The following is a 144179-nucleotide window of genomic DNA, read 5'->3' on the forward strand; positions in this document are numbered from 1 at the left end:
CTTTCCTGATAGAAGAAATTAAGCTAACTGGTCTGTAATTCTCTGGGTTGTCCTACACAGTGGAATAATTTTCTCTTGTGACCTTAAAAATGTCTCTTTGAATAACTGCCTGCTGTCTTCAATTGTTTTTCCTCTTAGATTTGTTAACACAGGTTGCACTTCTGTGTTCCAGGGCTCTCTGGTCCAGCAACATCAGACTAGCAAGACCCAGCACAGAGGTTGCCAGCAGCCAGGAGCAGAGCTGGCTGGTGGGGCCAGTGGGGCAGCAGAGCCTGCAGCTGGCCAGGCTGGGAAGCCAGTGGGTGCATCAGAGCTTGCGGGGTAGGGAGGGGGGGGGCAGCAGAGCTTGCAGTGGGCTGGGAAGCTGCCACCAAGCCTACAGCCACTGGAGCCAGGAAGGGGCGGGGGCTCAGAGAGCATTGCTGATGGGGCTGTGAGTGCTGGCAGGGCTGGTGGGGTTGCTAGCAGCTTCCATGCTGCTAGCAGAGCTTCCGGGGATGGCAGGGCTGCCAGGGCCACTGAAGCTCACAGAGCCAAAGAGAATGGTGCCAGGTAGGTGGGGAGAGGAGTTGCAGCGGGGAAGCTGGTGCTGTCCCCGCAACCCCCGACCTTCTCTGGTCCAGAAAATTCCCTTGTCTGGGTCCAGTCAGGTCGCAAAGGAGCCGGACCAGGGAGGACCAACCTATATATAAGAGCAATACTGCCACAGGTCAACCACATTTCCTCTTACGTGTTATATGCAGCACTGTCCACCAGGGTGGGCCTCAAACCTCCTTCCTGCTGCTTGCTTCTTGGAGCAGCTTCCCTCCTCTCTAGACATGGGTTGGGTCCTTGGTTCTTTTTTGTGACACTGAATGTTTCCTCCCAAGATGACCTTCATGTACCAAAGACACAAAGGCTGTGTCCAGACTCTAGTTTTTTTTTGAAAAAAGTAGCCTTTTTTCGAAAAAACATCACCTGCGTCTAGACTGCAGCCGCGTTCTTTCAAAATTAAATCGAAAGAACGCGGCTTTTCTTTTAACGGTGGTAAACCTAATTTCACGAGGAAGAACGCCTTTTTTCGAAAGTGCTCTTTCCAAAAAAAGGCGTTCTTGAATGCAAACAAGGGTTTTTCGAAAGAGAGCATCCAGATTGCCTGGGTGCTCTCTTTCGAAAAAGCGGCTTGCTTTTTCAAAAGTTCCGCTTGCAGTCTAGATGCTCTTTTTCGAAAGAGGCTTGCAGTCTAGACATAGCCAAAGGGTACTGTCCCATGGGGGAAATGAACAATGCTATTGTTGCTGGGAAGTAACATAAAACCTAGGAAACAAGAATTAGTAAAGGCCATCAACATGAACCACTGTAATGAACTGACCCCCCCCCCCCCAAAAAAATAACAAATATAGCAAAGCTGGACTTTATTGGAAGCAGAAGAATAGGAAGTGGGGAAGGAAAGGGCTAGGACTCACCGGTAACTCCTAACACATCAACAAGCCAACCAATTTTCTGCCTACCAACATTCATAACTCTTCTCAGCCCCTAGCTTCCTGCACATTCCCGGGCAGATGGTACAGTGAGGGTGAGTCCACAGGAAGTATTGCTGCATTGTGAATGTTGGCCAGTTGAAACAAAAGGGATCCCCTTGCTGTGTTATTGTTCCTTGGTGGGGAAGATTCTCTCCTGGCTCCCTGATATGAAGTCATGCGAGTGTTAGATCTCAACCACTCTGGAAAATGGTCGCTGCAGGACTAGAAGTGCCTGCCCCATGCACTAGGTCAAAGGCTCCCTTTCTTGGGAGCTAGAGTTGATCAGGGATTCATTGAATTATTCTGCTTCAGCTCCTAGTCCCAAGTCCCTTACAGGGTCAATGCTCATAGCTGAGTTAGGCTGTCCCCTTTCACTGAGCAGCTTCATAAGAAGACAGAAGCCTCCTAACTGGACCCATTGGGAATTTCTAGCCCCATCTATGCCCACACCTGGTTCTAAGCATGCTGGGATAAGGTGTCTGAAGGCTCTGGTAGCCATTACTGTTGTAGTCCATAGGGTTGCACATTCTGGAGGCTCCATCCAGAGTTCCAGGAACTGGCGTGTTCTGTAGAGGGCTACATGTACATAACCATCCTGCAAATACCTATTCTCTTCAAGAGACTATTTGCAGAATAAGATGGTATCTGATATGCACAAGGGTGGCAGAATCTGGCCCAGATATAAGGATCATGAAGTCAAGGGGGTTACTCACATGCATAACGTTTAGCATGGACAGAAGACTTTGCACCTTCAGGAACTACAAATGCTACCCAGGTTAAAACTTTGTATACAATGTGATTCATTTAACTATATTCCAAAATAGAAAAAAGCATAAACAAAATAGCCCCCCTGACATGCAGATTTTTAACAGTAATACTGCCCAAATCCTTAATCATAGCATCAAGGCGCTGATGTGATTATAGAATAAGAATAGCATACAAGACATCTTCAGATTCACCTCTTTGACATAACTATATGTAATGATATATCATGCAGCAAGGCTGGAATCCCATAAGGCATGTGATAACCCTTTGCACAATGCCTATCTGCCATAGCAATGCAGATTAGGCTATATGGTCACTACAATGCCATCCATGTGCTCTCAAACACAATACTTAGGTCAGTAAAGCCCACAAAAATGGGTAGTATCAAGATCGCAACAAAATAAAGTAGAATGATCATACTGTTATTGTATTTTTGAAGCACTGCCCCCCACCTTTTCATCTTCCAGATAGATAAATCCTTTGAAAAAGAGAACACTTCCACACACGTATATACCTGTGTCCCTCATGTCCCCTCAAACAAATAAATACCTCCACACATTTCAGGTTACATTAGAATAATTAAACAATAGTTCATCTTTAAACTTCCTGTGCACTGTGAAGGTTTATGAGAAGAGTGTGCGTGGGGGCGTGCATGTGTGTGTTTCTACCTAGTGCCACGAACAGAGCATTGCCTGGGTAATACAGTCTATGGCTTCATTCCAGAAGTGCTTGGGCATCATAAAAATCCTCATCTCACAGATGGAATGATTTCTGAGGCAAGAGGAAATCTTTAGTTGAGCTAAACTCTTTTCAGCATGGTTCAGATGGGCAGTCTAAATTACCAGATCTATCCACGATGCTGAATGAGAAGTAAATTACTTAGCTACCGGTAATCAGGTGCCCCTTTACATTACTTCCTCTCATCAAGTCTCATTTTTAAGTGAAAAACCTTCCCATTTGCTTTGGGCTTCGATTGGCACTTAAGTTCATTCACGTTTCTCACCACCTACCGCTGCATCTTTCCATGATACCTTCACTATGATTCATCCCTACGGGCACTTTATTGCTTTTAAATTTCAGCTTTCTCTTTTACACTGCTCCATTTCCATATGCCATTTTCCCTTTCTGCCTGTGTGGGAGTCATTGTACCTACCCCTGTAAAGCATAATCGCGCTGTCTCTATAAAGTATTTTGTGGTACTTCGTGTGAAGGATGGTATATAAAAATAAATTGCATTGCACTGTATTTTGGGATTGGCACCTAATATTTACTGAGCACATTCATCCCACTTCTAAAAATCATTTACTCTTCTGATCTAATGAATCTTGCTGACTCTTCTCATCCTAGAAAAAGAGTTCCTAATTTTCAAGTCATAATCCTAACACTGACCAACAGATTGGAGTCAGGCAAACACCTTGAAAAATAGCAATTTATGGAGAAAAAAAATCCCTGGAACCATTCCTTGTCTATTTCATTGCTTAATCTCACCTCCCCCACCATATTTTACATACAAATGTCCACTAGTATGCTAGCTACAGGAAAAAACATTATGATGGTGTACTGCACGGGTAGTGAAACAAGCCAACAGCTTGCTTATGCATCTATTTGGCTTAGGATGGAAAATTAGAGCAGCTTTAATCTGCCAGCAGCATCGAGCAGGGAAGCACTCCCTGGAATGAAAGAGTTAGGAATATCACAGCAAGGGCTGAGGAGAGACACCTGCTGAGGTGTCACAGCAAGGTGGCTGCATTTTGAGTAGAAAAAGCAAGGGTGCTGGAGAGCACGCTGGTGATCTGCTGGGAAGAATAAATTTGTCTGCCAAATTGTTATGCCATAAGGAAACAGTATCATGCTGTGTTACCATATTACTACAACCCTTCTCCTTCCTCCCGTCTTACTCATCACATCTAAAATTAGACCAGGGCCTGCCAAAAGTTGCGTGTATATGCTGGACTCATGGGGAATCCCAGTGAAATCAATGGGGCTATGTGTAGGCAGAGCACTGAGTTCAGCTGCCATGATTGCAGGATCAAGCCTGGATTGTAAAATCTTTTTGGTCCAGATTGTGCACTTGTATTTATTGTGGAAGGCACCTAACACAATTTTGGACCTTTATTAAATAATTATAATCATGGGCATAAAGGGATTATAGTTAACCCCTTTGATTACTTGAACAAAGTCAGGCTAACCAACCACCTCATTTACTTGCTTTTTGAGTCTCATTGAACTTCTGTGCTTTTCAAAGGCTACTGATTAGTTGTAGCTGTCTGTAAAAGCAGTGGCTATGATCAAGGTGATCCCTTTGCAGGGTATCACAGTGACCTGGCCTTTGCATCTTTCCATTGTCACATGTGTAGTTTTCACATGTTCTCAGCCATGCCTTTGACCCAGCCTTTCTTTCCAGTCTTAAATACAATTGTGTATGTGCTTTAGACTACCTCTTTGAGTAGCCCCCCACTGCACTCTGTGTGTAAAGATAAGCATGTAAACACATGTTTGCTGGGACACAGTCAAGAATCCGTAGACAAGGGAACAATTAAATTAGTTTAAATATTTTTAAGTCTAACCAATTTGTAGTAGGGGCATTACAGTCTGTTGTAGTAGGGGCATTACAGCTCAGGGTAGTTGCGGGTGATTGTCTTTCATATCATTAGCACTTTACAAATATTAGCTCTTTACAAATACTTTTCCTATCTGAGTCATTAATACAGGTTGGATCTCCCTGGTCTGGCACCCTCAGGGCCTGATCTGTCCTGAAAGGGAATTTGCTGGATCTGGGGAGGTCCCCTGCCATGGCCTTCCAAGACATTTACCCTCCCTCCAGGACATTTACTCCAGCCCCATTGCCACTGGGCTCCAGCCTGCAGGGCTTGGACTTGGGTCCTGGCCAGCTGGGGCTCCCTGAAACAGAGCTCCCAAGCCATCATGGCTCTGCTTTCCCCCACCTGGCCAGGGCTTCCCGGGGCCAGGGCTTGCTGACTGCCCCACTTCTCCTGGCTGCCCCACTGCTGCCCCTCCCAGCTGGGGCTCCCCAGGTTGGGGCTCAGCAGCTGCCCCGTTTCTCCTGCACTCTGATAGGGATCCCCAGGGATCGGGCTTGCCGACTGCCCTACCTTTGCCACTGCCCCGCTGCTACCCCACCTGGGCAGGGCTTGCCATCTTGCTGCTGCCCTGCCTGGCTGGGGCTCCTCAGGGCTGGCACTCCCAGACAATTCGCACTCCTCGGTGCTGGGTCTCTCTTGTTCAGCAATATCTGTGGTCCTGCTGGATGTACCATGGATATTACTGGACCAGAGAGTTCCGGATTTAAGAGGTTCGACCTGTATAATATAATATTATATTCTCTTGCTTAATCCAGATAGGTGAAATGAATCTTTTTTCAGGGATATTTAATATTATCTTTGTTCTCAGACAAAGTTCAGGATCTGTCAGATGTGTACTTCCTATATTGCTACATGCATCAGAAACCTGGATCCTTTTACAGACAGGCTTGGGCTGTGTCTAGACTGGCAAGTTTTTCTGCAAAAGCAGCTGCCTACATTGTCCGCTTGAATTTCAGCAAGAACACTGACGATCTCATGTAAGAAATCAGTGCTTCTTGCGGAAATACTATGCTGCTCCCATTCAGGCAAAAGTCCTTTTGCACAAAAGCTTTTGCGCAAAAGGGCCAGTGTAGACAGCTCAGATTTGTTTTGCGCAAAAAAGCCCTGATCGCAAAAATGGTGATCGGGGCTTTTTTGCACAAAAGCGTGTCTAGATTGGCACAGACGCTTTTCTGCAAAAAGTGCTTTTGCGGAAAAGCGTCCGTGCCAATCTAGATGCTCTTTTCTGCAAGTGCTTTTAACAGAAAACTTTTCCATTAAAAGCATTTGCAGAAAATCATGCCAGTCTAGACATAGCCTTGGAGTAGCTAGGGGAAGCATCAAATCCTGACCATAAAGTGGGTTGACTTTGTGTGAAATGTCACAATCTTGCAAAGATCTGGCCTTTCTCCAGTCTCTCATTAAAAGCGGCATTTCATGCTCTTCAGCAATGTCACCAGGATAGACAAAAACACTCCAGCACACGCAGTTCTCATACTCTCCATTAGCATGCAAAGGGGTGCACATTCTGACCCTCGCTAGCACCACCCACAGGACTGTCCCACAGTTTTGTGGATTGGCAAGATTGAGTCAGGTCTGGGAATTTCACTATAGGAAGGCGGGTGAGACACCATCAACTGTGGTGACTCTGACTAGTCTTTAGCAGGTCTTTAGCAGATGATGCATATTTGATTATATGTACTATAAAGCCACCCAGGGTGATGGGAGAGATCTTAAAGGCCACCACAATGATGACTGCATCTAAGGATTTTGTGGCTTAAATTAACACTATGGGGCAAACTCAACTCAAAAAGCCTTGCTTTTTGTTGTTTATGCAGTTTGCTTGGTGGTACTACTGGTAATTATTGTGCCCTCATTACACTGTCAAATGCACTGAAAGGGTACATCTACACAGCAGGGCTAAAGTCGAATTAAGCTATGCAATTTGAGCTATGTCAGTTACATAGCTGAAGTTGAAATAGCTGAACTCGACTTTTGATGCTGTCTACACAGCAGGAAGTTGAAGTAAGAACATTCTTTCTTCTACTCCCCTTACTCCTTGTGAAATGAGGGTCACCCTGAGTCAAAGTAAGAAGCCCTCCAGCTTGACGTTATTTCAAAATAAAGGCTGCTAGTTTAGGCACACACTGTTATTTTGGAATAACATCAGCTATTTCGAAATAACTCTGCTGTGTAGAGGTATCCAAAGTGTTTTGCAGTTAATTTCTAAAGTCATAGTGATACTATACTGGCACTTGACTGGCAGCGCAATCAAAGACTGTGCGTGAGTCTTCTGAAATTTGCACTGACATTATAATCACTATGTAATGGTTGTAATAAGGGTTCAGCTGGCTGCAACTGTAAACTCCCATTTTAATAGCATCTTTACATTATTTTCCCCAATGTCAGAATCAATAATTTACTAATGACCAAGCTCTGGAGATCTTATTCAAGTAAAACTTCCATTTAAATTAATGGAAAAACTTGTATGTTACTTTCTATAGAAAGACACCTATAGATTTCAGTCAGCTACGGATCAAATGGTCATTGCTGGAGAGCATGAAATTCACTACAGCAGGGCACGCTGAGGAAGGAACGCTGATTCCCAGAGTGACCAGTGGGAGGGGGTGGGGGTTGGAGGGAGGTGCTCACATTCTCCTCCACATGTCACAGGGCAAGCACTCATCTCTCCCCCCCTCCCCAAGCATCTCCCACTAGTCCTCCAAGAATCAGCACTCCTGCCTCAGAGTGCTCTCTGCTGGTCGATGTCCTAAGTCTGGTGCAGGTCGTCTGCTGGATCAGCTCTGTGTCCCTTCCTGGCCACAGTCTCCTTTCCTCCTCAGACTGTCTACGTCAGTGCCCCTGTACTCTGGGGTCCCCCTATATCCTCTCCCTGTATCCACTTGCTTCAGTGACCCACTGCCAGTTGTTATCTAGTCCCTTACCTCAGGGGCAAACTGCAGTCTGAAATGGCCACTCATCATTGGCAAGGGAGGGTGGACCTGCTGCCTTTTCCTATCCTAGCTGTTTTCCTGCAGCCTGGGAGTGAGGTCAGGCTAGAGCTTCCCAGCTCTGCCTGTCTTTTCCCAGTCCTGCTCTGTCTCAGGAAGCCTCCAGCTTCCCTGGCAGCCAGGTCCCTCCTGCTCCCCAGCTAGAGCAAGATTATGTGTCCTCACCTCTCTCCTGGAGCCTTCATTTATACATCCCCCAGCTCGCCCCTAATTGGCTGCATCTGCCTCAGCTGTGGGCTCCGCTCTCTCAGCCCTCTAGCAGGCCTGGGTTTTAACCCTTAAAGGGCTAGTGTGGGGAAGATGCCCAGTTACAGGATGATACAATAGTTGCATTTTGCTGAGATGAATGTTAAAGGAGAATGTAAAAAAATGGTGACTCGTATTGTTTTACTTACATATAAACTGACAATAAGTTAAATGGTTGGAATATGAGCGGCTTTTAAATTTAAACAAAGCCTTATTTCATTTAAGTCTTTCCAACAGTCCAAACTTACATCAGGAAATAACTTGAATTTTGAATAGAAGAAACACTGCTGCAACCAGTTTGGTTGAGGATAGCCCAGTGTCTTGGAAAGAATAAATGGTTATTTATTGTTGGCTAGGACACCATTATATAGCCATCTGCCTTCTAGTCATCTAACTATTGACTTCATGCTTTGAAGGAAGCCATAATGCAGCCTTTGCTCAAGAAGTCACTGCTCACCACCTTGCTACAGGCCAGTATCACTTCTTCCCATTTTTGGATGAGACTGAGTGGAGAGCGTGGTATGATAACTCTCACAGTATGTAGCATCTTTGATCTCTTTGGCCTTAGTGTGCTAGGGCACAATGTTTTCTATTTGCTGATGCTCAGATGTATGTCTCTATTTCGCCTGATTCGGTTTATGCAGTTCAACACTTCAGTCAGAGGGTAGCTTAAATCGGGATACAGGAGAAAGTGAGCTGACTGGGGGGATGATTGTAGGCTGAGGGAAGGAGCCAGAGGAGATGGCAGGAGTATTATCGATTCCTTTTATTGATGGGAGTGTATCTGCCTTTACCTATTAAGGTTCACAGCTCAGGGATGGCTTAGACTTCCAGCTGCTGTTTGATGTGCCTCAATCAGCTTTTCACCATCTTTGTTTGGCTAGGAGGTTGCAACCTTTCCTTCTGGAAGCAGGTTTTGCCACTGTTATCCCCATTTTATATCCCCTAAAGATCAGATAGCTGCAATGCATACTACATGGGACTACACCTCCAAGTCATTCAGAGACTGAAGCTGGTCCAGAATGCAGTAGCTTGCTTAGTGAGCAAGGCACAGCACTGGCAGCTCTTGACATCAGGATCTGTACTAGCTTCTCATTGGATTCTGGGTGGAGTTTAAGATGATGGTTATGACATATAAAGCCTTAAATGGCCAGGGACTGGCCTACTTGAAGGATTGTCTCTCTCCCCAGGCCATATTACCCCACCTGCAGTCAGCAGCGATTCCCCTCATTGTGAGAGAGGGTGCAGCAGGGAGGATGTTCTCTCTGAGGACCATGTGACTCTGGAACTTACTCCAAAAAAGCCTGAACTTTGTGGCTTTCTGAGCAGTCTGCAAAAGATACTTGTTTGACAGGGACTCTGGCAAAGACTGAGGATATGCTTCCTGGATGGTTGTTTGGTTAAACTCCTGTGGAACTGATTTTAATGCTGCTGTCAATGGATAAATGAAATTTTGCGAGATGATTGTTGGGTGGGATTCCTGGAGATCTTCGAGTTCTGGTTCTGATAGGGTATAGAATGGGATCTTGGCTGCTGGATGGAGATCAATGGGGCACCTGTAAGACCAATGAAAAGATAAAGTGTTCACATTCTTTTTAGTTACTCACTTCCTATTCTTCACATTTCTATAGGTCACAACCTGACCCTCCGCAACTCTAGTCCAAGATCTTGAAAGGCCTTTCAGTAATCTTATCATGAGGCAACTATGGCCTTCTGAAACAATTCAACAATTTTCTTTGAATTGATAGAAAAATCTTAGAAATTGGTCACTGATATTAAAACATCTTTCTGCATTCTGTACTGAGATGTTACAGAAATTAGATGTGAATAAGACAAGCAGCAGCTTCTCCAAATAGGAATTTCCAACGGCTTTTGGATATATCCACTTGAACTCACCATCTACTGGCTACAGTGTGAGGTGAACAACTAGGGATTTTTCCAAACTCAGAGATCTTGGGACATCTCTTCTGAGCCTCTGTTCCGTGCCTCCTGCCTGACTTGCAGCTATAGCTTGGCTTGATGCTGTATTGAAGTCTATAATTTGTATTGTCCTCTAGTCCCCTAATCCCAGCTATCAGTTTCCAGAAATTCCTACGTGTGTGTTCCACCGCTTTCTACCTCTTCTTCTTTGCTTCCTCTAAACCCCTTTGATAATTCTGACTTTCTTCCTCCTTAATTATGCTTCTATCTTGACTAACTTTTGAAGGCTTGGAGTATTTTTGGAGCTTGGCTTCCATCCGATGGACCATCCTCCTCCATGTAAGTTCACTGTGAGTTCCCACAACACAGGGTGTTACCAAATTGCAACTTTAAAAATCCTCTGGGTTCTCAACTCCCACATAAGCTCCTACATGGGCATGCAAATGCCTCTTCATGGCCACTCATCTCAACTCTGAAAATATTGTCCAAACTGTCCCTCACCTTGGGTGACAAATGATCACTGTGTGTATGTTTTGTGTGTGTGTCACTGCATCTTGGGCACCCTATGAAATCAAGTTCTAAGGCCAAGAGACCTCCACCCCTGAAGAATTATAATTACTATTTAAAAAAAATAACAGCACTGGGTAAATTAAAAATAACCATTGGCTCACAAAATGTTACTGAAAGGGCAGCCAGGTATTGGGAGGTGGGTAGGCAAAGATAAACTTTTGTCGTTTGGTACTTTTCTTCTCTAGTGTTCTAAAAAAGTTTTTTTTACAAAATTTAATAGCTATGATCAAGCAAAATGCATGTTTACTGAAGTTTATTCCTACTATTCTGGCAAAAGTCGTGCGGGGAGGCAGTTCCAGTACTGAGCTAGAACCTATGCTAAGAGTTGCCTTTAGGGTTTCCCCCACTTCTAGTGAACAACTTCAAATGAAGATGGTGACAAACCTCTCAACACAATTTAGTAATCATTTAAGAGCAGATTTTCAGTGCTGTCTGCCAAAATTTGCAGGGCCTCTTTTACAGGCCTAAGAAGCTGAGCCAACAGAAATAGAAGTGCAATTGATTTGTATAGGCAATGGGAGTGCACAGTCGTCTTCAGAAATCCAATCAGTTGCATGTCCCCATTCAGCCTTAATCAAGCTCCACTGTGTAAGTGGAAGGATATTTCATTTTGGTGATTGGGTCCCAGCTGTGCTCTTTTGGGAGTAAGTGCACAGCCAATGCAACCAAAAGAGCCAACTGGCAGTCAGAATCTGGCAATGTCCGACGCAATATTTTAATTTGCAATAACTGTTAATGGTTGCTGTGGTGTCAACACCCTTAACATTTGAGGGGAGAAGAGGAATTTAAAACCTGGACTCAAACTGGACTTTTGTGGCCCATCATTAGGTATCACATAATCTGTTGTAATGATGCAGAAAAGAAAATTGGCAATCATCTCAAAATTATGTCATATAAAATATATCCTTACACAAATATCTACAACCAAGAAAATATATATATATATATATATACACACACACATATACATACAGGCAGTCCCCGGGTTACGTACAAGATAGGGACTGTAGGTTTGTTCTTAAGTTGAATTTGTATGTAAGTCGGAACTGGCTCCAGATACAGCCGCTGCTGAAACTGATCAGCGGCTGACTACAGGAAGTCCTAGGCAGAGTTGCTCTGCCCCGGCTTCCTGGAATCAACCGCTGATCAGTTTCAACAGAGGCTGAATCTGGACTCCTGGGACAGAACAGCTGGGGCACTGCCGGGTAGGTCCCCACAGGACCAACCCGGCAGCACCCTAGCTGCTCTACCCCAGGCATCCCGCAACAAAAGCCTGGTCTGCTGGGGAGGGGGCACACTAGCCGCGCCCCCTTCCCCCCCAGCAGACCAGGGAGACCCGAGCAAAGCCGCGGAGGCGCAGAGGTCCCGCTGGGAGCTCCTGTGCTGCTGGGAGACAGGAGCAAAGCCGCAGAGGCGGGGGACCCCGCTGCCTGTGCGGCTTTGCTCCGGGGCAAAGGAGCAAAGCCGCATGGGCAGCGGGATCCCGCCGCCTGTGCGGCTTTGCTCGGGTCTCCCTGCTGTGCTGGGGAGTCCCCCCCAGCACACCAGGGAGACCCGGAGCAGCTTTTCTCGCCCCGGAGGAGCTCCGATCATAAGTGCGGATCCGACATAAGTCGGATCCGCGTAAGTCGGGGACTGCCTGTATATATTAATGAATTAAAGACCTGAGGGTATGTCTACACTACAAAGTTAGTTCGAACTAACGGACGTTAGTTCAAACTAACTTTAATAGGCGCTACACTAGCGCTCTGCTAGTTCGAATTTGAATCGAACTAGCGGAGCGCTTAGTTCGAACTAGGTAAACCTCATTTTACGAGGACTAACGCCTAGTTCGAACTAGCTAGTTCGAACTAAGGGCTGTGTAGCCCTTTAGTTCGAACTAGTGGGAGGCTAGCCCTCCCCAGGTTTCCCTGGTGGCCACTCTGGCCAACACCAGGGAAACTCTATGCCCCCCTCCCGGCCCCGGACCCCTTAAAGGGGCACGGGCTGGCTACGGTGCCCGTGCCAGGTGCAAGCCTGCCAGCACCCAGATAGCAGACCCTGCACCTGGCACGGCACAGAGCCACCCACCCAATGCCCCCCAGCCCACCCCCTCTTGCCGGGACCAGGCTGGCGGCTCCCGGGAGCTTGCCCTGGACCGCAAGAGGCGGGCACCTTCCTGGGCTAGTGCGGACATCGTGGACCTTGTCCACGATCTCCGCACTAGGCACAGGAAAGTGGCCGTCCAGGGCAGGAGAGCTGCCAGCCTGGCCACCCAGGACCAGGTGTGCATGAAAATCAAGGGGGTCCACTGAGACCCCCGACCCAGAGCCCTGAGCTTACAATGGCCGTACTGGGTCAGACCAAAGGTCCATCTAGCCCAGTAGCCTGTCTGCCAACAGCGGCCAACCCTAGGGACCCTGGAGGGGATGGACCGAAGACAATGACCAAGCCATTTGTCTCGTGCCATCCCTCTCCAGCCTTCCACAAACTTTGGGCAGGGACACCACTCCTACCCTCTGGCTAATAGGACTCCATGGACCCAACCTCCATGACTTGATCTCACTTCCCTTTAAACTCTGTTCTAGTTGTAGCCTTCACAGCCTCCTGCAGCAAGGAGTTCCACAGGTTAACTATTTGCTTTGGGAAGAAGAACAACTTTCTCTTACTAGTTTGAAGCCTGCTACCCATTCCTTTCCTTTGGTGTCCTCTAGTCCTTCTTTATGGGAACTAATGAAGAGCTTTTCTGTATGCACCCTCTCCACCCAACTCCTGCTTTTAGAGACCTCTATCCTGTCCCCCCTCCGTCTCCTCTTTTCTAAGCTGAGAAGTCCCAGTCTCTGTAGCCTCTCTTCATATGGGACCTGTTCCCAACCCCTGATCATGTTAGTTGCCCTCCCTTCTCCCAGCCTTTCTCTTCCCCTCTCCCACCTCCTTTTCCCAGTCTCCCCCAGTTTTTTTTCCAATAAAGACAGAGTCAATGTTGGAAGAAACGTTATCTTTATTTTGTACATCAATAAGAAGGGGGGCTAAGGAAGGGTAAGTGGAAGGAGGTGAGGGAGGAATGGGGTACGAGCCCCCGATGGGGAGGACTGGGCTGGCTCTGCGGGCTTCTGGGGGTGGAAGCTCTCCTGCAGCCCCCCAATTACTCCCTCTCCCCAGATGGCAGCCTGCGGCAAGTGCAGCCGGGCTGATGGCCGAGTGGTGTGATGTGCCCAGTGTGGGCACTCAGGGCACTCCAAGCCAGAACTTCTTTGCAAGCGGGGCACCCCTTAGAACTGTGTGTCCGGGGTGGGGGTCGGGACCCTTTAAGCGCAGCCCTCGGCTAGCCTGAGACAGCATCTCCATGCTCTAAGTCCTCCTTTTATGCCCTGCCGGCACTGCTTCCGGCCATCCTTAAGCCCTGTTCAGAGTCCACTCAATGTGGACTTTCTAGTTCGAACTAGCAAAACGCTAGTTCGAACTAGTTTTTAGTTCTAGACGCGTTAGTTCGAACTAGCTTAGTTCGAATTAACTAATTCGAACTAAGTTAGTTCGAACTAGCGCTGTAGTGTAGACATACCCTGAGGAGTTTGGGTACTCAGCAGATAATTTCCATCATGAAATCTTGACAAAAATCACATGAGACTTCATAGCAGGAGTCAGTTTCATACTGGTCATTGCCATGACAACTTGCAGCACACTCCACAATGTAGGATTTGAAAACTGTACACCTATGTTGCCAGTTCTTATCCTTTGTAACATGTAGCAAAATACAATTGTAATAAGAGACATGTCATAGGCAAATGTTTGACTTTTGACCTAAATTTGGATGGGAATTTCTCCAACGTTTGGCGAGTACAGGAAGATTGGATTTAGAGGTCCAGTTCAAACCCATTTCCAGTTCTATTAGAAAAGAGAACAGGAAAAGCATCCCATTACATTACAGTCAATGGCATCTTTTAAACAAAACATAACCAGCTAAAATTCAACACTCTCTTCCTGAGTTTTGTTCCAGTCTTGTCAGGCAGGGTTGTTTTGATGTGTAATGAGTCTCTTATCTGACGTTTACTATTGTCCCTGGTGGTTGTAAAATCATTACTCCTGAGAAAACAAAGTTTACATGTTGATAAGCAGAGAAGGAAAGAATAGGTTTGTGAGGAGAAACTGCAGTTACTGTTCTTGCCTTCCTGTCTCTCACTCTGTCTCTCTCTACCTCTAGCAGGAATAATTCACATGCCTGCAATTTTGGGAAAAGTTCCTAAGTTCTCTACTAGGGAATATATTTCAGTCTCTCCTGGGGGTTGAAAGCAGTTTTTCATGCAATGCTTAGGGCTCTCATGACTGATTTTCTACTTCCTTAACTTGGGGTGGAATCAAAGGAGGTGGGGTAAGTTACATAAAGTGTGTTGGAATTAGAACATATACAAAGTCTTGAACATGTATAAATAATTGTGATATCATTTATTTGGTTTCCCCACACTGCAATGCATATGTAAGTGGTTTATTTTGTGTCTGAAGCCCCAAGGAACTGATTTTAAAAGGCCCTTTCAATCTCAATTCTAAAAAGTGCACCCCAGAAACAGCAATGTGCCCTGTGAGATTTACTGCTGAAATGAGGTTTGCAAATAGGGTAATGGAAGTCACTAAAGAGTGTGACTCCCACCCTCATGTTAAAGTAATTGGGCCCAAAGGTGCTTTTAGTAGGGAAAAAGACTCCTATCATTTATAGAGAACGTGGGATTTTTAGTACATGCAATACAATCCTAATTGTATATATATTTTTTAAAAAGTACTGGTAATTGGCCACGTTGCAATGAGCAGTTTGTTTAAAAATGCCATGACTTTTTAACACTACAAAATGCTAGTCTTAAAATCTGAATATAAAGAGTGAATATACCGCATAATCTTTTAAGACACTAACATTTATTTATTTCATTTTTTATGTGCCTCGGCATTCCCTCTAGATGCTAACCCAATGAAAATATTTACAAAATAAACCGGCAGTACTCCCCTTGCCCAAATCCAGCTGTCTCATCTGAATGATCAGGTTCCCCCTTCTTTAACTCCCCCTTTTTCAAAGTCTGTTTTCAGACACTGGTGCATATGCTGAAAGTCCTCAGGTTTGGGTTTTAACAGACCATTGGGAGAAGAATTGTACAGGCTAAGACTTCTGATACTAACCATATGAGCCTCTAATTTGAGCACCTCAGCTGACCTTAATTAGCATGGTTATTGCACAGGGAGTAAGGAATATCATATCACACCATACTGGACTCCATCACACCATAATATATGATACCTTACCATACTATACGATGCCATACCACACCAGAATTTAGAAGTGAAAACCAACACCACACATAGACTGGGCTTTAAGAGAGATCATTTTGTTTTTAGTAAACTGCTCAGTGTAGTACAAAAGTGTTTCTATCAATGTACTGCTCAGTTTCCTTCGTCCTAACTCAGAGGTCATTTTGGGTTTTCTTGATTAAGACAGGATAAGGATTCAATGTTTTAGAATAAAAAAAAGAGCTATTTATCAGTTGGCACACCCTGTGCAAGGTACAGGATATTGGCAGGATGTCTCTAACACATTTAGGGACCCAAATTATCCAGCTACAAACAAACAAAAAATGCTATGGATATTGGCAGTAATTGTGATGGTTCTGAAAATGTGCAGGGCATGATTTTTCTTGTTACTGCACTTGCTCTCTTCTTCCTACTCCATTTTCATTCTGGCTACGTCTACACTGGCCCCTTTTCCGGAAGGGGCATGTAAATTTCAGCAGTCGTCGTAGGGAAATCCGCGGGGGATTTAAATATCCCCCGCGGCATTTAAATAAAAATGTCTGCCGCTTTTTTCCGGCTTTTAAAAAAGCCGGAAAAGAGCGTCTAGACTGGCCCCGATCCTCCGGAAAAAGTGCCCTTTTCCGGAGGCTCTTATTCCTACTTTGAAGACGTAGCCTCTGTGACCAGATCCTGGTTAAAAACCTAGCTTCACCACAAAACTGAAGAAAGCTGAACTCAAAGTGAGGTGATAGGATCAAAAAATATTCTCCGTGATGAAAACAATCTATTGGCAAAGCTAGGGTTGCCAGGTGTCCGATTTTGAACCAGGCAGTCCGGTATTTGAGCTTTCTGTATAAGTGTCTGGTATTTTCTAATTAAGTTTTTATTATTATCATGAGTATCAATATGTAGTTGGGTAAGGGCAGGGGCGGAATGGAATCCCTGGGGCCAGACCTGCCCATGAGCCCCGCTGGGACCGTGCATAGTCAGCACCCCGAGATCTGCATGTGCTTGGGCCAGCCGGTTCTACCCCCCTCCTTCTCTCCCCCGGAGGCCAGTTTTCCTTCAGCCAGCCCTGTTCCCCCCAACCCCCTCCTGGCCAGCCCTGCTTCCTGGCAGCTGGTTACACCCGGCTAGCCCCTCTCCCCCCAACACTCTCCCGCCGGACGGTTCTCTTCACCCCACCCCGATCTCCCCCGGCCAGCCCTGCTCCCCCTGTCCCCTCCCAGCCAGCTCCATTCCCCACCCAGCCAGTTCCCTCCTCCCCCAATCTGAGATCAAGTATGTCCGGTATTTTTTTTAAAACCATCTGGTAACCCTAGAAAAGACCATTTTGGCTGAGGCTTTTCCACAGAACCCCTGCCTGAGGGTGTTATGTTTTGCATCCATTTATTGCCTGTATATTATCAGCCTCAGTAATTTTGTTTTTAAGATTAGGATCACTACAAAGGGAGTAAGGAACAAAGGTAAAGTCTCATGTGAGACAGTGCAGTATAGGCCTTTTCTGTAACATTCTGCATTGATTCTATTCCACAAAATGGCTGTTGCCCTGCTAACAGCAGCTTCGTAGATGTATCCTGGTCTAACATGTAGGAAATAAAATAACTATTATATACCGCACATCACAGTGAGGAAAGTGGTCATGACAGGTGAGACTCTGCACCTCCTTGCACAGAAGAGAGATGGGCTCTATTCTGGCTTCAAATATATTGGCATGGAGGAGCGTGGTGGGGTACACACACCACATCTCCGGGTTTCAAGTACCCAGGGGTGTGGCTGTTGTCTGGTTGACTGTCAGATTGCCAGCAACCTCTTGCAGTCTAAATGAACTAGTCTGGATCTAAAACAGTGTGGCTTAAAGGCTTCAGTCAGTGAGGTAAGGCCCTTAGTTCAGGGCAGCATAGACCAATGGCCAGAGTCAATGTGAGGTAGCCCTTTAATCACAGTCACAGCCACAGCACAGTCAACCAGCCAGAATCTATAGGGGTAGCCCTTTAATCCAGGGCAAGCACAGACTAGTGGCCAGAGTCTATACATCGGGAGTGGGAGCAACCGCTCCAGGAGGGGGACCTGGGCTCTCCCTATTCCATGAGGTCCTGACCCAGGGCCCAGTGAGAGGTAGAGCATTGTACTACTTGCTTGATGGTGAGTCTGGCTGAAACATGCCGAGCTCACCAGGTTGGGGAAGACAGCACTCCAGCACCCTCCCTGCATCACTTCCTACCAGACTTGGAAGGGCATCACCCCAGATGGTCCCTGGGCTCTCTGGTTCTCCAGTAGCTGTCTCCCCCGGGCTTTCTCCAGTGCTGGTAGCTCACCGTGGTCTCCTGAGTTTCTGAGTCCTGCCTGTGGGGTCTCTGCTGGGCTTGGTTCTGGAACTCCTGGTGGAGGTCCTTCTCCTTCAGTGGCCAGCCCAGACTGAATTGCTCTACTGCCTTTTATGATGCCCTAGCATTTGGAGCATGCCCATTCTGGGCGAAGGGGTGGGACTTCCTCTTCCCACAGGGTTTTAACTCCACCTGATTCAGTATGGGGTACACATACCCCATCCCAGGGAGAGATAATGAACGAGGCAGTTCTAGTTTGTAGAACACCACACAGAGGAAGAGGAAACATTTAAGAAGCAGAAGCAGTATGGAGGGGCTGCACTGAAGAGTGGCAGCCTGCCCCTTGATAAGAGAAATTAATTTTCTGTACTCCAGCCCCTTCACACAACAACCGAATGAAGTCTAATCATTTGATTAATTAGTATTTCAAGAATCTTTCCACCCCAGCTTTTTTTTTAATAAAGTGAAATAATTAACGGTTATATTGAACCTTAACCCCCAACCTGATGGAAGTGAGGGCTCCACATAAGGAAAAAGAAAATGTTTCCAAATCTTTGCCATATAAAAATAATGAGGCTGTTCCCAACTGTTAGCCCAAAGAGCTGTTCAAAATGGAAAATGGCCCAAACTGCACAGCACAGATAAAATTAATGTGAAACAAACTGGATTAACTGGAATCTTTCCAAACTCTCTTAGTGTGAATACAAACTGTTTGTAATTCAGACTGCTATGTCTTCTGTGCTGGGTCCAATGCAGAGTCTACAATGCATGGAAGATTGATGCATCTGCAGTCAATCATTTGGGGTTTGATTTAGTGGGTGTAGTATAGAGGACTCCTCATTGGTGCTGGTACTTCTGCTCCTCACAAGGACTAAGGGAAGCCAATGGCAGTGTTTGTTCCCGTTGGTCTCCTGCTGTGTGGACGGCATTGAAATGCGATGTAAGATCCATCAGCTCCAACTACGTAAATTACATAGCTGTAGTTGTGTATCTTACTTCAAATTTCCCATGTTGTGTAGACCAGGCCTGACTGAGGCAACTTGTCTCAGGTTTGATTAAAAAGTACAATTCATATTTTATACGTCTCACTGAAGAACACACTATACAATATACTTCATCAGGGAGAGAGAGGAAGAGTCAATTCTGCCTTCTTTTAAGCAACTCCACTGAAATTAGGGAAACTGCACTGGTGTAACGAGAGAACAGAATTTGACCCAGATGCTTTGCAAACTGCTCTATGGGTAATCCCAGATTCATGCTTCAGCTGAATGAGACTTGTGTGAAGAAAAACTTGAGTAACGTTTTAGCAGCTGGGCAATTTTTTTTCTCTTCCTAAAACTCTTACAATGCTTTTTTAAGTGTGAGTGGAATTAGGCAGCAGATAGTGTACAACGTGTGTAACTCTGGGCACCAGAAACTTTGTGAGTCTGCCAAAAATGCATTTCCTTAGTGTGCTTTGCAGCTGTGGAACAACTGCTTGGCTGAAATGATGTAGACTGAATATAAAACCAGGTCCTGAAGGTGAAAGGCCTAGTTCAGGGATTACGCTAGAACATGGTACACCAGAATGATGTTCTAGGAATTCCCTGGTCAGACAGATTTGCCTGAGCATTTTGATATCCATCTTGACAGGAAAAGGTATTTTTTTCCACAGCGAGATCTTTCTTTTGCAGCTAGCTCAATCCTCAAACTGTAAGCAGAGAGCAGTACATCTTTTATACATAACATTCACGGAATCTGATATACTTGCATCAAGAAAGAAATTAAGATAGCTGCTTATTCCTGAGGAGCACAAATTAAATGCTGAAGCCCAATACATCTATGCAATGTCTTATACACCTCCACACACAAAAGCTGTCAGGACACAATTTTGGTGGATTTTGAATTGTTCTTATACGCTGTCAGGGTTTTATGTGCTGTTCTTCTCATTTAAAGAAAGCAACCCAGACTGATTTCTGACATGCACCGTCCTGTCACATCTATCAGTACAGTGAGTGTTAAATGAATGTCACCACAGAGCCGCTCTCTCTCTCACACACACACAAGTTTTAAATTTCCCTTGCTAGTGTAAAACTTAATGAAAGCCCTGGAGTATACAATAGCATTTTGAAAACAGGAATTTGTGACTGCTGTGAATCATCACCCACAGCAGGGACCCAGAAATGTGAATTGTGGGAGGAACAAGCTCAGGCCCCCTCTCTTTTTTACTGGGAATTTATTGCAGGCGTGTCATTATTTACAATGCACCATTCACATCCTCTAAAGAGCCAATAAACTGGCTGCTGAATATGCATTTTGCTCTGTGGTGAACACAGATGTTTCCAGCTAATATCCATTTCATTTAATTTCTTTTCTTTAAAAAAAATCGATCTTGCTATTTCTGTAGCAGCTGGGTAACTATTTGCCAGTCTTCGGTTTGGGAATCACTCCTCATATTTATTATTGTTGGTGCCATTCATGTTGCTATACTTAAAAGTCTGTCAGCATTTCCATTATTAGCTCATATTTTCATGGGTTCAAAATTCAGCTAGTAAAATTCTCTTTTGGTTTAAAGAAGGGGCCACACAAGGTTTCAGTGCAGGATCAAATTCCATTAACAATATGTGAAAACAAGTAAGATGTTTTTATGTTATGAGACTATCTAAGGAGTTGCTGGTGTTATGGGGTTTTTTTTCTTGTTGTTGTTTTGCATTCTTTCAAGGAAAATAAATGATTTTTTCACAACTGCTATGTTTCTGGTCACAGATTTGCATATCCTACATATATTGGGAAGGGAGGAGGGCAAACCTCAAAGAACTAAAAACGGTTTGGAAGTTCAATTCAGATAATTATCCCCAAGGTCAGATATGTATCTTTACCATCCATGCCTAAAAGGATCTCATGAGATTTCTGCTTCCTGCCTCAGTTCAGGCTGGGCACTGAAAGTGCTGGAGTGCCTAATAAATAAATATTAGTACTAATGATAGCTAAATTGAACTATTTCAAACCTTTATCAGGTTAGAGTTGGATGAAGTTTGACTTTGGATGAAGAGGTGACAATGATTAGTTCTTATTTTATTTGAACTAGAGCGTTCAAACTAAATGACTAATCTATATGCCAGGGTAATCAGTTGGCAGACCATGGACCAAATCTGGACCTCCAGATACTTTTGAACAGACCACGAAATCTTTTAATTGAGTTGTTGTTTTTATTTGATTTATTTATCTATTTATTTATTTATTTGTCTGTGTTTGTTTGTTTGTTATTTTTGTCTTTGAAGTCTGGACCTTGACTATACCTTGACCAAGAAATTTGGGCCTTGACAAAAATAATTGATTATTCCTGCTATACATTGTCACCTTGTAGCGGGCATGGTGTATAATATTATTGGAAGTCATTAGCTGGCTCTATAAAGAGAGTGTATTACATTCTGTTTGTCTTCATTTAGTTCTTGAATAAGTGATTTTTTGCGAGCTGTGATGAATTTCTTTTTATCGGGTGAGAATATCATCAGTCCTGTCTGCCTTGCCTGGATCTATTTGAGTAATAATACATTTTAGGTGTGGCAATTCTGAGTACAATTTTCAAAATCCCTCATGTGACTAAAAAGTGCCTAAGTTTCATTGAAAGTCACACACTTATGGATTTTTTTACCTACTACCTGTAGGTTACATCCAGGCAAGAAAAGAAAATGTTACAAGGCGCCAAAAACATTACACAGATTGATGTGACGCAAAGATATGCACAAAGACATGGCAGAGGAGAAGGCAGCTGTTTAGAGTGTCCCACCCTGCTGAATATTCATGGAATCATAGAATACTAGAACTGAAAGGGCCCTCGAGAGGTCATCGAGTCCAGTCCCCTGCCCTCACGGGAGCAGACCATCCCTGATAGATATCTATCTAACCTGCTCTTAAATATCTCCAGAGATGGAGATTCCACAACTTCTCTAGACAACTTATTCCAGTGTACAACCACCATGATAGTTAGGAAGCTTTTTGCTGTTCCTTTGATAAAAACATTGGCTGGTGGTAGGTAGGAGAGCTAAGGACTTTACACCAGCATGGTCATATGTCCGTATGGTCATTTTAGGATTACACAGGGCTTTTCATAGTGGCACTTAGGTGTGCTTATGACACAAAAAGTCCTGGGCAGAAGGGTTTTAATCAAGGTTCAACTTACAATTTATCAAATTACAGCCAAATTTCCCACCGGGTGACAGCTCCAGGCAATCATTCCTCTCTCCTGATCCTTTACCAGTTCTCGGGACTCCCACTACAGGAAGAGTCAATCATCACACTCGCTGGCTAGCATCCCTCCCCTTTTGGGGGTTGAAGCAAGAGGGGATCTCAGCACCCCTCTCCTCCCAGCCTGTACGATTGCCAAGTGAATTGGTGTGGCAGTTTCCCAGGGGGTTGTGTCCTGGCCCATAGTTCACAATTGCCCCTCCCCCAAATGGTTAGATTCAGTGCTGCCATCTTACAAGGAGACACCCTGAGGAAGCCCACCTTTTTGGATCTTGAGCCTAAATTAGCCAGTTGTTGCACTGGGCACCTGCCAAAAGTTCCGACAATGAAATGACTCTCACATAGGTCCAAACTGTGAATTTTGGGGAGGGGAAGAATTCCAGTCTTCTGGCTGCCTAAAACCCAACCAAGGTGGACCTCAGGCCTCCTGAAATGCTTCAAATGTCATTGGCTAAGCTAAAAAGGTGTGTGGCACAAGTACTCCCTTGGCCACAGATACGGCTTCTAGCAATTAAGATTCCTTTTAGATGCCAGCATCTGTTCTGGCTCTGCCTTGGCTAATGCTCTGAATCTGTTGACCTGCAATTGAGAGAGCAGCAGCTATGCTGCTAAGCACAGGCACATGCTTGGCATGAAATGAATATTGCACGAACATTTCTGTGGGTTGTGTTAATTGTTAAACATGTCTTCTGTCTAGAGCCTTAGTCACAGTACGAATTCTATGCCCGTTCCTCTGCCTGGAAAGGACTACTGTGCCCCATGCTGGGAAGGCAAATCTTTCTCTATTACAGGGCAGTAGATGAGACATGAGATACAATAAACTCTGGTGTCCTGCCCTTATATAATTCCAGCAGGAGTGGAGTGAAGTGCATGCCAGTTCCTGTCCGGGAGGATAGACAAGCCTCTGTTCAGAGCACAGTGTGTACATTTCACAAGCATGGGCCATTTCAAGCAAGCAGAGCTCCATCCCAGGAGCTGGCTCTGTTCACCTCAGCACCTGATCTGCACTCCCCATGGTCTCTTGAAGTCACGCAAAGAGAGATAGGGAAGCAATTCCAATGTTGAGCCATTCTCCCCATTCAGGAAGCTGGTAATCAGTGTTCAGTTCCTCCAGCAAGGCCTCACAACGTAGCCAGACTGTAGCTCCATGAAACACCCATCTGATTGGAAGAATTCTGCACTGGCACTGATGGATATCCCTAAATAGTACTGGTATGCAAAGACTGAGATGGACACACTGAATGTCATGTAAGGCATACTCTAATAATTTAGATATTAGCTGAGGTGGGGCCCACCTACACTAATGCCAGGCCTTGAGGGATGCAGTAAAGAGGTGAGGCTCAGGGGAGCTGCCTTCAGAGTCTCTCTTTTAACAGACCAGACTTCAGGCCTCTCATCTCCCTGTCTCCTGTTTGTCTCCTTTCCTCTCAATGATAATAAAAAATATTTCTCTCTCTTGCTTTCTTCTTTCTAAAATACACACCAGTTCCAATCTTTCTCGCTCAGCCTGGTGTCACCTTCCTTCCTTCCTTCCTTCCTTCCTTCTGTGCTCAAGCCCTTCTCTGTCTTTTCTGCACAGTGTCCTCCCTCTAGAGAGTCAATATCCCTCTCCCATACATAAATAAATCAAATGTCCTGCTATGACACACAATTAGCACTGGACAGCAAAACAGAGTGTGTTACCATACTTGTTGGTTTCTTGCAAGGCTTCAGTGCTTTACTTCTATTTTTCTTACATTGCTAATATGTGCAGAAATTATTAACATAAGGTTAGAAAAAATATTCAGTTTAGACAACAGCTTACGGGCCTTATCCAAAGCCCACTGAAATCAATGGTTATATTTCCATTAGCTTTCAGTGGGCTTTGGATCAGACTCTAAATACATATTCATTCAGCAGGCCACTGCTCTTTCAGGTAAATAATATGCATTTTACAGTCTTCCTTGAGGGTTTTTCAAATCAAAACAAAGAAAGGGGATAGAGAAAAGAAGTTTAAGTAAGCTTAAGGTTCTGAAGCAATCTGACTAACACCATGTTATTCAAAAGCCAGTATATATATGCTTCACTCCCAGTGTGGGGCATTTCTTTATTTCATTCAGAGCGTTATGAATGATCAATTCAGAGCAAGCTTTACCTTTGAAATTCCTGTCTTGATTATTTATTTGCCACCCACTCTTTAGTTGACCCTAAATATTCGTATTAGGTGGACCTGTGTTTAGGATTTATATGGGATGTATATGTGGTGTTAGATCACATGGTGCATTTCATTTCTTGACCTGTCACTAGATGAAGTAGAAATTAAAACACATTGGCCTTCTTTTCAAAAGAAAAGGCTGGTTTTCTCCATACATCTTCATTGCATCACATTGGATTACATTGTTCTATACAATTAGAGAGTGCCAACAACACTTCATACGAATGAGCACTGGTTCATTTCATTCCCTGAGGCCAGCAATGTTTAATAAGTCCAAAGCACACAGTTTAACCAGTACCCTCCAGCTTGTAAATTGTAGTATCGCCAATAATTTATAAAGAGTCGTAGGAGAAAGACAGAGTGTGTGTGTGTATCTATGTCTCTATCTTCCATATAGACAGAGGTCATCTAGCTCAATATGAAGGGCCTGCAGTTATCTCAGTGTCTCTTTGAAGCAGGACCAGGATCAAACCCTAATTAAAGCCAGGGTGTGAATCCCTGGAGGTCTGAGATAGAAGAGTCTGCGTACTAATCCCGCTCATGCTGACTAACTGAAGCACTACACAATTGCTGCTATATGAATGCATTCTTCTGGCAGCTGTATGCAAAAAGCAGGCTTTGTGATTCTGTTGACTTTTCATTGTTATGACACTGTGTTTTAGCTTCATGTACAATGTGAGAATCTCAAGTAAATGGATCTTCTGATTATGTTACATGGTCACTAATAATGCTGAGACTGAGGGGTAAGGAGGAAGTAAAAAAATTGAAGGAATGTGTGGGTTGGGGGGGGTGGACGGCTGAGAGGATTTTGCATCTGCTGTTCCTAAGCAAGGCAATTCTCTGAGCTGGAGAATAGGTAAGGTGAAACTGATAGTACCCTGTCCCTGTCTGCTACATATACTTTAACTCCTCAACAGCCCAGGTGATGGTTATAGGAAGGGGGTGGGGTGGGGAGAGGTTGACTGGAAGGTTTCCTGCAGCAGTGGCAGAAACAACAGCACAATAATACATTGTGAAAAATCAGTTTTAATAAAACCCCAGCCCTGACCTTGGAAGCATAAGTATTTATATTATTGACTTCTGTATGAGGTTATTTACTAAAAGAAAGAAAGAAAGAAAGAAATTCTGCTCTTGTCTTGAGACCTGGGGGGAGGGGGGAAACAACTAAAATTAGAGAAACTGGAGATATAAACGCGGTGAGCAGAATAAAGCAAAATACCTCTGGGGTGTTCATCTGCCATAGTAGTCATTTCATATCTCATCTGTTATATGAATGTGATAGCTCCTTCCCTTTTTGATAGTATCATTATGTAGACTCTACAGATTCAATTCCATTTACAAGTCAATGGTGTGAGATTTTATGGCAATTCTTTTTACTGGGTTGATTCTGTATGATCTTTTTCAGTACAAAAAAGAATTAAAGCAAACTGGTTAGTAGCATTTTGGTGCTTGTTGAAGAGACTTCTGGATGCACCGGACATTTTTTGTGACAGATCTAATGCTGATGGTCTATCATGAATATGCCTAGCTGTTTTTAAACACCAGTAATAATGCTGCCTACATTTGAAAGGCAATATGCTGAAAGAAGAACAGTTTTGTCGTTGTGCTGACATCGGGAAATCAGCTTCTCAGAGCATAAAGGAAAACCTCTTTCAATGGGACTTGTGTGTATGGGTGCATAACTTGTCTATAGCCCTCCAAACATGTTCATATTGTAGTTTCTTCATCCTCCCTTCTCCCCATAAACTTCCATCTATAGTAACTTAGGCTGTGTCTAGACTACATGCCTCTGTCGTCAGAGGCATGTAGATTAGACACATAGGCAAAGTCAAATGAAGCCACTATTTAAAGGATCGCGGCTTCATTTAAATTTACATGGCTGCCGCGCTGAGCCGACAAACAGCTGATCAGCTGTTTGTCCGCTCAGCGCGCTAGTCTGGACGCTCCCCTGCCGACATCAAAGCCCTTTCTCGCAGCCCCGTTATTCCTCGTGGGATCAGGTTTATCGAGGCTGCCGACAAAGGGCTTTGATGTTGGCAGGGGAGCATCCAGACTAGAGCGCTGAGTGGACAAACAGCTGATCAGCTGTTTGTTGGCTCAGCGCAGCAGCCATGTAAATTTAAATGAAGCGGCGATCATTTAAATCGCGGCTTCATTTGACTTTGCCAAAACAACAAATCTACATGGCTCCGTCGACAGAGCCATGTAGTTTAGACATACCCTTATTGTTAGCCAATGCCTAGTCTCTGGGGGTATGTCTACACTACAGCGCTAATTCGAACTAATTTAGTTCGAATTAGTTAATTCGAACTAAGCTAATTCGAACTAACGGATCCAGACTAAAAAACTAGTTCGAATTAGCGTTTTGCTAATTTGAACTAGCATGTCCACATTAAGTGGACCCTGATTCGGGCTTAAGGATGGCCGGAAGCAGTGCCGGCAGGGCATCAGAGGAGGACTTAGAGCATGGAGATGCTGTCTCAGGCTAGCCAAAGGCTGTGCTTAAAGGGTCCCGACCCCCACCCCAGACAGACAGTTCTCAGGGGTGCCCCGCTTGCAAAGTAGTCCTGGCTTGGAGTGCCCGGACTACCCACACTGGGCACATCACAGCACTCGGCCATCAGCCCGGCTGCACTTGCCGCAGGCTGCCATCTGGGAAGAGGGGGCAATTGGGGGCTGCAGGAGAGCTTCCACCCCCAGAAGCCCGCAGAGCCAGTCCAGTCCTCCCCATCGGGGGCTTGTGCCCCATTCCTCCCTCATCTCCTTCCACTTACCCTTCCCTTGCCCCTCTTCTTGATGTACAAAATAAAGATAACGTTTCTTCCAAAATGGAATCTGTCTTTATTGAACAAAACTGGGGGAGACTGGGAGGCTGGGAGAGGGGAGGGCAACTAAAATGATCAGGGGTTGGGAACAGGTCCCATATGAAGAGAGGCTAAAGAGACTGGGACTTTTCAGCTTAGAAAAGAGGAGACGGAGGGGGGACAGGATAGAGGTCTCTAAAAGCAGGAGTTGGGTGGAGAGGGTGCATACAGAAGAGTTCTTCATTAGTTCCCATAAAGAAGGACTAGAGGACACCAAAGGAAAGGAATGGGTAGCAGGCTTCAAAGTAGTAACAGAAAGTTGTTCTTCACAAAGCAAAGAGTCAACCTGTGGAACTCCTTGCTGCAGGAGGATGTGAAGGCTAGAACTAGAACAGAGTTTAAAGGGAAGTGAGATCAAGTCATGGAGGTTGGGTCCATGGAGTGCTATTAGCCAGGGGGTAGAAGTGGTGTCCCTGCCCAAGGTTTGTGGAAGGCTGGAGAGGGATGGCACGAGACAAATGGCTTGGTCACTGTCTTCGGTCCATCCCCTCCAGGGTCCGTAGGGTTGGCCGCTGTCAGCAGACAGGCTACTGGACTAGATGGACCTTTGGTCTGACCCAGGATGGCCATTGTAAGCTCAGGGCTCAGGGTCGGGGGTCTCAGTGGATTCCCTTGATTTTCATGCACTCCTGCTCCTGGGTGGCCAGGCTGGCAGCTCTCCTGCCCTAGACGGCCACCTTCCTGTGCCTAGTGCAGAGATCGTGGACGAGGTCCACGACGTCTGCACTATCCCAGGCGGGTGCCCGCCTCTTGCGGTCATGGGCAAGCTCACGGGAGCCACCAGCCTGGTCCCGGGAAGAGGGGGAGGGCTGGGGGGCATCTGGTGGGTGGCTCGATCCGTGCCAGGTGCAGGGTCTGCTGGCTGGGTGCTGGCAGGCTTGCACCTGGCACGGGCACCGTAGCCATCCTGTGCCCCTTTAAGGGGTCCGGGGCCGGGAGGGGGGCAGACGAGTTTCCCTGGTGTTGGCCAGAGTGGCCACCAGGGAAACCTGGGAAGGGCTAGCCTCCCACTCATTCGAATTAACGGTCTACACAGCCCTTAATTCGAACTAGTAAGTTCGAACTAGGCTTAATCCTCGTGGAATGAGGATTACCTAGTTCGAACTAAGCGCTCCGTTAGTTTGAATTAAATTCAAACTAACGGAGCGCTAGTGTAGCGCCTATGAAAGTTAGTTCGAACTAACATCCGTTAGTTCGAACTAACTCTGTAGTGTAGACATGCTCTGGGTCACATTGCAAAATTGAGACTCAAAACAGCAAGTTCTCTGGGGAAGATAGCTTCTTTCTACTTTACCTTAGTATAGTGGCTAACACAACTGGACCGTGGTCCTTGATTGGCACTTGTAGTTACATTCACACTACATATAATTATAACAATAATATTCCCACATACATACACACTCACAAATTGTTGAATGTGTTTTTATTTTTATCCTTTCCTCATTGCAAAACAGGCAGGATTTTTTTACATAGAAAAAAATTATTTTTATAGTTTACATGCCCTCCTCTTTAATTACATGATAGTGAAAACACCTGAACACAGCTACACTATAGTTTCCTCCTCTGCTAGAGCTGTAGCAATGGAGAACTCTGAGAATCAACATTGTTAATGAAGACACATTCTTATTGTGAAGTTTGACTTTGCTTATACTAGAGTTTCATGCTGTTTAAAGTGAAGTGTCATTTTGTTATAAGTGGGTTCCACTGTGCTAACCCCCTTGCAACACAGCAAATCTCATCTGCCAAATAGATCATCCAACTGCTCTGTTCAAAGGCAATTTTCACCTTTCTCTCTTTGTATGCTTTGATGGATGATTACCTGTTCTGTTCACTCCCTGTGGGGCATCTGGCATTGGCCACTGTCGGTAGACAGGATACTGGGCTAGATGGGCTTTGATCTGACCTAGTATGGTCAATCTTGTGTTTTAACAAAGGAGGAAGAAAACATTATCACTGTCCTAAGGAAGAAAAGTAAGGAAGAATTTGTGGTTCCTGATCTTGCTGAATCTGTTCCGGTAAAGAGGGGTGGAAGATATGTCCTTCCAGAATTTTCTGTCACAAGTGCAACTGCTGGAGCAAGGTGAAGCCTACCATCATTCCAAACATGAATATTTATGGGCACGTACTCTCATGTTATGGTAGATAACATTCTGTATATCCAGTTTTTATAGATTAGGACTCCTCTGCATTGCTTAAAGGGTTACCAAAACTATATCATGATTATAATCCCTTATAAGTTTTTTCCAATCAAGGTGGCTTTTTTTTTATTTCAAAAAATTCAAAATATTTTAACTCTCTATTTGAAGAAGTAGTCACCATCATTAAAAAATATTAAATAAAAGTGGTATGCATGCTTCCCTGTTCTCCTTGGTTTTGGAAAGCACAACATGTGTAGTCCTCCTTTGCCTGACTGCATATGCATTACCCATGTCAGACAATCAAAAGTAAGGGGAAAAATAAGAGTGTAGTGAATATCTGTTGGTGCATGTTGCAGAAAAGAACTGGGAAAACATAGCCATTTGGATCTTGTTCTTTATACTGATGAAAGGTCCCAGGCAAGACCTTTTATCACACAGTCACTTTCCTCTTCATTAAAAACATATTGACAAGGATTATTGGGGTGCAAAGTATTTGAGTTACGGTAGCCTGAATATTTATGATGTTATTTTTATGCTCTAATTTTGTTTTGAATGCTGAGCCACAGAAAGGCTCATTCCAGTTGTGTTATAGCATTTCACAGTTCACAACTGGAGCTAAGTTGGTTAGTGACCTGACATCATGTGACATTGTTGCTGTTCCTTTACTGGATATCTTATGTAACGAACCCATCTGCACGTAGAGTCCTAGAGTCGGAGGATAGAAAGGGACCTTGAGAGGTCATCTAGCCTAGTCCCCTGTACTTATGGCAGCACTAAGCATCATCTAGATCATTCATGACAGGTATTTGCTTAACCTGCTCTTATAAACCTCCAGTGATGGAGATCTCACAATCTCCTTGGGCAATTTATTCCAGTGCTTAACTACCATTACAGTTAGGACGTTTTTCCTAATGTCCAACCTAAACTGTCCTTGCTGCAATTTTAGTTTATTGCTTCTTGTCTTATCATCAGAGGTTAAGGAGAATATTGCCCTAGTTTGTTTAGTGAGTCTTTTGATACTGTCTCACATCACCTTCTCATAAAGTCAAAATATACTACATCTACCACTTCCTCCTTATCCACAAGTCTTGTCACCCTGTCAAAATGCTATCAGGTAGCTAGCGGGTTATTTATCATCTTATTATCTTCTAGATGTTTACAAATTGCTTAATTATTTACTAATTTATCTTTGTGGGTACTGACGTTGAACTGACTGGTCTGTTAATTCCCATAAACCTCATTTTTTTTAGGAAGAGCGTCTTTTAGACACAGGGGGGCTGAAAAAGCCACATCTAAACTACTTTCATTTTGCTTTCAAAAGTGAGATCGGAAGAAGATATGCAAATTCCTGCGGAATTCACATATCCTCTTTCGACACCCTAGTGTAGTCTAGATGAGCCCTAAATAATTTTTAGTTTGTTCTTCCCCTATTTTAGCTTCTGATCTTACCTTATTTTCACTGGTGTTTGCTGTGTTAGATGTATAATTGTTACTAACCTTCTGGGTGAAATCTGAAACAAAAAAGTCATTTTGCACTTGCCATTTCCACATTTTCTGTTATTGTTTTTGCCTCTTTCTTGAGGAACAATCCTACCCTGACCTTGGTCTTCCTCTTGTTTCTACCATATTTGTAAAGTGTTTTCTTGTTACCTTTTATGTCTCTACCTTGTTTAATCTTATTTTGTGCCTGAGCCTTTTTAATTTTGTCCCCACATGTTTGTACTATTTGCTTGTATGCATCCTTGGTAATTTGATCTAGTCTCCTCTTTCTGTAGGGCCTTTTTTTTAAAGAGTTTCAGATCATTGAAGATCTTCTAGTTAAGCCAGAGTGGTCTCTTGTCATACTTCCCAGCTTTATGCAGTGGGATAGTTTGCTATTGTGCCCTTAATAATGGCTCTTTGAAAAACTGCCAACTCGCTGGAGAAGCTGTGGTAGCCCTTCCACTACAGAGTTTCGTACAGTCCACGGCCCACAATAATCCATAAAACATTCATAAACTTAATACAATATGTTCCACAAAATTATTAAGATATTGTATGTGGGTTCAATATGTGTAACAGAAATATCTGTTGATCTCCTTCCCTTCACCCCAAGTCCTCCATCTGCCAATACTTTCCTCTTATAAGACTTCCTAGGGAAGTAACAAGATATGTGGCGAATACTTCCATTCAATGACTACATTTTGTTATATCCCCACGCTTACCTAAATCTACCTGTTGTTTTTTAGACTCTGTATCTTTCAAGGAGGAAAAGTGTTCCCGTACCTCACTATCCAGCAACTACCAGTGTGTGACCACAATGTAAGTTTTTAATAGTGACTATCTGTTCAGTCAGCCAGCTGTATCAAGCCAGCTTGCATAACAATACATAGTGGAGCCAAAGTTAGGTGCAAAACTCGGTGGCATGAGGCTACAGAGCTTCTGTTTCATGATTCCCTTCAATGGGCCAGGTTTGGCAGACTGTGAAAGGGGAGGGAGGTGGCACACTTCAACCTATGATTATCCCAAAATACAGAACAAAGCTCACAGATCTTGTCATATTCACAGAGGTCTGGGGTAGGACACCAGACTCTCCACAATGCGTTCCCAGTTTCCACCATCTCTCAGGGCCTTCTGCATGTGGGCCACAATATCCACCCCACATTCTCTGATGGGCTAGGAAGGCACAGAGTGCAAGGTTGGATTACCCAAAAGGCAGACCAAGCATGTGCTTAGGGCACCAGCAAAGCAGGGGCACCCAAAATAATGAGATTTTACGGTATAGTATTGTTTTTATTTTGAATTACATATGTGCTTAGGGCCTCTAAAGGTCTTAATCTGGCCCTGACAGAGTGGTTATCGGAAGAGTTATTGTTGATAGAGTTAAGAACTAATTTCCATAGGCATTTTTATGTGGGTTTACCAGGGGATTATGTCTTACAATTTGGGATTTCTTCTCTGTTCATATGCTCCTCTTGAGTGTAAGTTCAGAGAACTCCCAGTCGAGCTGAGTTCACACAGAATGGCCTTCATAGAGTTGATGGTATAAGAGAGGATGATGGTGCTTAGACTTAGCTCCCATTGCCTCTGGCAGACTTTTGACCCACCTTGGCAAAAATCAGAGGAAAGAATGATCCCATTGTTACAATGCTCCTTTGGATCCTTTGGGATGAAAGCAGCTGAAAGCAGCTGAATTATCACAGATTTATTATTTATTAATAAGAAACATCCTCAAGAAAATGAAACTCGCTGAGAATATCAGAAAATACTAGGGGAAGAAAGTGCTTGTCTGAAAAACCAAGAGAAATCTAAGATGCCACAGAAACTCCTGCAGCCTTTGGGAATGTCAGAGAAGCTGATTTGCACATATTGCTGCTGTACAGAAAATGAGTACAGGTTGGACCTCCCTGCATCGGCACCTTCAGGACCTGTGTGGTCTCTGATAGCGGAGTTGGCTGAAGCAGGAGAAGCTTGGGGAGGGGCACCAGCCTCCCTGCTGGGCTCCTCTTCCCAGCTACCTGGCATCGCTGCCCCCAGGTTCCACAAGCTCCCATGGCCCACGAGATTGTTGCCCTGTCAGCTTTTTGGCCCTACCAATTATGGTTCTGGCACCCCATAGTTCCACTGTCCTGCTGGCCCAGCTGGCAGCCTCTGCCACTGGGGCACTCTAGTCTGGCAACATCCGTGATCCTGCCAGAACACAAATGTTGCCAGACTAGAGAATCACAGATCACAGAGGTTCAGCCTGTATTTTATTTAGAGTATGGATTGTTTATAGTAGAAGTATGGTACGGTATAGGTATTTTCAATATTTCTAAAGTTCATTGAGGCGTTTTAGAATGAGGTTGGTGGCTTAAGAAGATATGACTTCCACCTTTAGCACATATTTTCTTAAGCTTCCTTCTCCCTTCTTCAGCCATGCACTAAATTCAGTGGAATTCAGGTCAAAGGAACTGTTTCTATCATTCATTTTAAAAGTATGGATTACAAGCTATAACATGACGTTTTAAGTCATCAGCACATTAGCTTAAATAATTATGTTTTCCAGTTAGTGAGGGTTTTGTTTTAACTAAGTAAATTAATAACAACCTTAATGCAATTTAATAAATGTAATGAGAAATGCCTGTTTGATGTTTTTTTTTAAATCACATGTCACATTAGTACATAAAATGGGCTATTCTTTTTGCCTCATAGATGTGGTCGGTGACAGGCCAGCATTATGTTAGGATAGTGTCTGTTGGCTAGATTTCTATGCTGTGTCCTAAATGTATGCAAATATTATGCAAACCAAACACCTACAGAAAATATATTTTAAAACAGCATGTTTATCATTGCCACAGACAAGATGATGATTGAATCCTTCTTATGGTTATTTGAGTTTGATTATGTTTACAGGAAAACTCTCTTTTACCCACTCAGTAACTCCACAATGGTTATTCTTCCCAAAGTTATGGCTTGTTGCCTCTGGGTACAGTGAATTGCTGCACTCTTCACCTCCAGATCCCTTCTGTCCAGTAACGAGGTGCAACTCTTGTCTCTTCAGTGGTGTTGCAACAGTTTGCCCGAGCAGAAAATTTGGCCTTTGGCCCATAGCAGCCAGTGATTAGTAGGTCAAGACACCACCCCTACACCTCAACTGACTGAGGGTTACAGGACTCAGCAGAAGCTTAAGTGGCAGTGAAAGTATGCTGGCTTGGGCGGGAGCCTGGTCTCTGAGACTCAACCCACTCATGGAGTGTCAGAGCCAAGCCAGTTCATCTACACTGCAATTTTTAGCCCTGTAGCCAGAGCCCCACAAGCCCAAGTCAGCTGACCCACGCCAGCTGAGACTGAAGTACAGGTCTTTTACTCCAGCATAGGCACACCCAGAACAACTAAATCTAGTTCAAGGTGCCAGGCAGGGTGCTTGGGGCTGAGAAGCGTTGTGAGTATTCAGAGGTGGAAATTGGTTGGTTTGTTGATGCGTTAGTCGTTACTAGTGAGCAGGGGAGTTGACAGCCTCACTGGACCCCTTGTCAAGGTGTGTGTGGGATGGTGGCTCCATATTCCTGGAAGGGGGCAACCTCAGGTGGAAGGGGAAGATCACAGTGCCTTCCTCTCATCCCTCAGTGCTGACTGGAGCATGCCATGTGGTGCTCCAGTCGTGATTTAAAGGGCCAGAGGTTCCAAGTGCTGCCACTGCCACAGTAGCAGTGGCATTTGCCCCTATTCCTGTCCCCCCCCCATCAGTTGGCCTTCCAGTGAGCCCTAATCCTTTCTTTCTCCAGCTCCTTCTTTGTATTGTATTGTCTGAAGAGACAGCACCCTTTCTGTCTCCAGCACCTTGAAAGGAGGCACCAGGGATTGCAGAAAAGTAGCCAGGACACAGCCCATGGCAGGGTAGGAGGGACATCAAGGCAAGATAGAGGGCATCAAGGCAAGGGATAGCAAGAACGAGGCAGTAGACTTGAGTCACACCTCAGAGAAAGGGCTTACTAAATTCAAAATGGGAAACTTATAGACCATGATTTAGGAATCTGCTTAAGCATGTGCCTCAGTCCACTGCTGTTCAGGAAAGCAATTAAGCACAAGCCTAAAGTTAACCAAATGCATTTGAATAGGGATGTTGTCCTGGAGCGAGGCTCTTAAGCAGTAATGGGTGTGTTCACAGCAGGGAGAGTTCAGACAGCCTTTGTGGATATTAATTCTTCATGGTCAATGTTCTAATCTTTTGCATAAAGTAAGAAAACTACTTGCCAGTATCACCTTCAGTTTTTCCACACGTATCAGTCACAGAAAACATTATATGCCTGCTACATGGGATACTTTTTGAGACAATGTTCATATTGTACACAGGAGAACATATTATACCTGCTGGGCAATTTGTGACCATCTTTTCAATGTATTTCACTTCCTTTTCTGTTCATGAAGTGCCAATGAACTGATCACAGCATTCTCAAAATATATGTGCTAGTCAAGATAATCCTTAGTCTGTCATTCACTCGCAAGCAGCTGATATTCAAAATCAGAACTGTTTTGATTGAGCACGTAGTTCACATATGTGTCTTCTCCATTGCAGAGCATATCTCTTAGAATCAAGTTCCCAGTTCAAATCTTTGTGTTTACACATTAGAAGCTTGCTTTCCATGTATATTCTCCAGTATCTGGCTAAAATGCACCATTTAGAAGATACCCCCTTTTGTCTTGGATATACAATATATATTGTAAAACTTGCAATGAGACACGTTTTTGAAAGCACTGAAGAGTTATTAGTGTGCTTTTTAGGCAATTACAGTGCAGCTGTATAAGCTTGCTCTTCTGAGCCAAGCATTTTATGTGCTGGAGGTTGGCATGTGTTAGAAACATACAATAAAAAAAGGAGATTCATGTATTTGGAGCTGTGGGTCTTTATGTTAAGGCAGGCTTAATATGAAGTTCAGTTTTGTGTAAGTAGGCAGGACTGTGATGTTTTGTATGGGAAAAATATGTGATTAGCAGTTTTGAAAACTGAAGATAGAAAGATAATATTTTGCTTGAAAGGCAAAACAAGAACTTTATGATGAATCATAGACTCAAGACAGCTGCCACATGGCCAAGGCAAAACTTGAATCCTCTTGCAATCTTGGTTTTATATCCAATCTGTCTTTTAAAGTGTCTAGAAGAGACAGAAAGGGAACTGGATAGTTAGATACAACTACAAATATAGAATGATACGAAGTTCAAATTTACTCCCACTAGAATTGCACTTTGCTGCACCTGCCTTTCTTCATGTTTCTGCTGCGGGAGGGCAATTCTAATTTCACCAAATCACAATGGATTTCAGAAATCCATTGTCTGGCCAGGAGACGGTGATCTCCCTACAAGCAAATCACACTTCTAGGGCAGCACTGGCTGAGACCTCAGGTTGGAGGAGAAGTTGTGGGAACTTAGCTCCAATACAAATCTCTCCCGGCACACTTTGTACTGGAAGGCTCTGGATAGGCTTGTGTAAAAGCACAAATTGGATGAATCTGGCCATTAAATCCTTTTATTTAGTTAATGTCAAAGGTACAATTTGAGATATTTTAAGTGGCCAGTCTCCTATTAAAATAATTATCCTGTTACCAATCTGAATGTAAGAGCCTCTACTATGGTATCCTGGGTGAAGGGGGAAGGATAACAATTACTTGTAGTAAATTCCTAACTAGTACTGGATGTTTACATTGTTGAAAATGCATAATATAGGACTAAAAAATGTAAAGAGCAATTCTGGATGCAGAAATTCTATCCAGTAGTGATGGGAGTGTGATAGGAACTTAAATGGAATAGAGTGTTTGCAATCATGGCACAGAGCAGGTTTCAGAACCTAACTTCCCTTGCACAAGAGAAACGCAGTCAAATATTTTCTTTAGTTCTTTTCAACACTTTTTGCTAGCAAACTAGATTTAGTCACAAAAATCCTAAAAATATATATTAAGGTGGTGACGTGGGGAAGGGATTTTTTTTTAATTTCATATGGGAATAGCAAAACTCATAAGCACTTTGTCTGCCTCCCTGTCTGATGGCCTGTATTGTTCATGACACTCTTGAGGCTATACTGTTATGCACACAATTTCTCTCTGGTCCTGTCCTGTGTGCAGCATGTGGACTGCTCTATAAGGGGGGAGGGAGAGAAACCTGATTTGGCTGGCAGTCAGAGCAGCAGGAGCAAATGCAGATGCTGCTATTTACACTATTTTCACATTCTGAAGAACAAAGAGCAGGAGGCTGCCAACAAATCTTAGAGGCTAAGCCTTTGCACTACACAGTCGGCTCAACCAATCAAAGTCTGCAGAAATATGCAGTGCACCATTCCATGAAATACTGTGTCTCTGGTGGAAATGCAGTCTAGAGCACCTACTGCTCAGGAGGAAAAAAAAGAAGGAATCATGAGTATTAGCCTTCCAAATATCAGGGGTACAAATGCTATCTATTTGTATCTCAGATTAATGCTAGGACAAGTGCCAGTCTGAGGACAGACTGACCCTTGTCATCCATGGCAGCAGTGGAGACTGGAACGGGAATGTACATCTCACTTTTTATCTTAGCTAAGTGCAAGCCAGAGGCACTGAGACCACTTAGAAAGGGAGAGTGAAGTTTGCTTTATAGCCTTAGCACTCTCTCCACCTCAGCTAATTGACTTTTAGAGGCACATGGCTTTAGCCCCAAAGGTCCCAGGTTCAATTCCACTTGTGGTCGACCCAGGTCCATTGCCTTTACATAAGGATGAGTCCAGATAGAAATGCTCACATGAGGAAACTTGGGCTTGTGGTTAAAACAATTGCATGGTGCTTGGAAGAACTAAATTTGATCCCTGTCTCTGCTGCTGACTTCCCGTGTGACCTTGCTCAGTAATTTAGCCTGAGACTTTTTTCAAAGGCGTGCAAGAGAGTTAGGTGCCTACATTCTTATGGCATTTCAGTGAGATTGGTGCTGCACGCTCGCTCAGATATCCTTGAAAATCACAGTCTTAACCACTCTATAACTGAGCTCCCCCCACCCTTGAAAATGAAGAAGTGCTGATGATACTAATGCCGTTTCTGTTTTGTCTATTTAGAGAGCAAGCTCTTAAGGACAGGGAATGTCTCTTACTCAGTGGTGGACAACCTACAGCCCACGGGCCAGATGCAGCTCACTGGGGCTCCACTTGCGGCCTATGGACCCCCTGCCTGCCCCCTCCCTCACGTGCCTCTCATGCATTGGAGCACTGCTTCCTACTCCTCCCCTTTCCTCCCAGAGCTGGACAGCCAGGAATGAGCTGATTGTGGCTATTCAAGCTCTGGGAGGGAGGGGGAGGAGCAGGACAGAGTGCCAATGAGGCAATTTGTGGCACTCCAAAAGTGTTGGTAGGGAGGAGGAGGACTAGGAAGTGTGGGGCTCCAGTGCCCCAGTGCATGAGAAGCGTGTGGGGAAAAGGTGACAGACAGGGGTTGTGGAGCCACAGGTGGACCCCCGTGGGCCACGGGCTGCTGCAGTCCACTGAAGTGAAGGAGTGGGCCACTCATGCGGCCCTCTCATGATTCCTGGTTGCCCATCGCTGCTTTAACTGCATTATGTGTTTATACAGTGTCTATCACAGGGGGGCCTTGAAGTGCACTGGCACCTCCCCGGGGAAGGGGAAGTTCTGAGTCCATCTCAGGTCAGATGGGTTCAATTTCTACTTGGACTGCTCTGCTTTAGCCCATTAGAAAGATACTACAGGTTGGACCTCCCTGGTCCAGCAACTGTCGGGACCTGATCAGTCCTGGATGAGGGATTTTGCCGGACCAGGGAAGGTCCTATGTGGCTTCCCTGCTTCTTCCCCCACCCCCGCCTTGCATTGGCTGCTGCTGGCCTCCTGGCTGCCCCCCCCCCGCTTCTGGCTGGCCCCCCCACCAGCCCTGCTGCCCTGCCATTCCCCTCACCCCCCATTTCCTGCTAAGCCAGGCATCCCAGCTCCCTACACACCAGGCTCCTGGCTGCACCTGGCAGCCCCACTGCAGCGTGCCAGCTCCTGAACATGCTTGGCAGCTTCACTGCAGCATGCTGTGATCCTGGACATGCCATGCAGCCCCACCATGGTGAGCCAGGCTCCTGGCCCCACCAGGCAGCGCCACTGGGTTGTACCTAGCAACCCAGCTGTGGAGTCCCAGGCAGTCCAGCTGCAGGGAGCCCGGCCACCAGCCTTCCACCAGGACTCGCTGGTCCTGGAACATCCGTGGCCCTGCCGGATGACAAATGTTGCCAGACCAGGGAGTCCCAGTTAACAGAGGTTCAACCTGTATGCTTTATATAAGGATCCAGGTTCAAGTTTTGAACACTGGAAACCTGGGTAGGGTGTCTGAAGCCACCCCATTTTAGCATTAGAAGGCATTTGCAAAGAAATGACCTGAGCGTAGCTCTAGGTGTCCCTCACCAAAGGGGGCCCTAAAATCTGGGTTTTGTTGTTCACATTTTTAACAGCAGCTGATATGTATGTTCAAACCTCATTCTGATTGGCTTGGATGGGTTGGGTTGCTGGTGTACAGTCCTAGAAGATTACACTGGAAAATCAGGCTATGGTTCCTTTTAAACTAATCTTAATCTCCCTGCATGGGGCTGGGATTTTCCCATCTGTAATGTCCCTGTGAACTGTGTGGTTCCCAGGAGAGACTGGCACAGACTGATCCAGGACAGGAGCTAACGTGGTTTCAATCTCAGATTCTCCTTGGCTGAAGGAGGATTCAGAATACCATGAAAGAAAGAGCAACTCAGAAGAGTTCCATATGTTAGATAGAATTTAAGAGAAATTACCTGACCTGAAGAAGAGATTATGTAGGCTCAAATGCTTGTCTCTCTCACCAATAGAAATGAGTCCCATAAAAGATATTATCTCACTCTTCTGGCCCAAAGTACCTTAGGCTCCATCATGGATAGACACGGAAATGCACTTCATGTTGTTCTATGCAATTTAGATGAATAAACAGTACTTACCTGACACTAGCTCACACTTCACTAGCAAACAATCTCCTCTGGGAACAGCCACAAGCTAAACCTGGATTTGTGTTCCCCTGTGGAATAGATATTGGTTATGCCTCTAGGGAACCCTCTTTGGTTTTATTTCAATAAAAGGCAGAACTCTTAAGATGTAATATATTTATCCCAAATGGACAGACACAAGGCCCTTTGGGCCATACCCCTTGTATAGTCTGCTAACTTTGTGCAAAATATGGCCACAGAAGAACAATATAGCATTTAACACTGACTTTGCACAGGTGTTACTGACAAAGGAAACAAGGTCACAAAGTGCCAGACAATGTAGGATCATGCACTTTTTCTGGAACTCTGTAAGCCCTGGTCAACACTAAGATCTTATTCCAAAATAACCTCTCCCCTCCCCCCAAGTTTGAATTGATAAGTGGAGCATTCACACAACCAAGCCTGTTATTTCAAAACAACAGGCCACAGAATTCTAACTCTGTACTCCTGCTTTTCATAAGAAGTAACGCTAATTCTGAAATAGTAATTCTGAAATAACATTAGTGTGGATGCTCCGGTGACACTAATTCAAACTTATTGGTCGCCGGGAGGCGTCCTGCAGCTCCCCAGAGTGCTTCCTGGGGCTCTAAGTCTGAGGTAGCGCATCCACATTAACAGAGCCTGCCTCAGATAAATTCCAATGCTTCCCCGTAGTGAGGACATGCTAGTTCAAATTTGTTAAATAGGGAGTTATTAAGTTGAGTTTACCAATTTCAAAATAGTTTCCCAGTATAGACATGGCCTAAGTCATGTTGGTTTAACTATTTTTGCAGCAGTCACTTTCAAGAAAAGGGCAGAGAAGAAAGGAAATGATCAATTTAAATCACAAATTCTAATAATGATGGTTTACATTTTATAGACCACCTTTCCTCAAAGGATCTTCCAGCACTTACCAAACACAAATTAATTGTCACAATACCTGTGAAGTGGATATTATTGCAGTTATTATATAAGCAACAAAAATGAGGTACAGAGAGGCCAAGGCACAGAAACACAAAGAATTTGGCAGCCCATATATTTATCCCTGCCCCAAGATAGTTTTCCCTCTCTCTATATAAAAAAGTTTTTCCTACCAGGTGACAGAATTACATCATCACACTCTCATGCCAGAATGATGTCATCACACTCTCACACTCCCTGGCCACGAAAGCAAAAGGGACTACAGAGAGGAGGGTTGGCAAGCGTAGAGAGCCTGGGGTGCAGCCTGATCATATTTTAAAATATTTTCCCCAAAAGACCAAACACTGGTTTTATCAACTCTCAGAAAAGCATTCCAGTTTTTCTTGGCAAGAAGGAAAAGTGTTTTAGAAGGCAAAGAAGGGGAAATTAAGTGGAAGATGGGGGCAGGGATTTTGAAGAGCTTTCCTTTACAACTCATGCTCCTCCAACAAACCTGGGTGGCCTTGACATGCAGAGATGTGAAGAAGTCACAATCATAGTTTGGCTAAAGCCCCAAAGCCACATTTCTGAATGCTCGGAGTTATATTAAAAACATGTCCTGTCACAAATTACTAACAAACAAGCACCTTCTTTGTCATCTCACAGCCACCCCAGACCTGTGCATGGGCTTTAGTAACTCACCGAGAGGATGAAAGGGCAGAATGTGAGCTGAGGGAGAAGGAAGGTGAGCGGTATATATTAATAAAGGTACAGCAAGCATCTCCTGTTTTGACAGCACTGTGACAGTATGTACACTCTCATCTATACACAGGTGCCTGTCGGAGCAGCTACAGTAACCAGGTTGTAAAATATTCAATGACTCACTGTGAATAACCATCTCATTTAGAGCAATAATCTGGTGACAAGACAAACATTGTTAAGTTGTGTCAACTTGTTAGGAAAGACATAAAACAAAAATACCACCAACATCCTAGGGCTAGAGGCAATGTCAATATGTTTTTGGAGGTGAGATGGCAGAGAGGAGAGAGGGAGGGCTCTTGTTGCTGAGCAGAGGCTGTTCGCAGTAGAGGGAGACAGAAAAGGAGACGAGCAAAGAGCCGTGTAGCAGATCAAACAGGCGCTGATTCCTGATGGCCAGCTGTGGGTTAAATAAGCCTAAGACTTGCAGCACCTGTCTAAAGTAAGTGATGATGGGGGACCCATCTAGCCCTCTCCTCCTACGTGATTAGGGACCCCTTTTCTATGTCTGATACATCAATTGGCTGTTTGTTAACCTCTGCCTTACCTGCCCACCCATGCCCTCAGTTGGGCTTCACCTTTCCATATTCATTTATTTATTACATTCTGCATTCTGCTGGCTTGGAAAGAAGAGAAAGAGGTGACCGAGTACGAAAAATTTAAAGGTATTTCTCACTTTTGCAATGTGTAGAGGGCGGCTGCCTGCAAAGAGCAAGTTTGGTGATGGGGAAGCCTACAGATCAGGGAAGAGTTTGGCCAATGATTTGTCAGCTGGACTGGTACAAGATTGCAATATATAGTTTAGAGAAATGCATCTATAGAGTGCTTGTCATCGCCCCATGAGGAGACGTGTGTGTGTGTGTGTGTGTGTGTGTGTGTGTGTACAATGGCCTGGCAAGGGAGAAGGTGAGACAGCAAGATTTAGTCTGACAGGCTGACTATGTCCACTTAGGGTGTATCTAGACTACAGGGCTTTTTCGAAAAAAGTGGCCTTTTTTCAAAAAAACTTCACCTGCAGCTAAACTGCTGCCACATTCTTTGAAATGAAATCGAAAGAACATAGCAGTTTTTTCGACCGTGAAAAACCTCATTTTATGAGGAATAGCGCCTTTTTTCCAAAGTGCTCTTTCAAAACAAGGCGTCATTGAACGCATTGTTTGCAGTCAATGACGCCTTTTTTTGAAAGAGCACTTTGGAAAAAAGGCGTTATTCCTCGTGAAATGAGGTTTTCCGCGGTCGAAAAGAGCATCTAGACTGCCGGGGTACTCTCTTTCGAAAAAGTGGCTTAGTTTTTCAAAAATTCTGGTTGCTGTCTAGACGATTTCTTTCGAAAGAGGCTTGTAGTCTAGACATAGTCTTAGAGTGACTGCTCAGGCCTTGCCTGTGACAGCATTGCCACAGCTCTGCAGTCTACTGCTGCTGACTCATTTCTCTTTATCAACAAAGCCTGCTGGTGTGCTGTCTGGCTGGTACAGCTTACCAGTCTTTGCTTCCTCGCTGCAGGGTGGTGCAAGTGTGGCTTAGATGTGCAGGCCTCGCTGCTGGGTGAGGCAGGAAGCAAAATTGAAAATGCCATTGATCAAGTAGTGAACAGGGAAAGGGGGGTTAGGACAGGAAGCAGGAGATTCAATCTCTGCTGGGTCCCCTTGGTCTCCCAGTCTGATGAAACCATCAACATTAAAGAGAGAGAGACTCAAGGATGATGCTTGAGGTGGTTGATGGCTTATAGCTTTGGATGTGACACAAGCCCCTGAGGGAATGTAGAACTATGTGACAGGCTTGCGCTGGTGGTTGTGACCATTCTGCCTTTCCATGGCTGCTAAACGGGAATGTGTGTTTGTGCAGGGTAGAGAGAGCTTCTACCTATATTTTTACTGATGGGAGGGAGGTTCCAGTGAGGTCCCTACAGAAAACAGTTGGGAAACATGGCCCTATGTGACCAATAGGTTACCTAGGCCTCTTGTCAACCTCAGACACACAGAGAGATCCTTCTTAATCCTAGAAGACAATAAATGCCTGCTGGGAAAACAACTAGCAATCAACCCATTGATCTAACCAAGGTTTAAATAGCCATAATTCACCAAACTATTAAGACACCTATCCAGTCATCCACTTAATAGAATAACCCTGGAAAATACCCATTCACTGAAGTTGAATAAGAATGAATGTATTATAACTTACATTACTGCCAGCCGATGAAGCAAGCTAAAGATGAAACCGGGACCATTATATTATAGTGATCTTTTTGCAATTTTTTTCTTTCTGCAACCACACATAACTTTTGAAGATGTAAATTTGTAAAACGTCATGCCTTATGTATTACATTTTTGGCATCTACTTTAGTTTTTAAGAATGGATGTTGTCTAATTATGCATTGCAGCTTTGGATGAGAAAATATACTAAGTGTGCATTAAACAGACAACTTTAAATAATGGCACTTGTGCTAAGAAGTGTATTTTCTGGCAAGCAACTAATTTATAATGGTCATAGATATATGCATTAGTGTATGAAATGCTTGTCTTTATTTATTGATTTGAAGGGGCAGTATTATATATTTGAATATGTCTTCTTTATTAGGTCCTGTTTCTATCTTTAACAGACCTGGTTATATTTCATGTCCCAGGGCATTCACAGTACCTAAGTGATATGCAATACATGAAATAATTAATACAGAGTATTTTAAAATGGGAAAACACAGAAAAAGCCAAAATTCATCTGTGCCCTTTTCTCTTGGCTTACTCCCATGAAACTTGGGTTTTTTTAATGTGCATATCAGAAGTAAAGAGAATAATATTAAATGACCAAATTTACTGTGTTCTTAGTGCATAAACCACTATGCTAGATCTTTCTGAGCCAATTTAATTTTTAGCTTTATTCTTGGCTTAATGCAATGTTTTAGTTCATTGCGCTTTTTGGATGTGCAGAAGCAAAGATAATGTGTTACACTACATTCATTTAATGTTTCATCAGACTTTTTTGGTGTATCTACCTTTTGGTTATTTTAAAATGTTTCATCCTTATCACTTCAGTCATGAAATGTAGATTCATTAAATTACTGTGCTGGGATAGCTCAGTGCTGAAGCCTTGTTTAAAATGTAACACTGGTTCATTCATCAAATCTCTGTAAAAAAAAGTCAGTCTTGCAACATCAAGTCTCCCCTTTTATAGACCCTTCTGATTCCCAGCAATGGGTTTCAAGCCAGACAAATAAAATGATCTATTATTAAACACCTTTCTAACTATGCCCATTACTCTATTTGCTTGCAATTTTTGAAGAAATGTTTCAAACTGAATTTGGCATAAAAGAAGCCTTTGGTTTCAAAACACAAGACTGCAAACACCCAATTGACTGTTGGTGGATTTATATCCATTTCCAAGAAGGGATAACAGCCTGTAACTCTACTAAGAGACTGGCCTGTCTTGTTTGAAACGGGGTGATAGCATGTCACTGTCAAAGGGAATGGAGAAGTTTTTCTGACGTGTGTGCTAAGAAAATATAAGATACCTGGTTGAACAGCACTGTGATTGAAAGGGGTTGAAGGAGCAGAGTCACTCATTTTAGTCATTTATTTTATGTGATATGTGACAAAACATAGGTCAAGACATTTATAGCATAGGACAGTTCAATAGTTCACATTCACTAACAACAAGTGGCCCTGACTATAAAGGACAATTACAGAGCTCTTGTTGATTAGATATTAAATTGGCAGCACTGTAAATTAAGAGTTCTCATTGGTTCTGATGCTAGAGGAGTTCTATAAAAGATGAATCTTCTTGTTTGGTTGAATTGGGATTAAAATTTTGGGAGAGGAAAGGCTTTTGTTGAATGTTGAGTTCATTCAAAGAACTAGAGTAGTGTATGTAGGCACTGCTTGCCTCTAGGACTTCTGAATAAACCAGAGGTGTATAAGAATAGCAGTTTAGAAAGAAAGAGAGAGAGAGAGAGGAAAAGAGAGATGAAATGGGCTTCACCAACAAGAAGTTCCAAGCTTGGGTCAAAAGCCCAGAGAAAGTCATTTCAATTCTGTACAGAATCCATCAAAGGTATTTTGCGTCAAAGCTTTTTCTGCTAGACTGAATCTGAAAACAAACACCTTTGCTCTCTGTCATTTCTGTTTCATTAACACCTTAGCCAACCTCTTTGGCCAAAGAGGCTGGAGTGCTATCTGAAGTCAAATTATCCTGGGTCTAATGGTCAGCCCTGGATCATTTCATTAGCACACCTTCTCTTCTCTACCAACACCAACCACTGTTCAAGCTCGGGCACACACAGGCAGACCACAGACATGCACAGAAAACACAAAACTGCACAAAAAAAGAAGACAAAAAGAAGCTATTTAGGGCAGCATTCCCATCAGGTTTCTCTGCAAAGCAGTTTAACTGTAGTTAGTAAGTGCTTAGTGTAATCTAATAAAAGCCATTTTGCAATATTAAGCAAAAAACATCTGGTACCCAGAATTCCCTGATCATTTTTAACTAGATGCAATATCTCTCTCTCCTTCTCCTTCTCTTACAGACATGTGAAAAATAGCCTAATAAGGATCCTTGTGGTAAAATCAGATGGAAAACGGGGAGGAAGAGTTCCACAGTCTCCAGCAGCTCATTTGAAGCAGCTCCTCTGAGTTCCACAATAATAATCAGTGCTGGCCCAGTGCCGCCGGATTATTTTGTATATTCATGAAGCTGCTCATCAGCCGTCAGGAGAATGTGCAGTAATCCTTGGATGAAATAAGGCCAATCAGTGGAATAATGAGGAAGGTAATATCTCCCAAGAGGCCTGGAGTGGGTTTTCATCAAACCCGGCTGTAGCTCTCCAACTATTTGCTTTACAAATGCAGCCTTTGATCTTTGATTTGGGGAGAAAAGGGGGAGAGACAGACGTGCTGTTGTATTGTCCGGTGTGAAAGGATAACAAGCTAGCACTGGAGGAGGAGTAAGGGGGGGGGGGGGGGGGGAAGAACCTGGCTTTTAAGTAGCAGTCAGTTCTTGTTAACTAAAACCTTGTAGTCTTTTTATTTACTGATCTCTAATATATATTCACTTAGTGGGTCAATTGCTGAGAGATTTTTCCATGTACATATGCAGAACATAAGCCTATTCTCATCAGGAAGCACTGGGCCTATAAAAAAGTCCCCTCTCTACTCCTCTCATTCACCCTAACCCCCCTTTCCTCTGTCTAGAAGGCTATGGAGAATTACTGTGTAACCTCAGTAAAATCACATGTGGAGCACTTAGATCACACAATGGGTAGAAAAAAATGTCTTGTTGTTTTAAGGTCCCATTTTATTTGCATAACCCAGAAATAGTCCTGCAAGAAAGTGCCTCAGATTACATAGATGCAGTAGAGCATCATGTTGATATTTTTTAACACTATAAACTAAATTTAGTACAATATAATTAGCAATGCACATTAGCAGCACACACTCTGCCTGTAAGGCTGTACTTGAAAGCCCCATGACGTGTAAGGGCATATTCTAAAGAGAATGTTCAAAAAGGGGATTGGATGCAGTTGGGGGACAGAGACAGGAAAATAACTGTTTACCATAATCACCTTTGTTTCATTTTTTTTCTCCCATAGCTCTTTTCATCCTCCTCCCCCTCCTCCTCCTCATGTACCACATTAAAGACTCTCTTGTTACACAGTCACAACTGACTCCTTTCTCGCCTACTACACTATCCAGATCTGCTACTTTTCTTTAATTCTATGTTTCTTTACATAGCAAAAATGTTCGCTATCACATTAAGAGTGTTTTTGATTCCAGAGCAAATACCAAAATTGTGATTCACTTTTGAGCTATTATGTTTTTTATATAGACACATATCCTTTAAGAGTCTACATTCACAGATAAATATATTCCTTGGGCCAGACTTCAATGGAATTATGCTGATTTGCTGATTTGCACTAGCTGCTTGTCCCATACTCAGCCAACACAGTCCTGAAGTCCATACTCTAGTCTTTATTCAGAGAAATCTTCCATTGAGTTCAGCTAGAGTTTTCCTTGAGCAATGACAGCAAAATTTGCTCTATTGTATATGCTACAGTGCCTCAACTGGCTAGTGCATGACTTTAAACCAGCATTGGAGCAAGTCTTTCAATCCTCACTGTTCACCTCACTCAGGCACAAAACTCCTTTGCAAACTAAGGATGAGCTCAGTGAGTCGTGGAAACAAATATAGCCAACTGGAAACATTTTAAAAAATGAGCAGGTGACTTAGGACCTTAACTCCCATTTTCAACAGTGATAGGCCAGGAGGTACATGTTCTTTTGTTGTTTTTTGAAAAATTTACCTGATAAATATTCATGTATTTATTTATTTTGCAGCACTTCCAAATGTGGTTAGGCAACACTTCCCAAAGGACAAAGGAAGACTATCTAAAGCAAAGGAACTCACAATGTGAAACAGAGCTGTGGTGTGTATATGGACTGACAAGCAGTGAGGAAGGTTCGGGGGTGTGGAGGGAAGTGGGTTATAATCAGACTGGAGCACTAAGAACAGAATACAGCTTATTGCCTACTGTTGCCCACATCTATCTGCAGCCTCACTTCTTGTGTCACATTTAGATTCTAACCTTTTAAGGAAGGAACCACACTGACACAGTTTGTATGGGGCTGCAACATTGTAGGAGAACAGAATTTGGCACTCTATCTCGGAAAGTGTAGCCCTAATCCATGGTCTCATGTTGGGATGAGATGGAGCTGAGTAAGAAGCCTCGGAGCAGCAGTTCTGCAATATATGGTACAATAGATGCGTATTCCATGCATCTATCCAGTGGTTAGTGAGTTCAGGAGCCTGTACCCCCACTGTTCCATATTGTGGAAGCTTGTGTTAATGAGGGAGCTTGCCTGGAATAACTGTCTCCAGTTCTCCTCCCTGGATTGTGACCAGCAATTGTATGGGGGGAAGAGGGAGATGAAAGGGTTCATAAGGTGTAAAACGGACATTCTTACAGCTAGCAACAATATGACTCCCACATTGATCTTGGTCTTTGAAGTGTCAAAGTTGCAAATATTTCCTTCTAAGGCTGTGTCTACACTACAGATAAGATCGAAGCAGCCGGGGTTTGAATGAGTGGGTCTAGTGAAGACACGCCAATTAGAACTGAGAGGGTGCTCCCATTGATGCCAGTAGTCCTGCTCCTATGAGGAGTAAGGGAAGTCGAAGGGAGAGTGTGCTCCTGTCAATCTCCTGCAATGTGGATGCCACCAAAATTTGATTCAAGATACTTCGACTCAAGCTACATAATTAACGTAGCTGGAGTTGTGTATCTTAATTTGAACTTATCCCTAGCCTAAGTGTATCTCCTGAGGAACAAGATTTGGCTGAAGGTCTCATGGTTCATTTTATTTGCTGGCGATTATTTTACATGCCAATTACATTAAATTACCAGCTAACTTACAAAAGATAATCTCTTTCCAAAAACCCTACAATTTTTAGCTGGATGCAGAAGTCATAAAAGCAAACCATTTTGGTGTGATTGTTGTGAGGGTGTAAATAAAAAGCACCCGTCAGGGTTATTGAGCTGAAAGTTTTCATAGTACAATTTCATCCAAATATCAAAAAATGTGAAACCAACTAAAAGAAATTAAATGACATTTTAAAACAAATATATAATTATAGTATATCCAAAATATCAAATAGCATGCTATTAAAATACTCAAACACTGCGCAATTTAGTAAACCATAGTAGTATATTCTATAGTGTAAATCTGATATAATTAAAGGCACAATAAATTTAACATTTGAAAAGAAGGTCAAAGAACATTGTCATTCTGACTCTTCACTAGGAACAGTATTGGGCCCTTGGGGAAAAAAATGAAAGAAAGGGAAAGCGCTCAAAACCAACCTTTTCTTGCTCTCTCCAGGTAAGTTACCTCCTTGATTGTCAAAGCAAGCAGATTTTGGCATTTATGAGCTAGGTCTTGGAAAACATTTACTAATCGTGCAGCCTTTGTTAGCAAGGGTTAATCCTTACTTGCTTAGACACATAGTAATGGCCCCTTTGCTATTATAAGTGGGACTAACACCTATTTTGCATAGGCCCAGCAGCAAGTAGGGACTCTCAGTGGGGAAAGTGGACAGTGCTCATTCCATGTGTGGTTCACCCTTATGGACAGCGACATAAACTGGTGTGAAGAACCAAAAGCTTTCAAGCAAAGCAGATTGTATAGTGTTTGACATTCGCCACCCAACCTTATTTCTGTTCATGCTGGATGTAAGAATGAGGCTGCTTTAGAAACCTGTGAAAGGGCTAACTTTGACATTTGATTCACCCTATCCTATGATTTTAAACTGTGCTGTAAATTAGTCAGAAACCAGTCTTTCTTCCATTTTCTCTTTTCAAAATGTAATACAGTTAAATGACAGAGATTAATTACTAAAGTAATTACTGCTGGAAAGCAAAAGGACAGTCGTATGAGACAGACCCTCTCATGATGACCAAGTCTTTCTTGACAATTATGCTTCATTCCAACAATGATTATTCTATGTGGCAAAATCTATCAGCACAAGGGCACAGAAGCATCCGTGGATTCTCACTCACTAAGAAATATTAGAATGAAGTCATTATATTTGACTGAGATTCAGTTGCTTTCACTCCCAGGGGCATCACTGGGACCTTTTTCACAGGGCTACATTTAATCTCCCAACATTGTGGCCCTGAGTATCCCCCTTCATTCTACTTCTGCTATTACTTGAGTCAGAATTGACCAAGATTATTCGTTTTTCCTACCTCACCAATGGTGCCTCCCTCTCTGTCACCATCACATATGCTCTGAAATGCCTGTCAGTGCCTCTGTGTTGGCCAGGGTCTGTTTAAACGCTTTTAGATTCAGCTGCAGAGTTTTATAAGCAAAATGAGGAGATGTGCCCATTTTTTTTTTTTACTGGGTGCTACTTCTAAATACCAAAGGACTTGGGCTGTTCATTGTGTTCAGATAACTACTTGTAAAAGAAGCAAGAGAAATTAACTAGCCAGCACCAATGCTAATGGCGGTAGCTGTTTTGGGAAACCCAAGCTGGGCAAATTCCTAGCTCTTCATCACCCACACTGCATCTTCTTTTCAGGGAAAGATGTCTTGCCGTATTTATATGGTTGCCTATGCCTCTGGTAAATAACTAGAGTAAAACCTACAGAGTGGTCATATCCCTGTGAAAAAAAAGGGAACAGTTAATTAATCTCTTGCACACAGCACTAGAAGCTACAGGTACTTTAAAAGAGGAAGAAGATATTCTAAACACTGATTATGAGCACTTAAAGAAGGAGAACAAAAATGCTATATAGCCAACTCTTGGTGTGTGCAGTTTTCTTTCTCTTCCCTGTGCTTCTATACTAACTTGATACTCCTTTAAGAAAATTGGCAAAGGCTCTTCTATCTGAGTCTGAGTGAAATTGCTAAAGCGTGAGCGAGAGAGAATATGTGTGTGTGAGAGAGAGAGGCTTCAGGCTCTAGTGCTTCCTTCCAGGTGTCTTCGTCTGCATGATTTCATCTGTGCACCATAATCAACTTCCTTAATGAAATACGTAATTAACATATTATAATTGTGGTAAAGATGATTTTGACAGAAATCATTTTCCATATCTAATACTATGCTAATTTAATCTGTTCCTCACTCCCCGACATGACCTTTAGTGATTAAGTTTCATGGCAGAATTGTTTTTTTTTTGTATGTGTGATGGATTGATTTATCCACAGTAGTTGAGACCCCTGTCTTGCCATGGCTGTCATTTTCCCCCTCTTTCTTTGATATGAAAATACAACAGAGTGATGAACAGGCATATGGCAAAAAGAAGTAAAGACCTATTGCAGCATTTGTCTTCATGTGTGGTTTTAAAAAGATGATTATCAGTAGGTTTCTGTGTAGGTAATGAGTAGCTAGGCCACTGACAAAATGCATTTGTCTTACAGGTAAAATATTTTCTGAAAATCTGATCTTAAAAAAAAAAAAAAAGCATATTGGGCATGTAGTACCAGAATCCAAGAAAGGCAAAATTTGAGAAAAATCTTATCCTCTCACATTGTACTTACAGATGTAGTTAACAATAAAAATGAAAGACAGAGATTCAGTTTTCCAAAGGATTCTAGTCCAATTATTTTATGTCATAGCTATCCCTAAGTGAACTATTTATAGTAAATATTTTGTTAGATAAATTTTAGCCCTTTAAAAGTTCTGTAGTTACTGTAACTCAAAGCAGATTTCATTTTGTACAGTTTTATTTGTTATTCAAAATTATTCAAAACCCTTTTGCAAATATATTTCAATATGGAGCTTCCCATGCTACTAAGAAGACTTCCTTCCATTCCTGTGGGAAGAGCTGTTTGAATAAGAACAAGAAAGTGGTTTTCCAGTTTATTTGGGCATAACAGTAGTGAAGTTTCCTGCACCGTTATATGTGGGGTCATGTTATTTATAGTTCTCAGGTATTTTGACAGCCATTGGATATTTATGAAAATATTTGTGAATCTTGAAAATGGAGATGGTCAAAAACTTTCCACTAAAATATTTTATTTAACAGCAAATGGTTTTGTGATACAATAGAAATCTTTCAAAAAAAATTCTGCTTTAATTGAAAAATAAAAGAACACCTAACATGTTTTGTGCTTGGGATTTTCGGTATTTCAATTAAAACAAAAACATTTAAAGAACACTTTCAACATAAACTAAAGAAAAATCATTGTCAGAAAAGTGTCTCTCAGGAGAAAATAAATCATTTGCTACCCAACTCTCCTTCTATCTCTCCAAACTTTACTCATGGTGATTCTTTATCATTCATTGTCAATTTGCATTGGAAGCTTGTCAATGGGTAATTTGGTGTTTATTATTTTTCTGTTTTAAACATTTCAATCATTAATGCAATGAGAAGAAACAAGACATTTTCTACAGGACTAGTCACACACCTGAAATAGTCACCAGCTCAGAATCAGATCTTAATCTGGAACTGGTTTGCATAAACATCATGATATTTAGGCCAATATCACTAGAAATTACAGTTGTAGAAACCTGACTTCCCACTAAAGAAGAGAAATAGAAGTTAAGGTCTAGATCCACAATGATACTTTAATAAATTTAAAAAACAACAAATAGTCTGGTAGCACTTTATAGACAAACACAACATGTAGATGGTATCATGAGCTTTTGTGGACAAAGCCCACTTCTCATGAAAGCTCATGATACCATCTACATGTGTTGTTAGTCTATAAAGTGCTACCAGACCATTTATTGTTTTTTAAGTTTATCCTGTACAGACTAACTCAGCTACCCCCTGATACTTTAGTGCCCAACAGCATCTTTGTCTTGCTCAAAGTAGGCATTCTCTCTTCTCTCCTCAACAAGTGCCAGTAGCAACTGGTACAGAGACTTGAACCTGATTCTTTTATCTCTCTAGTCTCTGGGCCATAGTCATTCTCACCGAGGATTGGTTTTTCATGAGAAAGGGTTTTTCATGAGAAGGGATAATAATGGAAGCCCGTGTCTCTAATCTGGAGCTAAGGATTCCACTAAAGGGTTAGGCCTTGCATTGCCTGTGTTTTCTTGTGGTCCTAGCTCTAATGTCAGACTCAATCATATTCGCAATGAATATTTCAATTAGATCTACCAATGAAATGGTTAAGCCCTAGGCTAGGAGTCCTGGAGGGAATTCACTTGTAGCCCGGCATGGAGGGTTCCTAACACATGTGCACACTGAGACATAAGTTGCAGACAGCCTTTTAAAGTGAAGAGGCATATCCAGGCCCACCAACGGGGGTGGAGGGGGGGGAGGAGGAGAAGTACTCCAGGGCCCAGCAATTCAAACCAGGCTCCCTGTTACTGCTACCACTTTAACAGCAGTGACTGGAGCCCCAGGCCCTTTAAAATGCTACCAGCATGCTGAGTTGCGTTCTCTGAGTGGCACTGAGGGTGGGGGTAGTGACATGGTATAGTTCCCACAGTGCTGCTCCTGGCCCCTCCTCTTCCACCCAAGCCCTCATCCCTTCTGGGAAAGTAGAACCAACCCCACTTTGCCCAGGGACCTTGTGAGTCTGTCAGTTTCCCTGGGCATATCAGTGGGAATTTGTTAAAGGGCTAGTATCAGGTCACTTCCACATAATGAGGAGTGAGTCACCCGAACAGTTCCTGGAAGAGGACACCTGATTGGTTTCTGGAAAGCAAGTCCACTAGCTTTAATCCCAAAGGTAAAACTGTTACTGGAAGGAGCAAGCTCCTCAATTGCTGCTCTACTGATTTGATTTAGCATTGAGGGCAAGGATCAGAAAATGAATAGAAAACACAGAAGCTTATATTGGGCCCTCCCATAGAGGATAAGAGCCCCCACACCTCCTAGGGCAGGGGTCAGAAGTCCAGACTCAATCCAGCTGCTGCAGAATACTGTATTCAGCAGCTGTTCTTAGCTGCTAGCTCCCTAACCACAGGAAAGTGTTGCTGATCAAAAATGAGATTCATTTGACACATCTGTGTGAAGAAGCTCACGTATCAGCTATCTGTACCAGGCTTGACTCTGTAATTAGTGTGTTTAAGACTCTCACAGGTATTAGCATAGAAGTCACTCTGAAGAAAGTAACTGGTTTCATTAATCTAGCCTAAAATTGTAACACGGGGAAATTAAATATTAAGCTAAATAGTCTAAAACAGACCAAGATTACTCCTAAAGAAGTTTATTGAAAACTATTATGTTTCCTAGTGGCAAAGGTGGAGTCCAATTTTAATGTACACTTGACAGTTTAGTAGTATTGTATATACTCACTCCAAGACTTGAGGATTTTACAAACCAATTAAATATCTTGAGCCAAATCCTCAGATGGTGTAATTGAACACTTGCTTCCATGGAACAAGGCTGACAGTAGAGGTTCTGGCCTTTGTTTATAATACATAAAAACAAAAACAAAAAATCTACCTTTACAGAATGTTATTCAGAAGCATGAAATAAAAATGAACTGGTGTTCCTAAGTGACTGCTGATGTGACTTAGTGTTGTGAACCTGAAGCTTCTCTTTTAAAAAAAAACCCAGGTGATAGACTGTGGAAAGAAAGATTTATCACTTTTTAATTAACTTGGCGTCGACTTATGAGTTTATTTCAGTACAAATTTGTTGACCAAAGTATTTCTGATGAAATGTGCTACTTACTGAGGACTGACGTATGCATGGGAAATTTCAGTGGAAGTAAAAGTGTCTTTTCTACTACTAGCTAGTCAGATTTTTAACAAGATTACATAGATTTTGTAAAATCTACATTTTGTTGTATTTTTGCCTACCCTGTACGTTGATAACAAATCTATGTTGTAAACATATTTTGTATTTTCAAAACAATTGTTTAATGAAAAACGAAAAATGCTACTTTCAGGAGATTAGGATACAAATACCAGTGAATTCAGTTCTCAGCAAATGAAGATCCAAAAGAAAACAACCAAACCCCTTTTTTGATCCAATTAGGTTTTATAAGGTTGTGAATATATAAGACTTGAATATTATTTCTAGCTCCATTTTTTCTAGAAGGACTGCGGGCTGTGTTTTTTAGCGCTTTTGGGGTAACTCGCCTTCTTGACGTATAATTCTCTACATATTCATATACTCCGCTGAACATCTTCAGATAATCTGGCACCCCTCCAAATGCTCACATGGTCTGAGGAAGTCATACACACTTCAGTCAGGGATCTGTGTAGCCCCTTGAGCTGGAAGGCAATTTCTACAGTTGGCATCCTATGGCATCTCTCCAATAACTGTGCCTTAGCCAAGAATATTAAACCTCAACTCAGTGAAATGGCACTATGTTATACAGATGAGCAACATGTCATGATTTTTCTGACTCAAAATGACACTGGGTCAAATCACAATGTCTCAATGGCTCCTTATGAAACAGCCAAGCACATTCTGAAGTAGTCATGGATGTTATAAAATGGATTTGAAAAGGAAACATGAAATTAGGAATGGTGTGCCTACATTGTTTTTGCTTTTTCCAGGATGGGGGTGTAGGGTGGGATGACAGTTTAAAAATTCAGCATAGGAACCTTGCCAAGATTTCATCTGGACTTATAATGGGCTACTTCATTTTTTTTTTTTACCTTGGAGACTGCAATAAAATACCCATAGTTCAATGCACTGTGGCCTGAACTCAACATATCACACAAAAAACTACTGCAGCCTACTGTAATAATATGTTAAACATTACAGTTTAAAAGAAATACAGTAAAATTTTACATATTGTTTTCAGAGAAATAACACTTTAAAGAGGCAGGTGGAAGCTGCTAATGGGAGAGTAAATAGATACCTCCTTTGTTTCATTATGACTTAAGGCCATTCATTAAAATTGATCAGACAATCAGAATGCAAGATCAATTACAAGGCATTTTTGAATTTATTTTAAATGAAAAACCCAATTTGTGCAGGAAAAATCCATGTATAAATCCTTCAACTTGCCCCAAGACATGAATTTTGTAGCCATTATGTGAGTCTGTCTGTAGGGTAACATTTAAATATCAGTTCCATATGACTAGAGATGTGTCAATAATTCTAAAGATAGAGATGTGTCAAGAAACAGTTGGCTGAGTCAGCTAACTGCAATATTTGCTGACTCTTTCAGCTGCATACAGTCACCTAGCCACTTTCATTCAACAGCCTCAATTTTGTTGGTATACTGATAAACTGACAACAGACACGGCCCTGCAATCTAATTTGAAGATGAATTGTATTCATTTTCATTTCAGCTCAAAGTCCATGCCATATAACAATATGGTGCTTAAGCACAGTGCCACTGTTATAGCATGGAACAAATATGTATTTTTCAGTATGCCTCTCAATTTGCCTTGTCAATTTCTGCTCTCAATTGCACCAGTGTAAATCCAGGAGTAACTCCAATTAAGTTACTCAGAAATAATACCAGAGCTTTAATTGAGAGCAAAATTTGGTCCCCAAGGTCTAACATATTATTTGCATTGTTTAACGGGATGCTGTCAGGAGAAAAATCATATTCATCAAAATATCCTGACCTGAGTTGCTAACAGCACTTTAGATTACTAAAACTGAAATATTTTAAAAGGCTTAATTTACTTTTCACCAGTTATGCTGTCGACTTGGACACCAAATGACAGGCCAATTTCACATCTGTCTCTGGCCAATTTTACTTTCTGGTTTGTATTCAGCAGCACAGTGTCATTGTGTGTGGCTTCACACAACACTGTCAGGGCAAGGTTAAATAAAAGAAAACTATGCTTTCTGGAATATATTACAAAACATTATGATATTTCTGTTAATTAACCATTTAATGCAACCATACAGCCTTTCCATTCCAGTACAGAAAGACCCCATCTGATGCTCTCAGGCAGCTCAGTTTGTGTTTAGCTAGTCTAGGAATTAGAGTCCTGTTTGTGTGTTGTCATCTCACTAAGAGTTCCCCCTTTATATTCATTAGAACTAAGTCCCAACACTTTTGTACCATGTAGAACACTACTGGCCTCATTTTACTGTACCAGTCTACAGATTAATTCACAGGAAGGTAAAATTTCCCTCTGAAACCACTTGAGCTACAACACCCAAGATTGAAGTAATCAGATCTTCTGAGGTGGAAAGAGTTTGGGCCAACACAAAAGGGGGAAAAGGAACTGTCACTAAAACCAAAATCCAGAAAAAGTCTCACAGACAAAAAGGCATCTCTATGCTGATCTCTTGGACACTTCTTTCACGGGCAATGTGCTTTTCTTGCCTCTGGACACCCAAAACCTCCTGCCTTTGAGCTTGTCTTCCTTAGAAAAATTAGGTAGTATTAGAATGCTATCTTGGTGAGTTGTGTTAACACGATATTAAACATGACTTCATAATCAATATAGATAGGGTTTATAACGTTTAATGTGTTTAACCATAATAAAACCATAATGTTATCCATGTTCAGCTGACAGAATATTAAGCACACAGTGAACATTACATTCAACTCCTCAAAGTTGTATTTCAACACCACTTGATTTTATAATGAAGAGAAGCCCTGAAAGGTATTTTCAGGCACATGGAGCATTATTGCTCTATCTATAGCATAAACTGGTACTTTGTAGAGGGCAGGTCAGCGTATCTGGCAGCTGACAGACTCATAGACTTTAAGATCTGAATGGACCATCATGACCATCTAGTCTGACCTCTTGTACATGGCATGCCGCAAAACCTTAGCCACCTGTTCCTATAATAGATTCATAACCTCTGACTGAGTTACTAAAGTCCTCAGATCAGGATTTAAAGATTTCAAGTTACAGAGATTCCACCATTTACACTAGTTTAAACCTGTAAGTGACATTTAACATCCCTTTATATGTTTTTCATTTTCAATAGCTCTTCATTTTGTTTTCTACCTGGATACTGAAATCCCAAAATATCATGAGAAAACATCTTCTTGTGAGATTCATTCATGGCCCAATATTCCAGACCAATGAAAGTCTGAATATCTTGGACAAATCTCAGGGAAGCATCCAAATTGAATACTCTTTTCGATGTGGCTTGCGGTTCTCTAGCTCCTAGCTGGTCTTCTAACAAAATTAATAGTCATATCAACTTCATGAGAATCATTCTGTCTTGGCCAACAAAAATAAAATCCTAAAATGAAGACAAATATTTGTTTCAAATTATGATTCATCGAAGAACTTTCTGATGGTAGATATTCTGAGGGGAATCCACTATCAGATGTCCGTTCTGAAGACAAACGTGTGGAAGAAAGATACAAGAACTATACTCCTGGACTTAGAGGCTACATCTGGACTGGCATTATTTTCCGCAAATGCTTTTAACGTAAAAGTTTTTCCGTTAAAAGCATTTGAGGAAAAGAGCGTCTAGATTGTCATGGACGCTTTTGCGCAAAAACACTTCTTGCGGAAAAGCGTCCGTGCCAATCTAGACGCGGTTTTGCGCAAGAAAGCCCCGATCGCCATTTTCGCCATCGGGGCTTTTTTGCACAAAACAGTTTTTAGCTGTCTACACTGGCCCTCTTGCGCAAAGCATTTGCGCAAGAGGGCTTTTTCCCGAGCGGGAGCAGCATAGTATTTGTGCAAGAACACTGACAATCTTACATTAGATTGTCAGTGTTCTTGTGCAAATTCAAGCGGCCAGTGCAGACAGCTGGCAAGTTTTTCCGCAAAAGCAGCTGCTTTTGCTGAAAAACTTGCCAGTCTAGACGCAGCCACATAGTATCAGAGAGGCACATGCCTCTTGGATGGGTATGTCTTTAAACAATGTTATTACCAAACTTTGGACATCCAAAATTACAATTTCCCTTATAATGTAAGGGAAGGGTCTTACCTTAGTTAGATCTTCCATATGCAGTACATATAGTTTATCAGAGAGAGAGAGAAAGAGAGAGGGGAGAGAGAATTTCTGTCGGTTAAAAATCAAATTAAATAATAATAGTGTTTTGGGGTTTTTTATTATGTTGGAAAGTTTACATATACTTATCCCTCTCTCCCCCCAACTTCTTCAGGGATTATTTAATTATGGTCGTGTAGAAAGCTCTGCTACATGGGATTTGGGTTTATGGGAAGTTCAGTTTTACCTTTTCTTTTATTTCTACTGAGAGTATCCTTATGCCACATTTGACTGTTTTATTTTTATGATTTAAAGCAATAAATTGTAATTTAAAGAAAGAAAGGAGACCAGGTCTTTTTTGAATTTGCTTCTGTATTTCCTAGAGCACAGAAGGCAAGCAATAACCTCTGGCTGTAACTTATATATATGTTTGGAGGCAGGGGAAGGAAATTATTAGCTACTTTTTATATAGATACATTTTTAACAAAGCATTGGAGATTTATATGAACACAATTGTTTGGAAAGTCCCAAAAGAATAATTCTGACTGATGTGAAGTTATGCACATATGCAAGTCTTTCAAAAGTCCACATGGCTTAATGCAAACAGAGGAACCTTCTTCCTCCATCTTTTCATGCTTTTTTTTAGACTTTGGGCTTGACTTGACTTTTTCATGTTTACGGTGCAAGACAGAGAAAAGTCTTTACTATGCTGAGTAAAGCAAGAAACACCTCCTCCCCACACAAAATTATTTTTTTATATTTAGTGGAATGATTCAGATTTATAGGCTGCCGCTGACAAACATGGCCCTTGCTGATTTTGTCACATAAATCACATACTGTATGAACCCAGACACATTTTTCTAATATTTAATATTTGACAAGGATTTACACAATAGTGACACAATGCCAAACCTAATACAGTTTAAATCTTCAACTAGCCAGCTTTTTAAACATGGGGGTGGGATGGCATAGCCTATTATGGGCAACACTTATTTTCCTCTGAAAGGAACCAATTTAAATCTCTCTCGATGCCATAGGAATTGTTGACTATCTAATTACTGTGTAGCAGCAGATAATTTACATATTGGGGCATGTATTGAGTCATTACAGGGCAAATAGATGTAGTTATTTCTGCTTTCAAAACCAAAAGCATAATAGATTATGTGGTGGATTGAACGAGTGCAGATAAACTAAGAATTGACCTGCATCTCTGCACAAAAAGTTTAACTGAGTTATAGCAAACCTTTTTATTCACAGGCTAACAGCTCTTATAGATTCGAAGTTCACTTTAGGGCTAAATACTGCCCACACACCACTGGTATAGTAAAGAGTAGCCATTAACTGATAAAGGCATCTTGAATACATCTGTAAGGGATACATCTAGCCATACTGTGACCCTAAGAACTCCTCAATGCTAAGACTCTCCATACCTTGCAACAGCAAAGCCATGTTGCTACAGCTGTGCTGCTGCCAGATATGCCAGGTAGCCCCTCTTTGCTAGCAAGAGAGCTCTCCCGCTGGTGGAAAAAAAACCCACCCCCAGAAAGGGGCAGTAGTACTGTCCACTCCACTGCTTTTTGTCAGTAAAACATTTGTCAGTCAGGCATGTGCTTTTTTCACACCTCTGACTGACAGACAGTTTAATGACAAAGGTGCAGGTAGCCATAGCCTTACTGGTAGAGGGAGTAAGAGAAGATCTGTATCCTGGTATGTATATTCTGGTTCACCAAGGTTTGCCATGTAAGATCTTAAATGAAATCCAGGACCACAATGAGCATTAATATAATGAAATGTCTGTATAGACAATATATAAAACATTATGTGTGTATAACGAAAATCTGTTCCTAAGTCTAAATCCATGCCAAATTGACAAAGAGGTTTTTATCACACAAAGGGCGTTGATTCATCTGGCTCTGTCAGGCCACATATAATTTAAGCATTGAAAAGGTAACACAATGGGAGTCATTTATATATGAAATCAACAGGAAAAACAAGCAATGAGGATTTTACTCTCCTGTGAACAGACAATGAACTTTGGGGCTATAGGCAAGGAAGCACCCTTGTGGCCTGCATATAAGAAGTAAATGGACAGCATGTTTACATTCATGAAAGCAAGATCCCAACCAGCCTTGGGTTGAAATGGTGAAAAAAGACGTTGGGTGACATAAGATTACTCTAGACAGGAGGTTACAGGCTAAGTTAAGTTTAGTCTCTAGAAGGCGTGTATTCATTTCGTTTTATTTGTAACCCTTCAGTTTCCATTATTTTTACTCGCTTCTCTTAAATCTTGATATTTCAAAATACATTTATGTTTTTTCTTGCTATAAACATATGTCAGTGCTGTAGTATTGTATAAGGAGTAGATCATGATTTGAATCAATCAACCTGGTCTGTACACTATTCCATTGGGGACAGAATACCTAGAATTAGTATTTTCAGTGGATAAGGGGCTGAACTTTATAGGGAGAAGGCTTCTAAGGGCCTTGCCAACTGATATGAAGCACTTGCTAACTGGCAAGGCAAACAAGGGCTGATAGGGCCCCCAGAGGAGATTATTTGGGTGGCTAACAGATACAAGGTGTCAGGGAGCTGACACCTAGTCAAGCACAAGCAAACCAATGGTCATGCTTTGGCAAAGATCTAAAAGCATATTAGGAGCATGATTCCTTTGTGAATAAGGTCTCCATAAAATTTTAGTCAATAAGGGTATGTCTAGACGACATGGCTCCGTTGACGGAGCCATGTAGATGAGTTTACTAGACATAGGAAAATGATGCGGCGATTTAAATAATCGCCACTTCATTTGCATCAAAATGGCCACCGCGCTGTGCCGATCAGCTGTTTGGCGGCACAGCGGGGCAGTCTGGATGTGTTGCGGTCGACAAGGGAAGCCTTTGTCGACCGCTCCAGGAAACCTCATTTCACAAGGCATAACAGAGCAGTCGACAAAGGCTTCCCTTGTCGACCGCGGTGCATCCAGACTGCCCCGCTGTGCCACCAAACAGCTGATCAGCATTTTGATGTAAATGAAGTGGCGATTATTTAAATAAATCGCCATTTCATTTTCCTGTGTCTAGTAAACTCATCTACATGGCTCCGTCGATGGAGCCATGTAGTCTAGACATACCCTAAGTGTTTAATACAGATACTGACTAAAAGCAGTGGTTTAAAAAAGAAACAATTCTCATGACTCAGTTGAAGAAAATTGTTGATGCGTGTGACCCAACTGAAATATATCTTTTGACTGGAGTGCAGGCTCTGGGATGGAGGTGGGAATGACACGTTTGGGGTGCAGGAGGGTCTCTGGGTTTGGGAGGGGCTCATGATTGGGGCAAAGGATTGGAGTATAGGTTTGCTCCAGTGGCTTTCAGTCAGTGAGGTAGCAAAGGTGCTAAGTCAGGTTTCCTGTCTGTCCTGGCGCTCAGGACTGCACTACACCCCAGAAGCAGCCAGCAGCAGGTCCAGCTCGAAGGCAGAAGTATGCATGCAGTTCTGCAAGCTGCTCTTGCCTGCACGCGCTTCCCCTCCAGCTCACATTGGCCAATTTCCAGCCAATGGGAGTTCAGCACCAGTGCTCACAGTGTGGCATTGCATGGAGCCTCATGTCCAGCAGATGGACACTACTGCTGGCTGCTTCAGCACAGTCCGTGATACCAGTACAGGCAGGAAGCCTGTCTTAGCACCTCTGTTGGTCACTGGGACATCCTACAGCCGGAGTCTCAAACTCAATTTACCCTAAGGCCAGTGCCAGTCCTCAAATCCTTCTAGTAGGCCACTGGGTGCCCCATTCTGGCAGGGCTTCCGTCAAGGGTGGGCAAAAGAGCCTCCACAGACCGGATGCAGCCCACCAAGCCAGTTGATCCAGCCCACAGCTACCTTACCACTACCCTGCTCCCAGGCCAATCAAGACCTGGGGATGGGGGAACGTGCAAAGTCTTCTCCCCCCACAGGTGGTTGCAGAGCCTAGAGGGAACCACCAGCTTTTCTGAACACTGTGCACTCCTTGCAGGGTGGGGGTAGGGGGTAAGAGATTTCACACGCTCCCATGACCCCAGGCCCTGATTGGTCTGGGGGTGGGAGTGTGTGCAAAGTCTCCTCCCACTGCCAGGGATGAACAGCGCCTAGAGGGAGCTGCCAGCTGTTCAGAGCAGCTAGTGGTTCTTTCTAGGTGTGGGGGGAGATGCAGGGGGCAAAGTCTTCATGTGCTCCCACCGCCCCCAGGCCAATCAGGATCTATGCGCGGGGGAGCAAGGGAAGTGTCCTGGCCTCATTCCTTCCACCTGAGATGCCTAATCCTGGCTTAGGGTGAAGCAGGAAAGGGAGGGTTTCTGCAAACTCCCCCCCCTTCCCTCTCCCCTTGCTCCCTCCCCAACACCAGTAGCACAGCTGGGCTGGAGCAGCTGCCACCTGCTAGTTCTGCGCCACTGTCACAACACTAAACATTTTAACTTCTCATTACTGTTATTTTTACCAATTAAGTATCAAACCAAATAAAATTATCAAAGGGATTTATGCAATCTGAGCATGTTCTAATTGGAAAAAAGAATATCAATGACAAATATAGAAGATGTTTACACATTTTATTTATTTATAAATGGTATGATTCTTGGCCTAGTGGCAGTATCTTCCTGAGACAGGCTTGGAATTTGGCAGTTGCTGGTGACAGACTCATATGACCATATATAATAGTGATTGATAGTAGATACGTTTTATATAAGTGGTTCTTAGTCTGTGGCTCAACAGGGATTATTTGAGCAACTCATGCAACTGTTGTGTAGATGTCAGAAGTGTTAGGTTGGTCTTGGTCAAAGCGAGATGAGCAATGATCTCAAGAGTGCTCCTATGCAGTCCAACCCTCAATGAACATACAGATTCATCCCTATCCCTCTAAGCAGTCAGGAGGTGGTTAGAGAGACAAAGAGTGAGCAGGAGGAAAATAAAGGCAGGTAGAAGGGAGTAGAAGAGTACCCGGGTTATACAAAGAGGCACAGAAATTAAGACACACAGTCCTGACACTGAACTGCAGTATTTGTAATGTAGCACTGCACATGTATTGGTATTTTGCAGAGAGGAGAGGAGGAGAGATACTACAATCCTTTACTCATGGGAGTAAGGTTTTGCAGGATTCAACCCAGAGTGCCAGTGGTTTCCACTTGCACATGAAGTGGCTCCACAAATCTGCAAGGGTACGTCTACACTACAGTGTTATTTCAAAATATCTTATTTCAAAATAGTTATTTCGAAATAGCTTATTTTGAAATAATGCGTCTACACACAAAATGCATTTTGAAATAGCATTTTGCTATTTCGAAATAGCGCATCTACACTGAGTCGACTGCCCCACTGGGGGCTTGTGCCTCATTCCTTCCTCACGTCCTTCCACTTATCCCTCCCTAACCCCCCTTCCTCATGTCAAATAAAATACATGTATTTTCATGAACACAAATTCTCTTTAACAAAACTGGGGGGGAGGGAATGAAATTCAAGTGAGACTGGGGAAAGGAGGTGGGAGAGAGAAGAAGAGAGGTAGGAGAGGGGAAGGGGAAACCTGGGAGGAGGGAGCTGGAAGGGGGAAGCAAGGGGAAGAAGCGGGAGGGGAAGCTCAGGGCTCAGTGTTGGGGTCTCATCTGACCAACTTGATTTTCATGCAAACCTGCTCCTGGGTTCGCATGTGGCCTTTGGTAGCCAGGCTGGCAGCTATCCTGCCATAGAGGGCTGCGTTCCTCCATCTAGTGTGGAAATCATGGACATTGGAGGCATCCTCCCCAAACCTGAATAAAGTCCATGATCTCCACCCTGGACCAGGAAGGCGCCTGCCTTCTCCGGGCCCTGGCAGGCTCTTGAGAGCTGGTAGACTGCTCCTGGGGAGTGGTGGAGGGCTGGTTGCCAGTGGCTTGCTGGTTCATGTTTTGGAGCTACTGGGTCGGGGCAGTGACTGCTGACTCTGGCTGGTAGGGTTGGAGCTGGCACAGACATTGTGGCTAGAGTCTACCCCTTTAAGGGCTCCGGGGATGGGGGAAAGGAGAGGAGTGTTCTTGGTTGAGGCTGTGGTGGCCACCAGGGCACCCTGGGAAGGCTGGAGGCCCCCTAATTTGAAATAAGTGTCTACACAGCACTTATTTTGAAATAGCTATTTTGAATTTGGTGTTATTCCTTGTAAAATGAGGTTTACCAAATTCGAAATAAGCGCTCCATTATTTCAAATTTATTTTGAAATAGCGGTTTGGCTGCGTAGACACTAGGAAAGTTATTTCGAAATAAGGGCTGTTTTTTCGAAATAACTTTGCTGTGTAGACATACCCTAAGACTGCCTTAGATGAAATCAGATACCTAACCAATGTTCCTGGACCTCCCGCAAGAATGGTCATGGATACATGAGGTGTATTTTATGATTGTAATGGATGCCAACACTTTCCTTTCCCTGGAAATACAATAAAGAAATCACACAAGAAAATAATGTCTGATAGTGGAGACATTGTAGTGAACGGTAAGGACACCAATAAGAATAGTGCCACGTTCAGAAAGACTCAGAGTTATAGCCTTAATTGTTTGATGTATTACACTCATACTAGTATATAGCTGCTATAGAATATGGCATTGGAATTCTTCAGGAGATAAACCCTTTATTTCAAACATTAAAAGACAACAAAAGAACAAGAAGCTAAAATTTTGCATAATGTTCCTACCACAAGGTATTAATTATGGAAAAAATTCAAATAGGAAAAAGCTGAAGGATGGACAAAGTGACTTCAAAAAAGATAAAAAGAGGCTGATGGGAATGGGGGAAAAATAGAGAAAAGAAAGATAAAGTATCCAGTTACTGAAAACAAAACAAAATGAAAACCACCAGCCTGGAAGGGGTTTTTTGCCCAGGTGTTAATCTTCATGAGATGAGGCAGGTTCTGTTTTTCTTCTGTGGATTTGAATATGTGTGTCCACATGTGCATCTGCTCTAGCAAACTTTATCCCAACTGTTGACAGGAGGCTGTTCTGACAGCTGTTCATTCAGCTGGACTGTATTTTGTACATATTTGTATAAGGTGTGGACCTGTCACGTTTTGATAGTTCCTTTATTATTGTTTAGAAAAAAGAAAATAATGTTAATTTGTTATTTAACCTTTTACTTCACCAACTGTATAGGAACAGCATCAGAGACAAAGAGAAAATAATTTGTATTTCTAGCATTCCCCATCCAAACAGGTGTCCATGCTGCAAACTGTACATACTAATCTTGAATTAAAGTATAGCGGACCTTTTTCAGATGTGCAACCTAAGCAATATTATGGATGTTTCATATAATTACTTGGAACAGGAACTATTGGGATAAAATTCAGTAGTTCACCTTGTGGCCCAATCAGCACAAAGCTGTGGCCCACATGACATCCTCAGGGTCACAGATGTAGTATTGGATGCAACCCACAATATAAATAAATAGACAACAACTGGGATAAATGGACTTTCAAAAATAAGCACCTGTTTATGGTCCAGTGAGTTGAGAACTAGCTACTTTTGATTTTTAATTCATGCTCTGCCTCACGTTGAGGCTTTGGACAGGTCTTTTAACCACTATGCCTCAGTTCCTCTATCTGTAGAATAGGGCTAATAATTTTTACCTTCCTAACTCAGAAGCCTGTTGTAGGATGCAAGATGGTCTTGTGGAAAAGGCATAGGATTAAGACTCAGATGACTGCAATTATATTTCTGGCTCTGCCGGTGTCTTTGTGGGTTTTTGAGCAAATCACTTAAGTTTGAACTACATGCTAGCAAAACTTTTGAATGTATACATATGTGTTTTTTTTACCAACATTGCTATGCTAACAAAAGCCCAAGAGCTGATGTACTTATACCAGTAAAACTGCTTTACCAGTATAACTTATACCAGTTATGCCACTGTCTGGACCTATGGCTAAAAAGCCCGATAATACAGTCCTGTATGTTTCATTACACAATGTTTACATAGAACCGTGAAATATAAAGCACTCTTGGCCTGATTCAGTGACCATTAAAGTCAGAGGGAATGTTTGCACTGACTTCTTTGGATTAAGCTCTAAATCAGTAAGAAGTAAGTATTATTAGCAATAATACATAGTTAGAGTCAACTTCTGCTGTTTATGGGGTTTTTATATTTATGTTCCAGGGAACAATATTATCTTAATTCATGAACAGTTATTTTCCATTAGTATATTCTTCACCATCTAGAAAATATTGATTTATTATATTGACTTCATTTCCCTTTGTCACTGTAATTTAACATTTATATTTGTATTTCACAGATATTTTGTATAATTTAAAGGGTTACAGATACAACTTGGGCACAATGATAGGCACAAGGTAAGCTCTGCAACCAGATAATAGTTAGCGTTCATAGTTTCTAAGGATTTGAGAGGAAAGCACCTTGCAAGTTAAAGCCAGAAAAATGAGCAAACTGTGGATCTGATACAGAGAGATAACCTCAATTATAAAATCCACCAGTGTTTATACTATGAGTGTCATGGAGATAATTTCCCTTGAAATCTTCTGCATCAGAGATTCCCAAACTCTTTGTTTGCTTAAAGTAAAGCTGGCAATCAAAGCCTGCAGTGCCAAAACATCAGCCTTGCTTCCTCTCTCCATCTCCAGGATGGCATTGGTTGCAAGGGAGAACCATATTCTTAATATCTGTTTTGCAGAAAGAAGCTCACATGAACTCCATTCCTACTGCTGATTCATGCTTCTCTCTGCCCCTCCCTCATCTTCTGTGTCAAATACTTTTAACCAAGAAAAAGCCAGTGCCACAAAATCATCTAATATCATGGTGACATTCTGGTTATGAAGGTACTATTTTTTCCCACTGGGGTGGATCTATTTGAGGGGGATGGATGTTCAAAGGCTAAGTGGCAGGGGGTGGATAAGCTAATAAATAAAAATCAACCAATCAGCTGGGAACAATTAAAGGACAAGAAGGAATTATAAGTGGGAATAGTCAGGAGAATCAGGGTCTTAAGATGGTGAAATCTATCCCGTCCCTCTCCAATAAGTGGGCTGAGGTGGAAGTTTACTTTTAATTGCATATTGATACACAAGACTGTACTGGTTTATTGCCGATAAATAACACACTGGTGAATCCAATAAATAACACATTGGTGCTCATAAACTGAAAAGCTTTCCACGTGTTTGTGGTGATCCAACAAGTGGATAGGGGAACCTATTACAAGCACAAAGGCAAAGCACTCATGAGAAGGTTCACAAGATGCCCTCAGAAATCAGGAGTTAGATAGACATAACACACTCAATGGCTATGGTGATTCAGAGAGATTAAGGTGTAGAAGATTCCTTTTAGTTCCCTAGGAAATTGAAAAGAGACATGAGAAAACTGAAACATGAGTGAAGAGATCTTCAAGGCTTGCTGAGAAGAAAAGAAAAACGTTCTGACAATGTAAAAAGATAGAGGAATGCCTTAAATAGAGATGGTGATGACAGGGACTCTGGTTACTCAAGTCACAGAAGGTAAAAGCAAAGGAGTAAAGTTTTTGAGATGTAAATTACACTGGAATCAGTGAAATACTGTTAAGAGGAGGAGGCCATTTAATGGCAACAAAATAACTACTTGTTTTAATGCCCTTTAATGAAAAGACACAGGAAATGAAAATAGACAGCCAAAATGAACACAGTACTAACTGAAGTACCAAACACAGTCCATTTTTCTCTGTAGTTAGAGCTAAATAGTGGGATGTGATGCAGCGTAACTAAACAGTTATCACATTCAGAATAAAAGTGTCTTAGACATCAATAATTTCATCCCTAGGAAGACTCCGTCTGTTCTGATACAAAGCTTGTCTGTTTTAGAAATTTGCACCAGTTTACATCAACTTAAAATATCTGGTTACACTGCTGAATTGATGCACAGAGCCATTTAACTCTTGCATTGATAAATTACTAAATTAAACAAAACAAGTTTAATAGAGGGGTAAGCCAATTTATTTATCTTCACTGGGGGCTTATACCAGTTTATTGAGATTGGGTTTAACCAGATTTAAACCGATAGACTTCTTTAATGAAATCCAGATCAAATTTAAACGATACTGTATAGCCATCTACCACTCTCTTTTGCATTGCCCTTCCAAATTTTATCCATCAAGTCTCTAGTCTCTCCTTAAAATCTACATCAGCAATAGCATCATCCTTAGAAAGTTTGCATTGTTACAAAGTAAAAGACACAAGACAAATGAACAGATATGCACATACCTATGCTGAGTAGACATGCAGTGCCATTTCTGTAACCCAGATCTGTTCCTCTCTCTACATCTTTAATATAAGTTATATGCTTGGCTTAGAATAATTCATTTAAAAAATATTTTCAACTAATAATATCAATGTTAATTTTTAAGCAATTCTTATTTTTACCTGTTTAAATTTTTACAGTCGCATAAAATGATGGGGTTTAAACATTTATTTTGTTGTTATCAATTTACATTTTCATAGTTGTGGGGAAGTATGTGGTGGTTGGCCAATAATACCTTAACAACAGACAGTATATAATGAGATTCAAAATATTTAAACTTCACAACAATTCAAACACCAATTTTCAACATCACATGTCAAAATACGTGGAATAAACAGCCTTAAACTCTAATAAGTTCCCAGGAAACTTTTTTTGTTACTTTGCCTTTCTATAAATGTCAATTATTATCACTGGTTTGTGTGTGTGTGAGATGAAATAGCCATTTACAAACATTAATAAATAAAAATCTAATTATTCCAAGCCTATGTATGCTCCCTATGTAGTTCATTGCTTAGGTCCTGAACTAGCAAATCACTTAAGTTCCCCTGTTGACTCTGTGAAGAACATCTTTTTTGTGTTTTTTGAAAATTTCCTAGCATATTAGTAAGGCTGCCTGAAAAATGCAAATTTCATTTCATGACGTATTTAGAGGTTTTGAAATTTGTTTTCATTCCACATGAAGTGAAATATCAATTTTTTTTGTGGAAAAAATCCCAACAACAGGCGAGAAATCATTCTCGGGACAGCCAATGGCTCTGGTTTAGGGCACTCATCTTGCAGGAGGGAGACCCAGTTTAAGTCCCTACTCTGCCTCTCTTTCTGGTTTTGGCCGGACCTGAGAAACATTCCCAACAAAAGCCTAGTCAGAAGTGTACATTTCCATCCAAAGTTTTGGTGTTGACATAACGGCCCTTTCTCAGGAAAAATCCGAACCAGGTCTGCACTTTGGTGAGTGCTATAAAAATAAGCAGTTTGGAATCTAAAGCTGCACCACTAGGGCTCTCTGTGTGTTTCAGAGGTAAGGACATTACACAGAGGTTTCATTCAGATGAAATAGCCATGGAGAGCAAAATCAGAAGAAACAGACAATCAAGGGTCCCCTTTTTTCCCTCAGTGTCTTACATCCCACAGTTCAATTTCTTTATTCAAAGTTTATTCATTTCCAGAGATGTCTCTGCCTCAGAGGAATCTGCAGTAACTGTGATATACCCATAATCAGATGAAATACCTCTTTATCTGAGGCCTATAACACTTCTGAAAAGTCTATAGGTACATATACAGAATAAGAAAGCAATCCAAGATATGGCATCCTCATTACCATATATTCTCCTACTCCTTATCACTAGAAATGTTTGCTTGTCTCAATCATTGATCTCTATTCTGCTACTGACTCAGGCTATGTCTACACTCGCGGCTTCTTGCTCAAGTAATATGCAAATGTGGCTAAGTGTGGAATATCGTCGAGCCTCATCTGCATACCTAATGAGCCATCATCTTTTTCAGAAGAGGCTCTTGCGCAAGAAGGAGCATATACACTGCCCCTTCTTGCGCAAGAAAAACCCTCTTGCGCAATGCCGTTACACCTATTACTTTTCAGGAAGAACGGCGTTGCGCATATTACTTGCGTAAAAAGCCGCGAGTGTAGACATAGCCTGACTGTTTGGACATGTCATTTAATCTCTCTGTGTCTCACTTTTTTTGTATTTAAAGTAGAAGTAATTGCAAATTATTTTAAAATCTTGGGATACGAGGTATCATATAAGTCTAAACTATAATTTCAGGAGTCAGAGAATACACTGTAGATTCCTTTCTAAGTCATTAATATTTCACTTTTATGAAACATCAGTGACCTTGCTTGTGGTATCAATGGCCCATTCGATTTTGAGAATTAGTTTCTAAGTACATCAGGATAAAGCGAAGGTATTAAATCTGCTTCTAGAGAAGGAAACAGAAAATCTTCCAGATGCATATATTCCTACCTCTACTTCCCTCAAGCCTTAATTTCCTCTCTCTTCTTATCTTTTCCCAGACTCCACTAGTGGAAATATGGGAAGAAGATATTCCTTGACTTTTTAAGCAATAACTTAAAAAGCTCTACAGTGTATTGATATTTATATATTTCATAAAAAATTAACAAAACCAAAAATGAACAATGAGATAACAAGGTACACAGTGAACTAAGTACTCCTGCAAACCGCATTATTCTAATGAGACACTGGAAAAAAAATTGCTTCTGTACCACTTAAAATAAAATAAAACCATGAAATTCAAACTACATTTCTGATAATGCCAAAAAAGCCCCATTTAAAATCTTTATAATCTGGGTACAGCATGAAGCTTAGAAGACTAGAAACTGAATAAGAATATGGTGACTGAAATTGCTAAATAATAAGATATTTTTGTTGAGAAAATCAGGCCAGTGGACAGTAATTGTGGCCAGATGCAACACTGCCCAACAGTAGATCCAGAATTCTCAGTGAAATAGTGACCACATCTTAGGAAGGATGCTGCACATCACAAAGCCTTTGGTACTGAATACTAAAATCACTTTTCAAATTCCCTATGGCTCAGGAAGACAACCAATTTCATCCGTACTTCTCTGGGTCATCACCTCCCGTTATCTGTAACCGTAATTGTACCTGAGTGCAACCTAGAAAAGTACCACCTATTATTTTATTTACTTTTCTGGACCTCATTACCTTAGTATCTGAGTGCCTCACAATCTTTAATATATTTATTCTCAAATTAGAGTGACCAGCTGTCCTGATGTTACACACACACACACACACACACACACACAAAATAATTCACATTTGCTATTTGGAATTCCACAACACCCCTGTTGGAGAGGGAAGTTCCATTATACCCATCACAAAGAGCAGGAAGGAAAGCACAAGAAGACTCGATGACTTGACCAAGGTCTCACAGGAAGTCTGTGATGCAACAAAGAATTGAACCCACATTTCTCAAGGCAGCATTCTAACCACTAGGCCCTCTTTCCAGCCAAAGGAAGGCTTTTTAGTAACACAAAGGTCTTTAGCAAGTTTGAGCACACTATGAATTTAGTGAGGACAGCAGCATGCCAGATTGTCTGCTCAGGATAAGACAAACTCAAGCACAGTGGACAGAGGGACCATCAGAGAACTAGTTAGGTTTCCCTGATTCTCTGTTAAAATAGACTAGGGCTCTTCTAAACTACACATTTCACAGTGGTCTCCAATGTGACTAGCAGACAGCTGAGACTATCTGGAAGACACGTCAGAAGGGTAGCTATGTATATTGTCCAAACAGGACTGTCTCTGTGCAAAAGAATAAAGGGACACAAATTAGACATTAAGAACGGTACATTCAAAAACCAGTAGGGAGCACTTCAATCTCCCTATTAAAAGTTGCCATACTACATCAAAAAAAACCTTTAAAAGCAGACTTCAGCATGAAAGTGCAGAGCTGGAATTCATATGCAAATTAGATACTATCAGGCTGGGTCTGAAAAGAAACTGGGAGTGTCTAGCTCACTACAAAGAGTAATTTTCTCTCTTTTGGTATTCACACCTTCTCATCATCTGTTGGAAATAGGCAACATCCATCCTGGTTGAATTGACTTCAATAGCAATGCATAGGAATGCAACATATCCAATTTTGCATGTGTATGTATACCCACCAAACTGAAGTTTCCATTTTGTGTATTTGACAAAGTGGGTTCCAGCCAATAAAAGTTTATAAATTATTTATTTTATAAATAAAATTTGTTAGTCATTAAGGTGCCTTCTCATTGTTTTTGCTGTAATACACTGCTCCCCACGTATCATAGGCTGCGGAATGATAGGACTGGAAATGCCAATTACACCTCCTCTGCAGCCAATGAGGATTGTTGCTCCAAAACAGGAGCAAGAAACTGGCCTAATATCATAGAATCCTAGAGCTGGAAGAAACCTCAGGAGGTCATCAAGTCCAGCCCCCTGCCCAAGGCAGGACCAATCCCAACTAAATCAACCCATCCAGAGCTTTGTCAAACTGAGACTTAAAAACCTCTAGGGATGGAGATTCCACCAACTCCCTAGGTAACCCATTCCAGTGCTTCACCACCCTCCTAGTGAAATATTTTTTTCTAATATTCAACCTAGACCTCCCCACTGTAACTTGAGTCCATTGCTCCTTGTTCTGCCATCCGTCATTACTGTGAACAGCCTTTCTCCACCCTCTTTGGAACCTCTCTTCAGGAAGTTGAAGGCTGCTATCAAATCCCCCCTCACTCTTCTCTTCTACAGACTAAATCCCTCGGTCTCTCCTCATAGGTCATGAGCTCCAGCCCCCTAATCATTTTGGTCACCCTCTGCTGGACCCTTTCCAATGCATCCACATCCTTTCTATAGTCGAGGGCCCAGAAGTGGACACACTACTCCAGATGTGGCCTCACCAAAGCTGAATAATGGGTAATAATTACTTCTCTGGATCTTCTGGCAATGCTCCTCCTAATGCACTCTAATATGCCATTAGCCCTCTTGGCTACAAGGGCACACTGTTGACTCATATCCAGCTTCCCATCCACTGTAATCCCCAGCTCCTTTTCTGCAGAAAGGCTACTTAGCCGGTTGGTCCCCAGCCAGTAACAATGCTTGGGATTCTTCCTTCCCAAATGTAGGACTCTGCACTTGTCCTTGTTGAACCTCATCAGATTTCTTTTGGCCCAATTCTCTAATCTGTCCAGGTCACTGTGGACCCTAACGCTGCCCTCCAGCGTATCTACCTCTCTCCCTAGCTTAGTGTCATCTGCAAACTTGCTGAGGGTGCAGTCCATCCCCTCATCCAGATCATTAATAAAGATGTTGAATAAAAATGGTCCTAGAACCGATCCTTGGGACACTTTGCTAGAAACCGACCACCAACCTGACATTGAGCCTTTGATGACTACCTGTTGGGCCTAACATTCTAGTCAGATTTCTATCCATCTATCCATGTTCTTTCTTTCATGACAAAGATGTAGCCAAGATTTATGGAGACATGGGTAAGATGACCCACAGAGCTTCCTGCTATCATGTCACCAATCACTAGCTTCTTTTTTCATCAACTTCACCCTGGAATAATTACTGCATTCTGAATGTGAACTACTATCAGGATCCCAACCTTGGCTCAAAAAATATAATTTCATTGGCAAACCTGATGACTCATAAGAGCACAACTCTCCTAACCCTAGCATGGTATCTGTGTTATGGAAGAGAAGGGAAAGGGAGGAAAGAGGTCATGATGGAAGAAAAAATCCACATGCATGTGGCAATACTGTATTCTGAATCATGAACAGAGAATGAACTGAGCTGTGAATTTTGGATCTGGGTTTTGTTAGACCTATGAGACCAAGCACAAAGTTTGGAAGCAGGTGTGGATGTGAGATTCTTCAAATTCTGAGTTGTTCTGATCTCTGGTTTTGATTCAGTCCCTAGTAATATAAACTCAGCAGCTTTCTTTCTTATCCACTATTTATCCAACTATCTACTGTCAAAGATATTTGAAGACACTGACAGACCTTTGTAAGGAAGTTTGACAAAGCACAAGAAGAAGAGAAAGGATCTTCTCTGAATCTGTATTCCATAGCTCCCTAAGGATGAGGGGACCTGGAATTAGTTAATCTCCAGTTAGATTTCTAGGCTGCCAGATTCAATATTATGTTCTGGTGGACCTTGAATAATGCTTGTAGTGTTTCACTGTCTTTAGAGTTTGCTAGATGTTTAAAGGTTCCATTGTATTACTTACCATTTTATGTGTTCCTGAAGGATATTGAGACGCAGCTAGACTCATTTTCTTGTTAACCAGATCATCAGTCTCTGAAGATTAGTGCCTAACACACTGGATATTGGAAATTATAAACAAAGACTTAAATAGTTGTTTTATATTATTGGTATTAAAGAAGCAACAGTAAAATAAAACCACTTAGCCTTTCTAGAAAATGTAAATTTTCGTATGACTATGCAGTGTATATTTTCTTAAAATATTACTCAAATTAGGCTCTTGGGCATACATTCAGCCCATTAGATCACTTCTCTAGCTTAGATATGAACAGGTGAAAGCTCAGGCTGGAAACCAAAGAAAAGGAGTTTAGCCTCACATCTGGAATATAACTCTAAGGGTCATCGGCAGCCTAGTGAGAGGAAACTTCTCCTACCATCATCTTTCCTGTACTCATTCTAATAAATATATATTAAACCTCTCTAGTTCGGCACTCTCTAGTCCAGCAACATCCATATCCGGAATGATTTTAGTTAGCTGGATGTCCACTTATCATGGGTGTGGCCAAGTTTCCTGAAGTCTCATAAAGTTTGTTTACAGCCACCAGTCCTGGTCCTCAGTGTTCTGTGCTGCTATTTAGCTCTAATTTACCCCTAAATGCTGCTAGACAATATTGACCTCCTGTGGTTCTCAGGTTCAGAACCAGTAGGTCCCAAAGGTACTGTACTAGAGAGATTCATCCTGTAATAATAATGATACTTGGTTCTTTTTCAGTGTTTTCCATCACTAGATCACACAACACATTAAAAAGGAGGGTGGTGTCATTATCCCCTTTTAACTGAGGAGAAAAACAAAGAACAGAGAAGGGAAATGTCGGGCGCAAAAAAAGGCTATTTATTTTTCATCTTTTTTATGTACTTGAAAGTTTGAGTAGAGATGATGTGAGGGTTTTTGTTGTTGTTCAGCTAAATGCTAGTACAGATTCAGAGATGACCTGAAATGATTCTGATAGTGTCAAAAAGTCATAAACTCTTTACCTAACACATACATGAGTAGATTCTGAGGCAAGTGGAAAAGTTTTTACTTAAGACTAATCTCACCATGTTTGCTGCTGGTGATATATCACGCATCCTGGTGATATATCACGCATCCTGGTGCTACCCAAATGTAATAACTGTAGGTGCATAAGAAAATATCTGCTCTACACATGAATTAAGATATTGTATTCCCATGTCTGGGTGTATTTCTCCAAACTGGTCATAACTTACTGTGAACAATTTCCATTCTTTCTCAGTAGCATATGTCTGGTTTTATTTCCCCCATATTTGCATGTGTATCTTCACCATATGATATTGTAAGTGGACAATTTTAGTGTAACAGTTGGGACTAAGGATTATTTTTTCTTGAGACTCTATTTTGAAACCACTCTTGTTTATATTTTGAATTGATATAAAAATGCTTTAAAGCCCATAGAGATTTTCTTTTTGATTGTTTTATTTTATTTTTTTAAGTTACTCGGAAAGGCATGTGCTTTTTCCCTGCTTGAAGAGAAACATTATAGCACTGCCTGGGGCATAACCCAGAGCAGCACACAAACTTTTACTGCAAAGCAAACAGAGAGGCTGATGAAGACAAGATATGGAATTGCTACTGTACCATTTAAAATAAAACTAAAACTTTAAATTCACAGACTGAATTTTTGATGATGCTAAGAAAAAAATCTATTTTAAATAATAATCAAAAGAAGGAAACAAAAATAAACATAGTCCGTAGAAACCAAAATGAGTTGTGAAACCTAGGAAGTCTGTGTTGGTTGTTTCTGCCATGAAATTCTTATACTTTAACCAAGGAGCTCAAGCATAGATTGGTAGTAGCTTATTTTGTTCTTGGGGATTTTTTACTGATCCCACTTTCAGATAGTTCATTGTATTTTTCCTGTCATGGCACCAAGGGGTTATGTATAAGACAGGCATGACAGGATATTCTAGACATGAATGAGGCAATCATTGTTTGGACCGTTTTAAAGACAGGAAGTATTTGCATATTTTGGATCTGGATTCTGGTCAAGATTTTGATCACTAGCAATCCAGGGAATTCGTTTTTGCCTATTTATAGATAAAAATGATAAAAAAGAGCCCGATTATGAATGAATTCAGCTCCTGAACACATCAGGGAGGAGAGGCCATAGGGTTCAAATAATTGTGACAGGGTGAATCACAGAAGTACCCTTGGAATTGTCACCCAATGGCTTGGTCACAGAGCCTGCCTTCCTGCTCTGTAGGGCTCCCCACTACCTTGTCCTGCTGGGCCAAAAGCTCTGGTCTTCCATAGCCAAGGCACAGAGTTGGGGGTACTACCCCCTGCAGAGCAACACAGACACTGAACCAGCTCATCCTTGGAAGGACTCAGCTGTAAGGCTACGGATAGCACCCATGAGACCAACCCCACCAAATAAATTCATCGTACCCTGTGTAAAAGTTTTACATAGAGAAAGCTCATAAAGATGTTGGTCCCCCTTTATCAAAGACAGATATGCACAGTGGTTGCTTCGCCCTGCCCCTCCAGGTAACAATTATTTACACTGGGCTTGATAATAAACAAAAGTATAGTTAATAAGTATAAAAAGTAGGATTTAAGTAATTGCAAAAGAAAACCAACAGATCAAAGTAAAGTCTCAGAGGGGTAACTGAGTTACTCTATATCTGCAAAAACAATGAGGAGTCCTTTGGCACCTTAAGTGCCTGTCTGCCCTGGGGATTTATTTTGAAATAACTCCCCTTATTTTGAAATAACAAAACAAGCATCCACATCACAATCCTATCATTTCAAAATTATTTTGAAATACTAACTCCTGCTTATGAAGAGGAATAACGCTTTGTGACAGACCCAGACTGTTGTACTCTAATGCAGGGCAGGTATGCAGGGCGCTGGATAAACAGTTTTCTATTCCTTGAAAAAGCTCCCAGAGTCTGCTGCCCCATAATTAAGGCAGGCAGACACCTGAGGCTAATTAATAAATGTCCTGAAGGAGCAGACTAATCAGGCACCTGCAGCCAATTAAAGCCTGGAGTGCTGCTTTAAAAAGGTTTCCCTGAGATAAGGAGGGGGAAAGGAGAAGAGGGACAGATCGAGAGGAGAAAGTGTGTTTGCAGGGAAGCTGAGGCAGGAAAGATTCAATCAGGTACCAGAGAAAAGGCACTAGGGGGAGCGTTTGGGGCCCATTGTAATCTATCCTCTAGAAAAACACAAGACACAGCATACGGGGTCACAGTGAGCCTCTGAGGCATATAATAACTGTCTAAGGAGTGCAGAACCCATGGGGCAAGCCAGAACTTTGCTGCAACTGGTGTTAAGAGTGGGATTTTCAGAGCGTGGCATCAAAAAGTCACCAAAAAAGACCCTTTCAATAAGAGATAAGGGATCTTCTGGAAAAGGGCTTATTTTCCGCAAGATCCCGTCTAGATTGGCACTTTTCTCCGGCAAAACCCCGAGCCGGAAAAAAGCGGCAGCCATGTTCATGCAAATGCTGCGGGGGATATTTAAATCCCCCTGCGGAATTTGCAATTCCGAAGTGTCTCATTAGCATCCCTTTTACGGAAATTGGTGCCAGTGTAGACACAGCCTGGGAGTGCTATTACCCTGGTCTCCGGCAAGATGGTGAAGCCCAACCAGCTAGCACAGGCCACATGTGCAGCAGTTATCTGTGTCCACGTGACTGTTAATTACTATCCCAGCATATCTATACAAACAGAGATCCAGGGGAACATCAGTAAGGTGAATGCAGGGATGGTCCCTCATCTCCCATATCTTCTGCTCATTGGGAGAGATTTTCCTGGGGTTTGAAAGTCTTCTCCTGTTGGAGAAACAAGAGGCAGAGGAGTTTCCTGAGCTGAAGAAAATGTTTTCCTCCCATGTTCACAGAGATATCCCAGGAACTATTCCCCATCCCTGGGAGAGGCAAGAAGACCAAGAGGGAACAGAGGGCAGCCAAAGCCTTGGGTACCCAAATCTTGTGGCAGGCACAGAAGGCCTCATGTATAGGTCGATGGACACAGGCTGAGCAGGGAGAGGACCCCGAAATACCAGAGGGATCAGAAACTGGTACTGAACCTGACTCTATAGAGTCAACTGAGAGAGCAGAAGCAGAACCCAGAGAGTTAATCCTGGGAGGGTAATATTCGAATGGGCTATCAGCTATCCTAGTACATGATTTGTGCCCCTTTATTCTTTGGCACAGAAACTGTCCAGTTTCTCCAATATACATGGCAGAGGGGCATTGCTGGCACTTGATGTCATATATCACATTAGTGGATATGCAGGTGGATGAGTCCCTGATAGTGTGACTTATGCGGTTAGGCCCTGTGATGGAGTTGTTTGTATAGATAGGTTGGCAGAGGTGGCATTGGGGTTTGTTGCAGGGATAGGTTCCTGGATTAGTGTTTCTGTGGTGTGTTGGGTGGCTGCTGGTATTTGCTTCAGGTTGGGGAGCAGTCTGTAGGAAAGGACTTGCCTGTCTCCCAAAGTCTGTGAGAGTGAGGGATTGTTTTCCAGGATAGGTTGTAGATGGTCAGTAATGTGCTAGGGGGGTTTGGCTGGGGGCTGTAGGTGAATAACCAGTGATGTTGTTATTTAACTTCTTGGACCTCTCCTGAAGTAGGTTACTTCTGGGTGCTCTTCTGACTCTTTCAGTCTGTTTCTTCACTGAAGAATTCCACTGGGATTTCAACAATTGCCACCCACTATAAACCTCATACTAGAACGATTTACAAATGAGATCCTCTTCCTGGACACTACAGTACAAATAAATGACGGTCACATAAACACCACCTTATACCGGAAACCTACTGACCACTATTCTTCCCTACATGCCTCTAGCTTCCATCCCGGACACATCACACAGTCCAATGTCTACAGCTAAGGTCTAAGATACAATTATATCTGCTCCAATCCTCAGACAGATACAAATACTTATAAGATATTTATCAAGCATGCTTATAAAAGTAAATACCCACTGGAGAAGTGATTTATTGATTGAGTCTCAAAACTGATCAAAAGCTTTTTTTTAAAAAAAAAGTAAAAACAACATTCCAAAAAGCTGGGATTTTTATGCCCACGAAGAGAGGAAGGAGGTGGTGGAATAGACCCCCTCAGGAAACAGATAAAGTGGGATATGCTCTTTTCCAGAGCAGTGGAAAGAAGATTGGGAATGATATGTTAAGGAGCCACACACAAATTCCTGAGGGAAGATTATGAAACCTCTGTGTCTTACATCAAAAAATGCAGTAATACTCCTGTAGTGCAATACTCCATTCCTTCATGAACTTACATGTAATATATCCTTGGGATCCTGCAGACTCACCTTTTAAACTCACCACTTTTCCCACTGCATCCCATGGAAGAAATTAAAATATTATTTTCCAATACAGAACAAAATAACTAGGAGCAGACAAGGCAATGCACCTGCATTTGTGAATCACACTGCGATTAACCAAAAAAACTGTACAATTTTTCAGCTTTCAGCTTACCCAGTTTAGCATCTGGCCTCTAAAACGACGTTAGTAATCTGGCAAAAACAATTCAATAGGCTGCAATTTCACTTGCCCGATTTAAGAAAAGTAAGAAGGAAAAGCACTTTTGGTCTTTCTCTCATTTCATTTTTTTTGTCAATCCCAGTTTCAGGGTATACATAGAAATAGGATGACATGAACCTATATGGCCATGGCAAACTTTTGAACACTGCTGTTTCTCTAACTTGCCAATTACTTTCATGTAGTTTGGGGTATCTAAAAATGTATGTTTGATTCGTCCTCTCCCCCCAACCTCCTTTGATTTTCTGGGTTTCCTGGTTATTCAGCTGAGCACAAATTGCCGTTCATACAGATGCACTGCCATGATTTCTGATTTGCAGGCTGTCATTCCCATTAATAACCTACCAGGCTGTCATGCTGTCATTCCTTGTTGCTGCAACGATTTGTTTCAAACATAGGGGCTGATTCATGAAGAATTTAAAAAAAAAAACAGTTGTCCTGTTTTACAGGAACCTCAAAATATTTATGCAGAAAATGTGTGAAAAGCACACACACCACTTTTATCCTAAAGAACATGGTTGCCAAACAGCCAACTCATTTTCTTGAAAAGAGCAGAGGGAAAGAGAATCTGGACTGAATCCTCTGTTAATAAAAGCAAATCCTTAGAAACATTACACTTTTAATGACGGTTCCCTTCTAAATTTCCCAAGTGGAATGTGCCATTGCTATGATGAGAACACAATGGGGGTAATTCCCCAAAATAACAATATTGACTTAAAGAAATGTGCGGGACATATTCTTTCCTCTCCTCACCTCCACAGCTCTTCTCAGCAGCACTAATAGCAAACATAATTGCAAGCAGGAGGAAGCCAATATCGGTACTCTTTTATTTTCCTGCTACCCCTAAATGTATTGGGCTACATTTTTTTCTCTTGGTTCTACTGATGCAACCTCATTGACTTCCGAGCAGTTGTGCTGATGTTACCAAGGACAGAACTCAGCCCTCTGGATTTGCTGTTCAATATATGCATCTTTTTCTTTAGCTATCGAGTGTCTGATGACACTTGTGAAAGGTCACGTTACTTTAAGGATGAACAAAAAAATTAATCCATCAACACAAACCTTCACAGGTTATGTCTACACTACAGTGTTATTTCGAAATATCTTATTTTGAAAGTTATTTCGAAATAGCTTATTTCAAAATAATGTGTCTACACACAAAATGCATTTCAAAATAGCTTTTTGCTATTTTGAAATAGCACGTCCACACTAAGTGAACTCTGAATCATATTTAAGGCTGGCCGGAGCCAGTTCCAGCAGGGCACCAGGTCAGGACTTACTGTATGGGGCTGCTGCCTGAGGTCTGTGAAGAGGTCTGAGGTCTATGCTTAAAGGCACCCTCCTGGACAGTCAGTTCTCAGGTTTCCCTGCTTGCTTGTCTACCTCGATGAGGGATAGCAAAGCATTTTGTCTCTGTGTGCTCTGGTTGCCCTCACTCAGGACACCACAGCACTCTGCAACATGGAGCCAGAGCTGCCCCTGGGCACTCTGGTGCTTCTCTTGGACGTGTTGCTGAGAGCCTGGCTGCACTTTCTGCAGGCTGCCATCCAGGAGGTCCATCGCGGGAGGAGGGCTGTCAGTATCCAGAAGGCCCTGTGGGACAGCTTCCACCCTGAGGAGCACTAAGAGCCTCCCTCGTGTGCCCCACTGCGGTCTTGTGCCTCATTCCTCCCTCACGTCCTTCCACTTACCTCTCCCTAACCCCCCTTCCTCATGTCAAATAAAATACCTGTATTTTCATGAACACAAACTCTCTTTATTTAACAAAACTGGGGGGGAGGGAATGACACTCTGGTGAGATTGGGGAAAGGAGGCAGGAGAGGAGAGGAAAGAGGAGAGAGGAGAGTGAAACCTGGGAGGAGGGAGCTGGAAGGAAGAAGCAAGGGGAAGAAGGGGGAGAGGAAGCTCAGGGCTCAAGGTTGGGGGTCTTGCCAGACCAACTTGATTGTCATGCAAACCTGCTTCTGAGTTCGCATGTGGCCTTTGGTAGACAGGCTGGCAGCTATCCTGCCATAGAGGGCCGTGTTCCTCCATCTAGTGCAGAGATCATGGATGTTGGGGGCCTCCCCCCAAACCTGAATAAGGTCAATGATCTCCACCCTGGACCAGGAAGGCGCCTGCCTTCTCCAAGCCCTGACAGGCTTCTGGGAGCTAGCAGACTGCTCCTGGGAGTGGTGGAGAGCTGGATGCCAGTGGCTTGCTGGCTCATGTTTTGGGGCCACTTGGTCAGGGGCAGTGACTGCTGGCTTTGGTCTGGCAGGGTTGGAGCTGGCACAGACATTGTGGTCAGAGTCTACCCCTTTAAGGGGGACGGGGAAAAGGAGAGGAGTGTTCTTGGTTGAGGCTGTGGTGGCCACCAGGGCACCCTGGGAAGGCTGGAGGCCCCCTATTTTGATATAAGTGTCTACACAGCACTTATTTCGAAATAGCTATTTTGAATTTGGTGTTATTCCTTGTAGAATAAGGTTTACTAAATTAGAAATAAGCGTTCCACTATTTCAAATTAATTTTGAAATAGTGGTTTACATGTATAGACGCTAGGAAAGTTATTTCAAAATAACTTTGTTGTGTAGACATACCATACTGAGCTCAATTTGAACTTGGAATGAACCAAAATTAGTAACTAGAGTCCTGGGCCTGTCGCCAGTTATATAATGATTCCTCTAGTGCAGAGTTTCCCAAACAGTGTTCCGTGGAAACCCGGGGTTACACGAAGTGAAAATAAGGGTTCCAAGAGAAAATTCCACTACAATAACATTTTATTATTTAAAAAAATAATAATTAATATTTAAGCATTTATGAATATTATTGAAAACAATTTTCATTTGTGTTTGCCACGATAAGTGTCCCAGTGTAATGCCAGCTTACCCAGAGAGTGGGGACGATGTCACTAATCAGTGCCACGTGCAGTCAGTCAGTGGTGCAATTGCCTGTTATATACCACCATAAATCCCTGTACTCACTCTCAGGGAGAGTGGATCACGTGGGTGACTGAATACGAATATACGAGCACCACGTTGGACAAAGTCGAAGCTTCAGCTCTCAAACCAGTTGCTTGTACTTCAATACTTCAGTATAGTTGCGTGATTTCTTGTATTTAAACATTTTTCAGTTCCACATATAAGACTGTTATTAGGGATTCCACAAAATTCTTTCACATTTAAAAGGGTTCCATGGCCAGATAAAATTGGGAAACACTGCTCTAGTGGTTGTGCAAGTTGAAGATAGTTGGTTTATTTGATATAAACAAGTTTTGGTAAATGGCACTTTATCAGCCTGTATCCTCTTTTTTTTTTTCTAGAATTTTCTAGATTCTGGACAGAGCACTGTGTAAACACTGGTTGCCAAAAGCTCAGCGAGCCAACCAGCTCTGGAAACAACTTATTCTGGAATTCACATTTCAGCTCACAAACTGTCAATGTTTAAAGAGGACCGGAGCTGCCAGGAGCTAAGTTCCTGCACTTTTTCCATGGCCAAAATCCAATACTGGCACGTCTCCTGAAGAAATACACCCAAGAACATTTCTTAAGAAGAAAAAGAAAATGAATGATGCTAAGATTGAAAGAATAAGGTAGAAAGCTAATGTAAATCAAAATGGAAAGGGAGAGAGAGGTGGGGCAGGGGATGGAGAGTTCTGCCATTTCCCTTAGGTGCTTCTCCCCAGCCCAAACCTGCACTACTACAATATTCTCAGAATACTCCACTGTTTCCCTGCTCTTTTGAGCTCTGCCTACACTTGGCTGCTAATGAGTGAACTACTGTTAAAGATCTGTTAAAAAAGAATACTTAAGTCATTAGACTGTGCACACTAATTTAGTCTAATATTTTAAAGAGGCAGGATCCCAATTACCACATTATCATTATCTTCTATGAAACTTACATTTTAACCCACTTGAAGATTTGTCACTGCCAAACAGCATCAGCAGCCAAGCCCCCAACCTGTCAATGCCAAGGTATTTTCTAAATCGATGTTTAATTAATGAAGTACTATAGCAACAGGTTCTCTCTCCTTTTTTAATTTGATCTCCATGGCATTATAGGTACCTAAAGCTTCCACTCGGCATATATTCCCACAGTTTCCTTGTCAGAGGAAATGTATATTCATTTTAGACTTGCAGAGGCAATTACAGTAACCACCAGTTGCCTGCAGCAGCTAATCAAAGTGATAACCTGCAAGTTCTCAACTCCCCATGAGACAACCCACTTGCCTCCAGCTGATGAATGCCAAAAGAGCAGCACAGGCCCAGCAGTAATGACACTGTCATCTAAGGGAAGTTTTTAACTAACCCATAGTTTTTTAAAGACTCTATTAACATCTCATAAAAAGAGGCTGGGATAAAACATTCTCATCAGAATTTTAAAAGGAAAAAGCCAGCACCGGAGTGGATACCTGTTGTAAAATATTAAACTGGTATTGTCTGCTGATAGTCTTTTGTCCACTTACATTGCTAAAGCAGATGAAATCATCCCAGGGTGGTCTTCAGAGTGTGCACACCAGCACGACAATATCTCCTTGGAACACATCTATGCTGCACCTGGCAGGGTAATTTCTAGCTTGGGTATAGGTGTACGCACCAGCATGGATTGAGCTAGTGTGCTAAAAATAGCAGAACAGCCATGGCTCAGGGGGTGGCTCAGGTTAACTACCCACAAACATACCTAGCATCTTAGAGAGGATTGTACTCAGGTGTCTAGCTCAAGCTGTTGCCTGTGCCACCATGATTATAGTGTAATCTTTAGCATGTTAGCCCAATCAAATTTAGCAGGAGCATGTCTATGCAAACTGGCTATTTCACCACCCAGCTGCAGTGTGCATGTAAACTCCCCAAACCAGGAAAAGCACATAAGCACATGCTTAAATTTAAGCAAATGTGTGATTCCATTGACTTCAATGAGACTGTACACTCCCTTAAGGTTAAATACATGCTTAAGTGCTTTGTTAGGTTGAGGCCATTATAATGCAAAAAAGTTAATACGAAGACTTGGGGTGGTCATTTTGAGAAATATTTCATGACCGCATTACACTGCAAGCTATATGGAGAGATAATTGAAAGGTTTAAAAAGTCCACATTTAAAAATGACCCACAGTTATTTGTTGATTGGGAGATATGCAGCAAATTGTTAGGATTCCCTCCGATTTTATTATATAACCCATCTCCTGAGTTTGTTATATGTTTACTGCTCAAGAACGGGAATGTATTTGTTAATTATGTGACCCTTCCCACAACTTTCTGTTGCATGAATGGCATAAAGCAACATAAAAGACACACCCCATATTTTCATTTTAGCACAACTGTATATTCCAAAGAACTGAATGTAAGAGTTTATAAATAAACCATGTGAACAGGTTTGGATGCTGATTCTAAAACCTACAGTGGATTCAGTCCCATAGAGTAGATAAGCATAAATAAAAGAACAGCTTCATCACTTTAGTAAGTTCCTTAAATGTACTACACAATCACACAAGCCACACATGTGAAGAATTTCTCAGTGGTTGCACTGATATTCTAATTTTATTATTAAATCTGAGGTTTCTCTTTAAGGCTTCTGGCCAGGTTTTGACATTGGAATTCAGGATATTCTAATTAGGCTAGCAACCCAAAGGAGATGTTTCACTAGACTTTTTCAGAGTGAGATGAATCCAGGAGGACTCCACCATTACAGTCTGCAGGCTGTAAGTTGAATAAGTTAGGTTAGTACAATTTCCTATCCGTGTTGCAGCATTGTCCAGGGAATGGATTCATGTTCTGCTATTGCCTGGTCTCATTAAGAAGTTAGGAATTTTTTTAGTCATGTGGGCTTTTTTTTTTAACTGTCACCATCTTCAGCAGACTGTTTGTGCCTTGAAGGACTGTGCTTCCAGGCAGGTCATCATGATGGGAATCAGCCATTATTATTATTTGTAGTACGGTAGAGCCAAGCGCCCGAGTCAGGTCAGGCCCCATGGTTTTGGGCATTTTGCAGATCTTCAGTAAGAGGCAGCATAACTAATTGTAATGAACCAGGCTTCTTTGTGGTGATCAAAGGAAGATTCGTTTATTAAAGTTACTCTGCAAGTAAAGGGCATACTCACTACAGCTGCAGAAAAAGCAGGGAATAAAATAGTTTTAAAGAACTCATAGGAAAATATACCTTGTAATTGTTAAGGATTGAGCATTTAGTACTGAACAAAATTACTCGCAATATTTGGCCTTTCTTAGAACCTTCTTTGAATTCTTGGTAGAAAGAGGTTACAAGGTCTTTATCCATTTTACTCCTGCTCTTCAAGTCTCAATTCCAGTGCATAAGCCAATGAAATGTTTCCCATCTCCTTGCATCCCAGGGTTCTAACTCTCACAATGAGACTTTAAAAATATTTACATAAATAACCTGCCTCACACCCACACCTACTTGAGATCAGATGTGTGTGTATGTGTAATTTATTGAACTACATGAGAGAAAGAGACACAATGAAAACACATTGTGGTATGGTGTAATATCAAAGTTTTACTGGCAGGAGTTTGAGATGAATGCATTACACACAAGATATGAAAGTGTGAGTGAGCTATACACATCTCATGCAAGAACCAATGCAATAGTCACACCACAACACATAATCTTACTATAAGTTTTAGAAATGTGCATCCATCTGTCTGTCCGTCTGTGAATCCATTTATTCAAGAACTCCTCCTAAATGGTAAAAGCTAGGGCCACCAAATTTAGTAGGCAGCTTTGTCTTATCATAACTTAAAGGAAGACTTGGGTATGCCAGGACAATAGGATGTGCTTGGAATTCAATTGTTTCTCATAAAATGGAAAAGGAGGGGGTCTGGTAGGAGGGAGGTATATGGGAAGGCAACAAGGGGCCAGAGATGGGGAGCAGGATAGCTATAACCCTATTGGGCCAGCAGGGGTAGGAAAACGGACAGCTATCTTCTGTATATTTCACAGAGTTTGTGTGTCTGTTTGTCTATGTGTCACCTAGCCTCTGGATTTGCACCCCTTTCTCCACTGTGCCCACTGCAGCTGGAATGGCCAACGACAGGCACTTTTCACCTGGCCCCAACCTGCTGCAGTGTGAGAGGGCTGGGGATGTCCTCTCTCCCTGAGCCAGCCTACATACTGATTTTAGGCCAGTAGATTTGCATGTAGGGGTGGAGGTGCTGAACTCACTTTTTGGTGGGAAAATGAAAATCTTTTCCCCACATTTAAAAAAAAGAAACCTAATTGGTGGCTATGTTGACCTGCTGAGAGGTTTGAAATTTTAGAAGCACACCTAAATGTGATGGATTAATAGACAGGAGAGTGGATATAGCAGTCAAAGTTTCATGACATATGCACCTTATTATATAGCTATTACACCCATCATCTGCCAATATGTGATTTGAATGAAAGACAACCAGGTTGCACAGACAGAATTGAGGGCCAAATCTTAACAGTGGGATTGTACAGGCTGCAAGTAATAGTAAAATGTTCCCTCCAGAGTCTTTATTACTGATAATGATACATAAGCAAGAAAAAAAAACAGCTTGGCTTTCAGAACCAATTTAGAACAAAAAATCTGATGAACAGAGCACATTTGATTGGGAGTCACTGATAAACACTAAACAAGAAACCCTGCAGTGCCAGTTTTTATGGATACTTTTCAGAGCAAAACCTGACTTCAAGCTTGCAGTTTGTGCAGACTATGGAGTAAAGTATCCTTTGTATACTGTATAAGGAACAAACCTACTTAAACAAAACTATTAAATATGCTTTAAAATGTGATTTCCTCTAGCAGCACAGATAGATGTCACTGAAGAAAGGATACCAACTGTCAGTTTTATACTCCCATATCTGTAGACTTCAGATGATTATATGTAATCAATAGTTATAGCATCATGGTAATAAAATTATAGTACTTACATTTAATTACACTTACTTTCAACTATATGCAGCTCCATTCAGAGCTACTTCTGTGTATGTTGCAGGTGGAAATCTTCATAAATTAGCAATTCCCAGAAGAGGGGAGGGAGGTCAAATTTTGGTTTTCAGAATTATGCCAGGCAAGCACGTAGTTAAGAAAAACTTGCCATTTATACCTATCTATTTGATATTGTCCTCTGTGGGTGTTTTTGAAAGAGTGTATCTACCTTTCTGAGTACTGCAAAACACACCTCTGCTGTTCCCTGTTGTTCTTGTCCTTATTTTTATACTAAACATAGCCCAATCATACATGTAAATATTTATTTTACTGAACTTAATGCCGTTTATTCTCATGCTGATTTTTTAATTAGCATCTCAAATTAGTAGAATAGTCTTTGGCATCAGTCATAAGCCAGGAACTCATACTTCTGGATCCATGGTTGTTTGTAACTCCATCAAGGTGCTGTTTTGTATGCCAACATAAAAGTGGCCTCCAATAAATTTAGTCTCTCCTCTTAGGAGCTTCTTCTCATTTCAATATTCCTTCTTACTCTCTTTGGGTACGTCTACACTACAACGGTAATTCGAACTAACTTAGTTCGAATTACTTAATTCGAACTAAGCTAATTCGAACTAACGGATCCAGACTAAAAAACTAGTTCGAATTAGCGTTTTGCTAATTCGAACTAGCATGTCCACATTAAGTGGACCCTGAAACGGGGTTAAGGATGGCCGGAAGCAGTGCCGGCAGGGCATCAAAAGCGTGGAGATGCTGCCTCAGGCTAGCCGAGGGCTGTGCTTAAAGGGACTCGACCCCCACCCCGGACAGACAGTTCTCAGGGGTTCCCCGCTTGCAAAGCAGTCCTGGCTTGGAGTGCCCTGAGTGCCCACACTGGGCACATCACAGCACTCGGCCATCAGCCCGGCTGCACTTGCCACAGGCTGCCATCAGGGGAGAGGGGGCAATTGGGGGGCTGCAGGAGAGCTTCCACCCCCAGAAGCCCGCAGAGCCAGCCCAGTCGTCCCCATCGGGGGCTTGTACACCATTCCTCCCTCACCTCCTTCCACTTACCCTTCCCTAGCCCCCCTTCCTGATGTACAAAATAAAGAAAACATGTGGTCTCTTTATTGAACAAAACTCGGGGAGACTGGGAAAAGGAGGTGGGAGAGGGGAAGAGAGAGGATGGGAGAGGGGAGGGCAACTACAATGATCAGAGGTTTGGAACAGGTCCCATATGGAGAGAGGCTAAAGAGACTGGGACTTTTCAGTTTAGAAAAGAGGAGACTGAGGGCAGATAGGATAGAGGTCTATAAAAGCATGAGTGGTGTGGAGAGGGTGCATCAAGAAAAGTTCTTCATTAGTTCCCATAATAGAAGGACTAGAGGACACCAAAGGAAAGGAATGGGTAGCAGGCTTCAAACTAGTAACAGAAAGTTGTTCCTCACAAAGCAAAGAGTCAACCTGTGGAACTCCTTGCTGCAGGAGGCTGTGAAGGCTAGAACTAGTACAGAGTTTAAAGAGAAGTGAGATAAAGTGATGGAGGTTGGGTCCATGGATTGGTATTAGCCAGGGGGTAGGAGTGCTGTCCCTGCCCAAAGTTTGTGGAAGGCTGGAGAGGGATGGCTTGGTCACTGTCTTCGGTCCATCCCCTCCAGGGTCCCTAGGGTTGGCTGCTGTCGGCAGACAGGCTACTGGGCTAAATGGACCTTTGGTCTGACCCAGTACTGCCATTGTAAGCTCAGGGCTCAGGGTCGGGGGTCTCAGTGGACCACCTTGATTTTCATGCAAACCTGCTCCTGGGTGGCCAGGCTGGCAGCTCTCCTGCCCTAGACGGCCACTTTCCTGTGCCTAGTGCGGAGGTCGTGGATGAGGTCCACGATGTCCGCACTAGACCAGGAGGGTGCCCGCCTCTTGCGGTCCCGGGCAAGCTCCCGGGAGCCGCCAACCTAGTCCCAGGAAGAGGGGGAGGGCTGGTGGACATCGGGTGGCTGGCTTGAGCCGTGCCAGGTGCAGGGTCTGCTGGCTGGGTGCTGGCAGGCTTGAACCTGGCACGGGCATCGTAGCCAGCCCGTGCCCCTTTAAGGGCTCCGGGGCCGGGAGGGGGGCAATAGAGTTTCCCTGGTGTTGGCCAGAGTGGCCACCAGGGAAAGCTGGGGAGGGCTAGCCTCTCACTAGTTCGAATTAAGGGGCTACACACCCCTTAATTCGAACTAGCTAGTTCGAACTAGGCTTAATCCTTGTGGAATGAGGATTACCTAGTTCGAACTAAGCGCTCCGTTAGTTCGAATTAAATTCGAACTAACGGAGCGCTGGTGTAGCGCCTATGAAAGTTAGTTCGAACTAATGTCCGTTAGTTCGAACTAACTTTGTAGTGTAGACATACCCCTTCTTCCCTGTCCTCCCCATGCCTTCCTGTTTTACTTTTTTCTACTGTTCTTTTCTCTTTACTTCCAAAACCAAATTCCAGAACAAGTTGTCTCCAGAGCTGGATGGCTCGCTGAGCTTTTGATTCCTAGAATCAATGTTGAGGATACTGTTCTAGGCTGAATGGTATGTTTACTGGTATAAATTTAGCTACATTTTTAATGGCTTGTTCTTCTTTGTTTTTCCTGGTTAAACACATGTTATATTAATTTAGATGGACTATATGGGCCAAAGATGGTAACATAATCCAGTCACTGTCCAATACTAAACAGTGGTAAACAAGATTCAACTCTAGTACGCAGAACATTCAGCCTGCTTCATACTATGGCAAACACAACAACAAGAAAAGATGGGAAAACAGCTTTTGTACTGTAAAGTATTTTAAAAGGCTTTCATTTTACCACCATCTTTTCTTTTTTCATAGTTTTTAGAAGAAAACTCCCTATGGTTGACAGTCTTTTAGTGCATATCTACACTATGGAGAAGATTCGCCCTCCGGAGGTCAATCTTCTAGCATTTGATTCTGTAGGTTTAGTGTAGACCCCCAAATCGAATGGTGAAGACAGCTCCTACTAGCATGCCATACTCCTAATTCTTCGAGGATTAAAGGAAGCTGATGGCAGAGTATGCTCCCGTTGGCTTCCTGCAGTGTGGACACAGGAGCGGCTTGAGGCCAGTTGTGGCAGCTGGCGCCCCAGGCGGGATGCACGATTGGCGCCCCTGCCTGCAGGGCTGATAAATGGACTGATGTCATCATCAGGCGCCCCGGGCGGCGGCGCTCTAGGCAGCGGCCGAGTCCTCCTATAGCCACGGGCCGCCCCTGTGTGGACGCTGCCATGGCTCAGCTTAAGTTAACCCGAATCCAGCTATGCATTTTGCATAGCTGGATGGCATATCTTAAGCCGATCTGCCTGGTCCAGTGTATACCTAGGCTACAAAAGTACTGAAGATGGTAATAGCTCTCCTTCTGGGGAAAAGATAAGAAATTTAGTTGAGATGGACTGGAGAGGTGGCAATGTCATCTTGGCCTCTTTCTGTGAAAAATTATACTGAGGTGTCCTGCTCCCCCACTGCAACTTGAGACCAGTTCTTCTATCTGCCACCACTGAGAACAGCTTAGCTTCATTTTCTTCAGATTCCTCCTTGAAGTATTAAATTCCCCTTCCCACTTTTCTTCTTCAGACTAAATAAGTCTAGTTCCCTCAGCTTCTCCTCCATAAGTCATGTGCCCCAGCTCCCTTATCATTTTTGTTGCCCTCTGCTGGACTCTCTCCAATTTGTCCACACTCTTTCTGTAGTGAGGGGCACAAAACTAGATGCAGCATTCCAGAAGTGGCCTCACCAGTGCCATATAGAGGGGAGTAATCACTTCCCTTGTTCTGCTGGAAGTGCTCCTACTAGTGCAGCCCAAGGGTGATTACTGTCGACTCATATTCCACTTCTCATACATTGTAATCTCCAGGTCCTTTTCTACAAAACTGCTGCTTAGTCAGTTGGCCCCCAGCCAGTAGCAGTACATGGGGTGCTTCTGTCCTAAGTACAAGACAGTGATCCTTACTGAACCCCATCAGATTTCTTTTGGACCAATAGAACACTCAGGACTCTATCTCTACCCTCCAGCACATCTATTTCTTTCCCCAGCTTAGTGATCCGTGAACTTGCTGAGGGTGCGACCTATCCCATCATTGAAATCATTCATGAAGATGTTGAAAAAAATGGCCCCAGAAATGACCCCAGAAGCATTCCTCTTGATACCTTCTGCCGACTGCACATTGAGCTGTTGATCACTACCCGTGGAGCCTGACAATCTACTAGCTTTCTATATATCTTATATTTCCATTTATCCTAGCCGTACTTCTTTAACTTGCTGGCAAGAATATTCCAGGAGACCATATCAAAAGCTTTTCTAAAGTTAAGGTATATCATGTCCACCACTTTCTCCATATCCACCGAGCCAGTTACTGCATCATAGGAGCTAATCAGATTGGTCAGGTAGGACTTGCCCTTCATGAATCCATGTTGACTATTCCTGATCACCTTCCTCTCCTCCAAGTATTTCACAATGGATTTCTTGAGGGCCTGCTCCATGATTTTTCAAGGGACTGAGGTGAAGCTGGCAGGTCTGTAGTTCCCTGGATTCTTCTTCTTCCCTTTTTAAAAAGGTGGGCACTACACTTGCCTTTTTACCATCATTGAGGACCCCCAGATCACTGAGGGTATGTCTACACTACAAAGTTAATTCAAACTAACAGCCGTTAGTTCGAATTAACTTTGATAGGTGCTACACATACAAACTGCTAGTTCGAATTTAATTCGAACTAGCGGAGCGCTTAATTCGAACTAGGTAAACCTCAGTCCACGAGGACTAATGCCTAGTTCGAATTAACTAGTTCGAATTAAGGGCTGTGTAGCTCCTTAATTTGAACTAATGGGAGGCTAGCCCTCCCCAGCTTTCCCTGGTGGCCACTCTGAGCACCACCAGGGATACTCTTCTGCCCCCCTCCTGTCCCCGGAGCCTTTAAAGGGGCATGGGCTGGCTACGGTGCCCGTGCCAGGTGCAAGCCTGCCAGCACCCAGCCAGCAGACCCTGCACCTGGCATGGCACGAACCAGCCACCCGCTGCCACTCAACCCTCCGCCTCTTCCCGGGACCAGGCTGGCGGCTCCCAGGAGCCTGCCTGGGGCCGCAGGAGGTGGGTGCCCGCCTGGTCTAGTGTGGACATCATGGACCTCATCCACGAACTCCGCACTAGGCACAGGAGAGTGGCCGTCTAGGGTAGGATAGCTGCCAGCCTGGTCACAAAGGAGCAGGTTTGCATGAAAATCAAGGTGGTCCAGTGAGACCCCCAACCCTGAGTCCTGAGCTTAGAATGGCAGTACTGGGTCAGACCAAAGGTCCATCTAGCCCAGTAGCCTGTCAGCTGACAGCAGCCAACACTAGGTACCCCAGAGGGGATGGACCAAAGACAATGACCAAGCCATTTGTCTCGTGCCATCCATCTCCAGCCTTCCACAAACAGAGGCCAGGGACACCATTTCTACCCCCGGCTAATAACACTCCATGGACCCAGCCTCCATGAATTTATCTAACTTCTCTTTAAACTCTGTTATAATTCTAGCCTTCACAGCCTCATGCAACAAGGAGTTCCACAGGTTGACTATTTGCTTTGTGAAGAAGAACGTTCTGTTATTAGTTTGAAGCCTGCTACCCATTCATTTCATTTGATATCCTCTAGCCCTTCTAATATGGGAACTAATGAAGAACTTTTCTTTATGCACCCTCTCCACCCCACTCATGCTTTTATAGACCTCTATCCTATCCGCCCTCAGTCTCCTCTTTTCTAAGCTGAGAAGTCCCAGTCTCTTTAGCCTCTCTTCATATGGGACCTGTTCCAAACCCCTGATCATTTTAGTTGCCCTCCCCTATCCCACCCTCTCTCTTCCCCTCTCCCACCTTCTTTTCCCAGTCTCCCCGAATTTTGTTCAATAAAGAGAGTTTCTATTTTTGAAGACACGTGTCCTTTATTTTGTACATCAGGAAGAGGGGTTAGGGAGGGGTAAGTGGAAAGAGGTGAGGGAGGAATGGGGTACGAGCCCCCGACGAGGAGGACTGGGGTGGCTCTGCAGGCTCCTTGGGGTGGAAGCTTTCCTGCAGCCTCCCGATTGACCCCCTTCCCCCGGATGGCAGCCTGCAACAAGTGGAGCCGGGCTGATGGCCGAGTGCTGTGATGTGCCGAGTGTGGGCATTCATGCTTTGCTGTCCCTCATCGAGTTAGACATGCGAGCGGGGGACCCCTGAGAACTGTCTGTCTGGGGTGTGGGTCGGGTCCTTTTAAGCACAGCCCTCGGCTAGCCTCAGGCAGCAGCTCCACGCTCTAAATCCTAATCTGATGCCCTGCCGGCACTGCTTCCGGCCATCCTTAACCCTGATTCAGTGTCCACTCAATGTGGACATGCTAGTTCGAATTAGCAAAATGCTAATTTGAACTAGTTTTTAGGTCTAGATGCACTAGTTCGAATTACCTTAGTTCGAATTAAGTTAGTTCGAATTAGTGCTGTAGTGTAGACATACCCTAAGAGTTTTCAAAGATAAAGACCAGTGGCTATGCAATCACATCAACCAACCCATATTAACCTCCCAGGAGATCCTGGCCATCAATTTCCTGGGTAGTTAAAGTCTGCTTTTCTGAAGTCCAGTATCCACATTCTGCTGCTCTCCTCTCTTCCTTATGTCAAGATCCTGAACTCCACCATCTCATGGTAACTGCTGCCCAGGTTGCAACCTACTTCTACTTCCTCTAGCAATTCTTCCCTCTTTGTGAGTAGCAGATCAAGAGCAACATGACAGCTACTTGGTCCCTCCAGCATTTGCACCAGGAAATTGGCCTCAGAACTCTCCAAAAACTTCCTGGATTGTCTGTGCACTTCTGTATCGCTCTCCCAGCAGATGTCAAGGTGATTGAAATCCCCCAGGAGAACCAGGATCCGTGATCTGGAAACTTCTTTTAAATGTCTGAAGAAAGCCTCATCTATTTTATCCTCCTATCGTCTATTGAAGATGCTCACCATGACATCACTCTTGTTGCTCTCACTTCTAACTTTAACCCAAAGACTCTCAACAGGCTTTTTTCCAGTTTCATACTGGACCTCTGAACAATCGTACTGCTCTTTTACATACAGTGCAACTCCTCCACCTTTTCTCCCCCATCTATCCATTCATGACAGTGCTCCGGTCATATGAGTTCCCACAACAAGTCTCTTTTATTCCAATCACATCAAAGATCGCTGACTGTGCCAGGACTTCCATTTCTTCCTGTTTGTTTCCCAGTTTTTTTGTGTTCATGAACATGAATAGGATTATTCTAACTACTGGAAGATATGGGCCACTGTTTAGGTGTTCAGAAGACAGTCAACATGTCTCAAGAAATGGCCTATAGATTGTTAAGTGTCAGATAAGGAAATAACATGCAGTCAGAGAAGCTGGGTTGTTTTCCCCACATAGTCTTCTGTACATGAGTTTTTGTCTTTTTTCTCCTTAACTTCAGTTAAAAACAAGGTAATCACACCATAATTATAGCTTTGATCAGTTCTCAGCTGAAGGCAAAAATGATTCTATATAGGTCACTTGCTGATGCATAAAATTATCAAAACAGACTTACATCACAATAATAGCAATTTAAAATGGTCTGTGGTACAAAAAAATCTCTCAACGGCTGTTTCAGGTATTGTCACTAATGGCTGATTATGTATAAACTATGTTTATAAATTATGTTTATTGTGTTATAATTAGTACTGCTAACAGTGCATAATATCAATAAGGTCATTAAATATGTAAATAATAAATAATTGTAATATTAATGCCACTAAGCAACAATGCTTGACAGCATCATGTATATTCAGTCAGTCTCAGACCATATTTCTCAGCGTTTTAGCAGCCAGACATGGAACAATGCCAGTCACTAGTTTAATGAACATAAAGACAAGTGCAGAAGTTGCAGTCTTGTTCAGCAGTTGGTTCAAAAGAAAAAAACAAGCTAAAGAAGACAGAATATTCAAGGTGGAAAAACTATACAATGAGGCACATGTGTCTGGAAGAACTTCAAGGTATGGCCGTCAGAACCAACATGATTCTATATATTCCTCCTAGACCTGGAGAATAGGTAAAGCAATAACTTCCATTTGTAATATCTGAGCTGGTGATCTGGTTAGTTTTAAGTTTGTCTTGAACTATAGCTGGAATGAGCCTTTAACTGCTGATTTGTGGAAGAATAAATAAAAAAGAAACAATCATTAAAAGCTAAGTATCTGATTCCATGACACATTTGGTATAATTCCTGTACATCAATTTAGCAAGGTCTCTCGCATTTCCTAGTGGGATTTTCATAGTCCATGCTGCATTTGCCAGATTTGATTGTGGCTAGAGAGGCAAGATAAAAATAAAAGCTATTTGCAAATTGTTGGTCACCCTGTGGAATCACTGTGCCAGGTATCCTGATATGTCAGCTCTTCATGTATAGTTTTGTGAGGTGGGCAAAGGTGCCTTGGTACTTAGCTGATAATTGTGGAATGTTTGCATTACTCAGTAACTCTATCTCAAAATTTTGATTCATAACACGCAGATAATGAAAAGTGTGTGCTGTGAAAAGGTCTTTGATGCCACTTTTTGGCATGGGCAAGGAGGCACATTAAGAGGGATCATGAGTTTGGCATGGGATGCTTCAAGCAAACTGGATATTTTATAACTTCTTCAATGTGAATATTAATTCCTGACCAAACCTGCATATCCCTGGTCCTGTGTTTCACTCAGTTATTCCCATGAGCCCAAAATAATTATTTTTGGCATTCAGATCTCAGTGCTGATGGTACTATAGGTCTTCCATCTCTGAAGATCAGACCAACTATTCTTCATAGAATGATCAGAACTTTATCTCTGTGGCAGACAAACATTTTTTTCCTTTTGCCAATCAGCTGTTTTAATTTCTAACAATGTGAATAATCTAAAAGCATGCTTAGATGTCATCAGCTATCTAAAAATGTTTTTAAAAAATGAGTAACTATTTCAACAAAAACATTTCAATTTTTTGTTAAAATAGTTTAACTTTTGACATTTCCCCACCAACTTTAATTGAAACCTTTAGCTCTGTCAATTTCTTCTCAGACAAAGGTAAACTGGACATGACTAAATTAATTATACTTGAATAATTTCTCCATGTTCTCAAGCCTTACCAGAAGCAATCTGCTGACTAGATCCAGGATTTCCTAGTCTGTGATATTGGTCATAATATTGCATTTTCTAGTTACAACATCATACTCTGTAGCCTACCGGTGCTGCTGCAAGATTATTTATGATTGCGTTGGAGGACTCATGGTCAGATTTCTCTAACTTTTCTTCAATGTGCACACTGATGGAAATAATCACAGTTTATTTCCATGGGTGTGACACACCTGGATGTATAAAAGACTAATTTCCTTTCTTTTGGTAGCACACTTCCTCATTCCATTTGGATACTTCCATTTACCTCCTTTCATGTGACCATGTGGTTTCATTGACAACTCGTTGCTTCATAATAGAGAAGGCAGAATCTTGTTGAAGGGCCCACAAACTCTGGGTCTCTCTTCAGGAGCTGTCTGAACGGTATCAAAATGTCAGTAAGATATGATGTAAGAGTGATTTGGTAAACAACTGTCTCTGAGAACTTTTCCAGTTCACACCTCACATTCTCAAGGGATCCTGTCTGATCTTTTTGTTTTTTCACATAGCAATTTAGAAAAAGTTTTACAGAGGCCTGCTAAGAATGCAAACCCCAAAGATACATTCATAGGTGGAGAGATCATATATGGATCAATGCCTCTGATATATATTTTATCCTCATCACACAGTTGGAAAATTTTGTTTTCTTTAACCATTTGATTCCCTTAGTACCATCCTTCCTCTCTGTTATAATCGCTGCCAGGGCAGGACCGAGCCATTCCAGCACCCCGGGCAGACAGCTTAATTGTGCCCTGGGTTGGGGGAGGGCGCATGCGCAGCCCCACCCCTGCCCAGCACGTGGGAGAGGGCGCGCGGAGCTGGAGGTAGCAGGATGCACGTGCCTGGCCCAGACAAGCCCAGCTACCACCGCTGGCACGCAGCCTGGAGCTGCCCGGGACGGGTTGAGCCTGGTCATACAGGGCCCCGCGGCCGTGGGGGGAAGGGCACTGCTGGCCTGTGCTGCGGGGATTAATGCTGGGTGGCTCTGGGAGCTGCTGCAGCCTGCGATCTGGGAGCCGGGCACACGGCACTTGATGGCAGCTGTAAGGGGCACTGTGTGCCCCTTACAGCTGCCATCAGGTGCCTCCCATAGGTTGGCACCCCAGGCAACTGCCCGGCTAGCCCATGCCTTAATCCAGCCCTGATCACTGCACTTGTCAGACAATGATGGCCTATATCTATTCTCCTGAATCTATCTATATAATAGGGAAATACATGCCAACCTAATATTTCACAATCCTTTTCGTGACATGGGATCCTTTGGTTATGTCTACACTGGCGGATTCTTGCGCAAGAATGGCTGTTCTTGCTCAAGAACCCGCAGAGAGTCCACACTGCCTGCCTGCTCTTGTGCAAGAAGATTTACAGTACAGCAGAGGAAGACAGGGCTTCCTGCCTATGGCTAAAATGGCCATCAGAGCTTTCTTGCGCAAGAGAGCATCCACACTGTCATAGATGCTCTTGCGCAAAAGTACATGGCAGTGTGGATGTGTTCTTGCTCAAGAGTTCTTGCACAATAACCCTTGTACAAGATGTTCTTGCACAAGAACCTGCCAGTGTAGACATATTTGAGTGTTCAAAGGCTTTTTTTTCTGACCCTGAACTGATTTCTTGGCTGTGGAGGCAGGAAAAGGGAATAAGGGAATTTGTGTACAGCCATCTTGGTCTTGTTAACAAGAAAGCAAGAGTCAGGCTAAGTCTGTGGCCTGACAACGCGAAATCTGTAATTAGACGCTGCCTTCGCCTCTCGCCTCCATACGGAGATAAGGATAGAATGCTGACTCTGGTAGGGACCTTGAGATAAGGAGCATCTGGGTGGAACTAAATAACTGTTAGCCATTGGTGTTTGTAATGGGAAGGAGACTAATTGTTATTGTTATTATATTTAATAGACAGTATATAAACTGCTTCATAATTGCTCGTATTCGAAGATCTGCCTCGGTGAGGGGGGACTCCCCCCCCTGTCCGAACCAGTTTTTCCCTTGCTGCAGCTCGTAATAAAACTGCCTCTGGCTATTTGTTGCTTACAAACTCAGAGTGAGGACAATGTTTTCTTCCACATGGCCATCTTGGCTTTTCTAGTCCATTTCTTATTCTTTTGCCCTTTTATGAGGAAATGTGTCTATCATGGAAGATGTTTCCAATTCTCCAGAAATATTTTGCTGCTGGCACAAAAACTTGCATGGAGATATCCAAACAACCACCAATGCAACTAGAAAGCCCCTTTCTTTTGCCCTGGTTTCCAAGCCTCCACAATTATCTTAGACTTATCCATAAATGCTTCCATTTTTTTTTTTTTTACCAAGACCCAGCCTCCCTCCCTACTCCAAAATTCCCCCCTCTCTTTCCTTTTAATTCTCTCTTTTTCATTAGACTTAGGGTATGTCTACACTTCCACCCTAATTCAAACTAGAGAGTCTGCCAATGATGGACTCATTAGCAAGAGTCGCGATGCCATTAGCATATTTTCTACTGATGCTTTTTGTGCAAGGGATTTTTGCGCAAAAAGAAGCAGTGTAGCTGCTTTCGTTTTTCACAAACTCCCCCTTTTGCTCAAAATCCTTATATCTCTCCTGCTGGAGGTGGGGGGGGGGGGGGAGGGAGCTTGCGCAAAACGGAAGTGACTACTCTGCTTCTTTTTGTGCAAAAACCTCTTGCGCAAAAAGCATCGGCAGAAAATATGCTAATGGCATCGCAACTCATGCTAATGAGTCCGTCATTAGCATACTCTCTGCCACAAAAACTTGTAGTATAGACAAAGCCTAAGAATATAAAGTGCACTGTGAGGTAGTACCTAAAATTTAAGAAATGCTGAAAAATAAGTGTAACCAAAGGCTCCCTCAGCACAGTGAAGACATAGAAGAAGGGGCTTGGAGAGGTGGGGACTATATAAAGGGAATGGGTGTTTTTCTATATAACTGCAAAATGGTCATGCTATTCAAACACCATGAATTACCTTCTTAAGGTCTGTCTTGGTTAAAAAGTTATGTACGGGATGTTCAGCATACACCCCCTGAAGTCCACTTTGCTTCAAATCCAGACTCTTTCTGGTAAGGTAGCTCAGCCCTGAATCCTGCTTCCTCCATCCCTGTATCTCTCAGTCTGAAGTACACTTCCACCAGGTTTGAAATTACTGGCAGAAGTTGAAAGCCAGGCCAGTTTCAGCCTCCAGGACAGACTATTAACCTTTCCTACCTTGGTCAAGTATGAGATTTGTCCCTCCATCGCACAGGATTTCATAGGCCTTTGACCATTATTTCATTTATATAATCACTTTCCTATTTCACATATTTCCATGGGAGATGTATTGTGCAACAGCCCATAGTCAGCCCTAGCTGCAACTCACAGAAGCAGGGATTATGCTGTAGAGACTCTGCCTACACAGGAGAAATCTAATAAAAGGTTCAAGTTCTGCATGCACTTCCTTTCAAAACTCCTGCTGCCTCCTTGCACTGTCTGGGTGCATCTACACAGCAGGGCTTAACTCGAAATAAGCTACACAAATTGAGCTACGTTAATTGCCTATCTTACTTCGAAATAGCTTATTTCAAAATAGGGAGCATCTACACAGCACTTATTTTAAAATATAGCACTCTTCCTCTGACTTCCCTTATTCCTCATACAATGGGGGTTACAGGAGTGGGAGTAAGAAGTTCTCCAGCTTGACAGTATTTTGACACTATTTCAAAATAACTGCCTGCTGTGTAGATGCGGACTAAGTTATTTTGGAATAGCGCTAGTTATTTCAAAACAGCATTGCAGTGTAGATGTACCCTATTTCATTGTATCCATGGCTCCCTTAGGCCATGTCTACACAGCAAAGTTATTTCGGAATAACGGCTGTTATTCTAAAATAACTATGCGAGCATCTACACAGCAATTCCATTATTTTGAAATAATTTCAAAATAACGGATGGCATATTCCGACTTCTGTAAACCTCATTCTGTGGAGAATAACGCCTATTCCAAAGTAGCTATTTTGAAATAAGGCATGTGTAGCTGCTCCACTTCTGCTATTTCAAAATAGCTCCTCACCAGGGCCATTCTAAGTTATTCCTCCTGGGGCTTGAGATAACATGTCCACATTAGGGAAGCCTGCCTAGGACTAATTTTGAGACTTCTCTGCTGTGTAAACATGCTATTTCAAAATAAGATATTTCAGGATAACTATTCCAGAATAGCTTGTTCCAAAATAACCGTGCAGTGTAGACATAGCCTTATAGTCTACTCAGAATTCTATGTTTTTTTTTATCTTGGGTTGAATCCAATGGTGAAATCCAGTGATACGTGAACAAGCTGCTCCTTAAGTTATTGTTTAAAAGGGGAGTCCAGAGCTGGAAAATGACCTTCAGACAGCTCAATCTCATTTGATATTTTATGCCCCAAATTTGAGTGGATTTGAATTTTTAGGTACATTCTTAGAATATCCCTAACTTGCAGTTAAACAGTGAGTGGTATAAAGGTAGGCAGAGGTTTTACTTAATATTTTTTCTAAAATACTGGGTACATTTATCAGTAGAATAGATGCGTAACTTTCATTTTTAATTCCAAATTCTCAGTTTGAAACCCTGAACTTGCTGCTTCTGCATCCAGCGATCCCTACTAGAATACTACCAATCTGAGAAAAGGGCTATGAAAGTTAGCAACTTACCTAAAGTTGTCCAATGGAGAGTACAGTTAAGGAAGATTGGCCAAATCCACAATTGATTGAAACCAGCATAGCTTTACCGAAGTCAATGAAGCCAAAGAAATTTACAGCAGCTCAGAATCTGACCCGCAATCTAGAATTAACACTGAAATAGGATTCCATCATTTAAGAGCCAAGATATAAATGCAGATATTTCCAGTAACTTACATTCACACAGCACGTTGCTTTCTCAGTCATAGATTTTTCTCTGAAATTTGCTTCACTTCACTGCATATCACTCCTGAGATGCATGCAACCATTTTCTAAACAAAAAGAAAAGCTAATTTTAATACAGGGGCTGCTTGATCCCTCAAAGCAGGTCAAAGTTGGGATAATTATGGGTATCTGACTGATGTTCAGATGCTTACATTCCCCGATGAATCTGTAAGTAACTCTATGTGATGGAAATATCTCACATTATTCTTCTGTTTGCCAGCTTGCAATGTCATTCCAGATGGCAAATACAAAAATAGCATGAAAAAATTCCTTCTGAAATGCAGGCTCTAAAAGCGTTTTGTTAGTCCTACAACAGATTTTCCAAAATGTTCCAACTGTCCAATCCTTATTAGCATAAAACACCCCAACAGGACTGTCTTGTAAAAACTTGGTTACAGTAAATTTCTGACAATTTCATTTCATTTCATTTTATTACTTATTAAAAGTATATTTGTTTCTTAACCACCTCATAAGAAACCTAGCACTGCTTGGGTTTTTTTTTCTTTTCTTTTCCTTGATGCATAGTAGGAGTCTCTCCAGAGCAATAGAATTGTAAAGGTCTCAGTTGTTAACATGAAAGTGGGACTGCTTAAATTTGATTACTGTGTTTAATGAAGTGTCACATTTATTTACAAGATGACATGATGAATCACATTACAGTTATTATAAATCAGCTTATAAGAATGGACAAATGGTTCAATAAAGCGATGCATTTACAAATCTAAGATGAATGCTTTTGGGCTTGTTGTCATATTCCCCCTCCCCCTCTAAAAAAAAACGGTAGTGTTTGTGCTTTAGCCTAGGAGCTAAATTGCCAATTTGCTTTAAAAAAAACTTTGAATTTTCTGTCATTTGCACTAAACATTGTATCTCACTGGCCAAAAATGTTAGATCATTCACATGGGCAAATCCAGTTCACCTCAACCTACACATTACAGTAAAATAGACATGTATTCAAAACCCCACTCCCTCCACAAACATACACAAGATTAACATATTTTCTTCTACATCCCATGCTATATACCATACTTCCTGCCAATTTCCTTCTGCATGTCTTCTCTCGTCACAAATATACAAATCCTAAAACTCCTAAGACTATCTATCTGATCATGCTCAACCAATCTCAAGAGCATAATCTTTTTATTAAAATAAAATTTCATCTGCATGTCTCAGAATGTCACTGTTCAGCACTTGCCCCTGTTCTCCTTCTCCTACAACAATAGTGGTTTGAGTTGCTCAAAGCCTGAAAGAATCAGGAACTAAATAAAAAGCTCTCCATTCTCTGCCCTCCCACCCTTGGAGTCTTCATTAAAAAGGTCTTAGTTCACTTCCAGATCAAGGGAATTGGCTCATTTGTGTGCTGCAACCTCTCTCTGCCTGAGTGGCAAAGGAATTTGTATAAAACATTTTTTTTGCAGCACATTTCTGTTTACTTGTGTTTGCCCTGCAGAAATGCTAATGCAGGTTCATTGCATTAAACAGGCCTGATCACGTTTGAGTGCACTCACGTATGTGTGGACTGAAAAACAGTCAAATATTGTGCGGGGTAAGGGCTGCATGTTTGTGTGCATGTATGTGTATTTGGAGGGGGAGGAGAGGTCAGATGGGGAAAGCTTCCAAGTGGTTGAACTTATGCTTTCATGCCACATCTGCATTGAGCTCTCTTGGAGTGACAGGTGTACAACGATGCCACATAAGCTGCCAATATGTTATGAGACCATGGTAACAATCGCTCATCTCTGGGGAGCTGTGTGCTCCCTCATTCTTCACAAGGAGACATGAAAGAAATAATTTCAGGTGCCAGGAAAGGAACTCTGATAAAAGAAAACATTTCGGCTTTCATGGCACTGGAGTTTGCCCTGAGGCAACAGCTTTGATAAAGAAAAAGTGTCTCTTTCTTTACATTCACAATTAATCCATGATTATCTACAAGCAATCCTTTGGCCTGTAGGATACTGACAGACATTGTGTTCTGTACACTTCACCTCCGTTTTCCCTGCCACGTGCATCTATTGTATCAGACAAATCTTCAAACCCTATTAAAGCTAAATACAGCTTCCCGCCCCCCACTTTGGGGAAGTCATGTAGATATCTCATGTTATCTGTCTAGACTAGCTATTATTAGTTAAAATATTAACATTTCTTCAGTTGTATATTTGAGAAATATAAAAGGGGGCTATTATATCACATGTGAAGGGTGAATCACACATCCAGTCAAAAGAAAAAACTGGAACACTTCAGAAAGGCAAAACAAAAATTGTCCTTTCTGTTATTCCTCTCTGCTTCCATCTACTTTCATTTGCTATTGGATTGATTTGATTGTATTGTGGGTATGAGATTGCAATTTTGTTCTCAAGGTTAAGCTCTGGTTAGGAGGTAGTTTGAAGTCATAATGCCACAGGACGAGTACTGGAGAGGTTAATATCTAAGGTAGACAGAATATCTCCTTGGGCTTCTCCATACATATTGAGGGTGCACACTCTCCTCCAAGATTTCTCTTCCTGCTCAAATAGAGAATTTTTTTTATCCCACCCTCCACTCTGCCCATCTCCATCTGCTTTGGGAGCATCCTGCTCACAAGAGACAAGAGACCAAGAAAGCAGTCCTTGTGACCCCCAGAATACAGTCACCACAAGGAAAGATTCACAGTCAGACAAGGTTACAGGCATCTTATGTTCTTTTCTGCCATGCCTGTCTGTGCGGGGCCTGCTCTCAGTCTGGCCTTTAAATGTTACAAGTAGAATCTGCTTCTACATAATTTCTCTTTACTAAAGAGCATGGCGCTTTTAGAGTTCATGCGCATGATGGACTGTACCTGGGGAGGATGGCTTGTGACCATACTGCGCACCAGACTTGTAGGCCCGTGAATACACACTCTAGAATCTCACAATCTGCTGTAAGACTAGAAGCACCCAGAAGCTTTTCTAACCCCACTGGCTAATTTTCTAACCCCACTGGCCTGATTTTCTCCCTGTTGTGTTTGGGACTCTGGAGCTGTACAACAGGCCTCATTGTCTCCTAGGTTATGTTGGTTTCCTTTGACACAACCCTGGGATGTGGGCATTAGAGCTACTTTTAAAACAGGAGACTTAGGGTGAGTGGGGATGTCTCGAGAATGCAATGATCCAGTGCCTAGCTGTGGCTTCATCTTAAGCCAGGTCTACACTAAAAGCAAACATTGAATCAAGATATGCAACTCCAGTTATATTAATTACATAGCTGAAATCGATGTACCTTGTTTCAAGTTTCCCTGTCATTTCCGCAGCAGGAGGCCAACAGGAGCAAACCCTCCCATTGGCTTCCCTTATGCCTTGCACAAGCAAGAATACCAGCCACCAGTAGGGACACCTTCTGAGTTTGATTTAGTGAGTTTTAACTAGACTCGCTAAATCGAACTGCAGAAGCTCAATTGCAGCAGCATTGATCTTCCGTTTAGTGAAGATGGGGCCTTAATGTTACCTTCCCTTGGTGGTGATACATCCATAGAACACAGTAGCCCAATACCAATAGCTGTGGATCATACCTGTTGTGTACCCTTCTATAAATGGGAAATATTTACAGTAGCTTACCCCACCAATTATTTATTTTATACCTTCTACAGATTATTTCCTTCATTAAGCAGAATAAATTGACAGCCCCCACTACTAATTTCACCATATTAACTAAAGAGAAAAGCATTGTGGCCTAACAGAAATTAGGTGACCTCAGGTAAAATTGTGGCCTCGTTGAAGCCAATGGGAGCTTTGCCATTGACTTCAGTGGGAATAGGGTTTCACAACTGTTTTCTATTGCCAGCCCCATCTCTGATTTGCCTAATCTCTTAGGACCACATATTTAAAGATATTTACGTGCTCGAACATGAAGATAGGCAGCTAGTAGCATTTTAAAAAATGCTTAAGTGCTTAGCTCCTTGTGAAATCAATGGGGTTGGGTGCCAAACTGCCTTTGAAAATCTAGTAAGTGCCTAGATGCTTCTTTAGGAGGCTAAAAACCTTGTAAAAGCTGTCCTTACAAATGTGTTCACTAATATGGGACCTCAATTGCTTGACATCAAATCCGAGTTTCCTAATTTCAGAGGAGCTGAAGACCCAAAATTAGGCCCCTATGTGACTTACTCTGGGTACCCCCAAAGAGTGAATGGGTATTGAAAATGCAAGCCTTTACTTCTCTATACCTCCGTTTTGCCATCTGAAGAATAGGGATATTTTTTCTTCGTCGCTTTTGTGAAGTGCTTTGAAATACATAGGTAAGCGCTAAGAATCATTATTATTATATGTTTTAGCCATCACATTAAAAAGTGAATTCTTTCTTCTCATTTATCTCAGTCAAGTTGCTGATTCCCCATCCTTAAGCATGTGTCTTCTATTCAAGTTATATTCTGCAGTTTTGCAAGAGTCAAACCACAGAGAACGCTTTCTCCCAAGAGAAAATGACTTTTGGCAATACTACCTACCTCCTGGGGTACAAATAATTGAGCAATTTGTGCAACAGAAGAGATACAGCACAAGCTAGAGAAATCATCTTCCTCAGAACTCTTAAAAGAAACATATTGGGAAGATTTCAGTTACTATGATTATAGAAACCTTCTCTTTCTGTTTCCTTTCCCCCCCCCTTCTCTGTCTATATCCATCTATCCATATGGATGGATGTCTCTTTTTGTTTATCACTCTCTCTCTCCCTCCCTTGCTTTTTGCATCAACATGCATCCTTGTCCAGTTTTATGTTACTGTCTTCCGACTAACCAACCAGCAACGCTTTTAAAGATGGGTTGATTTATGGAAAGGAATAAAAACAATCTGAAGGATAATAACAAACAGATTGGGGGGAGATGAAGGAATTATCAAGGAGCAAAACCAGAGCACGGTATTGCTAAGTTATATACTGATCACTCTCTTTATCTAACAAGCAGCTGCATAAAGCTAGATAGTTTCCCCCTCCCCCTCAAAAAAATAAAGCTAAGGGAAAACAACCCCACAAAACCAGGCTTCAGTTTATATGTTTGTACATGTTTCACGGGAGGGGGAAAATCAGGACATTGTGAGCAAACTGGCTCTGCAACCGATCGACAAGGGTTTATTATTCTGAGCAGCACTCAATCAAATGTGGCCCCTATGAACAGAGAGTAATGTTGGCGAATCATCCTGGGGGCTTTTTTTCTGTGTGTGAGTGGTATCCATCTGTCAGCTGTCAGTGCCAGTGAGAGATATACAGGGCTGTCACTTCTTGTCAGCCAGCATTTGTGAGGCCTTTTGCAGCTGCTACACAACACATATTGTCCTTATTGAAGGCCGGCAAGGAGTCTTGGAGAAGATTCTGCGAGACAGGATGAAAGGGGGGAGGGAAGAGAGATGTCAGGGCTACTCTAGGAGAACAGCTTTGACCCATCAAAGATTCAAGTAAAAGCTTAACATTCTATTCTTTGCAGAATATTAATGATAATGAAATGCAGCTAGAAAGCTGAGTTAGTAATATAGCTGTATGCTCTGTGTATGGAGACTCCAGCGGCAGTATTCCTTTTGGTCACTATGGAATCTGTAATAACAAATGGAATGCATGTATCCCTAAAGGCACGTCTACACAGCAGGGCTAAAGTCGAATTAAGCTATGCAACTTGAGCTATGTCAATTGTGTAGCTGAAGTCGAAATAGCTTAATTCAGCTTTTGGCGCTGTCAACACAGCAGGAAGTCGAAGGAAAAACACTCTTCCTTTGACCTCCTTTATTCCTCATAAAATGAGGATTACAGGAGTCAGAGTAAGTAATCCTCCAGCTCACTATTATTTCGAAATAACATTAGTTATTCCAAAATAACACTGCTGTGTAGACATAGCCTTAGATACCACATCTGAGGAAAGGTGCAGGTTGTGATACATTCTGAAGAATCAAAAACACTGCTTTGAAGGAAATGGGCAGAGGGATGACTATCTTTTCATCTTCTCTAAGTTACACACACACAAAAATATGAGATTTACCAATTAACTTTGAAGGAGGTGTTTGCAGCTGCATTAGACTAAGGTTTGGGGTCAAGGCTGAATCAAAGCTCAGGTCTCAAGGCACTGAAAACTTGTCAACTGTATTTTCAAGATTTTGGCCCAAAAGTTGGAAATCTCATAAGATCAGCTGTCCTTGTGAGATTTCCTCCACCTTATGCTACATTAGAATTGGGCCCAGAAAACAAGAACTTTTCCAGCATAGGATCTGACACAGGGTCTGATTCATAAGGATTGTTTGGTAGCAAGGATCTCTCTCTCTCTCTTTCTCTCACTCCCTGTCCCCCACCCCCCGGCCCCGAAATCAAATAATTAAAGTGGTCCAAAAACTGTGTGTAGACCAGGCCTAAGCAGCTTAGTCTGGCACAGGATAGCCAGCCTTTTTTCCAGAACAAAGTAGCCTGTAATGATGCCAAGTTAGGGTGACCATATTTCTTTATGCTGAATATGGGACACCTGGTAAAATTACTCATCTTCAAGCAAGTTCAATGACAATTAATCAGAACTATGCAGTACAAACGTTCAAATTAACATCAAGTTGACTGAGCTTCTCTTGTAAAGAAGTACTGCGTAGCACCCTCTTTTCTTTAAGGTCTGCACAGGGAGAGGTGACACACACATTTCTGTACACCTCTCTCACGTGGGTGTGAGGGCGGCTGACCAACCAGACTCAACACAGTGCTCTCCATCTTCCATGCCTGACAGAGCCCCCATTTGGACCCACCTCACCTGGTACCTGGAGCTGTGTCTTTTGAAGGGGACATGCAGGGTCACAGCACTCCTACCACCTACCTCAGATTTCTGTGAGGGTTCAGGTTACAACATGGCCAGCAGCAGCCTTTCGGCACTGTGCAGGAGGGAAATGATGTAAACTGCTGCCAGGAAGGTCAGAGATAGGAATTACTTGGCCCATGTCTTTTCAGAAGTCATAACTTCCCTTCTCCTTCCATACTCTGCTCCCCTGTGGCTAGAAGCAGCTTGTCCCTTCCTGTCCATGGAAAGTCACCTAATATCTCCAAGCTCCTGTTGACCACCAACAGAACCCAGCTATCTCCTGTTCCCTGGCTTCAGCATGGGCAGAAAGGTGTTAAGTTCTAAGGATGCATTATGCCCTAGGGACCAGGCAACCTGACTGCAGGGGCTTTGGTGAACCCAGCCAGAAAGGCGGCTCAGGAAGGGAGGATGCCTAGGGAACAGACCAGCTCCACCCTCTCTCAGGAGTGTTGGTGGGGGTGGTGTGTGAAAAGGGAGCGTTCAGGATTGGGATGCAAACAAGCTGGAAATAGCTTCTCCTCCACCACTTCAGAGCTTAGCTGAGGGGCAGAGAAGCATCACCATGCTAGCGCTGTATGGGGCTTTGGCACATATAGGGCTTGGCTTCTCCTGGCCAACATGCTGGGCCAGAGGACCTGGAGCATCAGCCCAGTCAGAGGCAGTGAGGGAAGGAAGGAGCCTGCTGGCCAAGCTTTTGATGAGCTGAGTGATCTGACCAAGGTCTGGTTCTCTGCACAGTGCTGGGTGTAGTATTCACCCCACTGAGGAAGGGGAGATATGGAGGAGCTGAGAAGGGTAAAGGCGCACAATAGGGAGAGGACAGTGAGGCGGGAAACATGTAAAGGGCAGATGGGTGGGCATCATGTAACTAGCCACCGCCTGCCTGCACCCACCAGCCACCACAGAAAGCAGCCAGTGCTGGCTAGAAATAGGATGGAGTGGGGCACTGCAGGCCAAGAGCCAGCATGCAGCAGGCAGGCACTGCACTGATGGACCAGCAGGGAGGGTGGTTAGCCCCACATGCAGTAAATATGCCCAACCACCAGCCTTGCACAGCACCCCGATCGTCAGCCACTGTACCGTGCCCCCTTCCCCCCCCCCCCCCCCCACACACACACCTCGCTGGTGGATGGGCTGCTGGTGAGCAAGGATCCAGCCAGCAGTAGGACTCACCAGTACTGATGAGAGGGGAGAGACAGAAAATACAGAACAATGGGCCCATTTTAAAGAAAAAGTAGGGACACCTGCAAGAGGACTTAACTGTAGGACTGTGCCTTTGAAAACAGGACATCTTGTCACCCTAAGTCAGGTAAGCCTCTAAATCAGGGGTGGTCAATCATTTTTGAAGAGGGGCCACTTCATACATTCTTGAAGTGGTCATGGGCTGCCTTGGAAGGGGCGAGGCCTCGGGCAGAAAGCGGGGAAGGAGAGGCTCCGAAGGAGCTGGGCCTTTAAATAGAAACATGTGAAAGGGCTTGGGCCTCCCCTTCAGCTCCCAGGCAACACAGTGGGGCAAGAGATGCAAGCCCTTTCAGCTGCTTCTTTTTAAAGGGCTTTTGCCTTAGCTGCCACCAGGAAGGCACGAGCCCTTTGAATAGAAGCAGTTGAAAAGACTCGCAGCTCCCGGTCCTGCTGCTAGCGCGTTGCCTGGGAGCTGCCGGAGAGGTGCAAGCCCTTTCAACTGCTTCTATTTAAACAGCTTGTGCTGTTCCTGTGGCTGCTAATGCTTGCCTGGCAGCCACGGGGAAGGTGCGAGCCCTTCAAATAGAAGCAGTTGAAAGGGCTGACATGTAACACACTAGTGGGCGGGACCAGAAACTGCCACGCAGGCTGGATAAAAGAGCTAGGTGGGCCAGATTCGGCCCGCTGACAGGCTCTTGTCCAAGAAAGACCTTGTATTAGAGAGAAATATTTGGCACACATCTTACTCCTCTGCCGAATTTGAGTTTTTACATTTTTTAGGAAAATAAGTTAATTGAGGTCTCAAAATGAAACCAAAAAATGGGCTTCTGGTCCATTCTTGGAGTTCCTGGGTGCTACTTGTAATACAAATAACAAATGGGAGGACGGGAAGTGACTATCTAGGACGGAGAACTGCAGAAAGGGATCTAGGAGTCAAGGTGGACCACAAGTTAAATATGAGTCAACAGTGTGACACTGCTGCAAAAAAAGCAAACGTGATGCTGGGCTGCACTCTTATCTGTGGGGCTGGGCTATGCTCCTCACTGTGCTGGGGGTGTCAGGTCCCACTGTCTCCAGCCTGGCCAGGGCTACACTCTTTGCTGTGCCAGCCCTGCCGGTATTGCATGACCCATTGCACTGTGCTAGCCCTGGTTGGGGCTGCACTCCTGTGCACTGCCAGCCCCACTGCCTCTGATTCAGCCGGGGCTGTGCTCCCCACAGTATTGGTTTGGTCAGGGCTGCGTTCCCCACTGTGCTCACTCAACCAGGGCTGCATTCCTGGATGCTTGCCCCACTACCTGCAGCCCCCAGAGGACTTCACCCCCCACCACCAGCCCTAGCCTGGGGCTCTGCTCTCTACCACACCAGCTGCCAGGGCTGCACTCCCCACCACCAGCCTAGCCCCTTAACCTGGCCAGCTGGGACTCTCTGTGTCCTACCAGACACAGATGTTGCCGGACCAGAGAGTCCCGGACTTTAGAGGCTTAACCTGTAGAAGAAGCAGGAATGGGCATGAACAGCTAGAGCTGGGTGTCTGAAGAAGCCTGACAGCCAGCAGGTGAAATCATTTTCTGAGGAAGGTGGATTCCCAGGACATAGGGCTTCTAGAGTAGGGGCTATAGCTTCATTTCTCATGATGATAAAAAAGCTGGAAGAGGAATTGTAGAGTGAGCTCAGTGAGGAATAACAATAGAGGAAATTATGTATACCTAGGGGGGCAGCAGGACACACAAACAAAATCCACCTGTCTGTGTGATAACTCACAAAATGCAGTCAGTGGAGAGTTACAATTCTCTACAGTTGCATTTTCTTGAAGGTATCTCAAAGACATCATATATCCATTTAAAAATCTCATATTTCCTTGTGCCTGCATGATAACACCAGAAATGCTGTGAAGAGAATTTGCACTGTAATGGCCAAGTTCTTCCCTCAGATGACTTCAACAGAACAGTGTGAATACCAATATGCAGAATCCAGTCCTAAGCATTAGCTGATGTGTTTAAAGTACAGCAAATATGAACATTTTTTGCAGGATTGGAGCTGAAGGAATGTTCAGAGAGAAGGAGCTACTTGCATTGTACGGATTGTTTACACAGGCAAGTAGTAAACAAGCAATGGCCAAGATCAGGTTGCCTGACACTTCCCATTATAAGACTTTGTTTTCAGATTCTTATAACGTTGCCAAACTTTAACTGTCCAAGGTGAACTATTTTATGCCTGTGTCTGCCTGAAGCTGAATGTTTCTGGAAAATTTAAGCCATAACAACTCTGCTGTTTCCAAGAACAAGGAAAAATACATTGTTTTATGCTGTTCAAAAAAATCTGGCAACCATTTCTTTGAGAAGCTTTGGCATTCTCATACTTTAGAGCAGAGACTTGAAATTTAGAAGGGGAATCTTTCTTTAGGGAGGTACCTCTTGCTGTTCATGGGCAAACCTGTCAGAATTTGGCCAACTCATAAACCACTGGGAAAAAAAATCTCAGTTTTTATATGCTCAATAGAAACTTCTTACATTTTATAAGTGTTAGTGCTGACCAGAGTGTGCATTTGCCATCCCCACAAAATAACAGAAGATGCTCTCTTCAGATTAGAAGCTGGGTCAAATCCAGATTTTCCCTTCTATGCTTGCTTGCCATGTTTCAGGCTGAGGTAGAGCCACACACCTAAATTGAGATCAGAGAGCCTGTTCTGCCTCTGTTTTCTGTTCCCCATCGGTGCCAAGGCAGCATGGAAAATAAAGCCATCTGACCCAAACGTCCAGAGGACAAGAACCAGAGGTGGGCAAGGAGAGTATGTGCAACAAAAATTTGGCCTCTTGTGCACATGCATTCTAATGCAGTCTTTACATGATCTCGTACAAGTTTTCCACAGCACTCCTGCCTCATTCAGTGCACATGATGGACATATTCTGGGGATGAATCAGGAGGCAGTTGGCTGTATGAACACTGCTTCTTTTGCTGTGGAAATGAGAAGGTGTATAGGGAATGAGGCAAAGGATTTCAGGAAGAGAAAAGTCTCATGATTAAAGCGTCTAAAAACTGCCCAGGAGAACTGGATTCTATTCTTGGCTCTGCCACAGTTTATGTGAGATGCTGGCTACTTTTCATAGATGGTCACTAATTGTGTGTGCCTGTTTTTGTGGGGGCCTGACTTGGGACTCTGTACTTTCAGAAATGGTGAGCACTTCAAGTTAGTGAGTACTATGGAGCTTAATTTCTCTGTGCCTCCATTCTACATCTGTAAAATGGGTTTAATGTCAACCCCTCACCTTACAGGGGTGTTGTGAAAAGCAATTCATTAGCATTTGTGAAGCAATCAGATATTACCAGAGGTTAGGGATCTATTTAAAGGAGTGAGTGAAGTTCACTGGCCTGCTATGACAGGAAGTCAGACTAGATGATCACATTAGTCCTTTCTGGCCTTAACATCTATGATACTATTAGAGCAATAGGCTCCACAGAAATGCCCATAGGGAAATGAATAATTCCTGCCTTCAGAACAGGTTTGAATAGCATGCAGTAAACAAGACACATACCATACATTGAGTGACAAGGAGCACTATCCATCCAGTGCTCGGAGTAAGCCAGGCATCCTATGGTAAAAAACACAATAAAGGATCATGGAATTAAAGACTGTATCATCAGGCATACACTTAAGCAGGCCTCATTAGGGTTGCCCAGGCAACCTTAATGCTAGTATTTCCAGGCTTTTGAGGGCTTGACCTTAAAACCTTAATAAGGTTTTTTTTAATACATAGGGGTTTTTTGTGTATGTGAATGTAACACATGCAATTATCTATACTATCACGTTTTATACTATCACACTGTTGACTTATATTTAGCTTATGGTCCTCTATGGCCCCTAGATCTCTTTCTACAGTATTCCTTCCTAGACAGTCACTTTACATTCTGTATGTGTGAAACTGATTGTGCCTCCCAAGTGGAGTACTTTGCATTTGTCCTTATTGAACTTTATCTTATTTACCTCAGACCATTTCTCTGAAAAGCTTTTTGAAAATTACTTAAATTTTTTAAAACAATTTTATTGGTGCTATTCTTGTATCTTTTCGTCTTTAAAGCCAAATTGCCTTAGTTACTACATAAAGGCACAGGAAGTAGTGGGAGAAATATTCGAATAAATTCAAAAATCCCTTTGTAAATCATCAAAAAAAGCTTTTCAGTGTCACAGAAACATTCTGAGAATTGATGGACCAGTAACTGAAATGCTAAAATCCTTTACAAACATGTTGTAGTTATCAAAAAACAAGCATTATAAGCCAGGAAATTCAGAGTTAAGGTTAAACTTAAAAGGAACCCAAGACAGATGTTAGGCCATGACTTCAAGGAATAGGTGCTAGTAAGATTTATTAGGCTAAATTCATTCCATTCAAACCCACTGAAGTCAAGAGAGCTTTTGTGGTCACTGATAAGAAGACACTTTTTGTAAAAGGTGAGTAAAATAGTCTAACTTTCTGATTTTTTCAGGTTGTCTATACATGGACATATTTAAGGTGGTTTGAGAATATTATTCATGAACTTCCATATTTTCAGATGTTTGAATTTCCTTTCTGTTTATGCATAGTACTAATATTCTATGCCCCCGGGGTCTCATATTTTAATTTTCTATATATATTTATTTTGTGTTTTGAACATTTTGTAAGCCACCTTGAATAATTTAAATAGAGAGGCAGGGTAAAAATATTTTAGATAAATAATTAAATCAATAATAATCTTCCAGGCTATTCAAAGACAGATTTTTATCCATTTTGACCATTACAGTTACTATTGTGGAGTCCCAGCCTTAGCTTCACTGTCTCAAGGATTTTTGTCGAGATTTTTATTATTTTATTGTCTTGCTTTAGTAAATAACTTTTTGTTTTCATCTTCACAGCTGTGAATATGATACTATAAGAAGTCACAGACAACATGCAGTAAGTTCCATATCATACTGTCAGAGCACACCATTCTGGAAATTAGTACAGCTTTCTGACAAATCATATGGGATATGCCCACTCAGTCCTAACAGATGATCCCTGCTCAGTGCTCCAGAGGAAAGGGACACACTCCATAAGGTCCCTGCTAATGTGCAGTAGAGGTAAACAAAGCTGCACAAAGATCTTTACCAGTGATGAAGCCACTTACAGAGAGCAAATGTTTTAATTTGAATTATTTCCATATGAACTATATCCATTTCCCCACATGCTAGAAGCCAGTATTTTGCAGGTGAAACCTATCTTTATATTTTCGTGAAGGCAGCATTCCAGTTTCACCACTGCAAAAAGCTACTTTGTTCTTGCAAGAGTGACTCTGGTGAACTTGCATACGGTGAAGATTGCAAAATTCCATGAGATTAACACATCACTGATGTCAATAATGTGAACAATTTATAATTTTTACCAACAAGGCATGGCAATTAAAAGCACCTTCACCTAAAGTTAGATCAACTGTGAAAATAGACTCTGACTCTTTGAGACGCCTAACCTAAGATCACAAACTTTTAAGCATATTTGCAACATGACCTAAGTGAAAGGAAAGTTTGAAGAAAGTTACTCATATAGGTAGGTTTTTGCATGGCCTTAATTCTGTTCCTGTAGCCACTGACCTCCTTCACCATATCCTCTTCTCATTATTTTTTACCCACATTGTACACATTTAGGTCATGATCCTGCAAACACATATGTAAATACATTTAATCATAATGAACAAGCTGTGATTTTAATCAGTTTACTTACCTGAGTAAAATCAATCAACTTGGCTGACATTTTGTCCTACTTGGAAAAATGAGAAAACAAAACTAAAATTCACATCAAATAAATGCAGCTTGTGTAGATGTGCTATGGGTTAGGAGCACAGCACAGTCATTAATGGACATGTCACACTGTGCGGCATATACTCAAGGCGGTGACTTTAAGGCAACTGCCGTAGTTCAGGATGAACAGCTTGTAAATCAATTCACCTTCAGTACTAGCAGCCCGGGCCCTAATTATATAAGTTAAATGACCTTATAAGCCCTTTATGAGGACTAGCCACTAGAGAGAGACAAAGACCTACACTCTTTTAGCATTGTTTATGCCTACACTTCATATCCCAACTCAACAGCCATTAATAAAGAACTGAGTGTCTTAATTAATTAGCAGGCATTTGTGCAGCAAAATTGCTGACCTAAAGCATAATATAGTAGTTCAGAGGGTGGACTAGAGGCCAGCATGGACAGTAGCCTTTCTGTTAAGACAAGGCTACCTTTCAAACCAATAGTCTTCTTCGTGTGGCTGATGTAAATGTAGAGCAACAATTATAATTTTGCATTTAGATGGTTAAACAAAATAATTGCATCTAGAGTAGCAGAATATATTGCTATGATGCCTCCTTCATATTTGTGAATCATTATATGTCCATGGTCTGTTCTGGGTGACCACATTCACACATTGCAGAGTCTTTAGCTTTCAATTTGTACAGCAAGTATCTACACATCTGCCCTGGATTGCGCATGTATGGTTTAGGGTTGCCCATGAGCTTCAGGGATCTCTTGCATTAGGTCTTTCATACGATATTTATTTGTGACTTCTCGTGAACTCCATTTGGCTTTCCAAACTTCATCAGGGTGGAAGTTACGTTGTTGAAGGTTAAATGTGTGAGTCTAAATGGGCTTAGGCAATTTCAAGCAGCAGAAAGGCACATTGTTAAGATCCCAGTAGATAGAAAAATATTCATTTTTCCATTATCCTCTGGAATTTCCGAAGGACTGTGACACCACAGAGAAAGGACGGGGAAACACTGGTAGACAAAGTGTTGGGCTTGACTTGAGGATTCCAGTGATACACAACATTGCAGTGTTCAGTTGGACATCAACTAGTCAAGTATGGCTACTTCTGATCTACACAAGTGCACAATATTTGGCTACAGAGTACACACGGGCAAACACTGATGCTCCCCATTTCCTGCTTGCCAATTTCTGGACCAGGTTGATGGTTGTCTTCACCTTGGCAGCTATTTTCCTCATATGGTCATGAAAAGGTTAGCGTGCAATCTAGCTTCACCCCAAGATAAATAAGAGTGGGATCGTTTCACACACTGTTGCCACACAAGGTCAATTTCACATTGATAGCAATTAGCAGCAGGAATAAGGACTGGGTCAAAATTGACCAGGAGACCCAGGACTGGGAATAGATTTCTTCAGATTTAATAAAGTGCCTAGGAAAAAGCAAATATTAAACCACACCAAAATATCCTTGGATTTGGTGTTAAAGTACAAGGATTCTATTAGCCAGATCACAAAGCTACAGGATGATATAACGAAACAATATATTAAGTCTAAAAAAGTAATGTAATAAGGCCATACATCTACAACAAATAAAAAACAGCTATAAGGACTATGGAGCCACAGTCCCTTCAATCATTCCCTCTGCCTAAGAAAAGCCTGGAAAAATAAATGTACCTTTCAGTGTGTTCCAAAGATTAAAAATGAGGATCCTCTTGGTACCAGGAGAAAGCAAGTTCTAATGTGAAAAGCCCTTCATGAAAATGCCCTGTTCCTAAGCCACTCTTCTTTAAACCAAAATCTGTCACCCTGGGTGCCTGTGGCATAGTTAGGGTGCCCAGATACAATGGTGTTGAGTGTGGAATAAAATCCTAGAACAGAAAGCTAGGGCTTTCCATTTATGGCTTTGGATTAATTCAGGACAGGTGTGTGGGGGTAGCAGGTAGGAAAGACTAAAAGCGGAAGAAAGAAAAGAGCTGGAAAAGAAGAGGCATGATGAAGGGCCTGTTGGATAACTTTATCAATCCAAATCTGTTAAAAAGGGAGGTTTGATTGGTGGAGAAAGGAGAACAGCTCAGAAACATTCGGTAGTGTTGAACAGAAACATATATCTCTCTTCCCGAAGAAAATAATAGATAGTAATTATGGTTAATGCAGCATCCCAAATGCCTGCCTAGAGAACATATTATGGGCAATAAGCACTTCCCCTCCCTCCAAATAAAAAGGATAGCGCCCACAGTTTTATAAACTTTCTTCGTTCTCAGTAAAATTTTTCTGCCAGTTGGAACAAAGATGCATGTCACTAACTGCCAGCTGCATTGGCTTGTTATTTGGTCCCTAGGTGTTGATTTGGGTTTTTACAGGTCTACATACCTTGGTTCTATCAGAGCAATTGCCTCCTCCCTCTCCCGTCCCTCCCTTTCCTCTCTTTCTCTCTCTCTGACCTGCCACAGAAGTTACAGGCTGCTAAAGTGGTCAAACTAATGCTCACCTGATTTTAAAATATGCTCGCCAGAGATGTAAGGTATCCTCAGTACAGGGTCCTCAGCTCTGGAATTAATTTCTACCCCTATGCGGGGTGTGAGGAAGCACAAATTTGCTGACTTTTTAGGGCACAGTGCAAAACAACCTCTCTTCTCTGGTGTTTGGGAGGGACCTGACCTTTCTTCTTCTGGCTTAAAAAGGCAAATTTGTGTGTGTTTTGGTTAAGTTATACACACTTTTGTCTTCCAGAGCCTCATGAAAGGACACATTTTATACAATTTAACAATAAATAAATCGACCAAAGAAGAAGCATGCCTTTCTCTCTCTCTCCCTTCTCCACCCTATTTACCGCTACTTTCTGGATATGCTCAGGAGAGAAATGCAAATATACACCATAGTACGGAAACAGCACAGTACATCCCCTAACTACTCCAGAATTACCAACTGTTTGCGGCTATAATGTAACCCCTTCTAGAGCTGCTCTCAGCATGATGGCTCAGCTTTGCAGAAGTTGTTTGGGGTGAGTAGAGGAAAAAAATATTCCAGTGGCAGTCCATCTCCAGTTTCCAGCTGATGACTGAAATGTGGAAATACCATTGTCACTGTTTTCAAACATGTTGTGGTTGATTTCAGACAGTGCTCATGGAAGTGAATGAAGGATTAGTCACGGGTTCTAGCCAGGCATACTGAAAGCCTGTAGGGCCTGATTGTGCAATGGAACAACACATGTGAATAAGGCTTGTGTTGTTTGGCCCATAATATGCAAGCTTTTCAATTCTATTTTATTGAAGTTCTTAAAACTACACATATCAAATGGTATCAGAGTGCCTTCTAATAGTGCAACATGGCTACCATATGGCATGTGTGGTTCTTTCTTTCTTTCTTTCTTTCTTTCTTTCTTTCTTTCTTTCTTTCTTTCTTTCTTTCTTTCTTTCTTTCTTTCTTTCTTTCTTTCTTTCTTTCTTTCTTTCTTTCTTTCTTTCTTTCTTTCTTTCTTTCTTTCTTGTCTATCCAGATTCTAGGAGGAACTCCTGCCTCTCTAAGAACACTCTGATTTTAAAGCCAGAACCCACAGGAAGAGTGTATAAAAGCACACAACCAGTCAGCGCAATGTCTCCAGGAGAGCTAAAGTACACTACCTAGTGACCACTGTTTCACCTTTATTGAATTCAACTCCTGGCCCCTCTGGAGCATCCAGTGCCAACTCGCCAGACTCTCACCGTCTTTTTCATACAGACAGCACCAGAAGAAGGACTGTGGTTTTCCCCCTGTGTGAGTGGTAAAAGCTTTTTTACACTATTCCCAACTTGTGCACCTACACAGGTCAGCCATGACTTCACCTCCCCCTCACCCCCCATCTTTTCTTATATGCACAAATGCTCACAGGAAACAATCACCCAGCCCATTACATTTGTGGCCTAAGAAAGGATTTAAAGCTACATCTCTGGAAAAGAAATGCTGGAGCAGCAATCCACTGTACCACCTAGTGCTGGACAAGCAGACATATTAATGACCTTGAATTCTAAGCCCTTTGATCTGGCAATGTTTGGAAGGGCTGTCCATATTTTTCTCCTCTCCCATCTGGAAATGATGAAGTAAAATTCAGTTTGAGGTCACACTTGTCCCCGTATCCAAATCCATCATATATTATAGCCTCCCATGTTAGCACAAACATCCTTTAGAATGAAACTTTCCTATTACCATTTCCATTACAGAATCATTTCATCTGTAATAATTTTCCATCAGAGGCTGAAGAGGAGTCTGCTGCAGCTTTACCTGCTGTTCATACCAGGCACGATTGAGAGATACCATTTTTCTTTGTGTTTGAAACCAACAGGAGGAGGAAAAGGCTCCATAAATACAGCCGATCAAGAGTATTTTATATCTATTGCTGCAATGTGAAAGCCCACCTGTAACAAAATAGAATGCAAGGCAAGGGAGGGGGAAAGATTTAAGGAAAATCAGGGCAGAATTAATCCTTCATGTTGAACTGCTTCTGTAGTATATGGCAATATACTGTTATTGCAGGCTCTAAGGGCTATTTTTCAAGGGTTAAATGTCACTCAAATAAACCTCATTATGAACTGAGGTAAGGGGAGGGGTAGAAGAGGGAGATACTGTTTTCTTATGCATTTCAAATAGAGCCTCTCTGTCCTGAAGATGACCCGCCACACGATTTTAAAATTATCTCTGTGCGCGCTCTGCTTGTTTTGGAAACGCTCTAAATAAAAATAATGGACTGTCTTTTAATAAGTCTCATTGTGAAGATTCCACATATCAAACAACGCAGCGCAGCTTGGAGGCAAGCGACGGGCATGTGTGATCTAGCTGGAAGAGAGACAAATGGTGATGGGAGCAACTCCATCTAGGGACCGCTGACAAGAAAATGGCATTCGCAAACTGACACATCTGTCAGGGTGGAGAATATTGGCACCTGTCACACAATTTCAGTCATGACTTTTAATAAAGCTGCTTTCCCTTAGGTAAAATTGGAACTTGACTGTAATATTAGCTGCAAGCACGTCTTGTTTTCCCCTTCAGAGCTCTTTTGTACGTGAGACATTTCAAATGAATCTTAAAGCTGAAGTAATGATGTTTACTACTTTCTCTTTTTTCCCCCCCTCTCTCTTTTTCTCTCTCTCCCCCCCAAGTCTGGATTTGAAAGAGATGTTGTATTGAGTTTTTTCTGTGCAAAATGTCTCCCTTCATCTACTAATACCAGATTTTTTTTTCTGTATGTGTGTTGCTTTTTTCACTCTTTTTCCCCTCCTCTTTTTTCTGCTGGGCTGTTGTTTGAGTGAATTTAGCCTGGGGAAGTATGTATATCATAAAAACTGGGTTGGGATTTGTTGGCTGTCAGTCAATAAATCAGCCAGAGTTTAATTACCAGGCATGTGATGGGAAGCGGTGACAGGCACCAGGTCTGTTGGATAGCATTTCTTAGGGGGCAGCAGCTAAACAAAACTAAGTTAGAGAGTATGTGTGCGTGAGGAGATGTGGGAGGGGGGGCAGAGAACGGGGGAAGGAAAAGTTGAGGAATCCTACAGCTGGAATCTACTATTATGAGAAAAAATGTTTTGTGTTCTTAAAACAAAGACCTTGAACGGTCGTCTCAGGAAAAAATAAGACTTTTAGCTGAAGCTTTCCCATGTTTTGCTTGAAATATGTCAGCATGCTCTGAGCACTGTCTGATCGCTGCACTAACTTATGTTGCACTGAAGTGTACCCTTTTGTTTAACACTTACAAATATTTTATCAGAAGTATTTTAGTAAGGAAAGAAAATAACCACAGTTGAGAGAGCACATCAGGGGAGAAGCAGCTAGAAGGAGCCTGAGAACTATTGTATTACAAAATGACAACATGTTAAAGGGCCCTTCACAAAGTGGAAGTACAATTTTTTAATAAAATATGAAGGTTATATAACATCCCCAATGAGGAAATCAATAACCTTTTCTCCCCGGTCCCCCCTCCCTTTTTGGCAAATTTCCAGCATGTGTGACCATGGAAATCATGTACAGTTTTTTTTTCAAAAGCAATTCTTACTTGACATGGTTTTTATTTTTGACTAGTGATGAGAGATGTCATCTTCTTCCTGTCATATGCCAAGAAGCATTATGTGGAGATACTGCAACATGTTTTGACTCAAAAGATGTTCTATTTTCTTTTAACTATTCTCCTGTGGTGTCTCAGTGTGTGTTTCAGAAATCTTTTGTCCGCTTTAAAGAATTGTGGGTAAAAAAACAGCCTCTGGCTTGAGGTAGCATTTCTGCTCCTCAACTGGCAACACACTTGCCAGGGATTGCAGGGAAGCTTGGGACACTTGTGACACTTGTTATTTTGGGTAACAGAAGGAGAAGAGCTCATTAAAAGTGTGCTTCATTTGCAAAAATTTGCCCCAAAATGTTTCAAATGTCATAGGAATTTCTGTACAAAAGGCCACACCACATAGCGAATTTTGCTTGATCTGAGATATATTTTTCATCTTTCAGAAACAGGATCATGGAAAAGGGTGTTCGCTCAGTGTTTGCAGCCCTGTCTGCCTCTGTCAGTTTCTCCCACACTCACCTCTTGGCTTCTTTCACACAACTCTGTATGCATGGTGTGACCTTCCTGAGCTTACCTGCAAGGCCCTTCCCATCCACATTTCAATGCCTTTCCTGAACACCCACTTCTATCACACCGCTTACAGTGAGTCAAACTGACTTGTTTGTGCTCCTCTTTCCTTATCTTCTGTTTGCTTCGGTGATTCTCAACCAGGGGTCCAAGGTCCCCTGGAGTATAACAAGCTGATTTCAGGGGGTCTGCCAAACAGAGCCATATGGTGGGACCCAGGGCAGAAAGCCAAAGCCCCACCTCAAGGGGCTTATGCCTGGGGCCCTGAGTCCTGCCAATCAGGGCTGATGTCAAAGCCTGAGCAACTGAGCTTTGTGGAGCTCCATGTGACATGGGGCCCCAAGCAATTGTCCTGCTTGCTACCCTATAATGCCAGCTCTGGATTTTAATGCAAAAATACAATTGTTGTGGCACAGGTGGGCAGTGGAGTTTTTATAGCACATTGTGTGGAGGGAGGGAAGTGTAGAAAGAAAAAGTTTGAGAACTCCTGGTCTACTTCTCTGCCTGTTCTGGAGGTGTGAGCTCCTTGTAGCAAAGACCTTGATTACTGAATGCTTGGTAGGTGCCTGGCACATAGTGGTCACTATACAGCCGCTCCTCGAGTTGCGAACGGTCGAGTTACGACCGTTCGCACTTACGACCAAAGCTCCCATGGAGCGGTTGTAAAGGCAGTCCCTGAGTTACGAACGTGACTCACGCTTACGAACAGCGTGGTTGCGTGTAATTCAATGGGGTCTGAGTTACGAACGGATCGAGTTACGGCCAAGTGTTCGGTCTGTAATTCGTTCGTAACTCGGGGAGAGGCTGTATTCCATGAATAATAGTAGCAATATGCCTAACTAAACAGCATGCAAAATCCAGATCTAGATGGTAGGGCCTTTCTGTCCATTTCAGTTATATTTGGGAGAGCAGGAGGAGAGAAGGGTGAATAAGTGGAAGGAGTTTATAGCCATGTAAACAGTCTCACAGACAAAAAATGTGGCCAATTCTTATCTGCTCTTTCTTGTGATCAACTTTCTCTTTTTGCCAAGAATTTTTGCAGCAATGAAAAGCAGCTTTGAAACGAATGGGTTTTTTCCCCTCTCATAAAGCCTCTCTCTGTCACCACTATGCTACACCAAGCACCATCTAGACCATTGCTGATAGATGTCTGTCTAACCTGCTCTTAAATATCTGCAGTGATGGAAATTCCACAACCTCCCTAGGCAGTATTCTAATCAACTTCACAAGGCCCTAAAGACCTTGTAGATGTGTGCAAGGTGGAAAAATAAATTTCAGTACATTTCTCTAGATTTCTCACACCATTCCTTATATCTTACCTTGGTAATTTTGTAGGACCCAGCCTGGATTTTCCAGTGGGAAGCCCTAGGATGCCCTTTGGTATCTTTCCAGCTGCTAGCTTGCTCAGCCTCAATAAAATGTGTTTAAACAGTGCTATGGTTAAGCACTTGTTAAAACAAAATTTATTGAAGGAGCAGCACCTTGTGGCTGATAAGAATTCTATTGTGGGTAGGCCTCCAGCTGGAAGGATTCTACAGGCACCCTACCAACCCAGGGATCTAAAAAATGTCAGACAGAATAAAATTTCATGAAAGGAAAACATTGAGTTTGTCCTGCACCTGCCTAAATTCCTGTGCCATATTCAAGGGTAAAACAGGACTGAAGTAAACAGACAGTAATATCCCTCTTAGCTAAACCAAACTCTTTTTATTAAGATCAAACTCATATTCAAGAAGAGGAAGAACTCATGCTTTATTTCTGTTTGACACTGTTCACATCCTTGTCTATTTGTAATGGGATCAAAGTCCTTTCAAGTGGTTGCCATTTTTAAATATGAGGCCAACCAGTTAGGGAAGAAAGCAAAAACCACGTGATTTAATTGGCCAGTTACAAACTCGATTTATTATTTTTTTCTTATACAAGTGAAAGGAAGGACAAGTACCAAGAGAGCACTATTTAACCTCTGATGGGCTTTCCCACTGGAGTTTTGGGAGACTTCTCACAACACTAAATTGTGTTCATTTGTTTACTGTAACAACTATAAAATGTGTAACCAAGGAAGCAATTTCCAAGCAATTTCCACCCACGGTCTCACAACAAATCTACACAAAATCCCAGCAGGAGTCTAAAACCATGACTATCCTTGGCACAGAGTTAACAACAGGATGAGCTGATGATGGAAGTCTCAAGTTATGAATGTGAATCATCTTCCTGACTGAATCATTTTCGTTGCTAACATAGCACAATGTCCGATTATCATTATCCTTGTCAAAGCTTAGCTGGAACCATAACACTAGATCTGAACACTCTGGACTTCCAGGATATTCAGATCTGGATCTCAACTTCATAGCTGGCTTCTATCTTTGCCACCAGAACCCTGAATCTGAACATACTTGAACTTTAGGTAACTTCCTTTTAAATGTGCAATATTTGGAGTGTACGGGCTTGGATGGAAAATTATTTCCCCCTTTAATTGAATTGGTTCCTTGTTTATTATATTTTTCTATGTTTTTCTTTCAACTAAATGAAGTAACCCCCCCTATATTTTAACCCAGTGGTCCCCAACCTTTTGGGGCTGCTGGGCGCCTGGGAGTGGGGCCACTCACATGCTGGGCACCCGAGGGCGGGGCTGCACACGCACCTGGGGGCGGGGCCACCAGTACGCCGCATGCCTGGTGCCTGTGCCACCCATGCGCCACACTCCCGGGACCAGTGCTGCTCCTGTGCCACACGCCTAAGGGTGGGGCTGCCCATACACCACGTGCCCGGGGCCAGAACAGCCCATGTGCTGCATGCCTGCGGCCGGTGCTGCTCCTGAGCTACGTGCCCAGGGGCAAGGATGCCCATACGCTGCCATCCGGGACCAACACAGCCCATGCACCGTGCGCCCAGGGGCAGGGGCGGGGGCGAGGGCGGGGGCGAGGCCGGCCCCGATCACTTGGCGGGCACATAGAAATGGCCCGGCGGGCACCATGGCGCCCACGGGCACCATGTTGGGGAGCACTGTTTTAACCCTTCTTCATTGTCTTCTACCAGGTACAGTCCTGCATCCACACCAGAGCAAAGAAATATTTCAAAAACTAGTTTTCTTTTCCCAAACACAGAAACAACATATTTAATAATTTAGAAAGTTTTACATTTTAGCTACCAATAATTAACTTCCCCTTGCTACCTAAGAATATCGCTTTGGCACTGCTTCTAATACCCATAGCAACTTTGCTCTCCTTATAAGTACACATGCTACACGAGTAAAGTGCAGTGTGACAGTTAGAACTGTGTGACTGTGATACTCATTGATGTCACATCACAGGGTTTTAGATGAACATCTTTAGTTTTGGCTCTTGAGACCTTCACTTTTCCGTTTTAGCTCTGAGCCACAAAGATCAACTTTGGCTCACTTAAGAGAACTGAATTTTACTCAGTTTTGCTTCCAAACCATAACTGTAATTTGATATAGACGGAAAATCTATATGGCCGCAGGTTTGGTCAAAAACTGGGTTAAATTTTCTTGCAAGTAGACATTACCCCAAGCCACGAAGGGCCTGATTCTGATACCGTTACTCATATTGAATAAGACCTTACTCCACAAGCTGTTCCACTGAAGTCAAATCTATGTATCAGGAGTTGGCCCACAGTCTGTTTGGATCTCTGGTTCTGGTTCCAGCCCAAGTTTTAACAAACTAAAAGCAAGAGAGTGTTCCATGATTTCAAGCTGCACTGCAAGTATTTTACACAGCCCCCTAATAATGGATCCAGGATGCACACAAACAAAATGCCTTTCTAGCCAGTCAATGCCCACCTTGTCACCCTCTACCAAAAAGGTAGTTTTTACAATTTCTGTGATTGGGCCCAAAGAGGTTTTTTTTCTTTGTTTTGTCTTTTCTGCTGAAAAAAATATTTTGTGCAGCTATCTGAGCCCATGGAACTGTTCACTAAACTCAAGCATCAATGCCTACATGAGGGAATGCCAGAAACCAAGGTCCCATCTCCCAGTTCTCCCTGAAAATGAATGCTCTAATTGGCATTTATTTAGGGAAGTGTATGATGGCCTCTAGTGGTATATGCTGTGTGTGTATACAAAAACTTCACAGCATCTCGTCTCTCTTTTTTGAGTGACACTGGAAAAAGAGTGTTCCGGATCAACTGACATCAGTATATTGTTACAATATGAGTAACAAGACAGGCCACTGACAGATGGGCCTGTTCCATTTATAACACTCACAATCCCCTTTCTTCTACACTCGAAGAAGGAGGATACACACAGCACACTGGGAGCAAATGCAGAAGTTGATATTTAACAATGACACATTATATAGTACAGATTTCCTGTGAGTATGCTATCATGTTCTTGTGCCCAACATCAGGAAATGACAACACGCTGACTTCTACCTATCTACCTACCTATCTACCATGCATACGTGTATGCATAAACAGAGAGAACATTTGGTTAAAAACTAAACCCATGCTTTTGTTCTGTACTTTCACAGTGATACTCAGCCAGTCCTCCATCAGACCAGGATTGACACAGAAGCACCAAGACAATGGGACATTCTAATAGACGCAAGGTGTTCTGCATTTTTGGACAGTACAATGTGAAGAAGTCTTGCTTTAAGTGCAGCCTCAGCCATTACTGCACTGATGCCCTCATTCACATGATTGACGCTAACTAATTGCAGTCAAAAAAACTATAGCTCTCTGTCCCTCCCCTACCCCACATGCAGACATATACACGTATACACATAATAAAGGACTCTGTGTGTATGTGTGAGAGAGAGAAACACACCAGGGGCTATACTAAACCACATATAACTCTGCTTTGTGAAGAGACTGTTATTCAAAACAGCGAAAGCTGTCGTATACTGTAAGGCCAGAGAGGCTGATGTTTTCTCAATAGTTTTCTGAGCAATAATACATAGATAAGGAGGCCAGAATCTGCCATCCCCTTTATAACATATGCACATCTATTTATGAAGACACTTAAGCATGGATTTAGTAAGTCCAAGACAAAGCTCCAGAGGCGCCTGTCTCTTTAAATCCGTCTCCTACCAAATGAAATTTGTGGCCCTGATGAATGGCAAAGCAGAGTCATCCATAAAAGGGCAGAGGAAAATCACATTCATTTGCATACAGTAATTATTCTCTGAATCAGGCCACCTTTATTGCTGGCAGAAAAATCTACTGTCAGCATCGCTCTATAGATCACATTTGAAAATCTAACAGCTGAGGAAAGTAATTGTTTGGAATCCATGTGGTCAGGCAGTCCTGTCGTAGACATGTCAATTACTATGTTTCTAGGTAGACAACAAAGTTTTTAGATGTCAGTCAGAAGCCTATATTTTTCTTTCCTTTCCTATTTTGTTTGCATGTGTATAGATGGGTGTTCTTTTGGCAAATGTCATGGGTGTCTGCAGCAACATAGCAGGAGTATGAATACACACATTAAGTTGAAGGCGGTGTGAACTGTGTGGGTCGGTGTGGAGTTTTCAGATTGCACTAGGATAAACTGGATACTTTGTTTGCCTTTTTCTGTTTTTTAAACCCACTCCTTTAAAAAAAATAACAGAGAACATTTCACAGAGTAATGTAAGTTCATCCTTTCAGTATGTCTAGGTACATTTTATCCTCACTTAGCTGCAAGTCTGTGGGGACGGGAAGACTGCAAAACAAAAAAACAAACTAAAACAAAAAACCTGACTTGCATTTTAGCCTTTAACAGTCTGTTTACAATGGAGTAGTGGGGTGGTGGCTAGAGAACTGAATGGAAAGAACTGATGTAATCCTAAATCAGCAATGAATTAAGATTCATTGGGTCAAATCTTTGACCGCTGTAAAATGGCGTAGTTCCCATAGATAACATCTCTGTCTCCCAACTTTTCTCAAACTGGAATACATCAAGGTGCTTATTTTGCAAGGATAACACATGCATAATAGAAACAAGAAGTGTTCCCACTCTTCTAGTTCTCCTTTAAGTAGAGCACCCTGGCTTTCACATCACCAATATATCTTACTGGGATGCTGCAAGGAACTGACTGCTGTGTCGTGTTTCTTTAATGAAAATTCAAGTGTGATTTTTTTTTTTAAGGAAGACAGTAAAATCTGAGCACCAGAAAACTCATACTCTAACTTAACCAAATGGGAAGATTAGAGCAGCTGGAACTGCAGGCAAAAACAAAACATTTGGTGCTAATAATGTAAAATCCTCATGCTCAGGAAGAGGAAACGCAGAGTTGCCAGCTAGGAGCCATAGCCAAGAATTCTCCATCCACTGTATTAAAGAAACCATTCAAAGTAATCTCATTATCCCTCTTGTGCTGTAAGGAAACTGAGTCAGGGAAGATATGGGCAACATTTTCAGAATTGACCACTAATGAGGGTGCTTCACCTTCTGAGTGCTTAGGGTGAAGCACCTGTGACCTGATTTTCAGAGCTGCCAAACACCCCACTATTCCCATTGATTTCAGATGCGGAATTAAGAGCACCTTTAATTTGAGGCAACCCAAATTAATAGAATATTTTGCAAATTTTGGCTAAAAGAACCCACTCAAGGGGACAGAGTAATTCAGCAGCAGGGTCTGAATTAAAAACGAGGCAATTCCTGTGAGTAGACCACTAAACCACTAGGCCTTCTCTTTGAATTGTAGCCATTGGGTTTGTAGGGTAGGTGCCTGGGAAAAGGTGGAGACATTAGCATACTCAGGGCAGGCTCTCCTGGACGTTAGCAACAGATTGTCCATGAATGACGCCATGGAACCAACTTCCAGAGAATCACTTTAGTATGGGAGAATAACAAGTATGTTAGAAACACACCATCTGACTGAATGAAAAATGAGTAAATGAAATGTTCCAACAACAAGCCCTACAGCAGACTCAGCAGCACTTCAAGATGCTAGTTATTCTCCAGTGGATCCTAACCGGTCTCATCTTTTTGCTTCTTTAGGTGGATGGAGCAGGAGATAGAGACGCAGTCCAGGAGTAGTGAGCTATGATTCCTGTGCTACATAAACAGTCACATTTTTTTCTATCAATCCATTTTGCATTCACCTTCACCATCTTTTCCCAGCTCAGCCAAACAATTCAATTTTTCCTCCCATAGTGCTATGCTTTCTTCCCACCACAGAACTTATGAACCTAATTTCCAGCCATAGTTCACTCCCCACAATACAATCGGCTCCAGCCAGTCCCTAATGATTACTTCCTTCTCAGTCACCATCTCTCTCTTGGACCATCCCCTAATTCTTCCCACAAGTCCTGTTTTTGGTGACAGTGAAGTCATGTGATGACCATCAGTGCCATTTTGATTCTTTGGCAAGAGTGCTTTTCATGGGATACTGTCCGACTGGTACAATACAGTCATGAAGTTTATGTTCAATTTCTGTCTAGCCACCATCTTAGCATTTGTACCCCGCTCATCACAGGAGTATCTGAGCAGCCAAGTGTAACAGGACTATTCACACGAGGATACTTCATCATCTGGTAGAATTAGTGAATTCTCATATAATTTAACCTTTTCAAGGATTTGTCTAAAACCAACATTTTAATGCTTACAGTCTCTAGCTAAGACGTTCCATCTTGGGTTCCCGCAGTGAGGCCCTAAAATCCATATTGAGGGACCTAAATACAATCAATCACATTTGAAAATGATGGCTTATTCTCATAGCCCAGAGAGAGATTTCTAACATTACAAATATCTCAACATTGCTAGAAATGCGTATGTGTTATACAGCTCCTCAAGCAGAAGTGCTCACAGCACCTGTCTATAATTATCTCCACTGGTCATATTATGGATCAAGCCCAAGTGACTTGAGTGACAGACAGCAAATGTGCAGTGGAAGCAACTACAAAAAAAGAGAAAACACAAAGGCAAAATGAATTATTTAGATATTCAGAAAGTCAGGTCACTAGTGCTGAGCCCAAACCAGAACTTTGAATAAACTTGATTCTCTTCTGCTTTTCTTTATTTTGCTCATTACACCTGGTCATTGGAGTGCAAAGTGGATATCAAATTTTATTATGCTGAATTGGTGGCATTTTATACCTTCTGTATAAATAATGTAAATAATCACACAAGGTATAAAGGAGGAGAAAGAGACTAATTCTTAATTCGGGGGCTATTTAGGACCTTACAATGCAACCATACATTTCTATTTGATTCATTCATATATCTGTATTCACTAATTCTCAGACATCATTTAAAATATAAAGGAGAATTTGTACCTGTTTGCTCAGTAAATACCCGGTTTCTAACAGCTCCAGGAAGTGGACAGGGCTCAGAGCTGTTTGTCACTATCCAATTCAAAAACTACTAGAGGGACTGACTTTCCCTCATGATCTGCTCCCTTTTCTCCAGTGCAGTGGTATATAGGGTCTGAAAGCTAGTGGAAACAGCACCTAGAGAAAGGCTTCCAGTAGAGGAGTTCTTCTGTCCCAGTTCCTAGCACAGTTGACAGGGGCAGCATGAAGATGGGAAGCAGCCAGAGCCTTAGCACTCCTAGGGTATGTCTACATTGCATTCCTCTTTCGAGAGAGGAATGCAAACACAGACAAATGAAATTGCAAATGAAGCGTGGATTTGCATTTCCCGTGCTTCATTTGAATAATTGCGTCCAGGCGCTATTTCGAAATACCCTATTTCAAGATAAAAAATGCTGTGTAGACACGGTTATTTTGAAAGACACCCCTTCTTTCGAAATAACTGTTAAACCTCATTTTTTAAGGAGGAAGGGTTATTTCGAAAGAAGGGGTATCTTTCAAAATAACCGCATCTACACGGCCTTTTTTATCTCAAAATAGGGTATTTCGAAATAGCGGTCGGACGCAATTATGCAAATGAAGCGTGGGAAATTCAAATCCCTGCTTCATTTGCAATTTCGCTCGGTTGCATTTGCATTCCTCTCTCGAAAGAGGAATACAGTGTAGACATACCCCTATTGTTCTGAGCTGCCCATGGTTCTAGCATAAGTTACAACCAGCAATTTGTCTACTCTCAATTACACTAGAGACCAAGTAAACCCTGGTTTCCTCAAGAAAGTTCATGTGGCATAAAGTCAACCTTTGCCTCCCACCATGGTTTCTCTGCTCAGGAGAAGGAGAGTGCAGGATGGTAACAATCGAGACCTATTAGCATTAATAGATCTTCAGTGGCCTATGTAAAATGGGTAGTTGTTCTTAATCTTTCTTTTACAGTGAACCCATGTCCATGTCACAGCACAACTGGTGCTAACTTGCAAACTGGTTTGCAGCCTCACAAAGTGGAGAATAGAATGCATATGGAGAACTCTCTGCCAATTAGGGCTGAGATATAGTAGTGGGGCATTGTGTGGGAAAGTTTTCATTGCCGCTGTTACTGCTCTGTGCATATACTGAGTACTTTAGACTCCACTTGGGCATCTTTTGTGAACACTAAATTCATTTAAAATACTCAATAAAAAGAAGCACAGGGAGAAAAAAAAAGAGATTGCTGACCGGTGTTACTCTTCCCAGTCTAAAGCTCTGTCAAAGTACCTGACCTCTGCCAGATCTAAAGGAAAGCCATGTAAATGATGTAAGGATATAATTTTTTGAGCAAGTGGCACCAGCTCATGGCTCTATTGTTTATTAGAGGATAAGCTGCCAATATTGGCTTGCTCAGATGAGCACTTATAAAACCACGCCGATATATGTGTTTGCATTACTCTTTAGCTAAAAATTTGTCAGAGAAGAAAGGCATTAAACCTGTCACTTCTGATAAAGATCAGATGTTTGATTTCAAACAGAAGAAAGCAAACACTCCACTATGGACTCCATTAACTCCTTGAGTGCTTGAAACCATTGGACAGTACTGGAACACAGCACTGCTTCTAAAGAGGTGCAATGCTTTCTTCACAGCCACATTGCTGCTGAATTTTCTTGAAGGAATGTGACAGCTACACACAATTCCTCCCCCCACCTCCACCTTGGCTGTCTCTCCAGAATTTGCTAAGCAGAATTGATTGATTGTCTGAAGAAAATGAATGGTTCAATGGAAACTAGGTTGGATATTTGTTTATGATGCTGGTGCCATTGCTTGGGTCAACATTTTAAATTATGTTCTCTAATAGCACCAAAGAAACAGGAAGTGCCATGATCTATTTCACTAAAATAAAGATCAAGGAGATTTCAGAGAACTCTGTCATTTTTCAGACAAGACAAATATCTATATGTCCTCTGATCCCTTTTCACCTCACCCATATGCACACCAAGACTAAGACTACATCCTGGGTTAAAGTCTATGTTATACACACTATGACTATGTCTACACTGCAGGCTTCTTGCGCAAGAACTTGTTACACAGGAGTTCTTGAACAAAAAGTTCTTGCGCAACAGCGTGTCCACACTGCCATATGCTTTTGCGCAAGAGCATCCATGGCAGTGTGGATGCTCTCTTTTGCAAGAAAGCTCTGATGGCAATTTTAGCCATAGGAGTTTCTTGCGCAAGAAACCCCTGTTCCCATCCACATGTGCCTTTTTGCGCAAGAGCTCTTGTGCAAAAAGGCTTATTCCTTGTGGGGAGAGGAATAACTCTTGCGCAAAAAGTCCTGTGTTCTTACGATTTACTGTACTTTTTCTTGTACAAGAATGGGCTTGTAGTGTGGACGCTCTGCAAGCTTTTTGCGCAAAAACAACCATTTTTGCACAAAAACTCTGCAGTGTAGATGTAGTCTACCTATCTCAAATACCCAAATGCACAAGGAAACCCTTCCATATCTAAATGGCCTCATGGAAGAGTATTGAGCTTCAGTGAAGATAGGGACTCTAAAGGAAACAGCAGAATTCTACCCTCTTACCTCTACATGTCTTTATGTATGTACACAGGAGCCTGGGGCTAGAAAGGGTAATAAGAAGTACTAATAAAGTTTGTCATCTAGAAAACATGCCATGCAAGACTGGAAATATAAGAAACTATAAGGCAAACTTTTATAATCTTCCCACTTTGAGGCAGATTATTTGGAAGCACGTGAAATCATGCTACACAAGTGCTTGCTATATGAATCCAACATCACAATAGTTGTCTGGTTACCCACATCATTTTATCAGTCATGATGGCCTGTTACCAGTTTTCAGAAAATGAAATGTGACCCCTGAGGACTATAATTGGGTGATTGTATAGTAATTTAGGAATGTTCAGAGGGATCTGGAAAATCTGCCAATTTGCTAACAGTCAACCATGGCAGAAGGGTATCGGAACAATTAATAATCATGTAAGATGCATGTTACCCACGTTGCTACCCGTGAACATTTTGTTTCCTTGTCTGCTATTTAGCGCCATGCACATTGAACTCCAGAACCATAATAAGCAAAGAGATACTTTTATTTAACTGTAGGATTAACTCTGTACTTTGGAAAAAATAAAAAAGAATGCCAATTCCATACTGGCTGAAACAATAGTGCATTCCTGGTACGAACTACTGTCTCCTCTTACACAAACTATTTATTGTGATACGGCTGGAAACGTATAGAGTAGTGATCTGATATTTTATTGGAGGTGGTAAAGACCTTCTGGGATTCAGCTGGATTTGTGGCACTGTTTAACTCCATGAAAACTGATGCAGTTTTGAGGCAGGTAAATTGTTTCTTAATTACACTGGGATGGTTCAACACTTCTCAATATAGGGTCAATAACATGATGAATACTAGCATTCCCTATATGCTGTGTGCTTGTGCAGCTGCTCAAGAGAGATTCAGATGTTGCCCAGCTGTTTAGCAGAGTGCCTACAACTAGGTTTCTGTTTCTACTGGTGGTGCACATTTGCACATGTGTCAGTGCACATGGACACATTTATTCCACACATGGATAGAAAAGATTAGAGGGAACATTGATGATTACTATAAAAAACCAACTTATTGTACATGGTTTCTAGTAAATATAGGCTGCACTTTTAAAAGTCTTTCATTTATTATATTTCTAATATCACAATGACAAGTGACTGCATTAGCTATATGATAAGGGAGCATTAAAAGGCAGAGGAAGACCACATGCTCTATATAGGCTGCATTTTAATCCTTGGAAATACCAAATCATTAACTTAACATTCCCAGTTCTACTCAGTGATTATATCTGAATCCAGAATGGGGAAATATAAAAGAAAGTAGAGGGACAGAACTTTAGGTATGGTAAATCAGCGTGACTATATTTTATCAGCGGTAGCTTTATTAATTTCAGTGAAGACCTGCCAATTTACACCAGCCGAGGTGGTAGCCCAAAATCACCAGATCACTGGTGACTTTGACTAAGGAAGAAGTGGACATGCCAGAGCTATCTTGTTTTTCCAAGCAAGCACTGTTATGGTGTTATTAATGAATAATTCTGACCAAGAATGTTCAGAACATTGGCAGAAGTGCTTAACTGCACAATAGCATTATTAGAGACAATTGCTTCCCTTTGGTGAACTCAGGCAAGGTCTTCTCCTGGCTCTTCCTTCATTTCCTCAAGCAAGCAAAGGCTGGATGCATCTGGCATATTGTATGCTGATAGTAAAAGTACTATCATTTCGTGATTTGGTTAATGCTTCAAAGTGGCTGTGGGCTGTCTCTACTGGGTTTATGAGTAGGTTTCCTGATTTTTTTTTTCAATTATCCCTTTGTGTTGCCAATCAGCTGGCAAGTACCTCCAGGCAGGAATGGGTGGACATTTTAATTTTGTTTGACAGGATTTTCTATGATAATTCCAGCTGTAATTCATGTCCGATTGCCATGCACTTGGCAAGTTACCCAGGAAACTCATAGTTGTCTCTTTTACTTTAGTTGCCAGTTTTTACTTTTTACTTTAGTTGCCACTTTTTTAGTTTTTGATGATCATTCCAGCTGTTAATTTGAATCACTGCTATGTATGGTACTCTTCCCTGCATATTGTCCCATTTCAGGCTACATCTAGACTGCAGGCTTCTCTTGGAAGAAGCTTTTCCGGAAAAGATCTTCCAAAAAAACTTCTTCTGAAAGAGAGCGTCCACACTGCCAAAGTGCATCGAAAAAGCGAACTGCTTTTTCTAAAGAGAGCGACCACATTGAATGGACACTATCGCATATTTAAGCTGTGATTGCTATGGACGGAGTGGCCACCAGGGCACCTGTGCTTTTTCCTCTTTCCTCTTCTTTTGAAAGAACTCCGCTTCCCCGTCCACACATGCCTTTTACTGAAAGAGCTCTTTCAGAAAAAGGCTTCTTCCTTGTAGAAAGAGGTTTACCAATGTCGGAAAAAAACCTGTTATTTTGATTTTTTTTGAAAGAACGCAATTGCAGTGTGGATTTAAGTGAAGTTTTTTCAGAAAAATGGCCGTTTTTCCAAAAAAAAAAAAAAACCTCTGAAGTGTAGACATAGCCACACATGAAGTGGTTGTATTCCATCCTGGACACTATTTCCAAAGGGAGTTAGTTTCACCCTGATTTAAGTGGGGAATTAGAGAATTTGTAAGCCTTCTGTGAACTCTCTGAACTGGGCTGAATTTTAGCTTTAATGAACTGCGGGTGCAGTATTGCACTGGAATAAGAGAAGTTATGTGGGCCTAGATTCCTAAAGGCATTTTGGTGTTACTGCACTCAGCATAGGTTTAAGATCCTAAATCAAATTTTTCAAAATGATGTATGCACTTAAAAGCCTATATCTTTTCAATTGCTAATGAGATTCTGGCTCCTAAGTGCCTAAATAACTTTTGAAAATATTTAGGTTCCTAAATCAGTAAGGCGTTACAAAAGCTGAGCATGGCATTGCCCAAATTGCTTTAAAAATCTGGGCCATATGCTATATATGAATTTAAAATGGCAACTGTATGTGAAAAATGAGTGGCTATTATCAGAAGAAAAAAACTGTTAAGAGCTGTCTGTGATGAAAACTTGGCCACCCACTGGTGGACACTACTTTAAATAGACCACCAAAAATTCATAGACTCATAGAATACTAGAACTGGAAGAGATGTCAAGAGGTCATCGAGTCCAGTCCCCTGCCCTCATGACAGGACCAACCACTTGTTTAAGATTTTTTGAAAAAACAATTCATTACAAAATAGCCTGTAGAGCTTTTGGTTAAAAGTTCAGAACTCGTGTGCAGGGATCCCGAGAGGTAGCTGCAAAGCAGAATACTTACTGACTTGGTAAATATTCTCAACTTGCACACTGTTTGTTGTTTCATTAACATATCCCACACTCCAAAAGGCAGATTTCACTATAATGATCCCTTCCCTTTACCCCTGATAAAGACAAAAAAACTGAAACAAGAAGATGGGTGCACAATGCATGGCCCCTTTGAGACGGACATTCCTACAGTTCAAATTATTCAGAGGTTTCTGCATAGCAATATTTACTATTCTACACCAGAGAAGAAAAACACTAAATTTGAAACAGCTCCCTAACCACTAAAGTACACCAAAAATATTCCAGACCTGGTACATTACTTACTGAAGCGTGTACTATTTTGGGTAGAAAACACTGTAGAGAGTTTCTCTTTGTAACTCACTCTGGTTAAAGAAAGATTCCTCTCAGAAAAAAAGAGTACACTAAACAAAAATCTAATAAAAAGTTAACACATTTGGGAAAAGAAAATATCTAATTATATTGATATGAGAGTTGGGTAAAGAACACATAATAACTTTCAGGTTTTAGCCTTTTTGCAAACTGTGTACATAATGAATTTTTTAAAAATCTTTTACTGTTCACAATAGAGGATCAATGGATTGCTTGAGAACTGTTCACTGAAAATATTTGTATTTGGGATATAGTATGTGCACTGTGCCTTTGGTCCCCTAAGTCAGATAGCATCATTGTTAGTTATGGCACGGCTCCATTGCACAGAAGAGAGAGCCTACAACCTAAGAGTAGATGAGACAGACAAAGGATGAAAAACAGTCACTTCTATTATCCACATTTGACAGATTGGGAACTGAGGCAGAGGGTATAGCCACATTGCAATTAAAAACCCATGGTAGACCCATACCAGTTGATGTAGACTCTGGGGCTCAGGCTAAAAGGATTTTTAACTGCCGTATAGATGTTCAGGCTAGGACTGTATCCCAGGGTCTAGGCGGAAGAGTCCCACAGTTCAGACTTCTGTGCAAGCCCAAACATGTACACTACAATTAAACAGCCCCTTACTATGAGCCCCATAAGTTCACGTCAGATGGCACAGGACAGCCACAGGTGTCTAACTGTAGTGCAGACATTCTCAGAGAGATACGTGATTTATCCAAGGCAAGGGAGGAATTCTGGTGAGCAGTCAGGAATTTAAACCATATCTCCTCAATCCCAGACTTCTACTTTCAGGACAAGATCATCTCCCTCTAGTATTGGTTCTTACGTGAACGAATGACCTTTTCCACACACAAATGGACTGCAGAAAACCCACAGAAGCACTTCCAGTGCAATATTTAAAATTCTTATAAGAACATTCTCGTGAACAAAAATTCAATCACATATATATTTGCAGTAAGTTGATAAGAAGACAAGGTCACAAATTTTAGCGAACAGATTAACAGCTTCTATTTGAAAGCATAATTGAAAATATTTTTTGCTGTATTTCCCCCACGCTAATTGATAAAATTATTCATAACAATTACAGGTCTTCTTGAACTTACATTATAAACCTTTGTTCCAACAGTTCATATCTCAGGCATAAGAACTGAAAATTGTCATAAAAGATCATTTTTTTCTAAATCATGTGACTAGTTTTCAATCAAAAAGTTATTTTTAATCTCCCTTAATACTGTTCAACTGTTGTCCAAGATTTCTAAAGGAGACTAATGATTTTGGGTGCCCATTTTGGGCATTTCAGAAAGTGCTGGCAACCCACTCTCTGAAAATCAGGTCCTTTTAAGATGTCCCAGTTTAAGCACCCAGGATCTGAGGCACTCAAAAATCACTTGTTGCTTCTGGAAATTGGTCATTGAATTTTATTGTGTGTGTGTGATTACTTAATAACATTTAACCTGTCCCATTTGTAGATATTGCCTTCAGATGAACTGATATGCCATTCTGGCTTTGTTGGATCTGATACAGCAAAGGAAGGCTTTTGTAAGCCCTTCAACAAGTAGCTGATGGACAGGTGAAGTGCAAACTTTTCTTCAAAGCCCAAGTGCCTGTCAATGTGGACCATAAGTACCCTCAACCTCTTCCAAGTAGAAATTCCATTCACATTTTTTTCTGATATAGACAAGAGCTCACCAACTCACCAGATTCCTTTTACTTGTGGTGTGCACTATGTTCAAGAACATATTCCTAGATGTGTGTTTACTTTCATGTTGTCACCAAACCGATTGCCAGTTCTCTTCCTTACAACCTATGTAGCCCAAGAACAATGGCCCAGATTATCCTCTTTGTTCCAGACCCATTGCATTGTTCCAGTGCTGCAAAGAGCCCAGAAAGACTGCAGATCACACCAGCTGGGATTTCTGGAGTACCTAAGTGACACAAAGCCAGAGTATTTGGCTCATAAGTTACAAACTCCATGGCATCCCCCAGTTAGCAGGCAGGTCTGGTGCAGAGGGCATGTCTAGAGAGCTACTGCACTGACTATTCTCAGCTGATGTGCCAGCTCTTGAGGGCAATCAACCTATTTCAAAGCAGTCTGAAGGGAGACAGTGGCAAGAGAGGTGGCAGTGCAGAAGTGTAGAAGCAGCCAGTTCTTTCTGCCCCTCCATTTCCCCTAGTTGCATCCGGTAGAATATCGATTGCAGCTGAGAATCAGGACCAGCATTCTCACCTCCTCCGGAAGTGTCCATCAGAAACCTCTATGAATCCTTCTTTGCCAGATAAAATGTTAAATGTCCACCCTTTTGCCTGAAACACTTTGATCTTTAGATTGATTCCTTTAAGCTGATGCCTGAGGTCTTTGTCCAGATCACTTTTGTCCATTCTAACTCAAACAGCTGCTATTTAATCCAGCCTCATTCCACTTTCAGTCCATGTCAAACTGTAGCTGAAGCTGCTGCTTGAGCATTTAATAATTTTGACTCTTTTTTTCCCTCCTAATCATGTGCAAATTTGTAGGGGCTTCTTCTAGCTCCACCACACCTGCACTGATGCAGGCCTTACTCAGTTTAGACTGTAACTAAGCTCACTGGGACATGGTCCATCTCTTATCATGCATCTTTACAATGCCAACCTTACTGGAGTTCTGTTTTCCATTGAGGCCTTTAAGCACTACTGTAATAAAATAATAATAATCTCAATGCTATCAGAGGAAAACTTATTACACTCAGATTTTCATTTACTTCCAATGTCAAGTATAAAAGGGCAACTAAAATGATTAGGGGTTTGGAACAGGTCCCATATGAAGAGAGGCTAAAGCGACTGGGACTTTTCAGTTTGGAAAAGAGGAGACTGAAGGGAGATATGATAGAGGTCTATAAAATCATGAGTGGTGTGGAGAGGGTTAATAAAGAAAAGTTATTCATTAGTACCCATAATATAAGGACTAGAGGATACTAAATGAAATTAATGGGTAGCAGGTTTAAAACTAATAAAAGAAAGTTCTTCTTCACACAGCGCATAGTCAACCTGTGGAACGCCTTGCCAGGGGAGGCTGTGAAGGCTAGAACTATAACAGAGTTTAAAGAGAAGCTAGATAAATTGATGGAGGTTAGGTCCATAAAAGGCTATTAGCCAGGGGGCAGGAACGGTGTCCCTGGCCTGTGTTTGTCAGAGGCTGGAGATGGATGGCACAAGACAAATCGCTTGATCATTGTCTTCGGTCCACCTTCTCTGGGGCACCTGGTGCTGGCCACTGTCGGCAGACAGGCTACTGGGCTAGATAGACCTTTGGTCTGACCCAGTGCAGCCTTTCTTATGTTCTTATAAAGGGATAATGGTGGGGAGGGAGATTCTGCGGAGAGTGGAAAATAAAAAGTGTTTTCTCTTGTTTAATAAAGCTAGCCCTGGGAAACTTTCATGGGCATGCACAGGCCAGACCACAACAAGCCGAGGGGCAACTTTGCTACCTTAGCTCCTGCTGAAACTGGCAAACCATAAGAGAGGGGGAAAATACTTCTCCTCTTTTCCAGATGTGGACAAATCTCCACAGAAGTGAATGCACCACAGACCATAAAGTGTTCCCCTCCCTTCTTTAGCGTCACCTCTGATGTGATGAGGATAACTAATTCACTCAGAACATCTATTATTACACTGATGAGGTCTGACTGGCTGCCCTTACTGATTGACAAGAAAAAAAATGAGCCCTCTGAATATGGTTCTAAATCATAATGCAGCAAAGAAAAAGCAACAGGAAAAAAAATCACTCTCTGTCTCTTTAAATTTTAGAAATTACCACAATTAGGCTTTCAGGTTTCTATTTTTTCGATTTACAGATGTACTGAGTCACTTGACCTCTCCGAGAAGCATCTTGTCCTTAGCATCCTCATAGGTATCTGTGTCCATCTGGCAGAGACATTGTAATTCAAAGCCCAAACTACAACAGACTGCTGAGCTGTGAGCTGTGCTGCTTTCATATACTCTGTCATTCTCCCTCCTCGACTTCAAAAGATTTCGAAAAATGCAAAGGGAACAATATCATATGGTGAATTCTGTTTATGTGCATGGCTTAGTCATCCTTATTTACATCACACTGCCAGATAAACAGACACATTCTCAATACATAGCTGTCACTCAGGCTGAGCCTCATATCACTGTTAACGCTTGCAGACGAACAGTTATGCAACTGACAACAGCCACCCTGCACAGCGTACAGTATTTTAGCCCAACAAAAACTCAGACCAAAGTGACCTAAGGAAGCATAAACTTCCATTAATCAGATTGCAATGTATGATTGCCCTAGATACAATGCTGTAATGGACGTATGTTTAAAAACTGGCCAACTTAGTTACAGCTCCCTCCCCCGCTATTGACTATAATTGTCAAATATAGCATGTACCAAAACTCTGGCAGACAACAGCTAGTAAGATTTGCATGTAACAAGCATAATGCTCATCCTTTCATTTGTATATAAAAATCATTAGAGTTTTAAACTGGTGGCAATTTTCAGATTGGTACAAGTGGATGGAGAAAGGAAGATTAGATAAATAACGGAGGGCTCATACATAAAACAGTTATGCTGGAACTATATGATAATATGTCAAATTTAAAATCTACTTAATTGACTTTGACCCTAATTCTTGGTTGTATTAGGGCTGCTTTAACTGCCACCCTAGTGATATAAAGTCCTTACAAGTAGCATAGCTAGAAAAAGAGGATCACCCTAATGTTGAAGAATCCTCTGGTGGCATAGAGCCGGTAGAACATATGAAATCCTAAGCATTTTATACTTCTGCCTCCCCTGCTCTGTGCATTATGATTTAAAAGTTGACCAACAGTGTTTGTTTATGGTTAACAATTATACCTTAACAAATAGAATCCTTATCATATAATCAATTATTTAATTAGACAATCCTCTAATTTTCTTTCTTTGGAGAACAAGAACAAGAAGACATGAGTGACTTCAAATGTGCAAGCTCTCTTCTAGGCTCTTCCTAAGTAGCATTAGTAAAATTATATATATGAGATGTCATGGTTATTACAGCATATGTATTTTAATGAATATCAACTGAATAATATAAGACTATGATTTCACAAAGCCCTGGTTCACACTAGAGAGTTATTTCAAAAGAAGTTATTTTGAAATAATTTCCTAATGAAGACATGCTCAGAGTGTCTTTTGGCATCAAAAGCTACAATGGCCAAGATCTAGGGCTTTGCCATCATAACGACAAACTGGAATTTCCTCATATGGCAGAAAGAATCTGAAAAGAAAACTCTGGAAGTCACAAGTGCCATGAAAATAACCATTCTTTTGACTAGGAAAGCCATACCATTGTCACCAGGAGCCTAATCATAGAACGTGCTTAGTGATCTTAAATCGTATTGACTTCAACAAAAGATGTGAGGTGTTCTGCACTTCCCAGCAGATGCTTTGAAAATTGGGTCCAAAAGGAGAAATAAAAATAGTTTTCAGAAGCCCATGTAGCAAAATATAAATTCTTCTCTAATAAGATAAACATGCAAAATTTAAGCATTAGCACAGACCTAGACAAAATATGGCCCATAAGCCACATCCGGCCCACCAAGCCACCGGATCCAGCCCATGGAGGCAGTGTGGAGCCCCAAGCAGGCTCCCTTGCTTGCCCCGCAGCCCCGCGCACCATGCAGAAATATGACTGCAGGGCATCATTTCTGTTTTAAAACTGGAGGGGAGGGGGGAAGTTTCAGGACCTGTCCCGCTCCCAGCACAATCCCATTGGCCGGTTTCTGGCCAGAAACCGGCCAATGGGAGCTGCTTGTTGGAATAACAGGCAGCCAAGAAGAACCACACCCCCTCTCCTCAGCTCAGTTATTCAATGAAGCATATGGCCAGGCAAACAGGCAGGCTGGCTAGCTGGCTGGCTGGGAAACATTTTAAGCTCTGCAAGCCTTAGCTCTGCAGGCAGGTAGGCTAGTTTGGCAGTTGGCAGGTAAGTCTCTTAGGCACAGCCTGCTTCTGGCACCCCAGCCCTTTCCTGCCCCAACCCTCTGACTCCCCCTCCTCCTCCACACACACTCAACATGCCCAAACCCTCTGTCCCCCTCTTACACTCATACCTCCTCTCAGATATGGCATCCCAATCTCCTGCCCCAGATCACAATCCCCTTCTACCCTAGGACACATCCCAACCCCCTGCACTCCAGTCCCCTGCCATAGGTCACAACCTCCTCCTTCACCCAAATGCCCTTCCAGACTCCAGTCTCCCTCCTGCACCCCATACCCTTACCCCAAGTTTCCTTCTGCACCATACCTCCATCCCAGACCCTGCATCTCCTCCATTAATATCATGGAAGAGGGTGGCCTTCAACCACCTACCAAAATCTTGGAGTGACCCCCCCCATCAAAAATTGTTGTCCACCCCTGCATTAGCACATGGAAGAAAGATAATAATACGGATGCCATACTTAAAACAATCCTCTCCTTACCTTCTTCAAAAAGAATTCTAACCTAAGAATTATGAGGGATATAGTGAGAACTCAAGAGGAACTTAAATGGTGCATAGGTCTTCTGCATGGTGGTGAACTGCACTCTTCCCAAAATAGTTTGTGCAAAATGTACAGCATATGTGATTCTTATTAAGTCACAACTTGGTCATAACAAAGCCAGCTTGCATCAGCAAACACAAACACACTGTTCTTCAATGATCACTATTTCTTTCTATCTTAGCAACTTCATAGATTCAAATACCAAAAGGGACCATTGTTCTCATCGAGTCTGACCTTCTATATAACACATGCCACAGAACTCGCCCAAAATAATTCTCAGCGCCTATATTTTAGAAAAAAATCCAGTCTTGATTCCATGTGTTTTAAATTTTTTAAATATATTTTTTCACTCTCCTCCAGCTTAAAAATG

The 144179-nt window shown here is 42.3% G+C and overlaps 1 long non-coding RNA gene across 1 annotated transcript; it reads right to left on the bottom strand.

Annotated features, from left to right (window-relative positions):
- Positions 1-8025: 8025 nt before the first annotated feature.
- Positions 8026-116297, bottom strand: LOC142826751 (uncharacterized). The gene is made up of 4 exons (XR_012900983.1): positions 116189-116297; positions 113993-114049; positions 102464-102558; positions 8026-9662 (listed from the first exon to the last, which is right to left on the bottom strand). It is a non-coding gene; the product is annotated as an uncharacterized LOC142826751 (long non-coding RNA).
- Between the last annotated feature and the right edge of the window lie 27882 nt (positions 116298-144179).

This window comes from Pelodiscus sinensis, chromosome 2 (genome assembly GCF_049634645.1).
Source record: "Pelodiscus sinensis isolate JC-2024 chromosome 2, ASM4963464v1, whole genome shotgun sequence".
NCBI classification, from domain to species: domain Eukaryota; kingdom Metazoa; phylum Chordata; order Testudines; family Trionychidae; genus Pelodiscus; species Pelodiscus sinensis.